Raw genomic sequence first — 117,915 nt, 5'->3', positions numbered from 1 at the left:
CAGCAAAATATTTTCTAAAACTCACTGGACACTTTAAATGAGCTAGTTTTACATTTAGATCAGATCAAGTCATTTTTGAAATCCCCAGGAATGGTCGCGGCAGATGGCCACCCCGCCCTGAGCCTGGTTCTGTCGAAGGTTTCTTCCTCTTAAAAGGGAGTTTTTCCTTCCCACTGTCGCCTCGTGCTTGCTCAGAGGGGTTTGTTCTTTTGGGGTTTTCTTTTTAATACTGTAAGTTGTTACCTTACAGTGTGAAGCACCTTGAAAACACCATTGTTTCCTTTGGTGCTATACAGATTGAAGTGACTTGCACTGATAACATAACTAAGCTGGGACTTTAATTTAACATCAATAAAATTATAAAAATATTACATCTTGATTTCTGCTTGTTTTCATTGTCTGTGACTTAATGAATACAAATGTGTAATTTAACAGATTTTTTCTTTATGTTAGTCTGACCGGTGATTCCACGTTGGCCTTAGGTGTTGGCGCGGATACGCTGCAGCCCCTGAGCCATTAATGGCCCAGCACACTACAGTAAAAACAAAACAACAGCCATCTGTCCAACTAGGAAAGGAAAATAATAAACTGCCTCCTTGGAGGCAACCTGACTCAAAACAGTTGCAGTCCAACTCAGACCGACTGCAATCACTCTCAGGCAGATTGATGAAGATCTGCAAATAACTGTTGTCTAATTTATAAACGCAGACAGATTGCCAACACGTCTGTTCACAATAGAGGACTGTACTTACATGGTTGCAAACTGGTTGTTATCTTGCTTATATGAAAACATTGCTTTGGAGCAATGAAACTCAAACACATTCATTTTTAAAATGCCTCAAAATGAAATTTTGAAATATTTGGCTTTATTGAGAGCAGGCATGTGCCCTCTCCAGCTCAGTCTCATATGACTGAGCTGGAGAGGGCACTACTGCAGGGAACAAAGACACACAGACACATCTGTATCCGAGCTGGGACTGAGGATACTCTTACACTCACCAGCCACTTTATTAGGTACATGTGTTCAAAAGCTTGTGGCAGTAATTTAGTGCATTTAGTCAAATAAAGACATTAGAGTGGCCTGCAGGTGTATATTTTTGTAATGTTTCTGTCTTATGCCTGAAATATGCTTCAACGGGAAATATACGCTGTAACTGGAAACAACAGCGTGGAATAGTGATGTGCGGATCGATCCTGAAATATCGATTCCTCCGATACCAGTCATTTATGTTCTAGAATCGATTCTCACATTAAAATATCGATATTTTTTAGTAATTTAGGGTAAATTTGTAGTTTATCATTAACAGCAACACAGTGGAGAGAAACTATAACATTCGGATTGTCTACATTCAAAGGAACTACTTCCTCTTCCGCCTTTCATAGTCATGTGCAAAATACGGCTGTATAAATGTCACAACAATGGCTGAGCGTAATTGTGCGAACGTATTTTTCCTCCACAAACAGCTGAGACGTGGTTTGCGATACATGTGGCAAAAAAGTGCTCCAACATTGAGGTGTTGTGGCTATACTTTCCCAACCGTGAGACCTCAGAATTAGGGAGACATTCAAAAGGGCTGTTGGGGGGGGCGGGGGTGATAAATACATTTTACAATGTTTATTTATTGGATAAAATACCTTAAATGTCACCGTTATTATTAGCCGGCCCGGAAACAGCGGGGGTGTCGAAATTCAGAGTCTGCTTCCACCTGAGGACCCGCCCTTCACGGTCTAAAGAAAGCCGGGTAGTACGTCATGAGTTCCCTCGGTGGAGTGGAACTGCCATCTGCTCCTTGCTATCTAAAATATAACCGGGCGCTGGCGTAAACTCTCGACCGTCTCACACTTTCTTTAATTAGTTTTCTGTTTGACGTTTATTCAGCTGTGTGAAAACCCCGTTGGAACCCTCCCGAGGTATTAATAAAGTTAAATTTAATTTAATCGAATCTAATAACTTTAATCTCAGCCAAACCGATTTACTCACGAACAAATAAAACACTGAAAAAGCCAAACAATAACATTTTTAAGTTATCAAAGTGACTTATATATCATGTTTAACCCGAGTAGCGAAAGGCAGCGGGGGTTTGAAAACGATGTGTCGATCGGCTCAGATATTTGAAGTTTACACAGCTACATTCTCACCTGAAAACATGTTAAAAGTTGTTTGTTTTTTTGCGACCCAGAAAGAGAAATAAGAGTAATATTAAAACTAAGTAGCTGCCGCCATTGTTGGAAACTGGAATTGGCTGCAATATGGTTTTTCAATTTTGTTGTCCAGGTGGAAATTCGGGAGAATGGTGGCTCCGGGATTCTCCCGGAAAAATCGGGAGGGTTGGCATGTATGGTTGTGGCAACATCACTAACCTTGTCAAACACCTCAGAGTAAATCATATCACAGAATATGAGGAGTGTATGTTAAGACGAACTGAAGAGGATGAGAGGGACAGGTGCTGCTAGGGCGAGACAGACGTCTCTCATGGAGTCCTTTAGTGCTGCAGGCAGGCAAGGTGTTCAAATAGCGCACAACTTCAGTTTTTTTTATTTCTATATGATGAACTCTGCATTATTAAGTGATAAGAACAAGTAATCTGATGTCCTGTAAATTATTATGACGCTATAATTTGAGATACAATAAATAAAATACGTTTTTGTATAAAGTATCGGTATCGGATCAGTATTGTCGATACCACCCTGAATATTACTTGGTATCGGATCGGAAAGGAAATCAGTGGTATCGCACATCACTAGCGTGGAATGGACCGGTTTAGTGTTAAGAGGTGTTACATCTGAAGTTAGAACGTAAATTTCCTGCAGAAATCTAAATCAAGCTTCAGAGGTACTGTTCCAAAAATATAGGGAGGGACGTTACCCACCAGATGTAAAAACAAACACTGTCTGCATGCACATGCCTGCTCTCAATGAGCCTAATCGTGGCTTAGAAAAAACAACGAGGAGCCGACTTCGATAAATGCCGGGGACGGAGAGCGATACCACTCGCTTCACAAATTCAGACCATCTGTGTAGAAGAATTTTAGAAACGTCTCATTAATATTGTCAGGATTTGACTTTCCAAGCACAGAAACATGTTTTTGATAGACTTTAAAATGACTGAATTTATACAATGAGCAGTATTCATATACAACTTTGTGACAAAGGATTTGCTCATTTTAAGCTAACACACATTTTAGTTCTATATTAGTGAACACATCACCGATGCGCTACGTGCCCTTTTTTTCTTGCATTAACATGATAAGCTGTGCAAAACCCCATTCTTCCAGCTTAAAACTGAAAATACTTTGTTGTACAAATCTTAAGGATAAGATAAGAAGAACTTTATTTATCCCGAGGGAAATTCTTTAGTCATACACACACTCAATGCAGCAAGAGAGACAGAGGAACAGAGGAATAAGATATACCATATATACAATAAGAATACTACTATTACAGTAATATACAGTAGGATAGTGCAAAATACAATATCAAATAACTCTAATGAAGTTAGTTCAGTCAAATGAAAACAAGCAAAGCAGTGCAAGGACTCACCATTCCTCCTCATTTACGCTGATTGGAAAAGTAACAAAAGCAAAATTAAGAGGAAGCCATAAAATGGGAACTGAAGTATTAATGCAGAAATTGAAGAAACAAGATGACCAAAAACGACTGTTTAAATTCAAATCACAAGACGAATAAAGCAAAATATAAAAACGCAAAACAGGAGCAGAGGTCATCGCTATGCGATTGCATTTGTCCCTAACCACCAGAATCCCTCACGTTAACTTTTATCAAGTGGAAAAAAGTGAAGCTGGCGTTCATCCTCCAGCTTCACTGTGCTAATGTTATGCTAACAAAGCTGTGTCGCTAGCAATCACATAGCACAACATTATATACCAGGTAGTCCAACTTCAGTAACCCTGCAAACGCCACTGCTGTTTAGTTTTCTGTCTTCATTTATGTTGGAAGTGGTAGCAGAGCTGTACGTTTTAATTAGTTTAAAAAATCTCTCAGTCAGAACATGGTATGAAATGTTTAGGTGGAAACTAGCAAGCTAACTTCCTGTTAACTTGTAACTCCGTTAAATTTAATAAATTCTGTTTTCATTGATGCATGGATGTTAAACTTAATTGTTACACCTGGTAAAGCAGAAAGGTTGATATTTTTATTAAAGATGAAAGAATTTAGACCGTTTTTAACTCTCAGTGTTCGTTTGACTTTGGGAGCTGAAGCCCACGGAGTTTTGGACCCAGATTACTCCGTGAAGCTCCTCACTACGGCAGCCGTAATGCTCTGACAATCCATCAAGCAGTGCAGCTTACCAAAGTTGTACTAAAACATTTTTTAACAGATTTCTGCACGCCAAAATCGGTTCGAGGTCAGATAAGCACAACCAGAATTCATAGGCACACTTTCGATTTTTGAGAAAATTAATTAAGTGTGTCATATAGTGTGGAAAATATGTTATACAGAAGAAAGGAATATTTCGCGATATATATCTTTACCGCACGTGCTTCAAATTATACCGCGATATGGATTTTAGGCCATATCGCCCAGCCCTAATGTGACGCCCGACTTTACTCTCAACTTACTGTTTCTTTGCTTCCTCAAACTTCTGGATGAGCTTCCTCAGAACGCCATTTTTAGAAACCCTGGCAGTGAGAGGCCGGTGCTCCGACAGTTATGACATCATATGTCTGTTCTGGAAAGACAAACAAGGATGTTTTAGAGGCACAAAAAGAAGTATGTGCGATCACAAGACGATTTTTTTTAAATCATATGTATTTGTGTCTAAACCAAAACCCATTTCCCCTGTCCAAATCACGTTTTATGTTTTTAAACCCACTTTGCACATAGAGGCATGTTTTGAAAAATTATTCTTACAAAGGGGGAATGAAACAACTACACTTAAAATAAAGATGGTATTAGTTTATTTTGTTCCAACCTGTAATTTATTGTAGTTTACTTTTATTTGTTTGCTTTTGGTTTTTTAAAGGTTTGAGGTGTAAAAGAAACTGCAGTGGAGTTTGAAATGGCTGTGTGTGGTTTGAGGATGTGTTTGTGCCGGGGGGCTGCGAAGATTTTCTTGTAAAACAAACAGGGGTCTAACAAAAAAAAAAAAAGGTTTGGGAACCACTGGTTTAATGTAACATCCTTTTATTTATCCTCCCTGTCCTATATATCCAGGTTCAAGGTCATGGGTTTGGTCAATCTAAGGAGAGAAACTTTTGCCTTTTGCCAGCCACTGCTTCCAGCTCATCTGGGGGAAAACTGAATTATTTCCAAGCCAACTGTGAAATGTAATCTCTCCACCGAGCCCTCAGTTTGCCCTGGGGCCTCCTACCTCCAGGACATGCCTAAAACACCTCATGCAGGTGGTGTCCAGTAGTGATGGGATTTCCGGCTCTTTTTTGAGAACCGGCTCTCTCGGTTCAACTCACTAAAAAGAGCCGGCTCTTTTGGCTCCGAACCGGCTCTTCAGGTTGTTTTGTTGCTTTAATTAATTTGTTATTAACAGTAATATAAAATTATGCACAAAAGGAATTACTAATGTAAAAAAAAAAAAGGTTTTATTTATAAATGTTTATATATAAATATATGCGGTGGCCCCTAGAGACAAAACACGTACAAACTCTTCCAAAACAGAGCTACCTAGATCACTTAAATTACACAATTGAAAGCATGAAAGCATATGTGTATTGTTTGTGTATTTATACACAAGAATTCGTATATAGTCAAATTAATAAAAAATTAAAAAAATTTTCATTTACCTGTTATTACCACACACCAAATACGGTCGTTGGTACTTGCTGGCTTGTGTAGCCACTAGGTAACAAAAGTTCAACACTGCTCCCAGCATCCTGGAGCACTTCTGTTGTCTTTTGTACGTGTTTTGAGTTTTTATGTGTTTCTGAGTTTTTACGTGTTTTGGAGTTTGTACGTGCTTCGGGGTTTGTACGTGTTTTGGAGTTTGTGCGTGTTTTGGAAATGTACGTGCTTCAGGGTTTGTACGTGTTTTGAGTTTTTATGTCCTTCTGAGTTTTTACGTGTTTTGGAGTTTGTACGTGCTTCAGGGTTTGTACGTGATTTGAAGTTTGTATGTGTCTAGTCATCAAAGAGATGACTGAACTAGAAAAATATAACTGATAAATGCAAAGCAGTGCTAAATATGATGGGACCGTCCAAGTGCACAACCAACGCAGATGTCTGACAATTTTCAACTAACAACTCATATAGATATTGAAAATAAGACATTGATGTATGACAGCAACATAGATCCTGATTGTAATTTCTTTAACAATAAGACAAATGAATGCAATTATTATACAAATGAGCAACTTAAAAAGGAATTCAAGGTAGAACAGGGTATAACAATGGTTCACTTTAATAGTCGAAGCTTATATGCAAACTTTCAATCCATCAAAGACTACATAACACAGTTTGAACAGCCATTCAATGTGATAGCCATATCGGAGACCTGGATAACTCCTGGAAAAGAAGAAGACTTTAAAATAAATGGATATGAATTCCTTCATGTAGACAGGATCAACAAGAAAGGAGGTGGGGTGGCACTTTACATTGATAAAAACCTAAAGTACAAAAGAATGGGAAGAATGACAACTGTTATTGATGGAGTGATGGAATGTTTATCAGTGGAAATAAGTATAGAAAAAAGGAAAAACCTAATTGTCAGTTGTATATATAGAACACCAGGATCTAAGATTGAGATATTTAAGGATAATATGGAGGACTTATTTACAAATATAAATCAGAAAATAATGTTTATTTGTGGGGACTTTAATATTGACTTATTGAATCCAAATCATAATAAGAGTACAGAAGAATTTATTGATTCCATGTACAGCATCGGTTTATTTCCACTGATAACAAGACCGACCAGAATAACATCTCATTGTGCAACTCTATTAGATAATATATTTACAAATATAATAGAAGGAAAGATAAAAAGTGGGCTGTTAATCAATGATATAAGTGACCATTTACCAGTCTTTGCATCTTATAATTGCCATTATAAAGTGAATAACGATGGACATAAGATTATTTACAAAAGAATAAGAACAGAGAAGACCTTAAATTGTCTTAGAAATGAACTTTTAAAGCAAGATTGGAATATTGTATATGAACAAACAGAAGTTAATAAAGCTTACGAAGGATTTTTAAGAACATTTAACACATTACTTGATAAAAACTGCCCAGTAATTGAAATCAATAGGAAACACAACTATGCAGGAAGACCATGGATGACAAAAGGACTACAAAATGCCAGCAAAAAAAAGAATACCCTATATCGAGAATTCATAAAAAAGAGAACAATAGAAACTGAAATGAAGTATAAAACTTACAAAAATAAATTAACTAATATAATGAGATCCTGTAAAAGAGAGTATTACATTAAAAGGTTAGAACACAATAAAGATAACACAAGAGATATATGGAATGTATTAAACAGAATAATCAAAAATGAATCAAGGAATAATGATTACCCTGGGTACTTTATAGAAGGGACAAGAAGTATTAATAACATGGAAGAGATAGTAAATGGCTTTAATGAATTCTTTGTAAACATAGGGCCAAAACTGGCAGAAGAAATAAAGGTTGATGGAATAGAAAGGGACACTGGTGAAAATATTGAAAGGAATAGTAGCTCAATGTTTTTAAGAGCAGTGGAAGAGAAAGAGATTTATGACATAGTTAGAGGACTTAAGAACAAAACCAGTACAGACTGGAATGATATTGATATGGTAACGCTAAAGACAGTTATTGATGGTATCGTAAAACCATTAAAATATATATTCAACTTGTCGTTTCAAAAAGGAGTTTTTCCACAAAAAATGAAAGTTGCTAAAGTTATTCCCATTTACAAAACCAGTGAAAGACATCATTTTACAAACTATAGACCAGTGTCAATACTCTCCCAGTTCTCTAAGATACTGGAAAAACTCTTCATAAAAAGATTTGACAGTTTTGTGGAAAAATATGAATTAATGACAGATAGTCAGTATGGGTTCAGAAGCAACAGATCAACAGCTTTGGCACTGATAGATTTAATGGAAAAGATAACGGAATGTATGGATAGTAAGAGGTATGCGCTCGGAGTTTTCTTAGATCTAAAGAAGGCGTTTGATACTGTTAATCATGAAATTCTATTAAAAAAACTGGAAAAGTACAGGTTTAGGGGAGTGGTTTTGGAATGGTTAAAAAGCTATGTAGGGAATAGGCAACAATATGTACAAATAAATGAATATAAATCTAATTTGATGGATATAGCTTGTGGAGTACCTCAAGGTTCAGTACTGGGTCCAAAAATGTTTATTATGTACTTAAATGATATCTGCAGAGTATCGGAGATTTTAAAGTTTGTAATATTTGCAGATGACACAAATATACTGTGTTCAGGAGGGGAATTGCCACAGGTTTTGGAAATGATCACACAGGAATTAACAATATTAAGTCATACAGAATAGATATCAGAGCTTTAAACAGGCTGACGTCTGCTAAATGGGTCAAACTGGGCAGAAAGTATACAAACACATAACATCCTTATAGAATATGATGTAACACTATAGATCAACTTACCTCAGAATATATAAAGCATATAAACAATTACAGCAATATGATGCAACAAACACAGCAGTGCTACTGATCCAAAATACTCAAAGCTTCATAGAACTGAAACAAACATTTATTTTTAGTTCCATTCTGCTGCTGATACAGACTTTAGGTTTCTGAACATTAAACTTGTTGCTGCCTTTCATAGTGCGTAACTTGAAGGCCCTGAGTACTTTCTCCCACACTGGAAACACTGGAATGATAAAATTATTTGAACATTACCTAATAAGACTGATTCAGGACAGACAATTAGTTATTTTAAACTTTTCTAGCAGTCCTTCACAAACAGGGAACAGTCTGTCTATTCTCTCCATCTGTCAGCTGCTGCTGGCTCTTCCTCCTCCTCTTCCTCACATACTGCTGAGATTGTCCTGGTGGATCATCAGGGGTGCAAAGCCTCACAGATGATGTAATGCAGTGGGTCCCTCAGTCTGTTCTCACTCTGGACACTTGCAGGTGTCACACATAGAAATCAAATGTGTGATAAGCTGCAGGATTCAAACACAAGTGTGACTTATAAATACATGTTCATACTTTTATTCCACAATCAGAGAGAAAGAAACAGAGAGAGAGTGCAGGACAGACAGACAGGTGACAGTCTCAGGTGTACACACTGCTACAAAACAGCACCAGAGAAGGAGGATTTAGTGTTTGTGTCATTACGAGTGCTAAACAAGAAGAGTTCCCAGATGGTACAGTGGACACATGTGTGACTCCTGTGATTAAAGCATCTTTCTTTCAGCTTAAGGAGCCTTTAAGGCTGCAGACCCCAAATCCGGTCATTGGTACTTCCTGGCTTGTGTAGTTACTAGGTAACAAAAGCTCAACACTGCCCCTAGCGTCCTGGAGCACTTCCGTTGTGTTTTGGATTTTGCATGTGTTTTGGAGTTTGCGCGTGTTTTGTATTTTGTACGTGTTTTGTATTTTGCACGCGTTTTGTATTTTGTACGTGTTTTGTATTTTGCGCGTGTTTTGTATTTTGTAAGTGTTTTGGAGTTTGCACGTGTTTTGTATTTTGCACGTGTTTTGTATATTGTACGTGTTTTGTATTTTGTACGTGTTTTGTATTTTGCATGTGTTTTGTATTTTGTACGTGTTTTGGAGTTTGCATGTGTTTTGGATTTTGTACGTGTTTTGGAGTTTGCACGTGTTTTGGATTTTGTAAGTGCTTTGGAGTTTGCATGTGTTTTGTATTTTGTACGTGTTTTGTCTTTTGCATGTGTTTTTTATTTTGTAAGTGTTTTGGAGTTTGCACGTGTTTTGGATTTTGTAAGTGCTTTGGAGTTTGCACGTGTTTTGTATTTTGTACGTGTTTTGGATTTTGCATGTTTTTTGTATTTTGTACGTGTTTTGTCTTTTGCATGTGTTTTTTATTTTGTAAGTGTTTTGGAGCTTGCATGTGTTTTGGATTTTGCACGTGTTTTGGATTTTGTAAGTGTTTTGGAGTTTGTACGTGCTTTGTCTCTAGGGGCCACCGTAGGTTAGCAGTAATTAAACGTTCAAACTAGGACTGAAATGACGCTGTTCTCTGACAGATGAATAAAAACTACATACAAAATTGGTTAAAAATAACTGACCGATATACTCAGGCCTGCAGATTTTTACATCTCAGGCCATGTGCCCTGAGATGTAAAAATCTGGTTGTGCCTAGCCGATGGGCTTCACAAATTCCTTTTGAATCATTCTGAGAAAAAGTATAAGTGGTTGTTTTCATGGTACAAAACAGAAAGCATAAAGCGTCCTCTTGTTGTAGACTGATAAATTAAAGCTATCTATAAAGCGAGTACAGGGCGTTCGGCAGATGCATTTGGTGTTGCTTGCTTGGTACATTAATTCAAATTCAAATTCAAATTTTATTTGTCACACACACACAACCATACACAGTATGACATGGGGGTGAAATTCTTGTAGCTGTACAATGCCCGACCATTAAATGACAGAAGAAAAGTTTTACAATATTTACAATTTACTACAAAAATTTACAAATTAACTTAGGAATTTACAGTAAAGAATGTGCAAATAGCAGAAGAGATTATAAAGATAAGGATTATAAATTATAGGAATTATAGGATTATAGGAAATGTGTGGTGACGTGTGTGAGAGTCCAGTCTTATAGTGACGTGTTTGGGAGAGTCCAGTCCTACACCTGGTTCAGGCCCCGAATAGCCTGGGGGAAGAAGCTCCTCTTCATTCTCTCTGTTTTGGCCTTAAGGGAGCGGAAGCGCTTCCCAGACCTCAACAGTGAGAAGAGTCCATTGTTGGGATGGGAGAGGTCCATCATAATCTTCCTAGCTTTGGACTTGCACCGCTTGGTGTAGATGGACAGCAGGTCGGGGAGCTCTGATTGAATGATGCGTTCTGCCGAGCGCACCACCCTTTGCAGATCTCGTCTGTCCTGCTTGGTGCTGTTCCCAAACCAGGTGCAGATGTTTGACGTCAGGACGCTCTCGATGGTGCAGGAGTAGAAGAATTATCAGACATAATCACTGCACCTGGTGTTCTCTTTCTGACAGTGAACTGTAAATTTGTAGATGCGTTCCCAGAAACGTACCGGCTTTACCTGAGCTTGTTAACCATCATAAATGATGAGCGTTATGATGGGAACCCATATGGAAAAGAAATAGTAAAAACTTATATGTGATTACTCATGAAAGTGGCCACTTTCATGAGTAAATCATATAAGGCTTACATGATTTACTCATGAAAGTGGCCACTTTCTCATTACTTTCATACATTGTTTTAGTAAGTATCCAAAACATACAAGTTTCATTATATAATTTTTCAAGTGATCTTATATCTATTTTCACTCGTATATGCTTTTCATACAAGTTTCACACAAGACAGATACAAACTTTATAAGATTTATAAATAGCTTTTCCATATGGGAAGGTCACTCTGAAAAGATGGATCCTCTTTCTCTTACACTTAACATTACAGGTGAAACAGTCCATCAAGTCTGTAAGTGCAAACGTTAATTTTCAAGGTTAAGTTACAAAAGATAAATAAATAAAAAAACATACATTTAAAATTAGTCAATATTTGGTGCCTTTGGAGGCACGTTGATATCAAACTAAATATTATTACTATTTTATCTGACAAATGAAATTAGAGCCTCTGGCCTTTTTTATGAACATATACCAAGTTAAGAGTTGACTAAAGCATTAACATTTTTTTTTTAGATATTTGGTAGGCAAAAAAAGATGTTGGCTACGTAAAAATGTCTTTTTTAACTCTTATTTTTATTCCAAGATTCCAGTCGAGCCATTAATATCACCTGATGTGTGTTATAAATGTTTTTTCCTTAAAATATAGCCAGAATTAACACATTTGTAACATAAACAAGAATAAATTATATATCATACTTGCAGCTCAGGCTCTTATATTAAATACATACTAATCTCTGACTCTGAAATTGGGCTGCATTGTGTTTTTATTGGGTGCTAATGTGCTGCAGTGATCTCATTTCTCACTGTTGTGGATGGATGTTTTTTAAGTGCAGTGGGTTAGCACTACAAGGATGGCGGAAGCAGAGCGGGGTGATTTGAGGTGAAATGTAAACAGTGCTAGTCAGGAAGGATTAGCATCCCGTGAGCAGCATGGACTTGCAGCGGCACCCAATACTTGTGACAATGGCAGCCTGTTTTTCAGTGGGCTAAAGAGGTTGTGTGTATGTGTACAGATTTTTCTTTCAGTCACAACGCATGAATGTAAATTTTAAAGAAAAAGAAATTTCCCACAAGTAGTTGAAAGGCTTTTATTCATGTTTATGTCTCACCTTCCTTTTAGAAATCCCGAGGCGCCGCTGTAGCTTACCTGGTCACTCTACACATCCTCTTCCCGCTTTCCTGTCTACTCTGAACTGTCCTGTAAATACAGGCTACAGAAATTGAAAAGATTTCCGTTGTTTGTAAGCAGTCAGCAATCTCTGTACAAAAATGCTCATATCAATTGCATTTGCATATTACAGTGTATTTCTTGTAGTACTTGTGAGATGCTATGTAATAGTAAGTAAACTATGAATGGGAAAAGCCAGATGTTGCTTGGACATCCACTAGATGATGAAATGTTTAATATTTAATTGATATTCAACACTAGTTAACTTGTTTCTGAGAGCTTATAGTGCCAGTGGGAAACTTATTGAAACTGCAGAACGTATTGTGAGAAATGAGTGGCTGTACATTGGCTGTAAAAACTCCAGTGCTGAAAGTGGCTGATCTGCAGCCACTTTCAGCTCAAGGACTTTAACATGCAAAGAAGATGTACGACTCAACGTGCTACACATTTCAGCAGTATTTAAATTAGTTTGGTTGCTCACAAATCTGAATAATTGTTGCTAAATTTGTCACCTGGAACAACTCTCAGTCAGTCATAGACTCTCATTATTGTTTACTGGTTGGTCCACACTGTTGTAGATAATAATTCAAGACTACATATGTAGGGCAGGGTGTCGGGATCATTTGGAAGACTAAAGGATGAGAGTGACATGTAACTCATTTGTCAACCTCATACATGGCTTATCAGTTGAAACATGTAGGTTAGCCTAATATTAGCCACTCAGCATTAATAGTGAATTAAAATGTTCTCAGCACAAAATACTCTTCTTGAACTATATTCAGAGGTTGGTAGAAAACTGCAGGTGAAGGTGATTTTTAAAAAGGACTGGTCAGGACAAATATTAAAGAAGATGCACCTGTGTAAAAGGGGTAAACTTGTGTAGTTAAATTGGTGATCATGTTGATTGATGATGGTGTTGACAGAAATACACACAATCATAGCGCCATGTGATTATTTGGATTATTACAGTAGTGTTTGATAGTGTTATTGACTTTTGTTTTAATTGGGAATTTGTTTTACAAGGAAAAACAAAACAGCAGAGTCGGTCTTGTCTGACCGAGGAGATTCAGTGTGGCCTTGGATTTTGTGCATGTGTGGTTAGCTCTGCCTGACAGTAGGAATTTAAAGAAATAGTTGTCCAAAGTCTTTACAAAATCTGTGGCTTTCCTGTGCTCTTTTATCTGCACTGGTTTGTAGGAATGGATCTAGGGGGGGAAAAGCTGTGGGATTTACATTAATGGCTGCTCTCATTTTGTTCCTGACACTTCTTTTTACCATGTGTTTCCCACCCCCACAGGTCAGTTAAAGCTGAAAATGAGTGCAGTAGGGGAAAGCCCTCTGGACCCTGCCACGCCAGAGTTACGCAAGAGGAAGGGCTCGCCATGCGACACATCAGGGCAAAGGTAAGACCGGCTGCATGCCTTTTTTTTTTTTTTTTTTACTGACAAACATTACACGGATAGAGCCGGAGATACTGTGAATCTTTATTGGTTCATGATCAGCCAAAAGATGAGTAATAAAAACAATTATCAACCATATCAACCTAGCTTTTTTTATCAGTAAGGTTATAAACCAGCACGGTGGCGCGGTGGTTAGCACTGTTGCCGCACAGCAAGAAGGTCCTGAGTTCAATTCCACGATCAGGCCGGGGTCTTTCTGTGTGGAGTTTGCATGTTCTCCCCGTGTTTGCGTGGGTTCCCTCCGGGTACTCCGGCTTCCTCCCACCATCCAAAGACATGCAGCTTGTGGGGATAGGTTAATTGGATAATCCAAATTGCCACTAGGTGTGAATGTGAGTGCGAATGGTTGTCTGTCTCTGTGTGTTGGCCCTGCGACAGACTGGCGACCTGTCCAGGGTGTACCCCGCCTCTCGCCCTATGACAGCTGGGATAGGCTCCAGCGCCCCCCGTGACCCTGAAAAGGATAAGCAGAAGCGAATGGATGGATGGAGGTTATAAACGTCTGAGCTCGTGAAATTATGTCGTAAAATACATGTAAACAAATGATGTTTGTAATTAGAAACCTGAGATAAAGTTTAAAGTATAGATTTGACTTTAGGTCAGTATAAGTTTAAGTGGGGCGTGTAGGAGTGAAAGTTCTCCATGTACTGTATGTGTAAATCTATAAGGCCGATAGGTGATGTAACAGCCCAGCTAGCATTTCTCCAGCAGCTACACTCATCCACTTACCCGCTCATTTCACACAGCAGCGTCCTCCCCCTCCTCACCCTTCCCTCGGTCACCACGCCTGTGTTTTCTGGCTGGCCAATGCACTGACCTACTTTTGCTGTTGTCGTTTCACATACGCACGGTCACATATACGCTCTTCTTGCTGCCACATACCTTGCTGTTTCTCGTCCGTTAGAAATGAAATCACTGGAACTCAAGAATAAATTTAAACACCAGGCTGCGCAAAAGGTTAAAAGAGAAGAATCTTAATTTATTTATTTTCTTTTGATTTTTGTCCAATTTCAATATTATAGAAAAATGCCACAGGTGGATAAAAAGCCAATGCAGGAAAAAAGAGGATCATGAATTTACTTTCACAGTTTAATCTATAACCATTTACTTAAATTTAACTGGCTGTTGTTTTGTTTTTTTGTTTTGTTTTTTAAAAAAAAAAACAATCTTTTTTTTATAAATACCGGTAAGCAGTGTTAAAAAGTATAAATAAATCAATTTGATTGCAAAAAAGCAACACCATGGTAAAATGCATTACAAATATATTAACACTGAAACCAAAGGTCAGAGCTGAAAGCATGATTCAGATTCGATTTAAGCTAATTTTATTTAAGACCAAAAAAGTGGACCACATCAGTCCAGCTCTGAGGTCCTTACACTGGCTGCCTGTCCGTCAGAGGATAGACTTTAAAGTTCTGATGCTGGCCTATAAAGCTCTGAATGGTTTAGGACCAAAATACATCAATGACCTCCTGACCCAGTATGAACCATCCAGATCCCTCAGGTCATCTGGATCCGGTCTTTTATCAGTTCCCAGAGTCAGAACCAGACACGGAGAAGCTGCATTCAGCTTTTATGCTCCTTATATCTGGAACAAACTCCCAGAAAGCCTCAGATCAGCTGAAACACTCAGTTTATTTAAATCCAGGTTGAAGACTCACCTGTTCTCAGCTGCATTTGAATAAAGCACCAAATCCACACTTTAAGCTTAAATTTCAAAACTTACATTTAACTACTGATTTTATCTACTGTTCTGATTTTATCTGTTTTGATTTTATATACTGTTTTGTTTGTTTGTTAATTAGTTAGTTAGTTTATTTGCTTGTTTTATTCAATTTTAAATCATGCTTTTTATTTGTTCTTGTTTCTAATGTCTCTGTAAAGCACTTTGAATCACCTTGTTGTTGAATTGTGCTATACAAATAAACTTGCCTTGCCTTGCCTTAATCTGCATTAATTGAAAATTACAAAAATGTCAAATGTCGTATTTACAAGGGCTTAAATAGCAACAGCATTTTTTTTAACTGAGGGAGGAAAAACATTAAAAATATAATAATCACAAGGTCTAAAATCACCTTAAAAGTTGTAAATGCCAGCATTGAATGTAGATGTATGTATTGATGTGTTTCTTTGGCATCAACAGCAATAAAGCAGAGGTACGAGATGCTTTACAAAATGTACAAAATAGTTTAAATAGCAACATTCAAATAACTTGTGTAACACTTTCTATCCTAACTCTTTCATACAACTTTATCACAAACAAATTACAAAAAAAAAAATGATAACAATAATGAAACTTTATCGCAGGAACCAGCTGCTCATCATCTGTTCCACATCCACCTTTTCCATGACCTTAATAAACTCATTGAAGGAAATGTAGCCATCTCCGTTTGTGTCAGCCTCCTGGATGGTCCTATCAGCAATGCTGCCGAGTTCTTCATCTGAAACGTTGACTCCAACAATCATCCGCAAGACCTGCAGGAGCTCATCTCGGGAGATCTTGCCATCTCTGTCCAGGTCATATAGACGGAAAGCAAAAAGCAGCTTGTTTGTTCTGCTGTTCAGGGGCTCTGTAGCTGAGGGGTTCTTGTTCTTCTCGTTGTCTTGGTCGATTGGTCTGAAGTGAGCCAGGGTCCGCACGAAGCCCCGGAAATTTACCTGGTCCTCTCCCTCAGGAAAGAATCCGTTGGTGATTATATCTCCCAGAGGGTTGATGGCCAACTCGGGGATTCTATGGAAATCATCTCGACTGAGGGTGCCGTTTCCCCCTTTATCCAGGCTGGTGAAACGTCTGTACAGGCGAGTGATCTTCCTGTGGGAAAAGCCAGTTTCCTTCTTAATTTCTTCAATGTCCTCAATTTCCTCTTCTCTGAGTAATCTGCTGAGTAATCTGGACACTCTGGATCCCATGGTGAGATGTTAACGGAACTTTACAATTGAGATGATTCGCTAAGGCGTCTTGCGCAAGCTCTCCAAGTGTCTCTATTAAAGTTAGCAAAAAAGCTAACTAACCGAGCTAAAACGGCTGCTATGTTCGGTTAAAAGTAGTGATGTGTCCTGTGTGTCGAAGCTTCGAATCGCGCGTCGGGTAATCGCGGGGGCGTTTTTCTGAAGCGCGAATCGAGGCTTGCGTTGATTACGTATGCAGTGACGTTCGAGGCCTCGCGGGCAGTCCGTACCACGTGACTGATTCGGGAACTGGTTCACCGGTTCGCGCCAGATTCGAAATAAAATGGGCAGCAAAACACAGCTGATTCCCCCATCACATCGTGTTGTGGAATTGGATTACGTACGTGTTACATATGGAACTCCAAAGTGTTCAAAATTAAATAAATAAATAAGTCATGATGAAATAAATAACTATGTGAATAAATAAGACACAGATATGTAATGTGAGAATGATATTGTGAAATAATTGAACACATTTTGAAAAAAAGGTCATTATTGTGAAATATATTGCATTCTGCTATATAAATTTACTTATTATTGTGAAATATTATTTCATGATCATTATTTTTCACAATAACAGAGATTATTCCTGAGGCATTTTATTTATTCCCAGCCGTTTTTAATCCAAAAAGTCCTTTTTTCAAAGTCAGTCTTTATTTCAAAATCCCGTTTTTCCCAATGGCCTATTTATTTCATAATGTGACTTTTCAGCAGAATGACTTTGTCTGTCAATCAGTGTGAGTGGGCTTGACCTTTGCGCCTATTGGCTGATCGTTTACTATCGACTAGTTTTCCTGGATACCTGCTCCGCGGACGGCTGCTACAGGTAGCAAAAACGTGCTAGGTCAAAAGTCACGGAGGATGGCGGACTGGTGTGAACTTCAGTCAATTCTGCTCATTTTAGCAGATCAGATAGAGAGGGATCATTTACCTGTAGATACTGTTTTGAGTCGTTTAGATGATGTTTCTGAAATGCTTGGGATGATAATTGCTCTTCAAGATGTTAGCATCGATGACAGCATTGTTTAAGAATCGAAAGTTTAAGATCGATTCAGCACCGTGTTCGTTTGGAATACGCCGAGGAAGAACAGTCTTCAAATGTTGGTCGTCCACGTCTTGAAATCCCGGCTGCAGCACTCGGGACTTTCGTGCTGTCCGGGATAACCATCGGGGTAATTGCCGATATGTTTTCTGTGTCTCCGAGCACAATTAGGAGGAGAATGACGGAGGAAGGTCTAAGGTAAGTTTATGCTGTAATTTAACACCTGTGTGAGTCTGTACACAGCATTATTTAGATGTTGACCTTAATTATGACGTTTGATATTGAAATATTATCGCTTACTTTTTTATTGTGAATGTCTAAAATAAGCGGGGCAGCTACGGCTAAAGCTATCGGCGCCATCTCGTTGTTGAGACACGTTTAGCCGGCGCAGTGTTAGCTGTTAGAGTGTGTTAACTCGGAGACTGGGGGCAGTGGAGCCTGTAGGAACCTTTTACACAGAGTAGACCCACCAGCTTTCCACAGTCTACTTACTTATCACATCTTGGTAGACAGCAGGGTCATTAGTGCTTTAAATAGTACATAGTTGAATGTTTCATTGCTGTTTGCAGCTAATTGTTCTCTGATAACACATAACAAAGTTGATGTTAAATAGCAAGTTTATTGAAATGGTTTTGTCTATTTCAGCAGCGTTTTAAATATCATACTTTCTCTGGTGTCTTCGGTAAAGCAAAAACAAGAATACATTTACGTCCTTGGTTCTTTCAGGAAAACGTTTTGTTGAGACTTGCTGTTATACTAAAAAAAAAAAATTATGTGCAGAAAATCTGATAGGTATTCTTCTATTGGGAATGAGGACTTGGATGCAAAAGTGCTGGACATTCAGCGTCATCACCCAAATGCCGGCTGCAGAATGATGATGGGACATCTACGATCCAGAGGCATACACATTCAAAGTAAGCTGATATTGTTTGAATATACAAACACCAGTTTCTGGCCCAGAAAGCATGTGTCAGTGTAGCCATGATGTGATATTATAATGTAGGCATCAAAAATGACTAGGCATGTTCGCATCACTGTTATGCAGTTATGTTCCTGTTTGAACCAGTTTGTACATGATTCTCTCTCCCTAGTAAATCTGTACAGCACCTGGATACTTACCTGAAGCAATGAAGATCTGTCTCATAAGCATTACAGTGTTTACAATACAGTCTTTTTGTAGTTGGTAGTACTAAGACATGATCTGTTTGTTAATCAGGATTTCGACTGATTAACGAGTCAATGAGACGAGTCAATCCAGAAGGGGTCATGATGCGACGGTTATCTATTCAGACTGCAAGGCGTCGTCAGTACAGTGTACCAGCACCAAATCACCTTTGGCATATCGATGGAAATCATAAACTAATTCGGTCAGTACTTGCATCACCTTTTCCCTATTCCATTGAAGTAACAGAATGTATGTATAAAATTGTAAAATGAAGCCTTGAGTTTGTAAATGTCATCTTAAATGCTGTCATATAAGGCCATTTACAGGATTTGCTATAGTCATGTCTGAGGCTTTACATTATGCATGTGATTCCTTGCACTACAGATCTTTCTGTAAAGTGTTTAAGTTTCCCTTCTATTATTTCTTTTACATTCCTGTTATAACATGTTGTCACTTTATATGGAACTGAAATATTGGTCTTGCTTGTATGTAACTGGGGACATGACAATGTTTTTTCTTGTTTTGTTTTTTTTAATTCTGCCTTGTCAGATGGAGATTTGTTGTCCATGGTGGGATAGATGGTTTTTCTAGGTTAATTGTCTACCTTAAAGCTGCCACCAACAACAAAGCTACAACAGTTTTTGATGGTTTCTTGTCAGCAATCAGACAATATGGCATACCATCAAGAGTCCGGTAAGAGGTGTTTAACAAATACAGTATGTCAAAAAACTCTGTATTGGACAGTAGTTATATTCAGATTGTTACTCTCACTGACTCGGATCAAAACTTCTCTACTTTTTTTCCAGGTCAGACAAAGGAGGGGAAAATGTGAAGGTTGCACATTTCATGGTGCAGACAATGGGGGAGAACAGGAACTCTCACATTACAGGCAGAAGTGTTCACAACCAGCGGTAAGGACAAGTAAATTGATTGTCTGTCTTACTTTTTTTTTTTTTACACATGCAATTGTAATAAAACAAATGGTTTCTGAGCATAATTGACTGGTTTTCACTGTGTCTTATAGCATTGAGCGCCTGTGGAGGGATGTATATGAAAACGTCCTTGACCTTTTCTACACAATCTTCACCCAGCTGGAGATTCAAGGACTGCTCAACCCTGGTGAAGAAATTGACTTGTTTGCACTGCACAGATGCTTTTTGCATCACATTCAGCATCATCTTCAGTCATTCCAGGAAGCATGGAATCAGCACGGACTCAGAACAGCAAACAACCATTCACCTCTGCAACTCTGGTTGCTGCACAGAAAGGAGGGACAAGATTTGTCACAGGTACATGACTATTTGATCCGTATTTGTTCTTCTATGTAAAACTCTACTATCTGTAGTTGAGATGAGTTCTACTGTTCGAGTTGGTGTACCAAATATTTCTCCTGTAAGTGAAAATGTCTCTCAAGCCATTCTCTCCTTTTATTCCATCTGTCAGGTATAGATGGCAATACTTTAAACAAAGTTAAATTTGTTATACCTGAAGAGAACCAATCCTGACCTAGAATGGGTGAATGAATAATTATGCCTAAAAAACTCGAATAGGCCCTGACAGACTCAATAAGTCCATCTAGGAACAGCTGCAGGAAACACCTCTTCAGTTTAGATTTAAAACATGTGCATGGTCTTTCAGGTTGATGAGGATTATGGTGTGGACTGGACAGGACCACATAATCACCGCCCATCAAATGAGATCACCATTCCTGAGATTCAGCTCCCACGTGCACTGAGTGAACGAGAGCTTGCTGTGCTACCAAACAGCAACGTTTCACTCAGTCAAGCTTTGGATGCCTACTGTGAAACTGTTCAGTCACTCAAACTTATGTTTGATACCACACCTTAACTCTTCAAAGTAAGCAGGTGCAATATGTTCACACCCCTTTTTTAAGTTTCTACATCTATGGCTTTGTAGCTAATACTGACTCAAAACAGCATAACCAATTTCATTTTCAACAAAACAGTGAGGGGCTATAAAACAGGATTTGTTTTACACAGCTGTCACTTTAATAATAATAAAAATAAGTGACAATAAAATAAGTGATTTGATATTCATTTCTTGGATGTACAGTACATGTCAACTCTGAGCAGATTTAATACAATGCACACGGTACAGTAGTATAAAATCTTAATGCAAATAAATTTTCCAGTAGCGAGAATAAAATAAACATACTGTGTAATTTATAATGTACAGTGAACTGATTTTGTTTTCTAAACTCTTTTTAATATAAACTGACAAAAAGCAATAAATGCTCACCTGTACTGTGTATTTTACACTGTCAAGTGTATTAAAGGAACTAGAACTCACTAGATTGTCCGTTTCTTTGAACACTGAATACAGTAAAGTGATGCAAGAAAGAAAAATGGTCTAATCTTACCATGTGGTTATGGAATCAATCCTAAATCAGACTAAAACCTGAGTCAGTAGAGTTGAGACACACCTGAATGTCCATTAGAAATGACTCATAGGTACAGTAGTGTGCAGGAAGACGTAGTACTTCAAAACAGGTGGAAGACTGCTGTTGACCACTTCCACAGTCATTTCTCTCGGCAAGACTTCCCATCCTGTCCAAAACTTGATGAGGGCTTTTCGTTGTGCACAAGACGCTGCAATGGAACATTGTTTTGAGCTATAATGACATCCTATATTCATTATTTTGAGTCTTTTATGGAGAAATACCTTAAAAGATGAACAATTACATAAAGAGCACAAGACATTTTTGCCCCACTCAAATTGCTGTTGTAGCTGTCATAGATATTTTTATGGTAACAAAGCTAAAAGTAGTTGCATACAATTATAATGCAACTGATAATGCCACCACTCTGTTTTTTATGTATTGCATGGAGGCAGTATGGAGCAAATAAGAAAACAAAATTATACTATAGTGTACTTTGTTAATGACCCGAGATCACTGGACTGTATGTAATTTACCAAAGTATAATCAGAGAAAACCAATAGCAAAATACCTATCGCAGCAGACTTACCATTTTCAATGAAGGACCGAAGGTAGCCTGCCACTCTGCATTTATCCTCAAGAGAGCATTCCTCTTCCTCCTCATCTTCATCTTCTGTGGCATGTCTGATCTTGCTGTCAGAAGCGGCCATAAGCGCTTAAGCCCTTTCCTCAGCTGCTTGACTTGACGGCTTGTTCGTGTTATGACCTACAACAGTGAGACCAAACCAAAACTGAAGTGTGAGTCCGTAAAGTAAAACACACTTTAAATGTTAAATACTTAAAGAACATCCACTGTACTGATAAAGCATTTCAAATGGCCTCCAAAGAGATTTTTTTAATGTATATGAAAAATGTACTTATTCACATCCAAAGGTTTGATTTGCTTTTCTATTTAAAATTTACATTTATTGGGGAGAGTAAGTCCGTACTCACAGCGTGGAATAGCAGACGTTCATACAGCCACTTTCTATTGGTTTGTGTGACACCTGGCAGGTCCCAAGCCAGGGCTAGCTCGAGAACATTTCTTCGTTCCAGTTCTGTTAATTCAGCAGTGCCATCAAGCTAGGACAGAGGGGGAAAAAAATTAGTCAGTAGTAGGTACTGATGGCTATTCAATCTTGTCTCTAAATTTAATATTTAGTGAAATAGTAATTCTTTAAAATAATGGTACAAAAATGCAAACCAGCTGAATAGTGCTGCGGATATCAATATCAGGGCAATCCTCAATCTGAACTGTAGCTGTTTCAGGTGAGCCACCAAAAAGGACATGGATGATTGCAGGACTTATACCAGACACACACGGTCCACCATGAATGAATGAATGTCCCATTATTCTTCCTAATAATAAATAATAAAAATAAAACATAATAAATTCACTTAGCCTAACATTGCATGGGGGTAAAGACAAACAGTTTTGTAACTGTATTCAATCTAGTTTTCATCTTTACGGTTACAGTTAGGATAATGTAACACAAGTAATGCTTTTTCCTTTAGTGCTGCACATGTATTATTTTAAATTACTATTCCTCTTATTTCTGTACATAACTTTCTTACCTGCCACCAAAAACATGTCACTCTCAAGCAAGGTCTGAGAAGTGGACGGAGTCAAGTGTTTTGGCTCACCGTCAAACAGTCTTGTAAGATCTGTGTTCCCTGAAAAGAGTACAGCTAGGTTATGGTGAGTATGAGAAATCCAGGCAGTAATTTTAACACAATTAACTCATTTACATAACAAATACATTTTCTTTACATGATGAAATATTCTCTTATTTAATCCACTATACATGTGCCCAGTCTAGTTTCATACATACCAAAATTCAAATGCAAACCAGACTGTACTAGAGAAACTGCCTTTGAGAAGAAGAATCTCTTCACCCCTTCTCCAACAGCAACATCCCCTAAAAGGAAGAAGAAGAAAAGAACTTGTGAAGTTTCGGATTAGTCAGTCACTGGATTTCTAATGTTTTCACAATACAGAAAAAATACCTTCCAGTTTGCAGCTGACAGGGCCCGCCCACTCTACCTTTGGAGCTTTGTAGAGGGAGATAAGTGATCTCTGTTGATCCACAATACTTTCCCGCAAGTCCATTTGCAGGACTACTGCCTTTCTGGTCTCATACTTTGAAAGTAACTCGGACTTGTAGAGCCAGGCTGCTCTGGTTGCATCTTGTTCACATTTCCACTCTGAAAGGTACACATTTGTATGGATCACATGAATCAAAAGAAATAAAATATATGTATTTTTTGCCATTTGTCTGGTATCTTCCTAACTTAATTCCTGTCACTACCTGGTTTTTCCCCTAGAAGTGACTTTTCCTCATCTTGATGAGATGCATCTTCCTGCACTACCACCATATCACTTGATGATTGCTCTGCTCTTGCTGAGGTTATGGTGGATTCCAAGATGATACTATCTGGTTCCTCTACCCCGCAGGACAGATTCCAGGCATCACTGTTGCTACAGGATGGGACCTCTGACCTTGCTGTTGTACTACGAGTCTGCCTAGCCTGACTTTCAGTAACAGACTGAGGTTCAGCACCACTCAATGAACTGTGAGAGGGATTGGCAGAGATTTCAGCATCCATCACCAATATATATAAAGTGGACTTACTTAGTTTCCACACTATATACTAAAATATATAGAAAATCAAAGATGTTCCTTACCTTGTGCATTTAGTGATGTGGTTTTTCATTTTATTTAAAGGAATGTTAATGTCACAATTCAGGCATTTTGTGGGGGGTCCTTGTTGCTGGAGGGTTGTCAGGCTCTACAGAGAATATGGAGATAAAAAATATATTTAATATACATTTGGTGCATACTGTGATAAAAAATATTTTGACAGTTCTGCAATCGCATTTGCCAACATGAGAAGCAGAAACAAATTGTAAACACAAAATGACATATCTCCTTCTAAACCTTTTCTAACAATTGCTTACATACACATTCAGAACCATTATTACTCATATGCAGTCATGTTTCTAACCAGCTGACAGCTAAAGTGATTTGACACATAGTTGAGCTTAGCTAGCCATTTGAACTAGTTTATTAATACATGCAAATAACATATTGTGACCCTAGTCATTACTCATGTCTTCCAAATCAATACTTTTCTGCAGTGGCCTTATATAGATCAAAGCTTGTCCAATTCCACTCAACGGACTGCGGAGATATCGCACTGTATATCCAGTGTCTGGGCTTGGGATTGTGCACAGGTTACGGCTTCGTGTTGTACCCGAGATTCTCAGCAGTTCAAACCCTCCTGTGTCTTTCAGCTGAGGGAAGGTATCCTCAATCATTGCCTTGACCACTTCTGGGTCATCATCCCTTCCTGTAAAACACATTACTTGCTGTACATTACTACAAAAATGGTACATATAAGAGTAAAAATGTAGTTAAACTGAATCTTGAAATATTAACAAATGACATGTAGCATCACCTTGGAATGAAATCCGTTTCTCTCCAAGTCCAGCTGCTGCTAGGTCAAATTTGACTGCTTTAGCTGGCACTGTGTCTGACATATGATCATGTAAACAGAAGAGAGCGCACAGGATAAATACAAGGCTACCCTACCGCCTACTGGTGTTGGCCAGAGGGGCCGATGGCGCGATATGGCAGCCTGGCTTCTGTCAGTCTGCCCCAGGGCAGCTGTGGCTACAACCGTAGCTGCCTCCACCAGTGTGTGAATGTGAGAGTGACTGAATAGTGGCATTGTCATGCGCTTTGGGTGCCTTGGAAAGCGCTATATAAATCCACTCCATTATTATTGTTATTATTAAATTACTTACGTGTTTAATTTGTCAGCAACTTTCTGCCAGCCCTCTCTCCTTGCTTTTGCAGCCTTTGCAGTGTTCCCTTGCGTTTTAAATAAACTCTGAAACTCCTGAAATCCCTCACTCAAGAGTTCTTGCTCTGCTGCCGAAAAATACCGAGCGCTCTCCTTCGACATTTTCGCCGACCTATCAGAGGGTTGCCGATCAATGTTTCTACTATCGATGTGTAGCCCCTTTTACGACACCCAGTGATGGAGAGACCCCCAAGATGGCGCTCTGAGCAGTCACGTATCGCTGAGCTCTGCGAACCTGGCCTTTTTAAAATATATATTACACACAGTGAACAGAGACTTTATTTACGCCTACGCAATAGTCATCCTTTACTTCTCATTTTGGTATCTATTTGTGAACCAAAATGAACAAACCGAGAAAGACCGATTCTAAGAAGTTGCATGCTAACAGCGGCTCCGTTAGCAAGCTTGCTAATGTTAGCCAAGCTGCTCAGTCTTCTCTCGCCACTGAGATGCCCGCCGACACTAAAAATACTCTCATCGACTCCATGCACGACTATTTGGAGGCAGTTTCCGAACCGCTTCAGTATTCACGGATGGAAGAAGAGTTTCCCCCTCTCCCTATCACTCCATGCGCCTCTCCCGCTGGTAAGCTAAGAAAAATTGCGGATACGGAGACATCTACGGTTCTCTCCCAGCTCTCATCACTTACCATGTTGATTAACTCGAGATCGGATACTCTTGAAAAAATGGTGAGTGACAACTCCATAGCCATCTCCGAGATGAAAAAAGCTGTCCAAGAGAACACTGAACATATCACAGCTGTTAAGGAGTCATTTGATGCTGTCTGTGCTGAGTTAAATGATATGAAGAGCAGAGTTGTCAGTGTTGAGGCACAGCTCGAAAAATATAAAGCAATCGCTGAAGCACAGGAAAAGCGCATCTCTCACCTGGAGAGCTATTCACGCCGTTGGAATCTGAAGCTCTACGGTCTGACCGAGAGGGACAAGCAGGACGTGCGGCAGGAGGTACTCAAAGTCTGTAGATCAGTCCTGCCGGAGATGCAAGATAAATTCCCCGACGTCGTTGACACCGTCCACCGCATCGGTCCCAAGAAGTCCAACAACGACCAACCCAGGGGAATCATCATTCAGTTTACATCCAGGATCTACCGCGATGCTGTCTGGCGCGCTGCTAAGAAGTCCACCTACCTGAAAGGTAACAACCTAAAGCTGGCTGAGGATCTGTCTCCTGACGACCGCGCCCGAAGAAACAGACTCTGGCCGTCTGTGGAAGCTGCGCGCAAAGAAAACAAGCTGGCGTTCTTCGTAGGAGGTCGTGCATTCGTGGAGGGAAAAGAGATTTTTCCACCCCTATAACTTGATCCAAGGTATTTTGAGGTGAAAACTGAAGTATCTTAAGATTAACTTGGTTTCACTGCCGTTCTTTTTTTGTTTGTTTTTGTTGTTGGACTGATAAATCGATCAGAGTTAAACTGATGCAGTTTATTTGTTATAAGTTTATTGGTCTTCAGTTTGGTTGCAATATTTTTGCTGAAAATGTTATGAGCAAGCTGGATAAGCTTCTTTTTATTTTATTTTGTTTGTTTGTTTTTTTTTATTCTTTTTTTGAATAATTAGTTATTTAACCCTTGAGCTCCCCTAGGGAAAAATGGGACCCGCTTGGGTACTTTTGGATTTTTGATTCTCAATATATCAGTCATTTTAAAGACTAGTTGCATGAAACTTGGCCAGGATGTGTGTTTTAGGATTATTTTTTAAATTCAATGATCCCCTCTATGGTGTGGTGTATAGTAAAGGAGATTCACATATGTACCACCACCGTTGCCCCTTGTACCCGCTTGGGCCCCATTGACTCCCATTATAATCACATATTTTCGATATACTGTAATCCTGACATGTGATAATTTTTTTCTCGTGAATACCTAATGGATCTAAGCCTCTGCCTTCAAAATAAAGGAAAAATATGTTTTGGATCCAATGAGCACAATATTAGGTACAGCACCACCATAGACATTTTCAGTGTTTTTGAATGCAGGACATGGTTATCTTATTATGCAAAATACATGACAATAAAACAGCTGACCACCATAAAATAGTCTTGATGTAGTGGAACTGATATAAGAGAGTGGTGTGAATGTGATTGAGAATATATATATACTGTGTGTGTGTGTGTGTGTGTGTGTGTGTGTGTGTGTGTGTGTGTGTGTGTGTGTGTCGGTCGCAAACAAAACAGCCCGTAGAGCCGCCTCCTTGAAGTGAACAACGGCAGCCTGCTCCGTTTTTTTTCTCTTTTCTTTGAACCTCTGTCAATGTTATTTTTTCTCACTTGGCTGAGGGCAAAAACAAGGCTCATTGTGCAGAGAAGGAAAGAGGTGTGAAAGCAGCCACGTCTTTGTTGAGCCAGAGGGGGGAGGGGTGCAAACACAGCCACCTGGTTGCTGAGCAGAGGGGGAGGGGCAGTCGTTACTCTCCCAGGCAAGTCAGCAGAGTGGAGGGAGAGAGACAGAGAGAGATCCTTTTCTATCTTCTTGGATTCAAGTGCACATTTGAAGTCTGTGGGAATAGTTTGCAGCCTGGTCTTACTAGTCATTTCTGCACAGATGCGCGCAGGCACAACACGAAGCGCACGGTCAATTTAGGTCCATTCCCGTAATACTTTGAATACACAGGGAACGTAAAATCAACTGGAGGCTGGCTTGACTGCAAGTCTCGAATTGGAGGCTGGCTTGACACAAGTCAGCGAGCTGAGGAGGAAAAGACGGGGGTGTCGTGCTGGGAAGGAGCGCCGTCGCCCGAGAAGGAGACGTTATCGACCATCTCTTCCTTCTGTAATTATTGGAAACGTAAGATCTTTGTCCAATAAGATGGATAAACTCCCTCCCGATTCTGCCCCCCTCTCCCCTCTTCTCCACCACGGTCTCACTGAACTCTGTCACACACACACACACACTCACTCTCTGACGCACTCACTGGCCTGCTCCAGTCACTTTGTGGAGCATTGGACTGCCATTACCTCATAAGACTTTGCTGTTACACTATCTCTTACCGTACACTACTAAATCTCCATTTGCACTATTTGCCTATTTTGCACCACTATGCCTTCTTACTTGAATATTGTATATTGTATATTGCATAGCTTTTTTTTGTTATACGTAAAATTGTATTGTATTTATTTAAATTTTTACTTTTTAATTATTTTATTTGCATTTTTCTAATCACTAGGGTTTGAGAGTAACGCAATTTCTATTCTGTGTATGTCCTGTACATGTGGCAGAATTGACAAATAAAGTTGACTTGACTTGACTTGACTTGACTTGATGAGCTCATGTCACTAACCTGGTCACAGAGGGAGTACCGGCAATGTAGCATCATGATGCTAACGGAGTCGTGGCTAACATCGCTAACTCCGGACACAAGCGTGACACTACCGGGATTCCAGCTGCTGCGAGCGGACAGGACCAGAGACAGCGGTAAGAGGAAAGGAGGGGGACTGGCAGTTTTTGTGAACGACAGATGGTGTAACCCTGGGCACATCACTGTAAAAGAGCAACTCTGCAGCAGAGACATTGAGCTGTTAGCCATTAGCATGCGTCCGTACTACCTGCCCCGGGAGTTCTCGCATGTTATCGCGATAACAGCGTATGTCCCCCCCTCGGCCAATGCGGATGCAGCCTGTGACTCTCTCCACTCTGTGGTCAGCAGACTGCAAACACAATCACCGAGAGCCCTTCTCATAATATCAGGGGACTTCAATCATGCCTCACTGGACTCCACACTGCCCACCTTCACCCAGTATGTGACCTGCCCAACCAGAGTCAATAAAACACTGGACTTACTGTATGCCAATGCAGAAGAGGCATACAGTTCATCACCTCTCCCTCCCCTAGGCAGATCTGATCACAACCTGGTGCACCTTGTCCCTGTGTATGAGCCCTTAGTGCGCAGGGAGCCACCAGCCACCCGCACAGTACAGAGATGGTCGGAGGAGAGCGAGGAGGCTCTTAAGGATTGTTTTGAGTCGACTGTGTGGGAGGTGATTTGTGATGACCACGGTGAGGACATCGACAGCCTTACTACATGCATTACTGACTATATAAATTTCTGTGTGGATAACACCGTACCTACCAGGACTGTACGGTGTTTCTCCAACAACAAACCTTGGATTACCCCAGAAATTAAAACCGTCCTCAAGCAGAAGAGGAGGGCCTTCAAATCCAGAGACAAAGAGGAGTTGAAAAGGGTGCAGAGAGAGCTGAGGGGACTGATAAGGAATGGGAAGGACAGCTACAGGCAGAAGATGGAGAACCAGCTTCAACAAAACAACGTTGGTGAAGTCTGGAGAGGCCTCAGAACCATCTCGGGCCACAAACAGCAGAACTCTCTGCCTGGGAGGGATGTGAGGTGGGCAAATGAACTGAATCATTTCTTCAACAGATTTGATTCAGCCATGAGGCAGTCTGCAACATCGGCTGCAGACTCACCCACCCCCACTGCTGCTGTTCCACCTCAGACTCTTCACACCTCCTCTATTCACCCTGCTCACTCCCCCCCACCCCCAACTACAGCATCCAATACACACTCAACACAAAGCTCCAGCCTGTCTCTCTCAACCACCCAGGTTAGGAGGGAACTGAGGAGGATTAATGGCAAGAAGGCAGCGGGTCCAGATGGCATCAGCTCGAGGGTCGTCAGGTCCTGCGCGGACCAACTGTGTGGGGTGATGGAGCACCTCTTCAACCTGAGCCTGAGGTTGGGAAGAGTCCCACAGCTCTGGAAAACCTCCTGTGTTGTACCAGTGCCAAAGACTTCACGCCCCAAGGACCTCAACAGCTACAGGCCGGTGGCTCTGACATCCCACCTGATGAAGACCCTGGAGCGGTTGGTCCTGGCTCAGCTTTGGCGCCTAATAAGCTCATCACTGGACCCACTTCAGTTTGCCTACCAGCCTGGCATTGGAGCGGATGATGCCGTCATTCACCTCCTACATCGTTCCCTCGCTCACCTGGAGACCGCTGGAAGCACTGTGAGAATTATGTTCTTTGATTTCTCCAGTGCCTTCAACACCATTCTTCCCTCGGTTCTAAAGGACAAGCTGGTGAACTCTGGAGTGGACCATCACCTCACTACCTGGATTTTGGACTACCTCACCGACCGACCACAGTATGTGAGGACTCAGGGCTGTGTGTCGGACAGGGTCGTCTGCAGTACGGGGGCCCCACAGGGAACGGTTCTGGCTCCGTTCCTCTTCACCATCTACACTGCAGACTTCTCCCACAATTCCACCCAGTGCTTCCTGCAGAAGTTCTCTGATGACTCTGCAATAGTCGGCCTCATCACTGATGGGGACGACAAGGAGTACAGAGGTCTGACCCAAGACTTTGTGGACTGGTGCCAGCTGAACTACCTCCAGATCAACGGCAGTAAAACCAAGGAGCTGGTGGTAGACTTCCGCAGGCACAAGCATTCTCCACTGCAACCACTGAACATCCAAGGTATGGACATTGAGGCTGTGGACAGCTACAGATACCTTGGTGTTCATCTGAACAATAGACTGGACTGGACTCATAACTCAGACGCCCTCTACAGGAAAGGGCAGAGCAGGCTGTACCTGCTGCGGAGACTCAGGTCATTTGGAGTGGAGGGCCCACTCCTGAAGACCTTCTATGACTCTGTCGTGGCTTCTGCTATCTTTTATGGTGTGGTCTGCTGGGGCGGCAGCATCTCTGCTGGGGACAGGAAGAGACTGAACAGGGTGATCCGAAGGGCCAGCTCTGTTCTAGGATGTCCTCTGGACCCAGTGGAGGTGGTGAGTGACAGGAGAATGGTGGCTAAGCTGTCATCACTGTTGGACAACATCTCCCACCCCATGCAGCAGACTGTGACAGCACTGAGCAGCTCCTTCAGTGGGAGACTGCGGCACCCACAGTGTGGGACGGAGAGATTTCGCAGGTCTTTCCTCCCCACTGCTGTCAGACTCCATAATAAAGACTTTAACTGATCAAACACACACATCCATACATATGCAATAATACTAAGTGCAATAATCCTTTCTGTCATCGTTGTATTTTTACTCAGTTGTATATAGCATTTGTATTTGTATTCTATTTTTATCTTATTGTATATTTATTTTATTTTATTCTACTGTATATAGTATTTTATTTTATTCTATTCTGTACAGTTGTGTACTGTATTTATTCTTATTGTATCCTAATTTTTGCCTCATAACTTTTGCACTGTCCACTTCCTGCTGTGACAAAACAAATTTCCCACGTGTGGGACTAATAAAGGTTATCTTATCTTATCTTATATTGATCGATCACAGGTTTGATAGCTTATCTCTGGACAGTCAGCTTAAAGAAGAATTTGCAAAGTTCATTGTATTTATTTAAGATCATTTTTGACAGCCACAGCTGTGGCACATCAATGATTTTTATAAGATATTTATCACAGACTGACAGAACTACGAGAAACACCTTTTAGTTATCGTCCTTTTTAGTTGTCTGAAAAGTTCATATAAAAGCAGAGGTTTCTCTGTTTTAAAGACACAGAACATTTTTAAGACACAATTACACAAGTAGATATTTCAAGAAGACAGTGTAAACAAACATTTAGGGGCTGTGGTTTCACATGTTGCTCCACCTATCATGTGTTAGAGTCACCTCCCAGTAAGTTTCCAGGTCCCACTATATGTACTCAGACTGGCACCAGTATGTTTGAGACTCATACAACCAGAAAACTGTCTCCTCTGTTTATTGTGTGAATTCACACTACTGAGATCCTGTTTCTCTTTAAACTTTATTCTACCTTATTCTAGTTGCTCCGACCTTTGCTGGTTAACTACTCCCTCCGTTTTCAGCCGATTTCCACCATTTAAACTTGAATCTGTTCTGCTCCCTGTGCTAATGCCAGCTATATCTTTTGGTGGTCATACCTTTCATACTTTTTGAGATATTACAGTTTTTGCCCGTTGCTTGAACACTACAAACCCATGCTTAGACTAAAGTAACACAACTTGAAGCTTTTGTTACCATACCTCAAACACATGTACCCCTACCTTAAACAAAAGCGCTGCTTTGCACCCTAGTTGCAATTATGCAACACACTTACTCCTTTATGCAACACACATGGTCCTGCATGCTACACTCTATTTCATACATAAGACACTTCGCTCACAAAATGAAATTTCAGGGTGCCATTTGGAAAACACATGTATCCAAAATACAAAACACATCGGGTAATTGCAACCACTCAAATACACACCTGAAGGCACTTACTTGTAAAACTGAACACCAATTAGCCAACTACAAAAAGCCCTCAGTTTAGCCAATTCAAGAACTTTGCAAGCATGGATGGAGGGAGAGCAAGAGGAGGAGGAGGAGGAGGAGGAGGATGATGATGATGAGGAGGAGGAGGAGGAGGAGGAGGAGGAGGAGGAGGAGGAGGAGGAGGCCGAAGAGGCCATGCACGGACCCATATTTCTGATGAAATAAGAGCAACTTTGGTGGACCATGTCATCAACCATGGCCTGACTATGAGGGAAGCTGGGCAGAGAGTCCACCCACATCTAAGCCGCTTCACAGTGGCATCTGTAATACGAACATTCCGACTAGAAAACAGGTCTGTCTTCACCTCTCTACCTTCTGCTCTACTCAGATGGTTTCATAGCACTATTCTACAGTATATCACATTACCATATCAAGTGTACGGGGTGCTAATGCTCCTTTTGCAGCCAAAGTGGCTGATTCCTTATATTGAAGTACAGTGGATGACACAGTACATACAGTAAAGTACTGTAAGAAAAATAAGCAAAGCGATGACAATATGTGGTTGTATTTCTCTAGAATGACTCGAAGACCTTCTGGGGGAGGACGCCAACGCCTGTTCACACAACAGCAGGAACTTGCCGTTGTGGACCTAGTGAGGGCAGACAATGCCATCCGTCTCCACCAGCTACGACGGAAAATACTTGCAGACAGGCGAGTGTTCAGCAACATAAACCATGTGAGCATCACCACCATCAGACGCATCTTGGGTAAACACAGCATCACCATGAAGCAGCTCTACAGAGTCCCATTTGAGAGGAACAGTGACAGGGTCAAAGGACTTCGAGCTGAATATGTACGGGTAAGTGTAACTGTCCTTTAAATGTACAATACAGTATTGGTGAAATCCAGTAGCAGCTGAATATGTACCATATCAGTACCACATGGATCTATTCTGAGAGCTACACAGGTACCTGTGTGATGGGGTTCTGTATGTGTAGCACTGTAGTACAGTAATATGTTCTCTTGGCCATGGATGGAGTTGCACAGCCTCATGAATTCATTTTCATTGATGAAGCTGGATTCGACCTGTGCAAAACAAGACGACGGGATCGTAATGTCATTGGCCAAAGGCAATTGTGCACGTCCCAGGGCAGCGCAGGGGAAATGTCACATTGTGTGCCGCCATAAGCCTTCGAGGGCTTCTGCATCATCATGCAAAACTAGGTCCATACAACAGCCAACATATACTCACATTTCTAGATGCTCTCCCCTCTTCTCTTCACCCTGTACACCTCTGACTTCTGCTACAACTCTGAATTATGCCACATTCAGAAGTTTGCAGACGACACAGCCATCATGGGGTGTATCTGGGATGATCAGGAAGAGGAGTACAGAAGTCTGGTGAGGAACTTTGTCGCATGGAGTCACACAAACCACCTGCAACTCAACACCTCAAAGACTAAGGAACTGGTTGTGGACTTCGGGAGGTCTAGAGCAGGTCCACTGCCGGTTCAGATAGAGGGGGAGGAGGTGGAGGTGGTCAACAAGTACAAGTACCTCGGGCTGTGGGTGGACAATAAACTGGACTGGTCATGCAACACAGAGCACCTGTATAAAAAAGCCCAAAGCCGACTGTACTTCCTCAGGAGGCTGAGGTCTTTTAACATCTGCAGGAAGCTCCTGAGGATGTGTTACCAGTTGGTGGTTGCTGGAGTACTTTTCTATGCTGTGGTTGGTTTTTTGTACTGTTTTTATCAATAAATCTCAGCAACAAAGGACCTACACCCATGTGTGTTGATTTCTCTGCTGTACGAAGTCACCTCATCTTTACACAAAACTGTAAGCTGTCATCTGTGAGGCGCGAGCGGTGTTTGGTTTTACCATAGTTCATGGTGGAGAATGGCTGCTCCACTGAGTTTTGCTCTCTGTAGCCGTTTGAATGGCAACCTATACTGATTAGCGGCGGCTTTCTAGTTAATTTTATGACTTTAGACTTGACTTGAAAAAAATGTTCTAAGACTTGTGACTTGAGGATAAAGACTTGAGACTTGCAAAACAATGACTTGGTCCCACCTCTGTTTACTTGTTGGTGCCTTGCTAGAGGAGCCTGGGCCCGGTGGCGCGGCGGCTGCAGGAAGAGCCTGGGCCCGGTGGCGCGGCGGCTGCAGGAAGAGCCTGGGCCCGGTGGCGCGGCGGCTGCAGGAAGAGCCTGGGCCCGGTGACGCGGCGGCTATCAGCTGGCAGAAACTGTTAACCGCTCGCAGGGCAGGTGAAATGGACTATCCTTGCATGAAACAAGTGAGTCTGATGCCTTTTTCCCCAGCCATCTGACTGTTATTGTTTTGTGTAATATAGTAAATCTAATCAGGAACTTTTCTTTTTATGATTGTAAGTATTTATTTTATTACAGTTACTATTTTGCATCATTTTGTTGTTGTTGTTTTTTTGTTTTTTTTTAAAGCTTTTACAAAGCTTCATCATGCGCTTTCATGAGGTGACGTATCTGATAATGAGTTTTTTGGTGTTCTGATAATCTTAGTTTCTAAATGTGCCAAATGTAGTGTTTGTAATTCAATAAACTTTCATGGGAGAAAAAAAAAAGAAGTGTTTCAGGAAACCATAATAAAAAGTATAAAATACTGAAATGCCTATTATGGATATATTTGATATCAAGAAGAAGACAGATGTGTCGGTCGCGACACATGTTTGTTTCATATCAAAATGTGAAGAGACAACATAAAAGCAACAGGTGTTACTGTATTCTATCAGAACTGGATCCAGCAGAAATGTATGAACCTGTTAATGTGTTTCTTTTGCTTTTTTTTTTTTTTTTTTTTTTCAGAATGGCCTTAATGAAATTGACCAATAACCGGCCTGAGACGCCGTACTTCAGGCCCCCACCCATTCACATCCGGGTGTTAAAAGGCCCGGAGAAGAAGCTCCTGATGAGGATGATGCAGACGTGGATGAGCCTCCTCGCAGTGACGCTGGACAGGATGTGGTTATCCAGCTGCCCACAGATTGGGCTGTGCTGGATGGCCGTGACAGCGTGGACGACCACGGGATCCGCCGCTATGAGTGGAGTCTGATTAAAGGAGACACAGCCATCAATATGAAGTCAACACATCCAGGTTTGCTGAAGATCAGTGGCCTCCAGGAAGGAGTCTACACGTTTCAGATGACAGTCACTGACACGGCGGGACAGAAGAGCTCCGATAACATCTCTGTCACCGTACTGGCTCCAAAACACCAAGCAGAAGTATGTACCGGTCACTGCTCAAACTACCAATTTAAGTGTGATGACGGTTGCTGTATTGACATCACCTATGCCTGCGATGGGAAGCAGCACTGTCCAGACCGCTCAGACGAAGACTTCTGCCCAAACTTCGATGGCAGCCGAAAGTCAGTGACCCACGCTGTGGACCTGCCCAGCCCTCAGCGGCCTGTCGCTCAGACAAAGAAAGCTGAAGACGACTCCATGCTCCCGACTGGAGCCAGAAAGACCATCACACCGCAAGACACAAGCAAGGCGGCTCCTTCTCAAAGTGCCAGTGAGCAGGAAGCTTCAGTCAGTCAAGACCCATGTGCTGCTGCTCCAGTTGTGGGACCCTGTAAAGGCACCTTCCCACGGTGGTACTACGACCAAAATGTGGGAGAGTGCAAACACTTCCTGTATGGAGGCTGCCAGGGAAACCACAACAACTTCCTCCAGGAGTTGGACTGTGTCAGTGAATGCATACAAAAAAGTCCAGCTTTCAGACCTGCCAGTGTGGCTCCTCCAGTCACCAAGCAGACTGAGATAGCTTCCCCTAAAGCCAACCAGAGCCAAGCAGTGAGTGACGCCCCCATCTCCAAACCATTTCCAGTTCCTCTGACACTTGGCCTAATCATCACTGCCGTGCTGCTGCTCATGATCTGTCGTCTGATCTGTGAGCTGTCGTCTCAGGCTCGTCCGCCACAAACTGAATAAAGCGCGTCCCCTCACTACAGAGGAGTCAGATTACCTCATTAATGGCATGTACCTGTAGCCAATCAGAGACCCGAGAAAAGAACCATCAGAGCCCGATCCAGGACGTTCTGAATTTGCACTCTGCATTTCTTCGATGTCTCTTAATTTATCCTCGTTTCCTGTTAGAAAGATCCAAAGCTCTGCTGCCGTGAACGTTGCCGAACGCCTCCACACCGATCCCCTCTGACTGGCACTGTATATCAGCTGCTGATAGATTCAGCGAACATACTGAGATGCTTGTGAATTCATACTTATGTCCTAAGAAAATCACTGATGGAATATCAGCGTTTCTCCTTTACTTCTGATACAGATACTAAAATAGACACTTGTCTTATCTATTACAACTGATTAATTAAACACTGGTTACTTTGAGACAAACATGTTCATTTTAATGCAGCTAACATGCCGGCTTCAAATATGAGAGTCAACAACCCATTTTACATCACATGCTTAACATGAACACAGAATATAATCGTACTTACAAGCATATATTTCTCATGCTCCAGTACAGCCAACTTCAGAGCTAATATTTTGTGTGCTGGTATCAACTTGGCCAGACTCCATGAACTTTTCCTATATTTACTAGAGAAACTTGAGTACACAAACCCGCTTCCTCCCCCTAGTGGGGTGGTGGAGCTACTGCACCCAGCAGTGGCAGCACACTGGGCCTGGTGGCGCAACTATCAGCTGGCAGAAACCGCTAACCGCTCGCAGGGCAGGTGAAATGGACTATCCTTGCATGAAACAAGTGACTCTGATGCCTTTTTCCCCAGCCATCTGACTGTTATTGTTTTGTGTAATATTTAGCTGTCATATAGTAAATCTAATCAGGGACTTTTCTTTTTATGATTGTAAGTATTTATTTTATTACAGTTACTATTTTGCATCATTTTGTTTTGTTTTTTTTTTGTTTTTAAAGCTTTTACAAAGCTTCATCATGTGCTTTCATGAGGTGACGTATCTGATAATGAGTTTTTTGGTGTTCTGATAATCTTAGTTTCTAAATGTGCCAAATGTAGTGTTTGTAATTCAATAAACTTTCATGGGAGAAAAAAAAAAAGAAGTGTTTCAGGAAACCATAATAAAAAGTATAAAATACTGAAATGCCTATTATGGATATATTTGATATCAAGAAGAAGACAGATGTGTCGGTCGCGACACATGTTTGTTTCATATCAAAATGTGAAGAGACAACATAAAAGCAACAGGTGTTACTGTATTCTATCAGAACTGGATCCAGCAGAAATGTATGAACCTGTTAATGTGTTTCTTTTGCTTTTTTTTTTTTGCTTTTTTTCAGAATGGCCTTAATGAAATTGACCAATAACCGGCCTGAGACGCCGTACTTCAGGCCCCCACCCATTCACATCCGGGTGTTAAAATCTTGCAACCAGCTAAAGGTGATTCAATTCAATTTTATTTATATAGCATCAAATCACAGACACACAGGAGGATCGGCTGGGATATCCAAGATGGAGGGGTCAAACCACTGTTAACCAAAAAAAATACGGTGGCAACAATCACTGACGGAGAGACAGTGGCAAAAATTACTTTGTTTGAAGAATTCTCATCCAAAGTCAAAGAGGGCATGTCTTATATGATGAGGGGACATGAGCTGAGGGGCCAAGCTCCCCTTATCTAATCAACATTACGGCGAGGACACAGTTTTTTAAAGCTCCTGCCCTTGCAGTCACAGAGGCCCTCATCACAAAGGCAGAGGAGCTTCTTAATCCACCTTCCCCAGCCAACACCACTGAAGATGAGCCCAACGTTTGGAGGGCTTATTATAGTGGAAGGGGAGGTTCTGGAGGTAAATATTTGTGGTTCCATCAGAACTGATATTGCTTTAGGTTTTCAAAGAAACCATTACTTTTTTGTCTTTAAAAGTAAAAATAATAATTTTTGTTGTTGTTGTCGTCAAACAAACACAAAATTGTGAGAACAAGATCAAGCGCTATTATTTTGTAAATGGTTGTAGATTTATCATTAACAACAATAATAAAATAATAGATGTAGTAAGTCAAGAAAGAAGCACCTAGATGTACACACACAGATTTATGCAATCACAATAACTGACATTATATTTTAATTGAATTTTCAGTGTTCTGCAGTGAGGAAGGTTTTCGCAGGCAAACAACAGGTGCCTATACGAACGCTCCAGCTAAAGCAGGTAATGGTGCAACTAAAGTGTAGTATTGAAAATGGTGAAAATAGGCATATTTGAGATTTGTATTAGTTAATGAATAAATCTTTCATTCTGTCATGTTTGTGATTTCAGGATGGGCATACCATGACTGTCTCCTTGTGGAGGGAGGCATCAATTTACAATGTTCATGTGGGAGATCAGATAAAGGTCTCCCATGTCAAAGTAAACCACTCTGCCTATGGTGTACAGCTCCAGACGACCTCCTATACTAAGATTGAGGTATGAAGAATCCATATGTTTGTACCAATATGTAATAGCAATGTCATTTACCAAAATGTTTAGAATTATAGGTGGTCCAAAAGATTGACTCTGTTCATCTGGACGTAGCGTTTTCAGGTGGGAGAAACGTTTCGTCACTCATCCACGTGACTTCTTCAGTCTCAGCGGACTGCAGGTTTCTGAGGTCTTTGATCAGGGCCCATGACAATTTGTATATTATTGATCAATGAACTGACCTTCCAGCCTATTGTTCCTTCAGTGGCAAGACAAGGCAAGTTTATTTATATAGCACAATTCAACAACAAGGTGATTCAAAGTGCTTTACAGAGACATTAAAAAACAAAAACAATAAAAAGAGCATGATTTAAAATCGATTAAAAAAAACAAAACAAAAAACAGTAGATAAAATCAGTAGTTAAAATGTAAGTTTTGAAATTTAAGCTTAAAAGTGTGGATTTGGTGCTTTATTCAAAAGCAGCTGAGAACAGGTGAGTCTTCAACCTGGATTTAAATAAACTGAGTGTTTCAGCTGATCTGAGGCTTTCTGGGAGTTTGTTCCAGATATAAGGAGCATAAAAGCTGAATGCAGCTTCTCCGTGTCTGGTTCTGACTCTAAGAACTGATAAAAGACTGGATCCAGATGACCTGAGGGATCTGGAAGGTCTAAATTGAGATATAATCATAAATTTTTCACACTGATGAAAGATAAAAGGTTGCTTTTAGTATTTAGATTTTTCCAGGCAGTATTTAAAATTCAAATGTGAAATGCACATCCCTAGTATTTCCCTTTGCTTAAACAAAAGGTCCATCTATCCCTCAGCCGGCACCCGCCACAGTACAAGTGTCCTTGCTGTTTTGATAACTGGATCCTGAAGGGTTAACATGTCAACGGCAATTCTTTACTGCGTGTCACCAAGAGATTAATGTCAGTTGTTCCTGAACAGGCGCCCGGCCCCTCGTCGAAACCAGCAGTGACCTTGGACGCTCCGCAGTGAATGTGAAATGACTCCAATCAATGACAACAATGGGAACAGAAGAGCACGTTTTAATTTCACTTCATCAAAACAAAGAGGCACTCCCAATAACGCTGTTACAGTCCTGCAGCCTAACTGAAGAATTCAAACTGAGTGGCATGGTTCAGGGTTTTGTTTCTTTCTTTCTTTGGGATAATGACACTAAAAAGCTGAAATGGTTTGAAATCTCATTGTGTACTTTCCGTTCTCTGTTCCCAATCCCCCAGAAGACCTTAGAGCATTTGTTTTGTATCATTTCAGTTCTAAATTATCAGACATGGTGCCAACTCACAAAGTGCAGCAGGAGAATTGTATTATAATTTTGCATGTATCTGCTCAGTGATGCAAAAGAGAGAATGCCTTTCAAGTGGTTGAGCATTACCACAATAAAATGATTCATGGCAGAGTCTGTAACTGCTCACAGTTATAGAAATAGACACCTGGTTTTACTGACTTCTCTACCTTAGTACCACAAAGTGCAATTGTTCAGTTCAGTTCAGTTCATTTTTATTTCAAACATGTGCCTTCACAATCATTACAAAATATCATTCCCTTATTTGTTTGAAAAGGAGTAGGCTGAAGTATTTACTTATTTGTCCCTACCCCCTCAAGTTTTACCTCTCATTCATTTAATTTTCTTTTGTCTTAAATTAAACAAACAACATATGAAACATATGAAACATATGAAGTAAAACAAAACATAACATACATAAATCAAAAACAAGAAATTAGCAAGCCCCACCACAGTATAGTTTCTTTCATATGAAAGGATAATATGGAGGACTTAGCTTCACTAAGTCTTGGAATTTAATAGCTTGCATTTTGACAAAGAGTGCATTTGTATGGTCCCTGTACCCTACATTATTTATTAATCTAATGGCCCTTTTCTGTATTATAGTTATTGTTTGTGTGTTACTTTTGTATGTGTTTCCCCAGACCTCTACACAGTAGCTCATATATGGCAGTAGTAAAGCACAGTATAAAATGTGCAGTGCTTTCTGATCCAACATATGCTTTGCTTTCCCCAGGACGGCAATGCCCCGTGCCAATTTCCCCCGAACATAAGTAATGTGTGGCTTCCAACAGAGCTTGTGGTCAATGATCACCCCAAGAAATTTTATTTCATTTACTCTTTACATTGTCAACACATATTTCTACTTCGATGTTTTTCTTTTGGTTTCCAAACAACATAAATTTGGTTTTATCTAGATTCAATGATAATTTATTTATATCAAACCACTTCTTTAAAGCAGTTATGACATGGTCTGATTTTCTCACCCAATAAAGGAATATTTAATACATCAGTCTACTCTTCATTTTATCAGAAACATATATATACTATTATATATTGTACATATATTTATTAGTTTCAGATGTAGCCATTCTTGTATTTTGCTTGTTTACATTATTGTATTTTGCACAACTCTGTTGCTTGTGAAGCTCGCACACAAGAATTTCACTCACATGTGCTGTACCAATGTACCTGCACATGTGATGTGACAATAAAAGTGATTTGATTTGAAACAGCTCACAGCTTGTACATTTTCTTTTTACACATGTATGTAAGCATTTGAGCCAAATTTAGTAATGCCAACATACTGAAGGAACAACATTTGTCTCTTATATATGATACACCTATATATGCACTGTCAATATACATTTTGAACCAGCTGCAGATGTCAGAGTAACAACTGACTGACCCCCACATAAAGTGCGTTACAGTAGTCCACAGGGGAAGAAATAAAAGCATGGATCACGGTTTCAAAGTGCTGCCTAGAAAGAAACGATTTCACTCTTGCCAGTCGCCTTAAATGATAAAAATGGACTGGTCCAACTTAAAACCAAGGGCAGTAACAACAGGTTTAAAATAAACCTCCAGGGGTTCCAAATGAAAAGAAGAGGACTCACAGGGGCCACTGGGTCCAAACACCAACAAATCTGTTTTCTTTTCATTCAAATTTAAAAAGTTTAGAGCCAACCAAGCTTTAATGTCATCTAGGCATGTCAAGAGAGGTTTTATTCAGATGCCATCCTTCGGCTTCAGTGGCAAATAAATTTGGCAGTCATTCCTATATACTTGTCTTTGAGTGAAGATTTAAGGTGGTAAGACATGTAAATAACTGCAACTTGAATCTGTACTGAAGCTCAGTATTTGACAAAGAGTTCATGTTCACTGCTGTAATACCTAATAATGACTAACATAATAACCATAATATTGTCCATATTATATTTACATTACCAAAGTGATATGACTTTAGTCTCATGAACAACATTAGCTAATTGTTATTTACTAGCTAATCTTAAATGACTGTTCAGTACAGAAATGAAGCCCAAAAATCATGTTTTACTGTCCTGTGGTCTCAGCCTCAGATACTTATCAAATCACACAAAGCTCTTGTAGAAACAAACAAACAAATGAAAAAAAATATGTTCTCCTTCATTTCTGTCAAAAAAAGTTGTATGACATGTTTCCAGCTGTTAGTATCATAGTTGCTAGGCAACCTGGGAAGCGCAACGGAGACTAGAGCCCATGTGTTTGCAACAAACTTGCCGTTTATTTTACAAATCGAGCTCAACACTGCCCCTAGCGTCCTGGAGCACTTCCGTTGTGATTTGGAGTTTGCATGTGTTTTGAATTTTGTACGTGTTTTGGATTTTGCACGTGTTTTGGATTTTGTACGTGTTTTGGATTTTGCATGTGTTTTGGATTTTGTACGTGTTTTGGATTTTGTACGTGTTTTGTATTTTGCATGTGTTTTGAATTTTGTACGTGTTTTGGATTTTGCATGTGTTTTGGATTTTGCATGTGTTTTGAATTTTGTACGTGTTTTGAATTTTGTACGTGTTTTGGAGTTTGCACGTGTTTTGGATTTTGCACGTGTTTTGGATTTTGTATGTGTTTTGGATTTTGTACGTGTTTTGGATTTTGCACGTGTTTTGGATTTTGTATGTGTTTTGGAGTTTGCACGTGTTTTGAATTTTGTACGTGTTTTGGATTTTGTATGTGTTTTGGAGTTTGCACATGTTTTGAATTTTGTACGTGTTTTGGATTTTGCACGTGTTTTGGATTTTGTATGTGTTTTGGAGTTTGCATGTGTTTTGAATTTTGTACGTGTTTTGGATTTTGCATGTGTTTTGGAGTTTGCACGTGTTTTGAATTTTGTACGTGTTTTGAATTTTGCACGTGTTTTGGATTTTGCATGTGTTTTGGATTTTGCATGTGTTTTGAATTTTGTACGTGTTTTGGAGTTTGCACGTGTTTTGGAGTTTGCACGTGTTTTGGATTTTGCACGTGTTTTGTATTTTGTACGTGTTTTGGATTTTGTATGTGTTTTGGAGCTTGTACGTGTCTTGGATTTTGTACGTGTTTTGGATTTTGCATGTGTTTTGGAGTTTGCATGTGTTTTGGATTTTGTATGTGTTGAGGAGTTTGTGCGTGCTATTTGGAATTTGTAAGTGTTTTGGAGTTTATACATGCTTTGTCTCTAGGGGCCACCGTACTAACCAGCAAGCAAAAGAAATTGCAGTCACAAGTCTGTGCCAACTGGTTGGTTCAGCTCTTTATCTCATTCAGGTGCTCCACTGAGACTAAGGGCAGGTATTGCACTTATATACATTTAAGTCACTTACAATGTGTACACAGTTCCAGCAATCTAATAATGGCCAAACCAGTGGGCACCAGTGTGGAACGACAGGCCTGAAGCGTTGCAGAGATGGATGGGCACCCGACCAGGGCAACACTGCTTTATTCTCTTTGTTTGAGGCTACAAGCTGCCTTTGTTCCCTTAGTTTCAGACTAAAGCACCAGTAAGGTTAACGTTAATCCTCAAGATTAACCTGTTTGTAAGTATTTGGCTGGGCACAGCCTATGAAGGGGGCTTTTCAACCTACACAAACACGTCTAAAAACCTAACAGCGTAGCTTGACGTGAATGATGCCGTGCACATGTCAAACCCTGGTTGAAAAGTGGTCCTGAACACAAAAGGAAGTGATACCAGAAGCATATTTGAGAATGCTTCAAATGTAAGAAGGCCACTGCAGTGTAAAGTCACTAAGCTTATTTTGTGCACCACCCCTGTACTCCCTCTTGCATACATTACTGTACTTGGAAAGAGGTGATGCTGGTGGGATATTAAGTTATAAGTAACTGGTAAAAAAAACATTAAATGCTAATGTCTATCGTTCCCAAACTATGTGTCAAACAGTAACACATGAGTCGATTCTCCATTACAGTCTTGGTGTGCTTTTAGGGCTCGTTTCTGACTGCGTCTTCTCAGCCAAAAGAGCTGACGCGGTGAAGCAACAAGAGCATCTTCGATAGAGAGCTAGTTATTTCAAGTGACTCACATGCCCCTTCAGTCCGATTCTGGGTTCTGCTGATCAACGGAAACAAAAGTAAGGGGTCTGAGTGTAACATTTACTGATAATAAAGCTTGAGGATCAAAATTTAGTAAGACCCCTAGCATTAGGAGACCCCTGTGAGAAAATAACAAAGGATGAAGGGGCTGGGAAATGGTCTTCAAACAGAGGAAAAACGTGGGACACCAACATGGTACTGTAATAACTAAACAAGCTGAACAGGACATGTATCCTCAGATGAGGCCATGGCCATTCCAAATGTTCTGAGGTTCAGCAACCATTTTTAAAGGTTTAAAAAAAATAAAATAAAATCCCCCTGTTGTGATGATGTAAGTGCTCTATCTAGGGAAAAATATCAATATCCAGTTTTTAGCAATTTACACCCAGTTAAGTGTGGATTTTCACACTTCACTCACCAACACACTTATATAAACAAACAAAAGAATCCATCGACTACCATCCATGCGAAATATTGCAAATATTCGTTATTAAGCATGACTACAAAGGATTTAAAACAAACGAAAGACATTCAGCACAAAGTTTTCATTCTTAGCACCCACATGGCTGTCTTTAAGCAAGGTTTCTGCAGCAGTTTGTCTGTGGACAACCAGTCAAGGCAGATAAAACCGCTTTGTTTGTGCTCGGGTAAATCTCACATCAGAGCGCTTTAGACAGTTGTCTATGTTCTGCGTATTTGCTGTATGAGGAGAGGATGTGACACTCAAGCAACAGAGTGTAAGAATTGTTATTTTCTGCGAGAAAAAAAAAAGCTTTTACAGCAAAGATGACAAACTTTTAAGCGTAAAAAAATAAATAAAATATGACTGTTTATATCTGCCTTAATAAGTGCCTGGTGTCATGTACTGGGCTTTACGGCTTTACGCCACTAGGACCTGCTCTGCGGCAGGGGGCTGTCTATATCCTGTTCTATGTCTTAGCTGACACACACGTTGTTGAGCTGTTATAACCCCTGCTGGATGCACGTTCAATAAAGCAGCGTCACAAGCAGTGTTGGTCAAGTTACTTGAAAAAAGTAATCAGTAACTAATTACTGATTACTTCCCCAAAAAAGTAATCCCGTTACTTTACTGATTACTTATTTTCAAAAGTAATTAATTACTTAGTTACTTAGTTACTTTTTAAAAACACGATTTACAACCTGAAGAGGTGATAAAGCGATAGATCTTTCAGCCCAATTCTACTTTTTCTACATAATCCATCATACAAAATGTAATCAAATGGAAAAGTCTCTTTTTTTAACTTGTTTTATCATTTTTAATCTTTTAACTTTATGCATCAAGCAAAAATTTAATTATATGCAACATTCTCTGAGTTGAATAAATGAGTTTAACATTTAAACCTATTTTCTGCACATTCCAGCACATAAAATAAAATAATTTTTTGTGTTTACACTCACTCTTTCAAATAGATGCAAGTAAAACACAGCAGAACATAAATAAAGTCAAAGACTCAGCGGTCCTGTTGCTCTATTTTCACCTGTAAAGCAGGACTGCAGTAGGCGGAGGTTTACCCTGGTGCAGGTGTGCAGCGGTCAGTGGAAGGATACGGCAGTGTCTCTGTGAGTTTCCCATTACGTCGTTGCGCTCTTGGTGCTTCCTTGGAAGTTTAGGGGTTTTTTTCGCTGTAAAAAGAAGTTTTCTTCCCACGCACGATGGACGCTAATGTTTTTGTCACTTTTTATGGAATCAAACTCAAAGTAAGGCCAGTACTTCCACGCTTTAAACGCTGCATGCTCATACTCTCTCCCGCACTCGATATGTGATCCATTGTTGATCTGCACACAGCTGTTGTCACTAACGGCGCACTCGCTTATGTCACTGTCGTGAGACATTCTCGCAAAAAATCACGGTTTTAGTAACGCAGTAACGCAGCGTTCCTACGGGAAAGTAACGGTAATCTAATTACCGATTTTGCAATAGTAATCCCTTACTTTACTCGTTACTCGAAAAAAGTAATCAGATTACGCGTTACTGCCCATCTCTGGTCACAAGAAAGCAACCGAGTGGTCATTCTACATGGTGTCAGAAGTGGCCCGGACCATCGCCGAATAACGCCATAGGGGAGAAAACAGCAGAATGGCTAAGTTTAATCCCCCGACGGGCTTCCCCTTCGATAAGCCGACGGAATGGCCCGACTGGAAACAGCGTTTCGAGCGCTACCGGATCGCAACGAAACTCCACAAAGACGAAGGACAGGTACAGGTGAGCTGCCTAATCTACGCGATGGGAAATGAAGCAGAGAACATTTACAAGTCACTCACCTTCGCCGCCGATGAAAGTCGTGACGACTTCGCCGTCGTAATGAGGAAGTTCGACGAGTATTTTTTCCCGCAGCGGAACACGATACATGAAAGAGCATGTTTTCACCAGCGAGTCCAGCGGCCAGGCGAAACGGCGGAGAGTTTTATCCGAGCCCTGTATGACCTCTCAGAGCACTGTGAGTTTGGTGCATGTAAAGAGGAAAATATCCGCGATCGTATTGTGGTCGGGATACGAGACAAGGACCTCTCCCGCAGGCTACAGCTGATGAAGGACCTCACGTTGGCACAAACGACCCAGATCGTCAGACAGTCAGAGGAGGTCGCAGCGCAGGTCAGCTTGCAGGGAGATGCGGGAGGCTCAGTACAGGAGGTACGGGATAAACGGAAAAGCATGGACTGGAAATCACAACAACAGCGAGGTAGGCTACCCGCGAAAACAAAATGGGCGGGGCGTGACAAAAAATGCGGTAAATGTGGGAAGACACAGCATGCCAGGGATGAAAGGTGCCCGGCAGCAAAATCTGTTTGCCATGGATGCCAAAAAAATTGGACACTGGGCCAGGGTGTGTCGTAACACCAGATCAGTGAATGAGGTTACAGAGACAGAGAAAAGAGAGCAGGCCTCATATTTTCTAGGCTCAGTGTGTAATGCAAACGGAAATAGTGAAGCATGGACTGTGCAGCTACTGCTAGACTCTGCCCCAATAGAATTTAAGATTGACACAGGAGCAGATGTCACTATCATAAATGAGGACACGTTGCACACTCTTGCTCATAAGAGAACGCTAGAGCCTTCAGATCGCCCTCTAGATAGCCCAGGAGGAGAGCTGCTATGTCTCGGTTACTTAAAGGCCACAATAAGTTATAAAGGCAAAGACTACCTGTCCAAGGTGTATGTGGTTCGTGGACACAGAGTCAGCAACCTTCTCAGCCGCTCCTTGTCAGTGCAGATGAACCTGGTGAGAAGAATTGATGAAGCAACGATCACACCCACCAGGAACCAACCACTTTACGGTGAACACGGAACACTAAAAACTGAGCCAGTCAAAATTCAGTTAAGGGACGATGCTGTGCCATACGCGGTGCATACGGCACGCCGTGTGCCTTTCCCCATGCTGCAGAAAGTGAAGGAGGAACTACAAAGAATGGAGAACCATGGTGTCATTGAGAGGGTGACCCAACCTACCGAATGGTGTGCCCCAATGGTGCCTGTCTTGAAGAAGACCACAGCAAAGGCCAGGATTTGCGTTGATCTGACAAAACTGAATAAGTCTGTCAAAAGAGAGCGCTATATCTTGCCTACCACTGAGGAAACGATGTCCAGGTTGAGTGGGGCAACGGTCTTCTCCTCGCTGGATGCAGCCAGTGGATTTTGGCAGATCCCATTGCATCACGAGAGTTGCAAACTAACGACATTCATCACGCCATTTGGCAGGTATTGCTTTAAGAGGCTGCCCTTTGGGATAACGAGTGCACCAGAGATCTTTCAGCGAAAGATGTTGGAGACCTTAGAGGGGCTCGAAGGTGTGGAGGTCTTTATGGATGACATCCTGGTCTATGGGGCCACCATGGAACAACACGACACCCGACTTGAGAAGGTGCTGCAGCGCATTGAGCTAGCAGGATTGAAGCTCAACCGAGAGAAGTGCTCCTTCAGACAGAGCCAGCTTCGCTTCCTAGGGCACCTGATCGACCATTCTGGGGTCAGGCCAGACCCTGAGAAAGTGAGCGCCATTCTTCAGCTGCCGTCACCAGAAAATGTGCAAGAGCTTAAACGGATCCTAGGAATGGTTAATTACCTGGGCAGATATATTCCTGCTCTTGCCACAATATGCCAGCCACTGTACGAGTTGCTTAAAAGCAAAAACAGTTGGACCTGGGATCACCCACAGCAGGCAGCCTTCAAGAACATAAAGAGAGCGCTTACATCAGCACCCGTTCTCGCCTTCTATGATGTCAACAGACTCACAGCTGTATCTGCCGACGCCAGTAGCTACGGGCTTGGAGCTGTGCTGCTTCAGCTTCATGGCGCAGAGTGGAAACCTGTTGCCTACTGCTCTAGACGCCTCACGGAGGCTGAAACACGCTACGCACAAATCGAGAAGTTTGATAAGTATCTATGTGGCTTAGATCACTTCAGGCTTGAGACCGACCATAGACCTTTGGTACCCCTGGTCAATAGCCGGGACCTTGACAATGTTCCATTGAGGTGTCAACGCCTCCTGATGAGGCTCATGAGGTACAAGCCGGAGGCTGTCTATGTCCCTGGCAAAACGCTTGTCATCGCCGACACGCTGTCACGGAGTCCACAGACTTGGGCTGAGGATGACACTAGCACTCACAGTGAAGTGGACTGCTACATAGCCACCGTGTTACAGGGCATTCCAGCGTCCCCAAGCCGAATGGAAAGCATTAAAGCAGCCACTGCAACGGACGTTGAACTACAGACCGTCATTACGTACATTCGCAGGGGTTGGCCTGCACACAGAGCTAGTGTGCCATTGAACATTAAAGCGTACATGAAAGTGAAAAACGAGCTATCAGAGGCTGACGGACTGGTTATACGAGGCTGCAGAATTGCCATTCCAAAGTCGCAGAGAACAGCCATTCTACACAAACTACATGAAGGGCACCAAGGCCTCACCAAGTGCAGGGATAGGGCTAATTCATCTGTGTGGTGGCCGGGGCTCTCCACTGAGTTAAAGAATGTAGTGCTGCAGTGCCACACATGTCTGGCCCAGAGGCCAACACAGACAAAGGAGCCGCTCATCCCCACACCTTTGCCAGATCGTCCATGGCAAAGGATAGCCCTGGATCTCTGTGAACACAACCGGAATAATTACCTCGTTGTGTCGGACTACTACTCACGTTTTCTGGAAATACTTCACCTACCATCCACGACCAGCGGCCAAGTTGTTCAGAAACTGAAGTCGACCTTTGCTAGGTTTGGGATCCCTGACGTGGTGGTGAGTGACAATGGCCCTCAGTTCTCCAGCTCTGAGTTCCAGGCCTTAGCGAGAGAGATGGATTTCGCCCACATAACGTCTAGTCCCCACCACCCACAGGGAAATGGTCACGCGGAGAGGGCAGTACAGACTGCAAAGAAAATCCTCCGGCACGACGACCCACTGATGGCGCTAATGTGCTTTAGGTCTACTCCCTGTGCCACTACAGGCTTCAGCCCAGCGGAACTTCTTATGGGGAGGAGGATCAGGACAACCCTGCCTACCTTGGAGAAGAATCTTCGACCTAAATGGCCAAACAAAAGAGAAGTTAAACGAAGGGATGCTGGTCAGAAGGCCAAGCAGGCGTTCTACTTCGACCGCCGCCATGGTGCTAGGCCCCTACCTCCACTTCATCCAGGGGATGCTGTCCTAACTAAGCTGGACCAGGAGAAGGCTTGGACAACACCGGCCATCATCTCCAAGGAGAGCGTCACTCCGAGGTCCTATCTCGTTGCCACACCCCAAGGTGCGATGCTGCGACGGAACCGCCGCCATCTCCGCCTCGAACCTTCTCCACGGGCTATGCCACAACCCCTTCCAACACCCACTGTGGACGCTGAGGAGCCGCCACCTCAGTGCACTGGTGCGTCCACTCCAGAGACCCCACATTTGGCCCCTAGTCTTGCCCCAACGCTCGCACCCACTCACGCTGACGTACCGACTCTGCTACGCACGAGGTGCGGCCGGGTACGTAAGCCAGTCAGCAGGCTGGATCTATAGACATTGGGGTGATGGGACAGAAGGAAGGACTGGGGAGTGGGAATGTTGTATTGTTGCTGTTTTGCACTTATGTTTTCAGCTGCAACCAATACTGCTGTTACCTGGTTGAGTTAATTACCTTAAAAGTTTGCCATGTTTCATGGGTCCTGTTTTGTGGACACTGCCCTTCAGGCTGACAGTACGCCATTTGTGCTCGACCCTAAGAGAACCGCCCAGAGGCTATTATAGTGTCGCATGTTATCATTGTGTCATTGCTGTTCTATTTGGGGTTTGTTATTGGACATAACATGAAAAGGGGGGAGATGTCATGTACTGGGCTTTACGGCTTTACGCCACTAGGACCTGCTCTGCGGCAGGGGGCTGTCTATATCCTGTTCTATGTCTTAGCTGACACACACGTTGTTGAGCTGTTATAACCCCTGCTGGATGCACGTTCAATAAAGCAGCGTCACAAGAAAGCAACCGAGTGGTCACTCTACACCTGGAGACGTTTCAGGATCCTGGTGAAACTTGACCCTAAAAGACGAGAGGCTTCTTTGTCCCTGGCTGCCCGATTACCATCTCAAATGCAAACTGGAGCATGTACCAGCAGTGTTGGGACTAACGCGTTATTAAGTAACGCGTTACAGTAACTACGTTATTATTGTGGTAACGAGCACGGTAACTAGTTATTATGCCAAAATCAGGAACGCGTTACTCGTTACTGGGATTTAGATAGGGTCGTTACTCGTTACTTCGTGTGGTGGCTATCGCGGAGCTTCCACAGATTCAGTAACATTAGCAAGTGGTGGAGGGCAGCAGGTGGATGAAGGAAAGGGGACGCAGAAGGAAAAGAGACCCGAGGCGGCCACCGGTCCAAGTGTGAACTGAACTTAAGGTAAGAAGTTATGAACTGCAGTCTCTCTGGGTCAGATATGAACCAAGTTTAGTTGGAGTTTATTTTCGTTATTCTGACTTTTTCCGTACTGCGTGCTAGCTAGCATGACGGAGTTTCTATACAGCTGGGTGGTGCTATGAAGTTAATGAAGTTGCACTTTATTTTGTTCATAAGTTATTAGAGTTGCCAACCTGGTCTGGTATTCAGAGAAAATATTACGTGTTTCTTATTGAGGTGAAAAGGAACAGTTTGTCCCGTAATTCAGCTACAATGGAAAAGGCACAAAGCTGGAGTTATTCTGTGTCTTTGCTGCACAGCTGCCTCTTCTTCTTTCATTCTCCCCCTCCCTCTCCCGTTTCTACTTCAATCATGAAACTGATCAATGATCAGCTGATCGGCTTTTCTCTCTTGTTTGTTTATCGCCCACTTTGCGCCGAAAGAGGAAACCAGCGGATGTCGCGCTAAACAACAGCAGCACATTTAAGCTCGATCAGCTGTTGTTACAATTTATTTAATATTAATTTCTAGTATCAGCTGATGTTTGCTGGAGCCACAGCTGTAAAGCTGCTGGTCATGATATCGGTTTGTATATCTGGTGAGAGGGAAACATGAAGATGAAACCAGGAGATGTCCTTACTGGATCATCAGAGCTGTGATGGAGAAACAGGTTTACCTTTTAGGTGACATGAATGAGTTGAAGGGAAGTTATGAACTGTTTCTGAGAGACAAATAACACCAGGATCCTTTTCTAAGTAGCTGACAGCTGGTAACTGTGCAGGGGCAGGTCTAGCAAAGTGTTGCCAGGGGGCCAGGTAGGGCATTAACAGGGAGAGGGGGGGCACAAAGAAATACTTTTCTTTCTTATTCTCATTTAAAATGTCTAGCTTTTAAAAAATAATTATCTGAATCTTACAACAAACGATTGATAGATTGATGCATATATACCATCAGAACAGTGTACATCACTGTCACAACAGTGTTTGTTTTCAGAATCAGAATCAGAATACTTTATTGATCCCTGGGGGAAATTATTTTTTGTTACAGTGCTCCATTTTAAACCAACATTAAGACAAGACAGACAATACGCTAACTAAGAATAGTACAATATATACATATATATACATACATACATACATAAGTCACTTATAAATAAATATTTGGAAAAGAAACGTGTAGTTGTAGCAGCAAACAGTGTGTTAAGTGGATGCGTTGTACAGGGAGATGGCCACAGGCAGGAATGATTTCCTGTGTCGTTCAGTGGTGCTTTTCGGTAATCTCAGTCTCTCACTGAACGAGCTCCTGTGACTGACCAACATGTCATGGAGTGGGTGGGAGGTGTTATCCAACATTGTCTTTATCTTGGACAGCATCCGCCTCTCCGACACCACCTTGAGGGAGTCCAGCTCCATCCCCACAACATTGCTGGCCTTACGGATCAGTTTATTAAGTCTGTTGGCATCTGCGACCCTCAGCCTGCTCCCCCAGCATGCAACAGCATAGAGGATCGCACTGGCCACCACAGACTCATAGAAAATCCTCAGCATTTTCTGGCAGATGTTGAAGGACCTCAGTCGCCTCAAAAAATAGAGACGACTCTGGCCCTTCCTGTAAAGTGCTGTGGTGTTTTTAGCCCAGTCCAGTTTATTGTCAATGTGTACTCCAAGGTATTTATAGTCCTCCACAATGTCAACACTGACCCCCTGGATTGAAACAGGGGTCAAGTGTTTCCTGGTCTTCCTGAAGTCCACGATCAGTTCCTTGGTCTTTGCCACGTTGAGCTGCAGATGATTCTGCTCACACCACGTGACAAAGGAGTCGACCACAGCCCGGTACTCTGTCTCATCATCCCTGCTGATGCATCCAACCATTCAAAGGCTTTAAGATTTTTCCTATAATGGTAGGCCAGTCTCTAGTCAAAATGCCCGGGCCAATTTTCTGTCCCAGTCCAGCCCTGTATGCAGCTCACCTGCAGTCTGGTGTTGCCTACATCTTCCTATTCAGAAGGCAGAATTTCTGAGTTCTGAGTACAATCGAAAGCACCACGACTGCAGTTTTTGTGTTGGATGTAAAAGGTGCACATGATGCTGTGACGTAGGCTAGAATCATGGCAGCGGTCAATGACGGTCCAGGCGTGGGATTTCTCTCGTGGAAATATGCACATTATCTTTTCCTTTCTATTGGTAGGTGGCACAGTGCACTTGTGGCAAGTAAGTGTAGCCCTGGCTATATAAGTAGCTCATTATTTCAATTTGTTCATTAATATTGATAGTTAATTGCAAATGTTTAATGTGTTCAAGAATGTATACCTGCAAAGTATGTGATGTGTGTCAGTTAAATGCACAACCTTTTTATTTGTATTTTGAGGTTTATGTCATTATTTTTGATATGGTATTGATATGTACTACAGCTCCAGTGAACCCTGAAGTAGTCTCAGGTAGAGGGGTGGGAGTAAGTGGGGAGCCGTGTGCACTCTGCAGGAAGCGAGAGAGACGAGAGCTGAACAGTGTCGAGTGAACGCAGAGTTCTTAGAAGGGCGACAGACGCATTTTCGGGTTGACGGATAGTTAACTGGAGTCGAGAACTGTTGTACCCTTCTGTGAGGTAAATGTGGATTTTGTCTGACACTTGTATCCAATGTTATTGTGTAAAACGGATTAGCGCTAACACAGCCGCTAGCATAACTGCTAACATAGCTGCTAGCGTAGCCTAGCATATTCGCTAAGCTCTTGTTCTGCTCTGTTTTTATTTATTAAGCTAATGCTAAGATTGAATGTTATCACATGTGAACTGGCATTTAGTGGAGTTGTGTGATTCAGTAGGAGGAGACGGACGTCTTGCTGGTGTGTCAGAGAGGTCCCTTCTGCTGGTGTGCTGAAGTTATGTGTTCACGTGGGAGCACGTGGAAAGGACGACTGTGAGTGCTGCTGCCGCGGCCTGCTGGTAGCCGTGACCCAGTTTCCCCGCTATCCCCTTGAACTGCCTGGAGGTGTGAGTACTGTTGTTTGCACGTGCTTTTTATTTGTACTGCTTGGCAACAAGTGAAGCGACCATATTGTTTTAGGTCCCAACGCACCCTAGCCACGACTCAGGCCTGCAACGAGGGGTTTGCTAGCAGAAAGACTGTAGCACTTGAGGTGTGTGTGTGTGTTTGGTGAGAGTGCGTGTGGGCCCACAATATTATTTGATTATTTTGTTTCTGTTGAGGTAGATACCTTATCATTGTTTAACAAACTTTATTGATTTTACTTATTTTCTTTGTGTTGTTAATTCAGCATTCACTAAAGTGGAGTTAACTTTATAATTGACCTGCTTGTGTGTGATTTATTTCCATGTAGTGTAGTTTTATTACATATTTAATACCATAAGCATTAAAAAGGGAGTATCAATAGGAAAGTAACAACAGGAACCCAGGGCCCCTCTCAATAGAACGTGGGACGGGTGTTACATAAGCAAGCTAGAAGACTGGCAAAGTTATGGAAGAAACACATTAACAAGAGAATTCTGAGTAAAACCAAAGTTACTTTCCCTAGTAACTAGTTACTTTGAAAGTAACAAGTAACTTGAAGTAACTGAGTTACTTTTGAGAGAAGTAACTAGTAATGTAACTAAGTTACTATTTTAAAGTAACTTACCCAACACTGTGTACCAGTGATCTGAATGCAAGTGTAGACTGTATATAAAAGATGGAAATGGTCACCCAGGCTTTGGAGTTCACATTGTGAAGTTTTAAGAGTGTTTTGGCCCTGGTTGCATAGGCTTTTTGGAGCCAGAAGTTACAGTACTTGGATGAAATGAGGGAGTTTTAAGCTATGAGCAAGTGCTGCACCCATAGATGTTACAACAGCTACACCCCAGCATAGGTACCTCCTAATTAGTGTTAAGAATTAGAATTTACTCCAAAAATCTCCAGCACAAGCACAGTAGGGCCATAAAATTCAATTACTACAATTAACAAATATGACCCCAAGCAGGCACCAATCAGCTACAGCTGCCTGTGCCAGAACAGTGCCAACTACCCCCAAGTACTATTATAAAACAACTCATACTTTTGTATTAAGAAGGGCTAAGCTATTTACTGAGGCCAAAACTGTTTGTTTATTTTAAATGTTTATTTTTAATTTTCTGTAGCTTTATAATGCTGTAAAATGGCATAATTAAATGCTGACTGTTAACTGCGACCTATTGCATTAACTTTTTACTATTCCTTCATTCTTGGTGTTCTCTATCATGCGGCACTGGGTCTGCTATAATCTATGTGCTGCAGTCCATTTTATTAGTGGCTTTCTACCGTGAACATTGTCTGCTGTTCTTATTGTGTGGATGCTTTAAGCATCCACACTATTGAGTTCCTCTTGGGACTTCCGTACACTTTTTGGCACTTAACTACTTCCGCAATTTTCAGCCGATTTTCACCGTTCAAATTTTAAAATATTCTGCTATTTCTGCTAATTCCTGCTATGTCTTTTGGTATTTTTCACTATTATACTTTTTAAAATATTAAGCTTAATTTGTCCCATTGAAATGAATGGGAAACTTCTGCAATTCTGCTAAAATTTGCTTGTTTCTGAAACTTAACTACTTCCTCATATTTTCACGTAGAACAACCATTCAAACTTTAAAATGTTCTCAAATTATTGGGCTATTCAGGTATGATTCAGCTTTTTCAAATCTTTTACCGTTTTACCTTTATGCCTCTTAAAGTTTTCAGTTGCAAAATTGTGATTTTTCACAAAATACATGCGTTGTTATGGTTGCTATGCACTTGGCTTCCAGTCTGCCACTGAAGGTTTTGCAGTCTTCTCTTCATGTCCGAACAACTTCTTGCTACTTGCTCAATCTTCACTCAACTTCCACAAATTATACATCAAAACGTAGGTATTTTTGCTGGGTTTCCGAAAATGTCACTATCATTGTTGTGGGATTTATAGAATTTTGGCAAATCTCCTCAGACTAACACAAAGTCGCAAAACTCTCCATAGAAAGTCAATGGAGAGCTTGTTCAAAATCACCGCTTGATTTCTGTAATGAGAGGCATATTCGAATCGTCATATCTCCTCAACGAAGCAAAGTTAAGACATAAGGCTTGTCCCAGTATATCTTCAGACACTCCTGACGCTCACAATTCAAGAATTATTTTCTCACCTATTACCGTTCTGAAATGAGTTAGACTTGTTTGAGGGTAGGAAATTCGTCCTTCGCTCAGATTTCTTCAGATTTCAAACTCTGGAAATGAACCACTTTTTTCTCTCGTCATATCTTTTTAATGGATTTCCACAGAGACCTGAAAATTTCCATGATTGTTCACCAAAGCCTGCTGTCTCTTACGGTGAAAGAATGATATTGATACTCCAAATAGATTTAGAGTTAGAAAGTGTTGTTTGAGGGCAAGTCAAGGCAGTTTTTGCTTTGCTCTACTCAGTTATGGTGCATTAGAAGTCAATTATCTTTAATAATTCATATTTTAATGATAAATTGTCAACACTTTAAGATTCCCCCATCTCTTCTGAACAAAACGGTGTAAGAATGACCGTTCTAGCCCCTACGGTTAGGAAATTATGGTAATTTGTTTGAGGGGAGTCGTCATTATGAGAAATAGACTGCAAAAATCCTGTGTCTCTCTGTGCTGCATGCACCTGTTTTGGCGGGAAAAAGTGCACAGGCTCTCTGATTGGTGGATTCAAATTCAACAGCTCCAAGGCTGCTTGACTGAGCTAGAAACTTACTTCTGTGTGTGTGTGTGTGTGTGTGTGTGTGTGTGTGTGTGAGAGAGAGAGAGAGAGAGGAAGCCTTTTTATGGGATGATCTCATTGTAAGATTCAAATTCAATATATTTAGACTGGTTGACTGAATTGGATCTTGTGTGTGTCTCTCTCTGTGCATGTGTGTTTCCATATGTGTCCATATTTGTGATTGTGTGGCTGTTATATTTTTTTTTGCCAATTTTTTTCATTTAACAAGTATATTTGAGGGACCCTCAGCATGTTCAGCATTTTTTCAGCTGTCCATTTTGCTTTTCCAATTTTTCTGTTTAAGTTATTACTATTGTGCTAAATCATACTATTTCTGCTATTTTATAAGATTTGTGCTAAATATAGTATTTCTGTCAAATTATAGTATTTGTGCTAAAACATAGTATTGATTTAAAATTACAATATTCATAGTTCATCACAGTGTCTCTGGTAAATCACAGTATTTCTGCTCTGTTGTACTATTTTTCTAAATCATAGTGTTTCTGTAATGCTTAAGTATTTTTGGCTAAATATATTCTTTCTGTTATCTTATACTATTTCTCCTAAATTCTTGTATTTTTGAGAAGTTATCATGTTTCTGGTAAGTTACAATATTTCTGCTAAGTTCTGCTATGCTATTGTATTTCTGCCAAGTATTATGTTTCCTCTAAGATATTGCAGTTCTGCTAAGTTATTCCATTTTAGCAAAGTTACTTTGCTTCTGCAAAGTTTTTACAATTTCTGCAACTTTTCAGCTTTTTCAGCTAGTTTTTGCATACAGCTTCAGCTTTAAAGCATCCACACTGCATTTTCGCAGGAAATGCAAATCTTTCTAGTTATATTTGATATTAATGCTCTTAACTGTATTATTTTATTGTTTTTTGTAAAGCACTTTGGTATGCCTAGGCTTTTAATGTGCTCTATAAATAAAGGTTGTTGTTGTAATTGAACATGGCTCATTTTTGGAACCAGACTCCAGTGGCCACTAGTGGAACTGCAGTTTTGGTCTTCATATGAGAGTTTTGGGGGAATCTTTAAATTGGAGCTACAAACAACATCCCGTACTACACTCCGACCCTCTAAGCCGCATGAGAGTCTGCATACTACAACAAATACTGTGAGAAGTGACACATGATATACTTCAAAACCACACTTTGACTAATACCTTAATCCATCCAAGCCTTAATCCATCCCTTTAAATAAAATTCAAAGTTCAAACAAAAGCTCCACAATTATGATACTCGCTACCTGAACCACCTTCAGTCTCAGTTTCAAAACTGTCACAACACTCCGTGCTTCTACTGCATACACCATTATCCAATCACTGAAATGAAATGACAAAAAGTTAAGTGCACTTTTTCATATATTCTGATACGCTTAAGTGAAAAGTTAGGCACCCGGCCTAGTGCCAGCTGGTGTGAAAAAGTTAGTTTGGAGTCCAGCACCCAGCCCTACATTTACAGGCAGTCACACTATGAAAGCTACCACAGTTCAAGTTAGTGGTTAAATATGAATCCTCTCGCTAATGTGGCCCTACGATGAAACGGTCAGGTCCGTGATGAGAAGTTCAAGTGCTCTCCTTTAACCTCCCATTTTCTCCACTCCACATACATTTATACAATTATGGAATTTGTGCAGCAGGATTCACATATTGTTGTCTTCTCTCCTTTTTCTTAAAAAAAAAACAAAAAAAACTAAACACAGCAGATTAAACAGAGGATTTATCTAAGCACTAAGCAGCACATTAAACAGTCTGCTATATTACTACCCTTAACTGTCCCTTTTGAATGAGTATAACTCACAGCGGATGACAGCTTTCACAGTTTGCACTTCTTATAGCATCCAAGCTGTGCTGCATGTGACTGAAACAATCATAATTAGTTACAGCTGCAGCGCGAGCATATCCTCAAACACACTTTCACACATATCAGCCTCAAAGTAAACAGAAAGTAGGGCCCAAACAAAAAATAACATTAAAAAAAAAGGGGAGAGAGGAAAACTCACACTCTAACCCACAAACCTGTAGACCAGGTCCTGCACCTTCTGACCTCACCTCCCTCTCCGTATGTGCTGTATGGTGAGAGCCTTCAGTCGCCAAAGAGAAAGAAGAAAAAGCAGCAGCAGCAATGCAACAGACTCAGACCTTTGAGAAACACAGTCCACTGCCTCCACGGGCTCCCCATTTCAGCCGTCTCAGTATCTTTAAGTTTGTCTCTTCTCCTTCAAAGATCCTTCAAAGCTTCCCTCTGCTTCCGCAGAGCTGCATGTACACACGTGCGTGCGCGAACACACATGCGCAGGCATGCATGTGCTCAGCAGCCGTAATGTATGGCTTGCAGAAGGGGGAGTAAGGAAGAGACCACCAGCTACAGAGTAGGGCTTGAAGAGTGTGGAAAACAAGGAGATAAGGAGGACCTAAATGACATTTAGCCTCAATACAGACCCATTATTTATCTTTCTAATGTAGACACAACCTTTCACCAGGTCCCATTTTATTATTTTGGCTCCTTCAAAGAACCTTTATCTTTTGGATAAAACAGCGACAAAAAAGAAAGAAAGAAAAAAGCACAAAAATTCCCTCAGATTCACATGTCAAGGTTTCCATCTTGAGCCTGATATTAATCGACCTGACCAGAGATTTGATCAGAATTAAATATGACTGGATCTTCAGTAATGCCATAAACAGATGTGAAAAGGTTATAGTAAAAGGCTAATAGCTTAATATCTTTAAATAATTATCTGTAAAATAAGCTCACGACACTGCTCATGCATGCAGCATGGCCACCCCTCTTTACTGCATCATGTTGGTACAACCCATGCTCAGTCACTGTTGCTGAGGCCCACCCTCTCAAATATAGGACATGACCAGAGAATGTATACAGCTTCAGCAAGGCATATAGAGCAGCCAGTGACTTATATGTTCTTTCAGGTGTCAAGTGAAACATAGCAAATCAGGATGCAACGGTGCCGGTGAAAAATTGAGTGTGCAGGTTCACTACAGTCACGTAACCAGCAGATTCAACTGAGCAGCTGCTTCTCTGAAAAGGCTTCAAGCTGAGGAGATTTTTTATTTCCCCATGTGGTTTCCACATGAGGGCAGGCTTAGGATTTGGTTTCTCACAATTCAATTAACAAACAAACAGATTCTCTCATTACTCTCATTACTTAATATTAGTTAAATAAAATAGAGTGGAGTCAAATATTGTGACAGAAGTAACTCAAGTTATTCTCAGTGGATTCGAAAAAAATAAATGTATTGAATACTCAAGGTGCTTTCCATGCTGCAGAGTTATATGGTAGGGAAAGTAATTGCAAAGCCAAATAAACTGGAGGTGCCATGCTCAAAAGCTTTTTGATCTGACCATGCAATCAAAAGAAGCACTGGCAAAAGGTCAGATGATGGCTTATTTTAAGTAGATACATAAAGCAAAGGTGCCTTTGTTGTGCCACTGGAAAAAACAATATGAATTTCTCTGTTATTTCACTTCATTTAATTCACAGAAAAGAAACCTATGCAGGAAATTCCCTGGCTCAGTTTGTTTGTTTGTTAGCAAGATTACTGAAAAATGTATCTAAAGATTTGCATGAAATTATAGCAGAGGTGGGTGCTGGCACAAGTTAAATGTGATTAACATCTGAAGACAATCCTCAGATCTGAATCCAGGAAGGATTTGCTACCATAGTGAGATTAGATGAAAAGGGGAAATGTTGTCTCATATCTTTGTAATTACACATAAAAATGAGTTAATAAAAAAATTGGGAGGCATCGTCTTGATGTTCAAGTAAATAGCACAAACTACCCTGGCTTCCTACATTCTTCTGCATAATGGGAATTTAGTATTTTCCATTCCATATATTGTCTGCTTATAAATGAAATATGCAGTCTAGTCTAACATTTCCAAACCAGCCTTCGATTTACAAAAAAGGAAAAAGAAATACAAATGTCGTTTGACTTTTCAAACAAATGTTGTGACCTACAGTTTATGTAGAGTAATGATTGAATTGGCTTGATTTTAGAGTGCGCCGCAAGTAGAGCAGGGCGATATGGCCAAAAATATTTATCACGATATATATTTGAAAATTTGCGATAACGATATAACCAACGATATAATTGATGCGAGACAAAATACAACTCCACAACATTACTAGCGCAAAAAGACAACCTATAATTTATTTTCACTTAAACAAGAAGCTGGTTTTTATGTACATTAAAGCTTTATAAAAATGCAACAGTGCAAATGCAAATTCCTTGCTGAAAGTTTAACCAAAAGGCATTTCCAGTAGAAATGGGCTGACATAAGAGGTGCTTTGCAACATTAAACTGTAGTGTGCAGTACGTATTTTTCGGACCATAGGGTGCCCAGGATTATAAGGCACATTACGCGAAACAAAGCAGTCAGATAAATCAAACTTTATTAAACTCATTCTTCTTGCTTCCTCCACTTCTGTACCATTGATTCATTAATGTTGAATTCTCTGGCAGCTGCTCTATTCCCATGTTGTTGCAGTATATGACTAACCTCGTATTGTGGATGGATTATCTCAGTTGTTCTCCTGACTGAAGATTGGTCCTTTTACAGCATCCTGCCATGCGATTGCATTTGTCTCTAACCATGAGGAACCTTAACGTTAACTTTTATAAGTGGAAAAGTGTTAGTGTTCGTCCTCCAGCTTCACTGTTTATGTTATGCTAACATAGCTGTGTCGCTAGCGATCACGTAGCACATTATTATATACCAGCTAGCCCAACTTCAGTAACCCTACAAACGTCACTGCTGTTTAGTTTCCTGTCTTCATTTATGTTGGAAGTGATAGCAGAGCTGTACGTTTGATTTTTTTCAGAAATCTCTCAGTCAGAACATGCAATATCATGCTTAGGTAACTAGCGAAACTAGCGAGCTAACTTCCGCTAGCTTCCTGCTAACTTCTAACTCCGTTAAATGTAATACATTTTGTTTTCATGGATGCCTGGAAGTTAAACTTCATAGTTACACCTGGTAAAGCAGCAATGCTGATCGTTTTATTAAAGATGAAAGAATTTAGACAGTTTTTAACTCTTAGTGATGCTGCAGTGTTCGTTTGACCTGAGGAATACGGAGTTTAGGACCCAGATTACTCCCAGATTTAAGTCGTGTATCTGACGGACAAACACCAAACCAGTTCCACATCACGGAAGTTGCACCATTTTTACAAACCAATTCTGGTTCATCAGTTTCACTCAACAATCGGCCATGTGCGTATGAAAACAAAGGCACTGCGCATGCGCGTTTTACTCATATTCTATCGCGATATTTCATTTTCCTATCGTTGCCTAACATTATACCGGTATTACCGTGAACGGTATAATATGGCCCAGCCCTAGCCGCAAGCTTGCTTTCCAAAACAAACTTTTACCCTGTCTGCATACAAATTTTCTACAAATTAAATCAGTCCCAAAGCATGGACCCCCATGCGAGGGGTACTTTGAAGTCCAGTTTGGAGCATGTAAGCAATGAAAAAGAATGTTTTCTATGGAAAAAGACACAAATATCCTCAGTTAAGTTGTTTTTTGGTTTTTTTTTTGGTTTTTTTACTAAATCTTTAAGTGAAATTTATAAGGAAAAATCAGTTCAGTGCATCTCCAATGTCATCAGTCATGGCACTGAGACAAAGATTTACTGACCTATCATTAGCCATTTTTTACTTACCAAAATTGCTATCAGCTTGTCAGATGGCTACTTGGCGGAAGGGATAATTTAAAAAAGGGGGGAACGACAGGTGCTGATATTGCTTAGTTGGTTGAGCAGCTGACCATTACACTGAAGGATGTTCAAACAGGTAAAGTACTGCTTGCTGCTCTGACCTGGGTATGATCGAGCTCCAGACCCATTCCTGCATGTCATTCACCCTCATTCTTACTACTTTCCTGTCTACTCTCTGCACTGTCCTAGCCACAAAAAGGCCCAAAAATTGACACAGCATTAAAAGAACAATTGCATAAAATGCATCATAATTTCTATATTAACATATTTTCGCCATGTCTAGTCTTGGTTTGAAAATAGTTCCCAAATGAAAGTTCCGCCTCACATTTGTGAAGTCTATGGTGAACTCAGTGACTGCAAGGTGCTGCAAAATAAACCCAAATCCTCACCCTCCACCCTCGTTGACAGTTGGTATGAAGCGTTTGTCCTGATATTTGCTGTTTGGTTTTCTCAGAACATGGTGTTGTGCATTATGGCCAAACATCTCCACTTTAGTCTCATCTGTCCAAAGGAAACTGTTTTAAAAGTCTTGTGGTTTGCTCAGATCCCACTGTGCATACCTAAGCCATGCTGTCAGGTTCTTTTTAGAAAGAACAGGCTTTTTCCCGGCAATCCTTCCAAACAATCCATTACCTGTTCAGTCTTTTCTAATTATGCCATGATGAAGTGACCTGGGTGATTTTGCCAGCCAGGAAATTTTAATAGACAAGGTCATACTTGCTGATGATTAGTTGATTAAGTTCATTTGATTAGCAGTGCCCATCTGCTACTTACCCCTCTTGACTCCTATGAAAGAAGTAAGAGTGTATTGAATTGGCATCCATGCGGCTGTAGGATCACAACCAATATGACCAAATTGGCTCACAATCAATTATTTTAAAATAGGGAATAAAAAGCAAAAACAGATGTATTTTATTTCTTTATTGGAACAGTCTGGTGGTATTCTTGCTTTGTAATAGACAGTCTGAGCTCTGTAAGTGCCAACATCATAAATGATATAAACATCAGTCTGTCTATAGCACAGTTTTTAGCACTATGCTGCCATCAGTTTTGATTGGCGAGAGACTGTCCCAATAGGTTCCTTAAATGAGCGGTTTTCTCTTCAAGTGAAAATGTGCACCCAATTCTCACTTGCTGAATATTGTTTCAGTAGCAGGGGGTTACATTTGGCACGCCATAAGAAAAAAGTCTTGCAAACTATGCAAAAAAGCCATGTTCTTCAGCTACAGTTAGAGTAATCTATAGCAAAATACAAAATTTTGCTCTACAAGGGCCTGATATCCACTTACAAGGACATTATACTGCCACTGTTCTAACAAAATTTAAAACGAATGTCTTCATATGTGGATCACATTTTTCTCAGAAACAAAAATCAGGTAAAAAAAAAATTTAAAAAAAAATACAAATCTGGTAATCTTTGTTTTTACATTCATTGGGTCCCAATCAGCCCAAATAGCAAAAAGAAATTAAAAATGCATGCCATGAAAGAGTTCCGGGGTTAAAGCTAAAAGTCTGCACTTCAATTGCATGTGAGTTGTGTCATTTAATATCAAACATAGTTCAGGTTCAGAAAGTCCTCATTAAGTTGTGAAAATTAAGCTGTGTCAATAATGCAAAGGACAGTTATGTCTTCTATCAACACTGGTCAGAGCATTCATTCACCGCTGTGTTTTTCTCTCAGGATGACCAGCTCAAAGTGATCGAGTGCAACGTCCGAGTTTCTCGCTCCTTCCCCTTTGTGTCCAAGACGCTGGGAGTGGACTTGGTGGCTCTGGCTACCCAGTACATTATGGGGGAGGACGTGGAGCCAGTGGGCCTGATGAAAGGGAAAGGGATTGTGGGAGTCAAGGTAAGCAGTGTGAAAGCAATCATAAATATTTCCCTTCATGTTAAATCACTTTTGTCTTCTCATCTGACTGAGCATCACGGATTGCTTCAATGTCCTCCAGGTCCCTCAGTTTTCTTTCTCTCGGCTGGCCGGAGCTGATGTGGTGCTCGGGGTGGAGATGACCAGCACTGCAGAAGTAGCTTGTTTTGGGGAGAACCGGTACGAGGCTTACCTCAAAGCCATGCTCTCCACAGGCTTCAAGATCCCCAAGAAGAACATCCTGCTCTCCATCGGCAGCTATAAGGTACTTAAAGGTTTCGACTGACAAAAACACAACAGATAGGGATCCAGATGTGAACAGTGAGTTCAGCTCACAAGTGATGCAGCTGGAAGTACGAATGATGCATTTTAGTGGCACATTAAAGGTGCAGATGTTTTTGTGGCTGGTCAGTCACATGGGAATAAACAATAGATTTTATGCGTCTGCTACTTTCCTAACGAGAAAAGCAACAAACCTTGATTATTTGTTTTTGCAGCAGCTGTTGATGATTCCACCAACAGCTGATAACTGTAAATATTATCACCATGAGACCAGATGTAGTTAAACTCGATCAAAACCATCTCAGCAACACAAATGGAATAAAAATCATCGGACCACATTTTTTTTTCTGCGGCGTTGAAATATTATGATCTGTTTGCCTGAATATAGAAAATATAAAAACTATATTAAGGGGCGACCGTGGTTCAGGGAAGTCTAAAGATATGAATGCTGGGTTAAAAAAACAGCAAATGGAACTGTATGAAAAGGCCATCGATGTCAGATAAGATGAGCTGAAACTGAAACTGTCTGTCTACCACAATAGATTTAAGAAGTTTAAGAGTGATCTGATTTTAAGGAGCAGCTGCAGAGTGTTCCGGTTGTGTGAAGCATAGTAAACGAAATAGATTTTTCCAGCTTTCAGCACTGATGTTATGATTTTATTGTTTATCCAAACTATTTGCATTGACTTGTGTTTGCAGAACAAGAGTGAGCTGCTGCCCACCGTGCAGGCCCTGGAGTCTTTGGGATATGACCTGTATGCTAGCATGGGCACGGCTGACTTCTACACAGAGCATGGAGTCAAGGTAATTCTTTTAACACAGGCTTCGTTTTTTTGGAGTAACAAACTTTATTTAAATCAAAATCGACTTATTTTGCAGTGGCACATCTGTGAGTGACTCATGAATATGGTCGTGTTTATGTGTATTTGTTTTTAAATGCTTTAATCCTGGTAACCCTTTACATCTTTATCATTCCTCTTGAATTGCACATTAAACCAAAGATTCCAGATGAGCAGCACTTATACATGGATACAATGTAGCTGTAAAAATGTTTTATTTTGCTAGAGCTTTTGAAAAACAGCAGAAATGTATTTAGAAATGTCATTGTTCATAATTGTGGCGTTCACTTAAGTACTTTAATAACACTATATTTTAAGTATTAATCTATGACAGGATGAAATCAGGATAGAAACTTTAAGACTCTTTAAGATATTGTCTTTAAGTTTGTTTTGTCTCCTTGTACAGGTGACTGCAATCGATTGGCCGTTTGAGGAGTACGACAGCGATGAATGTGCCACCAAAGAGAAGCAGCGCAGCATCATGAACTACCTGGAGGAGAACCACTTCGACCTTGTCATTAACCTCTCCATGAGGAACAGTGGAGGTCGAAGGCTCTCCTCCTTTGTCACCAAAGGCTACAGGACCAGGCGTATGGCTATCGACTACTCTGTCCCGCTCATCATCGATATCAAGTGCACCAAGCTCTTTGTTCAGGTACGCGATCTGTTTTTTTTTTTTTGTTTGTTTTTTGTTTTGTTAGGATGTTTTGTGTGATGTGGTTCTATGGGAACATGATTAATAAAGGGTGACTCGTTTGCAGGCTCTTCGTCAGATTGGAAGGACTCCACCAGTGAAAACTCATGTTGACAGCATGGCATCCCAGACACTCGTCCGTCTGCCCGGTGAGTGGTCGTAAACGGCAACAACAACACTAATGTAATGTTAGATGTTTGTTTCTGAAACAGGAATTCTTGAGTCTTTAAAGCAAAGTTATTCAAAAACTGAGGTTCTTTAAACAGTAAATACTTCATCCTACTAAAAGCTTTACTAATTACTTGCACTAATAGTTCAGCTTCTCATTTTAATTCTTTTTCACATAGTACTGTTTTTTTCTAAATATTTGAAGTCGAGCTATGCAGACAAACTAGTACAAAGATACCGGGTGAAGTATTTTGGTTTTTGATTGAATCACAGGTCTGATCGATGTCCACGTTCACCTACGGGAGCCTGGCGCCACCCATAAGGAGGACTTCTCCTCAGGCACAGCAGCTGCTCTGGCAGGAGGAGTGACCCTGGTGTGTGCGATGCCCAACACTTCCCCCGCCATCACTGATGCTAATAATCTGGCTCTGGTGCAGAAGGTAAACCCACGTTTTTAAATTGTATTCACTTTTTAATCTGTTGGCTGATCCTGTTAATGCAGAAATGTTAAGATTTTTGTTGGCAGTGACCAGAATGGACAAGATTAGAAATGAGTACTTCAGTATTCAGTAAAATTTGAAGCGATAGGACATTGACTCCTGTTATATTGTGTCACCAGTTAGCCAAAGCAGGCAGCCGCTGCGACTACGCCCTGTATGTGGGCGCTGCCACGGACAACGCTGCTGTCCTGCCGCCCATCGCCAGCCAGACCGCCGGTCTGAAGATGTACCTGAATGACACATACTCCACCCTCAAGATGGACAACGTCTCCCTGTGGATGGAGGTAGGCTGGATTTTAAGTGTTGCTGGAAGGCCATTAGAGATGCTTCAGCCCTAACCGTGTGGATCTGTTTAAAGCACTTTGAGAAATGGCCCAAGCAGATGCCCATCGTGGCTCACGCTGAGAAGCAGACGGTGGCGGCGATCCTCATGGTGGCCCAGCTGTACCAGCGGCCAGTCCACATCTGTCACGTGGCCAAGAAAGAGGAGGTAAAAAGCTGTTTCTTATTGTTGTTAATTTTATGCAACTTTTACTTTATTTTAAACTATTTCAGTGGATTATTGAGGTATTTTACTTTTAATTAGTCTGTTTTATTATCGATTGCTTTGGCTGTTAAAGTGCATCTTATCTTAATTTTTTTGATTCTTTCTTACAGTTTTAATACTTCTTAATGGTTTTCAGATCCTGGTAATCCGAGCTGCAAAGCAGAAGGGCATCCAGGTCACATGCGAGGTCGCCCCTCACCACCTCTTCCTGTGTGAGGATAATGTGGCGCAGATCGGCGACGGTCGAGCGCAGGTTCGACCCATGCTGGGAACACGCGAGGACATGGAGACACTCTGGGAAAATCTGGACATTATCGACTGCTTTGCTACAGACCACGGTCAGAGAGCATTCATTTTCTGTCACCGATCATGCAGACCGACTTGTCTTTGACCTTCCTGAACTGTACGGTTTTTGTTTTGTTTTGCTAGCTCCTCACTCTGTAGACGAGAAGAACAGTGAGCGTCCTCCTCCTGGTTACCCCGGTCTGGAAACAATGCTGCTTCTGCTGCTCACCGCCGTCAGTGATGGACGTCTGACTCTGGATGATATTACCAGACGTCTTTATGACAATCCACGCAGGATCTTCAACCTGCCCGTTCAGGAAAACACCTACGTGGAGGTAAACAGACAAACACAATTAAAGGGAATTCATTTTAAGGAGACATTATTTTGATGCAGTAATTAGCAGCCTATCCATACTCTGATGAAATATGTTCCTAATTATTTATCAATTACGTGTCTTTCAGGTGGACCTGGAGCAGGAGTGGGTTATTCCTCAGGCCATGCAGTTCACTAAGTCTAAGTGGACTCCTTTCGAAGGTATGAAGGTGAAAGGTAAAGTCCGCCGCGTGGTCCTGCGAGGAGAGGTGGCCTACATCGACGGCCAGGTCAGCATTCGTGCATTTTGCTTTTGAACAAGAAAACAAAGAGAATAAATGTAGTTGATCTAATAAAGTACGTGTCCTGTCTCCTTCAGGTGCTCGTGCCTCCAGGTTACGGTGAGGATGTGAAGGCTTGGCCCACTTCTTCCACCCATCCTCCAGAACCTGTCAAAGAAACTCCAATGGTAATAAAAGTGAATGCGGTAATAATGCAGCTGCCTTTCATGCTTTCTGTTGTAAGATAAAGACTCTACAATAATATTACATCACATTGGTGTTTTGGCCACCGCCATGATTATTTTTGGAGCCAAAATTGACCAGATTTAAGAAGAGAGTGAAGTTATCTGCCAACACTAACACACTTCTTTAGCAGCCATAGCCATGAAGAACGTGCACACAGCAGCAGATATCGGCTAGTTGATGCTAAGTAAACGTAACTGAAAGAAAACACTAGAATTTCATTCAACAAATTGAATAAAAGAACTTCTTAGATGTAATTAGTTTAAAATGCTGTAAAAGACACAGCAAGCAAAATCGAGAGGTTCAGATCAGTGATTAAAGTTGGTGTTTCTTCCATGCCTGAAATGTCTGGTAGGAGGCAAACAGCAGGTATCAACTTGTTCCTTTTGAAATGTGGAGGAAAAGCAGCTCCTCACTTTATTCCTAAGAAAGAGGTCTTAGACGCCACCGTTTGGAGGAAGCTCTTTTCCGGTGCTTATATCCTCGGTCTTCTTTCTTATGAGCGTAGATGACATCTAAAAAGTTCACAGAATTTGGTGAACGTACAGCTAACAGAGTTTAATTACAAACAAAAACATTTAAAGCCTGTACTTAGAACTGTTTTGAGTGTTTCTTGAACTCCTCTATGTGGGGATTACTTCATGTGTTTTGTTTACATTAATTCTGCTCCATCAGACTCCTGAGCGTCGGCGTCCAACTCCACCCCGGGATGGAGTGTGGACTCGAGCTGCGAGCCCACGACGCATTGGTGGAGAAAGCCGCTACCTGCTGCCGCCCCGCATCCACCGTGCCTCTGATCCCGGCCTGCCACCTGGTATTACAGCTCCCATAATGCTTTGGAACAGCAGTTTTTTGTTTTACCTCTAGGGTTTCTCCCAATGTTTCTGTCAGAGTTTCTACCAGTGTATTATCAGCCTGCCTGGCCTTAACAGGGGATTTTTAAAGCCTTCTTTAGGCAAAAGGTATCAATAAGTTAGAAAGAGGGGTTAAAAAATGAAGCAGATGTTATCTTATCATATCATTTCACATGTTCAGCTGGTATGTCCTGTTACGATATTACTTCAGGGAGCAGACATGTATGGAACGCCAGGACTGCCATAATGAATTAATTAAATACACCATTAAATAATTAATTAAATGTGGCAATAATTAATTAAAATTGGAATTAATTAATTAAATAAATAGTTATGACACATGTAATTAATTAATTATTGACACATTTAATTAATTAATTATTGACACATTTAATTAATTATTTATGTATTTCACATTTTAATTAATTATTGACACATTTAATTAATTAATTATTGACACATTTAATTAATTAATTATTGACACATTTAATTAATTATTTATGTATTTCACATTTTAATTAATTATTGACACATTTCATTAATTATTGACACATTTAATTAATTATTTAATGATATATTTATTTATTTCATTTTGGCAGTCCTGACGCCTGGCTCTCATCATGAAATAATTTTATCTGTCAGCCTCACCCATCAAACTCAGGGGGCGGGGTTAACGCTGATCGAGTCAAAACCATTGCTTTGGCCTGGTGGCCATTGTTTCTAGCACACAACAACCGGCATGTGGAAGCTAACAGAACTGAGCTTTGAAAAACCCTGTTTGTGTGTCACCAAATACCGTTTTAATATTTTTTTAGCCGAGAATGTAGTGGTTTAATCTTCATGTGTCTGGTCGGTTTGTCAAGATACAGCCTCTTTGCAAAAGTGTTTCGATGATTTCGGAGATGTCGTCCCAGTCTCACGGCAAAGCGTGGGATAGACCCGCTCGCCTCGCAAGCAATCCCACCGACAAAGCGCAGGCCCCGGTACACAGCTGTAGTAACCCCCGCTGACTTCTTTTACTGAGGTTATATTTATCGATGTTTTATTTCCTGATGTTCTTATGTGTCCTACGTGTTTCAGTCGCCAATTCTGAATTATAACTAACATTAAAAACATGTTTAAGGAGGAGAGAGAGCAAATAAATCTGTTTAACATCTGATCTTTGGGTTTTTGTTCAGTAATCAGCGTGACCTGTGTATAAACACATAAAAGAGATAACGTTGGTGTTTCCGTCATGTAGTAACTGCTGGCTTTAACTGTACAAAGGTTGTTCGACACTATGAAACACATACAGACTTCATGATGTTCGGCTAATATTTTTATTGTGAATATTAATCATGCTGACCTCGCTCTGTACACCACGCAGCGAGGTCAGCATATCCACGATATCCTCAGCTCCATGAGTTAACACAAAGTTTCCCAGCTGACTATCTAACTGCCAACTATTCCAGAGACGTGAAAATATACAGCATAAAGAAAAGTGTAAGAGACTCAGCAGCAGATTAGAATAACAGTTATACATTTAATAAATCACCAAATGAATCCAAGAAACGAGCAAACCTGTTCCGACAATTTGAATTTGTATTCCCTCAGCTGCAGACTCGCTGCTGTTTAAATGTTTGAAAAGGAAGATTAGATATAAACAAACGTCAAACATAGACTCAGTCTGCCTTCACATTTGATATGAGGCCAGCACGTATAGTGGCCTCAGCAGGCTATTACTGAAATACACGTGCTATATCATAAACTATGATATAAACAGGGAGGTCCTATTAACATGTTTAGTTTTAAAGGACACCTTCCTGCCTTTAGTCTCATTCATGAGCAGTATTCGTTTTCTTCTAACATCCAGAAGTCTGCACAATGTGTTTCATAGTTTGTAACAAGCCTTTGACAGGTAAACATAACATGACCGAAAAAGAAAAAAAAAAGAAAAAAAAAAGAGAGAGAGTTGACATAAGAAGAGAAAATGCTCTCAATTATGGAGACAGGCAAATGGTTCATTTATGTTTGATGTGTGTTTATTCCTCCCTAAATATCGTCGGTGAAGTTCGCCATGCATGTCAGATTTTCCTGCGCATTTTTATACCTCTGCCAACAGAGAGAGAAAAAAAATCACATTCTAACAGACAGCTGGTGCTTAGAATACAGTTGAATAACTATTAAAAAACAGATATTTAGATGATAGTTCAGTCTAACACATGTGCCAGTGAACCATTAAACGTCTGTGAAACTATGCAGTTATGAAACGTAACTTTAACCTCAGCCAAACAGATTTGCTCAGTTGTAAATAAAACAGCGAAGTAAACGTGACCCGACAGACAGAACCTGAGTGAATGAAGTCCAGCGTTTAACCACTGAGAGCTAAAACTCAGCTGAGGTTTGAAAGCTGTGTGCCGGTGATTGGACATCAGCCGCTGATAAAGCTTGTTCGCCTATAAAGTGCTCTGTAAGGAAACGAGCTCCAGCAGCTCTGCGCTCGGGGAAAACACTATATTTACTTATCTTGTGCAGAAAAATGCGCTGACATTGCGTTATATCGAGCACCGGCTGCCCAGTTAAACTGTGACTATCACCAGGTAACTAGGCGTGTTTCTTGAATTGCACTCTGTTAATGAGCGTGATGCATAAGCAACTGGCTTGCCATCTTGTAGTAAGACAGCACCGAGTCCACTTTTAGAAGCATCGACAGATAGTGTTACTGGAAGCTGTACATCGTAGTATCTGAGCACAGGAGCTTCAGTAAGAATTGTTTTCAATTTGTTGAATGTGTGCTGATGCTCACCTTCCCACTGCCATGCAACATCATCTCTGGTAAGGCCGCGTAATGGCTCTGTGTGTTGTGACATGTTTGGAATGAACTTTGCTAGGTATGTCACCATACCCAGAAATCGCTCCACATCTTTTTTGCACTCTGGTGTAGGCATTTTCTTTACTGCCTCTATCTTGCTCTGATCTGGTTTCAAACCATCTGCCGAGAAGATGTGGCCAAGGTATTTAATTTCCTCCAGGCCTACCTTGTATTTGTCCTTGTTCAGCTTAAAATTTTTTGCTCTTGCTCTCTCCAGCACTTGCCTCAGTCTGTCGTCATGCTGTACTTTAGTCTCTCCCCAGATCAAAAGGTCGTCTATGTACGTCTCGACGCCATCAATTCCCTCAAACAGCTGCCTCACCGTCCTGTGGAATACTTCTGGAGCTGAATTAATTCCAAAAGGCAGACGAAGGAATCTGTAACGACCAAAAGGTGTGTTGAATGTACAGAGACGAGAGCTGGCTTCATCCAATTTAAGTTGCCAAAATCCTGAGCTTGCTTCCAGCGCAGTGAAGTATTTGGCCTTTGCCAGTCGGCTCGTTATCTCTTCAACTGTTGTTGTCTGCTGTATTGAGATCACGTGGATCTAGGCAGACTCTCAGTCGTCCAGTAGCCTTTTCCACAATGACGATTGGATTTACCCACTGGGTAGGCTCTTCAATTTTTGTAATCACCTCCATTTTTTCCATTCTGTCCAGTTCTACTTTGAGTTTTTCTCTCAAAGTGATGGGGATTTTTCTCGGTGGATGAACTTTTGGTGTCACACTATCATTAATTTGAATGGTGTGTTCTCCCTCAAGGCAACCTATCCCCTCAAACACATCAGCAAATTCTTTGAAGATGTCCATTTCATCACTTTTATTCAGTGCCATCACTCTCTTGATGAGTCCCATTTCTTCACATGTTTGAATTCCCAGAATTGGCTTGGTTTCTGATTTTACGACAATGAACTCCAAAGCAAAACTTTTCTTTTTGTATTTCACTGCCCAAGTGCACTTTCCTTTAACTGCTATTTTGTCTCCGGTGTATGTTGACAACCTGACATTTGTGGGTCTAAGCATTTGCTTATTTCCTATTCTTCGTAGTAGACTGTAGGGAACCACATTGGCTTGTGCACCAGTATCAAGTTTGAATTTCACAAGTTTGTGGCCAACTTTTATTTCTACAGTCCATTCATCTGTTCGTGTCTGTGTTTTTGCATTTACAGCTCCAATGAACAGACTTGCCTGCTGATCTGTAACTTCATCGGCGACAGTGTGCACTTTTCTCGATCTACACATTCTGGCAAAGTGATTCATTTTCCCGCAGTTCTTGCACTGTTTTCCATAAGCAGGGCATTGGCGTAATGCATGCTTAGTTCTACATCGTTTGCAATTAAACGTGCTTGCTTGGTCTTTGTCGTTCAGTTTCATCTTACTTTGTCTGTCTTTTGTCTCACTGCATCTACGTCTTTACTTTCATGTGCAGAGACTTGAGCATTGTGATCCTCCTCATGCATTTGCTTGATTTGAGCTTTTGTGGTCTCAGTTGCAATGCAAAGCTGAACTACTTTTTCGAGAGTAATATCATCTTCTCTTAACAGCCTTTCTCTCATTGCATCCGATGTAATTCCACACACTACGCGATCTCTGATGAGGGATTCTTGCAGTTGTCCAAATTCACATGACTTGGCCCTTAGTTTTAGCTCTGTGATGTACTGGCTAATTGGCATATCCCCTTGCACACACGTGAAAAACTTGTACCTTTCATAGGTTATGTTCTTCTTTGGGTTACAGTATTCCTCAAATTTCTCCATTATTTTCGTCAGCTTATGCTCATCACCATTTTCCGCAAACGTGAAGGTATTGTACACTTCAACCGCTTCCTCTCCAGCAACGTGAAGAAATAGTGAAGATTGTACCTTGGGTGGCTTGCTAGCACCTCCTGTAGCCGCGAGATACAGCTCGAACCGTTGCCGAAACCGTCTCCAATTTTCCGAAAGGTTCCCTTGCAGCAAATCAAGTCCAGCTGGCGGCTTAAGCCCTTCCATGTGTGCGACACTCTTCTATAGCCTTATCAGTTCACTTCTGACACCATGTTACGATATTACTTGAGGGAGCAGACATGACACCATCTTAGGTTTTAGCCATCACTTTTTTATTATCTCTACACCACCCTCCGGTGGCTTCCACATGAACTGCACCTTAAACAACAACTGTTCACTCATATCATGACATGTCCATTAATCAAGTATGTCAAAACTGTTCATTGCCGTATAAAAACAAGTTTAATTAAAGTTGTTTGATGTTCTCCTGCTGATTCTCAGTGAAACACCTTTGCTGTCATGGTCCGAGGACTGAGGACTCTGTGTTTTGTGTTTCTTTATATTATTCTTTGTTCTCGGTTATTCTGTTTTGTCTTTTGTTTAGGTTTGTTATGTGTTAGTGTTTTTGTTTCATGCCTGACTGTGTTCTCTCTGTCTGTCCATGGTGTTATTGTGTCTGCCCATGAGTCTGCCTGTCAAGTTCAGTGTCCTGTCTGGTTCTTTGTGTCTCTTAGTTTCCTGTTTTATTCTGAAAGTTCATGTCTCATGTCAGTGTGTTCAGTTTTACCTCTCCCCTGTCTCGTTAGCCTAATTGCTCCCAGCTGTCTCTCCCTCCTGTGGCCCATCCCCTGATTACTCCCCGTGTATTTAAGCCCTGTGTTTTCCTGTGCTCTCTGTTGTGTCTTCTGTTTAACGCCATGTCCGTCTGCATTACTCTGTGTAACCTGGTGTTCATTCTGCATCTCTCCGCCATCTTTCTTTGTGCATTTTGTTCCTCCTCCCGTGCATGTTTGGTTTAAGTTTAGTTCTTTAGTTTTCCCCAGTTTAGGTTTGTTTACTCTCCGCTCTGCTCTTCCTGTTTTTGTCACCTTATCACCTCTGTAAATAAACACTCACTTTCACCCCAGCCAGTACCTGCATTTTGGATCCTTTTTCTCAATTCACCACATGACTGCTGCCCAGCCGTGACATTTGCTGTGTTCCAGTCATTGATACACTGCGACTCTTATCCCCACAGAGATGGTCATGCTCCCACCAGCCGCTGCTGTTGACGGGTACAGCCATCCTCCCCCACTGTCCAGGCTGCTGTCCCCACAGTCTGGGTCAGGACAGGTGCCTCCTGGTCAGGTGTCACACCTGCAGATGTCTCCTCTGCTTCACCCACTGGTGGGACAGCACATCTTGTCTGTCAGACAGTTCAGCAAGGAGCAGGTACGCCGAAGAAGATGAAACACACTCTGGGAATGCTGACAGGTTTAAAACAAGATCTCGGGTCTGAACAAAAGCTTATTTTTGTGTCCTTCATTTGTTTCAGATCTCACACCTGTTCAATGTTGCTCACACTTTACGTTTGATGGTTCAGAAGGAACGAAGCCTGGAAATACTCAAGGTATCTCCTAAACGTGCCTCATGTTACTGCACTATTCACTAATTTCAGTTATGTGCTGTTACAATGGTGGATGTTCGTATCAAACATGACCAAAGTTATAGAATGATGAGGTACCTTAAAGTAATCCCTCATTCCTCATGCCTTCCTGTTCAGGGTAAAGTAATGGCCTCCATATTCTATGAGGTCAGCACTCGCACCAGCAGTTCCTTCGCAGCGGCCATGCAGCGTTTGGGCGGCTCCGTCGTCCATTCCAGCGAGGCCACTTCCTCCTCGCTGAAGGGAGAATCGCTGGCGGACTCTGTCCAGATCATGAGTGGCTACGCTGACGTCCTCGTGCTGCGTCACCCAACACCTGGAGCTGTAGAGGTGGATTTTAGATGGATACTTTTTTTTATTAAAAGTTTTCTTTACGTAAAAGAAAATAAAGACTAATTGGTCATAAAAGTAACTGCAGCAGCACCCTGTTGTGTGTGTTTTGATGCTTGTTTAGTTTGAAGATGAGTTTTTAATATCTTATGCACGTGACTCCTCCTTCTCAGAGCGCGTCCCGTCAGTGCCGTAAGCCGCTGATCAATGCTGGCGACGGTGTCGGGGAGCATCCCACTCAGGCCCTGTTGGACGTCTTCACCATCAGAGAGGAGCTGGGAACGGTCAACGGCATGACGGTGAGCGACATGATTCCTTTTTAATTTAATCTTCAGCCAGAATAAAACTTTACATGAAAACATGTTAAAACTGTGGCGTCTGTCAGATAACGATGGTTGGAGATCTGAAACATGGCCGAACGGTTCATTCCCTCGCCAAACTGCTGACCCAGTACCGCATCACTCTGCGTTACGTGGCTCCCAAAAACCTCCACATGCCAGCAGAGATCGTCAGCTACGTGGCCTCAAAGGGCATCAAACAGGTGAGGACTAAACATGGTTACACAGCAAAGAGGAGTTTTCACAAATATGTACTAAAAACTGCTAATTTAAAAAAACATGTTTGTTTGCAGGAGGAGTTTGACAGCATCGAGGAGGCTCTGCCTGACACCGACGTCCTCTACATGACGAGGATCCAGAAGGAGAGGTTTGCATCTGAGGAGGAGTACAAAGCCGTAAGTTTCATTTCACCGACGGGTTTTATTTTGTGACACAGATACTTGCATATACTCACAGCGCATCTGTAGTTAGGCCTGGTGCTTCCTGCCTCATGCTGGCCCGGTAATCGTTTTTGATATCGTTCAGTTGGTCTCATGGTGACATTTTCCCTAATCCACTATTCTGCACTGCAAACTCCACTGACTCCATCTGGTGAAGCTGGAGTTTGCCTGCATTTGGAGTTCATCTTTAGTGGAAAGCAGCTGATTTGTTCAGTTATTCGTCACAAAGTTCTTTCCAAATGAAATATTTCTAGAGGCAAAACTATTAAATAGAATTGTCTTAAGAAAACAAGAAGATATGCGAGAAAGAAGGCGTTCCCTCACCCCTCTACAGATGTGTGGGGAAATATGGAAGTGGAACCCTTTAGCTAAGCATTCATAGGTGCAGACAGAACCAATCAGCTCAGGTCTCATGTGAATGGATGATCCCGGAGTATTTTTGATCTTTAACTGTGACTCTGTTGTTTCTCTCAGTGTTTTGGTCAGTTCGTCCTCACTCCTCACATCATGACTGGAGCCAAACAGAAGATGGTGGTGATGCACCCGCTGCCCAGAGTCAATGAAATCAGGTGAGACGCGCTCAGTCAAATGTCTGACAACAATATCAGTTCCAGCTGTGTTGTTTAAATGTTGCTTGAGCCCTTAAATGGGCTGCAGAAATGTAACGTTTTGTGTACAATGTCTAATTTCAGTACGATTTCTTTTAACTAACTTAAATTTGAACTGAATTTTATTTTAACCCACCTTACATTATTTGCTATTGTGTTGATTAAGTGGACTAATGATCTGTTTCTCTTTGTTATTTCTCTCTCAGTGTGGAGGTGGACACAGACCCGAGGGCGGCATATTTCCGTCAGGCAGAGAATGGCATGTACATCCGAATGGCCCTGCTGGCCACCGTACTGGGCCGATAACTCAGTGTGTGTCACAGGCTGGGTCTCTGACCCAGCGCTCTGAGTTCATTTTGTATTTGTCTCATTTTAGATATGTGATTAGTTTGTGTCATTCATATTTAGCTTTAGTTAAGGAAAGGCAGTTATTAATTATTGTTTCCTTGGTTTCTATGTTTGAGTTCTTGTATCGTTCATCACGTGTTAGGTCTGTTAAGCTTGTGTTGTCATGTCTAGTTTCAGTGTTTCCTGTTTTATTTTGAAGGAGTCGTGTGTTCTTTGTTCATTGTATTTAGTTTCACTTCCCCCGTCCTGTCATTAGGTTCATGTCAGTCAGCTGTTCCTCCATGTGTTCCCACTTCCCCTAATCACCTCCTGTGTATTTAAGTCCTGTGTTTTCAGTGTGTCATTGTCAGATCGTCTGCTTTGTTTGCAAGCCAAGAAGTTGCGTCAAGTCTCCTCGCGTCAAGTCCATGTTCCTGTTGTAGGTTTTTAAGTTAATTTAGCTCACCCAGTTTAGTTTATTGTTAGCCTTGCATTTTGCCTTTTGTTTCCGTCTGCATTTGGGTCCACCCTTCACTCTACACACAATCAGCCCTGCTGATTGTGACAGTGTGCTGCTTCTTTGTCCTACAAACTGTCAGAGAAACAAAAATGTATCTTTTCTGAAATCTATACATTTCTCATTTCCTGCCCCCGAGGGGTGCAAGTAGGTTTAAATACTAGATTTAATACTGAGTTAAAGTTTATAACATGCTGCTGTAACACAGAACTTTTTTTTTTCTCCAGTCACACAAATGTTTACTTGTTTTCTTTCCTGCTGTATTTCAAGATTCCTTTATTTTTACATGTCTTAAAACCATTAACATAATTAACATATAGAACCAGAATCTGTCTTGTTTGAAATGGTTAAGAGATGATCAGTGTTTGTGCATCGATGAGCCAAATCGAGGAGCAAAGGGAAGAAATAGGAAGTGGGTGCTGCTATCGATGTCTCTTTTACATATATATATAATTTGCAGCTGCTGCATCTGATTAATGATGTTTAAAGGGACCAATGAGGATGTCAAAGAAGATAAATCCTGAATGCATTTTTACGTTTAGACCAATTTACTGGACCAGCTTCATCAGATGTTTGTTTGGGTTGGCACAGTCCTCTGAAAACCAGCAATGGTGGTTTACGCCTCGAGGTTTTTCAAAAGAAAATTTCTAACAAAATACAGAGAACAAAATACTTTTACTACACCAAACAATCCGATTGATATTTTGTTTTAAAATGAGCAAAAGCAAAACTAAGTGTCTAATATATTTCTAGGTTACCGGAAAACCTTCATCATTCCAGCTCTACATGAGTATAATGGTACGATACGACTTACTGCACATGTTTGTCACATGATTTCAGTCTGTTTCAGAGTCGTGACATCCTTGGTTGTATGAAATGGTTGTTTCCCTTTCTTCAAATGTGTTGCATTAACTGCAAGTGGAAACGCACAAATATCCTCAGAGCACAGTCTTTGATGGTTTTGGGGTAATCTCTGTAACTATCAGTAATTTCTTACACTGTTGACATAAACTTTTTTTAAAATCAAAATACAAACGGATGTTTGTAAAGTGTCAAACGACTTCTGTGTCATGTGGAGAAATAAATAATGAAAAAGGATGTTTCTCTTTGTGGTTGATTTCATTTACAGTTTTTTCTGATTGCTTAAGCACATTTATTGTAACTATTGGCTAACTTTGCAAAACTCACAAATAAGAAAACCTGTCACCCAATAATCAAAACATTGTAGTTCTCTTGCAAAAGCAAACACAGCTAGATTAACTCTTCACACCTTCGTAAAAATGGTGTTTCCGTATCAAACAGTACACACAGGCCATCATCTACTAAGCACACAATGCGCCAACTGCACACTGATGGTATGAATACAAAACACATCTGGCCTTTGCTTTCTCTGTGCACAAGGTAGGCTATGTCAGTTTGAGCTCATACTTCTGTCATAGATCCATAAGCATAGAGGGATCCAAACTTCAAGTACTGGTGTTTATTCAAACACATCAAAACAAACACAAGTGTTCATTTCCAAGTATAGGATTATTTGCAATCGCCATAATGACTATATGGGTTACTTGGTCTGCAGTGAACATGCTTCCTCTGCCCCCAGCATCTGGTCATCTAGCAATTCTGTAAAGTAACAATTTCAGTATTTTTACATCAATGGTATTGTTGTGTTTCTCATTGGCATATGGCAGTGCTACAAATCTTTGTGCGAAGTGACTGTACTAACCGATTCTCATTTCAAGATGTCCTTATGGTGCTTGCTACAGTGTAGCGGCTCGAGTTAGGCTGGACCCGTTGGCCAGCTACCCTCAGGGTCATTCCACGGTTGATTACATGGTCCACTATTGTAGCTCTGATGTAATCAGCAATTCTATTTCTTACTCTTCTTACCCTTCCTATCCCCCCTCCTCATCCTCCTCTCCCTCCTCCTCGTCTTCGTCTTGGTCCTCCTTGTCGTCCTCTTCATCCTACTTCTTCACCTCCACGTCCTCTTCCTCGGCCTCCTCTACTTCTCACTCTTTCTGCTCCCTCCATTGTACTCCGCACACACAGCTTACCTGTATTATAGTGCTTAGGCTGATTGCAAAGTGAACTAATTATCTAAAAAAGTTTTGACATGTGAAAGTGTGCCAGACAGTTGGCAAAATAGTGTTAATGATAGCCATACATGTGTATACTTTGCTAGGAGTGCATTGATCATTTGGTAATTGAGTGTTGTGCAGTGAATTGTAGCTACAGGTTTGCAAAGTGTGTGTTACAAAATTGCAAACTGAGTGCAAAGCAGTGTTTGTGCTCTTAGTTTTGCAAACTCAGTGAGTGGTTTTGCTATAAGTATCAATAGTTTTAGAAATTGTGCTATAAGAATCACAGTTAGGGTTTAAGCATTCAGAAAAAACTGTAATACCCACAAATTATTTCAGAATTTTTAGTAACATAATTTAATGTCTTGTTTGGATCTTGTCGTTGTAGTTACGGATGATTGGTTGTGAGCTCATCCTGACTCAGTACTGGCAAAGGTCATGTCTAAATTGGCCACTTGATTAAGAACAAGTTTCTCACTATGTAAATTATTTTAATACTTCAAAGCTCATTTAACAGCTCAAGGATCCACAAAGGTTTATATCTTCAGTATTGTAGTTAGACTAATGGAAATTGAAAAAAATGGCCATTGGTTTGTCAATGAGTTTTGCAACTAAACTGATTTCGCTTCAGGATGCATCTAAAATGCATTCAGGCTGGCTGTGTGGTGTCGTGGAAAAGTGGTACGTGCAAAAACCTTTTTTTGTCTGTCTTTGAGGGTGGGGGAAGACGCTTAATGTTTTTGTAAGTATGACTAATACTTACAAAAGTATTAGTATACTTTGACTTCTAAGGTATATACACACACACACACACACACACACACACACACACAAGAACAACAACATAGAAGAAGAAGAGGGGTATAGTTTACTACACGTCATAAAAACACAATCAATTATCTTCCAACTGCATCTTTCTGTTCTGACTTTAGAGTCCTTGTTTGTTTACTGAACCGTACTTTGGAGTCATACTGTTGTGATACTGGGGAGGAAAGGGTAAGGTGTGAGAGACTAAACCCTCACAAAACTTCAAAAATCATGTGTCATTGTAGATAAACTGATCTACAATGTGTTAGTAAAGAGTGACTTGCACTGCAAATTTGTTAAACCATTGCTTAACGGGCCATTAAGCAATGGTTTAACAAATCTCCTTTAACATTCACAGTGACTAAACCAGCTGTCTTACCAGCTGTTATATTCTTTAAACTTAAAATAAACCCCTGAAATTAGAGTTTGGTGTTTTAAGTCACCTATTAAAAAACACGAGTGAACACTTCTTTCTCTCAGCAGCATTACTGAAGTGACACTTTGATGATGCTTCATATCACAGTCTTTATGATGGAAAAAAACATGCAGATGTCTGCACTGCCACTGTCATGAAAATGTCCAGAGCCAGGGTTCAAGCTTCCTCTTCAGTTATCATTGATCATTAATATGGAGGCCATAGAGCGTGCGCAGTGGGGACCGCGTGGCCCGGAAGTGCCGCTTTTTCAGATGAGCGAACGCGCGTGCATCAGTGTGCATGTGTGCGTCCTCGTACGTGCAAAAGGTGCCCTTTCTGGCCGTCACTGGTGGAGGTGTGGGGGGCATACCTCCCACCCCCAAAGGTGCCCCTTATATTCTTCTATTGTTAAAATATGTTATGAATACATAGAATAAAGACATTTTCCATCACAGTGTTATTGCTCATCAAGTCAAGCTGTAAAACCAAGAGGGTATTTAGAAGTCCTTTGAGAAAATTCTTATACGTATCAGAGCTTTTCTATTGGGATAACAGAGACTTACAGAACGTCAGGTGGTTTTCATGCTAGTTGTAATAGTGAGAAGAGATTAGTAGTATAACTTTGTAATAAAAAATAATATTAATAAAGAAATGGTTTACAAATATGAATGTTTATTTATGTGCAGAAATAAAATGGAAAACAGCAGACTTAAAAATTGCTCAAATTAAAATGTAACGAAAACAAAATTGAGAACTGAATGTGGAAGGAACTAAACAAAACTTAAAGAAGAAACCCGAATCACAAGATCCAACAAATGATCAGGGAAAGATAAAGGAGGACAGGACTTTATATACATCGAGGACTAGTTGAGGTTTAGGATAAACACAGATGAAGACAATATGGGCAGATTGAGAAATAACAGAATAAAAAGTAGGACTAATGCGAGACATGAAAGAAAAGTAAACTTCAAAGTAAAACAGGAAATAAAAAACTGAAGCTAAATTAAAGTGAACAGCAAGTGTAAGCAGGGTTTAAATGACATTTCAACCTCCACATGTCTTCTGCTGGACAGGAACAACTTTTTGTTGTTAAGTTGCAAATATGTTAATAATGTACAAATGTTAGCGGAAATGTTTTTGTAAAATATAAATGTATAACTATATCTTTAATATCTATACCAGGCTTATGTGGGTACATTTAGATATTCACACTTCAATCAATCAATCAGAACTTTATTTGTCACATGCAAGTTGCCCTCCAGTGATCACATTCTGGAAACACACTGGTCTGATTTCATAAAGAAAATAAAGTTTCTATTTACATTTATTTATATAGTTTTAATGGAGGATATAAAGACGTGCTTCTGGATTTGAAACCAAATGTTTGTTATAATAATGGTATCTATCTAATAGTTTATGATAATTAGCACGTCGCTATCAATCTGTTGCATGCAAACACAAAATTAGTCTTTAACTTAAATGCGAGTCCTTTTTGTTAACTTGAACTATGTGACTGGGAAACTGAGAGTAGAGTAGAGGCTGCTGGGATCAGCAGTGGCTGCAGCAGAAGAGGAATGAGCCTTCACAGTGCTGTAGGTCACTGCATCACCTTCATCATCACCACGAACCTGGAAAAGTGACATAACACTGTGACCCTGAAGTGGATAAGCGGTTCGATGGAAGTAGTGGAAGGGCGCTTAGAGATCACATGCTTCTGTGTTCAATACATTATTTTTACTTTCAAAGAAATTGTGGATCAAATATGATGGATTCTTTGTTTGCCCATGCTCAGCCTCGCCACCAACTTCTATGAAGTTCTGTTTTGCAGTTAACAAGTCGCCCATCAAATGTTTTGTAGTTACTCACATGATTGCTGCAGGAGGACTCAGTTAACTATGCTCACATCAGCATAAACAATCCATAAAAACTCTGCATGGTGTAATAGCTGATGTATGGCCCTTGACCTTCAGAGAGGGTTGTGCTCTCTGTGAGCTCTCGTTACTGATGTTACTGAGTAAATAAATACATAAATATAAATATAGTAAATAAATAAATAATACACAAAGACAAAACCTTACCTGAACTTTACAGTTTTTTTTAATTGGTTTGGTACTATTTTCACAACTAAAGTGTGCATTTTCAAATCTCTCAGTACAAAACTCACATTTGATCACATTTGTAACACCACTAGTCATTCTTTCAAATCTGATGTCATGAGTTCATTGTATTTGCACATATTTTCATTCCACTTAATCATTGTTGCAGAACATATGATCATTGTGATATATACTGAGAACATTTGCTTTACTCACCCAAACAAAACAGTAAGATCTTTTTTCAACGTAGTACTTTTACCAATCATTTCATTCAGGAGCAAATAATACAAGGTAAGCGTTTCAAATTGTCCTTGGTGATGAATGAGTGTAACTGAACTGTAAAACTTTACACAGCAAGTATTACACTTATGTTCAGGCATAACAAAAAAAATAAAAAATAAAAAAAATAAAAAATATATATATATATACACATTTACACACACACACACGAAAAAGGGAGAAAAAACAACAAGTCATTTACATAAGCACAATATATTTTTTATTTTATTTTTTATCACTTTTATACAATTAATCAAGCCGGTCATTAACATTGGGCCATAAGTTTTCATCAACATCCCAGTGGATGTCTTCGTTGTTCAGGCACCGTGGGAAAAATCTCCTGGCAAGACGAATCCAGGCTTGACATTGCTCAGCAGTTATATCACCACAAGCTCCACACATGGCTTGAAGAAGGGAGACATGCTCATGGGGATGGCGATCATACACCTTCCACCACCATGTAGAGAAGAATTTCTCAATTGGGTTGAGGAAAGGGGAATATGGTGTGTTTGAAACCATTCCTGAACCAGCTGTGCATGGTGGAAGCTGACATTGTCCCACACAACAACATAGACGATGTCTTCTCCCTGACAGGCCTGCTCCAGTTCATTTAAAAAAAAAATAATCAGGTGTTCAGTGTTGTATGACCCTAGAACTGGTCTACAGCCTACCACACCATCTTCAGATATAGCTGCACACATGAGATGTTCCCCCCACGTTGTCCAGGGACGTGGATGGTAGCCCAATAAGGTTACGTCCTCTGTGTCTAGTTTTTGCTAGATTGAAAGCGGCCTCATCAACAAAAATATACTTGTGATGATTCACAGCAGCGTCCAGCTCCATCACCCTCTGTTACAGTAATTGCATGCCAGTTTAGTGTTGTACCTGAATATATTCTGAACGCAGTTGTTTCACCTGGACATTGTTCCTCTTAAAAGGAACTTACAAATGACCAGACAACAATCAGTCAAGTTGAAAATCCATGGACATAATGAATGATTCATTGATTAAACATTAAGATCGGTTGAATTAAATGACAGAAAAATGTATTACAGTTTTTTCCGATTGCTTAAGCACATTTTTTGTAACTATTGGCTAATTTTGCAAAACTCTTCACACAAATAAGAAAACCTGTCACCCAATAATCAAAACATTGTAGTTCTCTTGCAAAAGCAAACACAGCTAGATTAACTCTTCACACCTTCGTAAAAATGGTGTTTCCGTATCAAACAGTACACACAAGCCATCATCTACTAAGCACACAATGCGCCAACTGCACACTGATGGTATGAATACAAAACACATCTGGCTTTTGCTTTCTCTGTGCACAAGGTAGGCTATGTCAGTTTGAGCTCATACTTCTGTCATAGATCCATAAGCATAGAGGAATCCAAACTTCCAGTACTGGTGTTTATTCAAACACATCAAAACAAACACAAGTGTTTATTTCCAAGTATAGGATTATTTGCAATCGCCATAATGACTATATGGGTTACTTGGTCTGCAGTGAACATGCTTCCTCTGCCCCAGCATCTGGTCATCTAGCAATTCTGTAAAGTAACAATTTCAGTATTTTTACATCAATGGTATTGGTGTGTTTCTCATTGGCATATGGCAGTGCTACAAATCTTTGTGCGAAGTGACTGTACTAACCGATTCTCATTTCAAGATGTCCTTATGGTACTTGCTACAGTGTAGCGGCTCGAGTTAGGCTGGACCCGTTGGCCAGCTACCCTCAGGGTCATTCCATAGTTGATTACATGGTCCACTATTGTAGCTCTACAATTCTATTTCTTACTCTTCCTACCCTTCCTCTCCCCCCCCCCCCCCCTCATCTTCCTCTCCCCCCTCCTCGTCTTCCTCTTGCTCCTTCTTGTCCTTGTCGTCCTCTTCATCCTACTTCTTCACCTCCACGTCCTCTTCCTCGGCCTCCTCTACTTCTCACTCTTTCTGCTCCCTCCATTGTACTCCGCACACACAGCTTACCTGTATTATAGTGCTTAGGCTGATTGCAAAGTGAACTAATTATCTAAGAAAGTTTTGACATGTGAAAGTGTGCCAGACAGTTGGCAAATTAGTGTTAATGATAGCCATACATGTGTATACTTTGCTAGGAGTGTGTTGGAAATTTGGTAATTGAGTGTTGTGCAGTGAGTTGTGCCTACAGTTTTGCAAAGTGTGTGTTACAAAATTGCAAACTGAGTGCAAAGCAGTTTTTGTGCTTTTAGTTTTGCACACTCAGTGAGTGGTTTTGCTATAAGTCTGAATAGTTTTAGAGATTGTGCTACAGGAATCACAGTTAGGGTTTAAGCATTCAGAAAAAACTGTAAACTGAATGATAAGAGATGCAAATCAAAAATTTTATAGTGACAACATTATGAAAGGCAGTAACTGTGAACGAAACATTTATTTAGATGAAACACTTATTTTGTGTAGTGAAAATGATATTTTGTCATTATGTGTATTGTACTAACACAATTGAAAATATGCTGAAATGTTTGAAAAAGGTGCACTTTTGATGATCTGTTGTGATATAAGTACTAAGAGTTTTGAAAATGTACCAGTTGCTTGTGAAAACTGCGCCAAACCAATTAAAAAAAACTGTATTCGTGGTTTTGGTGTAGCTGATGGTAGCGTAGGAAACTTCAGGATCTGCCTACGCAGTGAAGACGAGAAGATACATGGACAACAATGATGAGATGATGATGATGATGATGATGATGATTATTATTATTGTTGTTGTAGCTTATAATAGAAGGTGATCACATGTGGGGTATGAAATGCTTTTTGTTTCAGTCTTTGTGACAGTGGAACTGAATCAGCCTGTTAGAGAAAATGGCCAGATGTGGATGCCCAGATACTTGTACCTCCTCCACCACATCAACATACTCCATATATTTATTATCTTCCGCTTATCTTTACCAGGGTCACAGAGGAGCTGGAGCCTATCCCAGCTATCATAGGGCGAGAGGAGGGGTACAACCCAGAGAGGTCGCCAGTCTTTCGCAGGGGAAACAGAGACAAACAGAGACAAACAGACAATACAGTTTTTGCCCGTTGCTTGAACACTATAAACCCATGCTTAGACTAAAGTAACACAACGTGAAGCTGTTGTTACCATACCTCAAACACATGTACCCCTACCTTAAACAAAAGCGCTGCTTTGCACCCCAGTACCAATTATGCAACACACCTACTCCCTCATGCAACACACATGGTCCTGCATGCTACACTCTATTTCATACATAAGACACTTCGCTCACAAAATGAAATCTCAGGGTGCCATTCGGAAAACACATGTATCCAAAATACAAAACACATCGGGTAATTGCAACCACTCAAATACACACCTGAAGGCACCTACTTGCAAAACCGAACACCAATTAGCCAACTACAAAAAGCCCTCAGCGTAGCCATTCCAAGAACTTTGCAAGCATGGATGGAGGGAGAGCAAGAGGATATTTACCCCGGTGCCTAGCGGGAGAGGACATTGCTTGCGATGTTGATGAGGTCCTGTGGCCAGACCCCAACAGACGGCGGGATCCATGAGCCCACTTATGCACAATTGTCATGGTTTTTTGTGTTTACAGTATAGTGTTTTTTCTATTGCAGTACTATTGTGTTGTTGTTGTTTTATTTGCTGTACCTGTATTCATGGTACTGCAATGTACAGTATTGAGTAGGTCTATTTGCGTTTATGGTTGTTTGGAAATGTGTCTCCTGTAAATGTGCCTTCTGAATAAACAATGGGAATCAAGGACTGCAGTGTTTTATGTACAGCAGACTAGTGTGCTCCCCCTGATCTGTGAGTGTTTGCATATGGTGCAGGTATGTGTCATTTTGTCAACAGAGTTACATTTTGACAAAGGAATGTTAGGTTTTGACAGCAGAGTTTAGGTTTTGGGAGTAGAGTTCCAATTTGGCACAGATGTGAATGGTATATTTCCCAGTGTTGTGTCATGTGTACTTGTGTTTAGGGTTTTGGCACAATGAGCAAAGTTTTGCAAAATGTGTTCAAGCAGTGGGCAAAAACTGTAATATAAGTAAAATCACATCAAACATTTACTTAAATATTTCAAGTGTGAAAGTAGAATATTGTTTCTCATGTTTACATCAGATGAGAAACATGAAAAACTTTTGTGCTTTTACTTTTTCATTTATTCAGGTGACACAAAAACAACAAAGAATCCAGCCAGAAAAACTGAAATAAGCACAAAATCAGAAACAACCCCAACAATGAAGAGTCCTTCAAAAGCAGGACTGAAGATTAAGCTGGTTGCATAAATATCTGTTTATTTTAAATTTATTTGAGCTTTTGAAATGATATGCAAATGAAAACTCACTTTAACTTTGTATATAAATACTTTTAAATACAAATCATATCACAGAAATTTGCACATTTATTAATAAAATGCTGTTACATTTTTAAAAGAAAGGAATTTACACAGAACAGAAAACTGCAACCAAATAATTTTAATAATCACATTTTTTGTGTTTGACAGATTTTTTTGTTTCTTTGAGGTTCATTGTTGTCTCTGTGGGATTAGCAGCGCTTTTAATAACTGCTGCAACAGTCAATATAAGGACAAGACATAAAGGTACATTTAAGATTGAATGATTTTGAATTTTAAAACGAAACTGAAATTGACTTTCTTCTCTCATTTTAGGGAACAAAACTCAGATGGATGAAACCACAGTAAGTACAAATCTCAATAATCCAATATTAAATTAAAACTGACCCATAACTGTGGATGATGATGTAGAAGTGTCTTTGGATAATGGGATTAAATAAACATGAACCAGCTGTCCCTCTCTGAGGGAGTGTTAACAAAAACAAAACTGCCTTCACAGAGACAGTTTTCATCCAGATATAACTGGACTGTGTCTGTTTTCCAGGGACCCAGTTTAAACCCTGCAGAGACTCAGTCTGCTCCTCAAACCAGCTGGGACTCGGTGTGATCACACACTTCACCCAGAGTTTAGACTACTTGTCAAAGTGTGCTCTGTAAATACAAATGTGTGTGACTCACTGTGAGAGCAGACGAGAGATAAGAAAGTTGGACAATGCAAAAATGTGTTTTAGTGCAACTGCAATTTTGTATTTACAGCTCACTTGTTTCAAAATTCCATTTTTTGAATAAATTGTTTGGATGATTGATGTTTGTTTTTTTTAAATAGCCTCATATTTAAATTTGTTTATTAATCTGAAACTTTCACATGTGAAAAACATACAAAAAAAGGAAATAAGGAAGAAGCCAAAGACTTTTTCACTCCACTGTAAATCAAGTAGTTGTAATCTTGAAGGAAGATTTCATGAATGCGGTTTCAGGGTGAAGACAGTGTCCGTCATTATCACGAGTTTGAAGCTGGAAATCAAATGGATTATGTTGAAAGTTGTCAGTTTGTCGGCCCCGAAGGAAAAGACTATTTGTGGAGTAAGATGGATAAAGATGGAAATGTGCTAAACAGTGAAAAGAGTGTGTTGGGAAGATGGAACGAGTACTCTGAGGACCTGATGAATGTAAAAAATGAGAGAAAGAGGAGGATGAATGGTCAGTTAAAAGTGTCCAATGTTGGGGAAGTCCTGACGTGAAGGGAGCTTAGGAGCAGTTACAGCAAAGGCAGCATTAATCTGTTTATCAAACATTAGATTAGAGTAAAAAAAAACACTCCTAGGTTCCTTGCAAAGGTTTTTATTATTATTATTATGAATTCCTAAAGGGCCAAAGTCACAGCGGTCACAGGGACCAAACACAATCACCTCTGTTTTCTGTTCATTTAGGTTAAGGAAGTTAAAAGCCATCCATGCCATCCTCAACATCCTCCAAACAATCTAGCAAACCCTTCAGACGACTCACAGATTCACGTTTCAGTGGCAGGTAAATCTGTGAGTCGTCTGCATAGCAATGGAATGAGATCCCATGTTTTTCAAAAAATTGAACCCATGGGGAGCATATAAATAGAAAAGAGAACTGGACCAAGATTGGACTCCTTGAGGACCCCACAAGAAAGTGAGGCTTCTGAGGACGATGTTTCCCCCAATCTAACAGAAAAACTTTGGCTGGACAGGTAAGATTTAAACCAGTAATAAATATGAAGTAAAAAGTTTTGATCACAAATGGGATTTTTCCAAAACTAAGCTTGCTTAATAGTTCTGAACTGTTACTGTAAAGTTTATAATAAAGTCATAATAACCTGATATTTAGAATCTCCATATATCATTTCCTTTATGCTTATATGTTGTCAAACAATGGCAGTAAGAAACATAGTGTTAAAATAGCTCTATATAGCATTATCTAATCTTGAGAAGAGGTCAAAGGTCAGTTATGGTGTCTTGCTATATGCTATGAGACAAACATAGCACAGTTTTAAGTATCATAGTTTCTAGGCTCTAAGGCTTTGTCAGTTTAATAGTGAGCTTTACAAGATTGATTTTCGTGCTAAAAGCTGGCACAGAACTAAGTTCGCTTATGACCACTAGAGCTGGAAACAACCTCAAGCAATCCTAAGGCTAATCAGCACGGCTAGCATTGTTAAATGTTGTCATTGCTAACATATAGCTGTTTAACAGCATAGTGAGTAGCGAGAACGCTAAGTTATTGTTAGCTTTTAAAAGAAAAATGTTGGCAACCGTAACCATGGCCTGCGGAGGGTATATAAATGCTGCACAAGGTTCCATTCGTCCCTTTACACTTGCTATTGGACTTGTTTTGACCTGCTCCAACCTCAGCCTGTGGAAAGTTAAGTTTTCGGGAAAATATTTACTGAAAGCGGATTTGACTTGCTCGCCACAACAAGTACTTCATCTTTGGATTGTTTGTACTTGTTTTTCATACAGCAAAGCCTGAAGATGGCTCGTCGTGGACTCGACAGCCCCCTGGACTTCGCTGCAGGTACTTTTAACATTTCTTCAGTTATTTTAAGAGCTACTAAATGACTGTAATAATTTAATAAGTTCCAGTGTGAATATCAAGTTTTAATGTTATCAAAATATGCTTATTCCAAGATTTTTCCCCGTAAATTGTTTGTATGCTTTAAATTTTCCGGGAGAGGTGTAGAAATTATTAACGACTGGTGTATGAATTTGAAAAAAAAGGTGTTACTTTGATTTGAAGGCTTCAAATTTGACACTTTTTTAATGATTTGGTTAAAAATAGCTTAACGGACTAAAATTTGTAAAATGCCCCAAAATCAGTCTCTGTGGTAACAGCATCTTCAGCATGTCATGACGTCAGAACACACAGGTGTAAACACACCAGATCCCGGTCCCTTCCTAACATCCTGTTCTTCTTGGATCAAAGGCTTTATTGAAATAAACTATAACTTTTCCCCTGCTACAAAACATGATAATAAAAAATAACAAAAATAAATGAATATAAAAAAGAATATGAAAACAGTAATCATAGTACAGTAGTAATAATGGTATCCTTATGTTATGCCACTACTATATCTTATTATATAGCAGTTAATGATGTGAACTTAGTTGACTTAGCTGTTTTTTGCTTGCATGAACAAGTAGAAGTGTCATTCAGTCTGACATAAATGTAGCCTAAAATGCTTTTCTCTCATCGTCTGCTCAAACTAACAGATGTAGCTCTGTTCCTTTAGCACTTGATGTTTATTACATTCTTAATGTTATTTTAAACTTGTTTCCTCACAGGTCGTCTCGACTACGTGGTTGAGCGTCCTGCAGAAGAAGGCCTTCCAGAGGTCATCAGGATCCTGGATGACTCTGATACCGAGCGTGTCAGTGAAGGTGAGTATGGTGAGTATATCCCTCTCCCATCCTCACCCTCTTCTCCTGAAGCACAGGATCCTGATGACAGTGAAGAGGAAGGTGAGTACCCTCCCTACATACCTGAGGACGTCGAAGAGGTGAGTGAAGACACTGACAATTCCTCTGACTGGAACAACTCAGAAGAGTGGGCCGATTGGCCTAGTGACGACTCGGGGTATGACACCATGGATGAGAGAGCTGATTCCCCTCTCATCCAGGAGCTCCCTCCAGAGCCGTTTTGGCACGATTGGCAACATCCTATTGCTCCAGGTGCTGCCCCATTCGCCATGCCGCCTTTCGGCCAGGCCAACGCCCCACTCTTCCCGGTTGGTGATCCTTTAGCTTCTCCTGCTTCCTCTGCTCCTCCCTCAGCTGCTTCCTCTCCTGCTCCCTTAGCTGCTTCCTCCCCTGCTCCCTCAGCTCCTTCCTCTCCTGCTCCTTCTTCCGCTACTCTCTCAGCTTCTCCTTCAACCTCAGCTCTCACCTCCTCAGCAAAGAGAAGCGGAGACGACACCTGCACTGATGAGGTAAGTGCAAAGAGGTGCAAGGTAAGTGATGACACGTTTTATGGCCCTTCAACATCCTCGGGTTCTGTTGGTGTCAGACGCTTCTGGGAAAGGCCTTTTAACCTTTCACTTGATGACAGCGACTCTGACTAGATTATGTTAGAACTTGTTTTTAAGCTTTAAATGTTTAAGTTGGCCTTTGCAGTGTTTGTAAATGACTAACATTTTTTTCTCAAGCTCTAGCTCACCATGCAGGACAAAGGTAAGTCCGTACTTAATGTCAACACAAATAAGTAGAAAAGGTTTAAAATGATGTCGTGAACTGACTGTAGTCTCTTGTTTTTACATAAGGTATAGCCTGTGGCTCAGGGATCAGAGGTAAGGTAAAAACACATAACAGAAGAAAAGTAAAGTGAACAACTCTGTGATCTGTGAATTCATGCTTTTCTCTTTGTCTTTTTGTCTTCAGGTGCTTTACACTTGTCCTCTCCCAGCATTCAGCACTTCAGACACTCAACGCCCAGGACGGAGCTAACACAGAGAGATACTCCACCCAGAAGACAGCCTTACCCCAACCCGATGAGAAGGATGGATGACCAAATGACAAACTGGAGAGTGGTGCTGTGTTCCAGCTATGTAAGTTATCACCTCACATTGGCTACAAACTGTCTTGAAGACTAAATCCTTCCAATAGCTGGTGTAAATCATCGTCCTACAGTACTGTAGGTTTAAGTTTAGTTATAGTTATTGTGTGTATATGTTGAGTTTAAAATTGCATTTTAACAACATGCTGCAGCTACCAACAATGGAAATGCTGTTTTGTGTTAAAATGACGTCTTTCTCGTGTTATTGCTTTGCAGGGCAGCTGAGAGTGGACAGAGCTGCACAGAGGACCAAAGATCCACTCTCAGCACTTCATACCTGACTGGCCACAGCACCACCCCTCTTCACCCAGGGTGAGGAGGGCCCTGACCCCACCTGCACAGAGGGAGTTGTGAACATGCACTTCTGTGTCGGTGGGTTTAGGAGCCTCCTCACACTCACACGGATGAAGACTGTCACTGGAAGATGTCTCCATTGCATCAGCAGGACGTAAGCATTTGTATAATATTACAGTTTGTGATGTTTTATACATGTTTTTATTGCTTCACTTCAAACTAGGAGATATAAAATAAACCAGTTTTCATAATATTTTCTGTGTATTTAGTTGTTTTCTTAATAAGTTATTTGGAACATCATTGCAACCTGTCAGCTTTTTATTGGGGATTTATAAAGTTGCTGGTGGCTCAAGTGTGTACAGTGGGGTGTTGTTTTTGTCACATGGTAAAAGTGACCTCATAGGGAGCAAAAAGAACAACTGAACAATTTGGGGATTCACAGACTTTGGTAATCATTAAAAGATGAAGAAAAATAGTTTTATGTGATCAGTTTTAAGTAGTGAGCAGCAATTTAATCAAATGCTGGGATGAAATGGGACAAAAGGGTCATGTGACAGCCACATTAGTTCCCTTCCCTCGTTTAACAATGTGTAAGCAGACTGCTTTAACCTGCAATTTACTGCATGTTATTAGGCTGCATGGTACAACCACAGTCTGCTAACCACCTGTGGTGAGCGAAGGTTTTGAGGCATTGTTCGAACTACTGATGAAGCTTTATCAATGCTTGTTAAGTTTCCCAACCACATTTCATCCCGATGGTCCAAGGCTTACATCTTTATGCTCACAAACGTGCTTCTGTAATTAACCAGTAACAAATGTATTACTTTAAGTTACAGTGTGAGGGGCACTGATGAACATAAATTAGATTTAACTTGATTATGTGTTTAGGTCAAGAGACACAGACCTTCATCTGTAAGAGGCTTTTCTTAAATGTCTGATCACGATGTTTGTGTTTGTCTGCAGCATCACTGCAGCAGAGAGGGTATAACACAAGGCCACAGTCACGTGGGATTCTGTCCTGCTATTAAGTGAATAAAATACTGAAACTCTGGCAGTAGACTGGAGCGAGGCAAAGAGTATGTAAAGGGACAATAAGAGGAAATGATGGGAGAAAAAAAAAAAACATACATGTCTGAGAAACAAAGGAAGAAGAAAAATAAAAAAAATGGTGGAAAAAAGGATTAGAGCCTAAATTCTAAAGCTGCAGCTTTGCATGCTGGCAGCTCCAAGATCTCACTGACATGTAATCATAGACTGAATAAACATAGGCCAGTGTGATGTCATTGATTTGTAGACTTTAATTTGTAACAAAGGGCAACCTCTGGGTACACACGACACAACACTGGGAAATATACCATTCACATCTGTGCCAAATTGAAACTCTCAAAACCTAAACTCTGCTGTCAAAACCTAACATTCCTTTGTCAAAATGTAACTGTTGACAAAATGACACATACTTGCATCATATGCAAACACTTACAGATCAGGGGGAGCACACTATTCTACTTTATATAAAACACTGCAGTCTTTCATTGTTTATTCAGAAGGCATATTTTCAGGAGACACATTTTCAAACAACCAAAACAACAAATAGGCCTACTCAGTATTGTACATTGCAGTACCATGAGAATGGGTGAATGACTGAATGTAGTGTAAAGCACTTTGGGGTCTTTAGGGACTGAGTAAAGCGCTATACAAATGCAGGCCATTTACCATGAATTCAGAGAAAGCAAAAAAAACAAAAAACACCATAATACAGTAATAGAAAAAACACCATACTGTAAACACAAAAAATCATGACAATTGTGCATACGTGGGCTCATGGATCCCGCCGTCTGTTGGCGTCTGGCCACAGGACCTCATCGACATCGCAAGCAATGTCTTCTCTCGCTAGGCACCGGGGAAAATATCCTCTTGCATGTCGAAACCATCCATGGATTGCTGTCACCTGAATGTCGCCGCAGGCCTGTTCCATTGCCTGCAGAAGAGGCATGCGGGCATGTGGTTGGCGGTCATATACACGCCATCTCCAAGCCGAAAAAAATTCCTGTATAGGGTTTAAAAATGGTGAGTAAGGGGCAAGTATACCACTTCAAGTTGGTTGTGGTTGGAGAACCAGGCCTGGACCAGAGCAGCCTGATGGAAACAAACCTGGGCTGATCTGGTCTGTTCTGTACAACTATGTTATGGAGAGCATCTAGAAATGTGAGTATATGTTGGCTGTTGTATGGACCTAGTTTTGCATGATGATGCAGAAGCCCTCGAAGGCTTATGGCGGCACACAATGTGACATTTCCCCTGCGCTGCCCTGGGACGTGCACAATTGCCTTTGACCAATGACATTACGACCCCGTCGTCTTGTTTTGCACAGGTCGAATCCAGCTTCATCAATGAAAATGAATTCATGAGGCTGTGCAGCTCCATCCATGGCCAAGAGAACATATTACTGTACTACAGTGCTACACATACAGAACCCCATCACACAGGTACCTGTGTAGCTCTCAGAATGGATCCATGTGGTACTGATATGGTACATATTCAGCTGCTACTGGATTTCACCAATACTGTATTGTACATTTAAAGGACAGTTACACTTACCCGTACATATTCAGCTCAAAGTCCTTTGACCCTGTCACTGTTCCTCTCAAATGGGACTCTGTAGAGCTGCTTCATGGTGATGCTGTGTTTTCCCAAGATGCGTCTGATGGTGGTGATGCTCACATGGTTTATGCTGTTGAACACTTGCCTGTCTGCAAGTATTTGCTTTCGTAGCTGGTGGAGACGGATGGCATTGTCTGCCCTCACTAGGTCCACAACGGCAAGTTCCTGCTGTTGTGTGAACAGGCGTTGGCGTCCTCCCCCAGAAGGTCTTCGAGTCAGTCTAGAGAAATACAACCACATATTGTCATCGCTTTGCTTATTTTTCTTACAGTACTTTACTGTATGTACTGTGTCATCCACTGTACTTCAATATAAGTAATCATGCTATGTTTCACAGAAACTACCACTTTGGCTGCAAAAGGAGCCTTAGCACCCTGCAATACCCTGTACACTTGATATGGTAATGGTATATACTGTAGAACAGTGCTATAAAAACCATCTGAGTGGAGTAGAAGGTAGAGAGGTGAAGACAGACCTGTTTTCTAGTCGGAATGTTCTTATTACAGATGCCACTGTGAAGCGGCTTAGATGTGGGTGGACTCTCTGCCCAGCTTCCCTCATAGTCAGGCCATGGTTGATGACATGGTCCACCAAAGTTGCTCTTATATCATCAGAAATATGGGTCCGTGCATGGCCTCTTCGACCTCGACCTCCTCCTCCTCCTCCTCTTGCTCTCCCTCCATCCATGCTTGCAAAGTTCTTGAATTGGCTAAACTGAGGGCTTTTTGTAGTTGGCTAATTGGTGTTCAGTTTTACAAGTAAGTGCCTTCAGGTGTGTATTTGAGTGGTTGCAATTACCCGATGTGTTTTGTATTTTGGGTACATGTGTTTTCCAAATGGCACCCTGAAATTTCATTTTGTGAACAAAGTGTCTTATGTATGAAATAGAGTGTAGCATGCAGGACCATGTGTGTTGCATAAAGGAGTAAGTGTGTTGCATAATTGGGTGGATGCCGTAGGCATCCACACTATTGAGATCCTGTTTCTCTTTATTCTTTATCCTTTATTATTCTAGTTGCTCCGTTTCTTTGCCGCTTAACTACTCCCTCAGTTTTCAGCCGATTTTTACCATTCAAACTCTAAACTGTTCTGCTATTTCTGCTTTCGACTGCTATATCTTTTGGTACTTATTACTATTATACTTTTTAAAATATTACACTTTTTTCCTTTAATTTGTCCCATTGAAATGAATGGGAAACTTCTACAATTCTGCTAAAACTTGCTTGTCTTTGAAACTTAACTACTTCCTCATACTTTCACCTAGAAACTCCATTCAAACTTTAAAACGTTCTCAGATGATTGGGCTATTCCTGTGTGATTCAGCTTTTTCATATCTGTTACCGTTTTCATGTAATGACTCTTTAAGTTTTCAGTTACAACTTTGTGATTTTTCAGAAAATACATGTGTTGCTATGGTTGCTATGCAATTAACTCCCACTGCACACTCGTCCGTTCTGAATTTTCTCTTCATGTCTGAACAACTCCTTGCTACTCGCTCAATTTCCACTCAACTTCCACAAATTATACATCAAAACGTAGGTATTTTTGCTGGCTTTAAGACAGTGTCACTATAATTATTGTGAGAGTTACGTTTTTTTCACAATTTGCCTCGAAGTGACACATGGTCTAAAAACTCCCCATTCAAAGTCTATGGGGAGGTTGTGAAACTCAGAGCTGAAATACTGAAACTGAAGGCATTTTCAAATCGTCATATCTCCTTAACGAAGCAAAGTTAAGACATGAGGCTTGTCCCTGTATATCTTCAGACACTCCTGACACTCACAATTCAAGAATTATTTTCTCACCTATTACCGTTCTGAGATGAGTTAGACTTGTTTGAGGGGTGGAAATCTGTCCTCCTCTCATTTTTCAAATTCCGAAAATGAAGCCGTTTCTTCTCTCGTCATATCTCCGCGACGGAGATACAAAGAGCTATGTAAATCGCAGTCAAAGTACACCAAAGTCCGCTGATTCACCCAGTGCAAGAATTATGCTTCTATCCCACCTAGTTTTTGAGTTACACGACGTTTTGTAACTCCAAAAAACGGCGTTTTTCGCGTCTCACCGCGATCTAATTCTGACTCCTCATCACCCTTTTTTTCAAAGCGCCCGCCCCCTTAGAGGTGGCGCGATTGGTAATGACACCGCTCTTCAGACCAGAGGTCGTGGGTTCGATTCCACCTTGGCCCACATGTTTTTTTTTTAACTACAAATTTATACACTATCACAGACCGGTAATTCATATTGATAATTTATTACAATTCTGCAAAGTTTAATGATTTTAGCAGCTTTTCTAATATGGACCTCAGATTCTGGTTAACAGTCTATGGCAGAAATACATACAAGTACACAGCCTGATGAAGCAGACAGAAGCAGTACCTCTGATTGGTTCCGCAGTTTCACCTCTTATCAGCACAAATCTCACCCTCTTCTGCTGTTTTCACCTCTTTTCTGCTAATTTGAGCTTCTGTTCCACAGTGCACTCAGCCTCTTCTGCTGTTTTCATTAGAATTTTAAGCTTTTCCACCTTTTTTCAGTTACGTGAGAACCAGTTTGGCTCAATGAGTAGCTGAAAAATATCAGCCTCTTCTGCTGTTTTAGCAGGATTTCAGAGTTCAGCTTTTTCACTTGTTTTAAGCACAAATTTCAGTTTCTTTACCTCATTTCACAACAAAGTTCTTCCTCTTCACCTCTTTTCTGCTAATTTGAGCTGCTGCTCCACAGTGCACATTTTCCCTCTCATCATATCTTTGCTTGTGACCAGAACTCATTTGGCTCAGAGGGTAGGGCATCTGTCGTGAGACCCGGTGGCAGAGGTTCGAATCCTACCTGTGACAGCTGCTACACATGTTCACTGCTTGCATGCGCTCTGCTTTCTTGACACTCTCCAGTGTGTCATTACACATACAGCCATCTTCAGCAAGCACTTCTGCTTCTACACTTCTTTTCAACTCGGCTTTTTGCTTCTTTACCTCTTTTCAGCAGAAATTATTCCTCTTCACCTCTTTTCTGCTAATTAGAGCTCCTGCTCCACAGTGCACTTAGCCTCTTCTGCTGTTTTCATTAGAATTTTAAGCTTTTCCACCTTTTTTCAGTTACGTGAGAACCAGTTTGGCTCAGTGAGTAGCTGAAAAATATCAGCCTCTACTACTGTTTTAGCAGGATTTCAGAGTTCAGCTTTTTCACTTGTTTTAAGCACAAATTTCAGTTTCTTTACCTCATTTCACAACAAAGTTCTTCCTCTTCACCTCTTTTCTGCTAATTTGAGCTTCTGCTCCACAGTGCACATTTTCTCTCTCATCATATATTTGCTTGAGACCAGAACTCATTTGGCTCAGAGGGTAGGGCAGCTGCCGTGAGACCCGGGGGCAGAGTTTCGAATCCTACCTGTGACAGTTGCTACACATGTTCCCTGCTTGCATGCGCTCTGCTTTCTTGACACTCTCCAGTGTGTCATTACACATACAGCCATCTTCAGCAAGCACTTCTACACCTCTTTTCAACTCATCTTTTTGCTTCTTTACCTCTTTTCAGCAGAACTTCTTCTGATTCACCTCTTTTCTGCTAAATGTTTAGCCTTTTCACCTCTTATTAGCACAATACTAAGCAGCTTCTGCTAATTTCACCAGAATTGTCAGTCTCTCCACCTCTTCTTTGTAAGAATCAGTTTGGTCCAGTAAGGTGAGACGCCGCCTATAGATCAGAAAGGCCAGGTTCGAATCTCGCTCAGGGCAATGTTTTTTGTTTTTTCAACTTTTTCTGCTTTTTTCAGCAGAAATCTTCAGCGTAAGGCATCCACACAGCATTTTCGCAGGAAATGCAATTTTTTCTAGTTGCAACTAGGGTGCAAAGCAGCGCTTTTGTTTAAGGTAGGGGTACATGTGTTTGAGGTATGGTAACAAAAACTTCAAGTTGTGTTACTTTAGTCTAAGCATGGGTTTGTAGTGTTCAAGCAACGGACAAAAACTGTAATATCTCAAAAAGTATGAAAGGTATGACCACCAAAAGATATAGCTGGCATTAGCACAGGGAGCAGAACAGATTCAAGTTTAAATGGTGGAAATCGGCTGAAAACGGAGGGAGTAGTTAACCAGCAAAGGTCGGAGCAACTAGAATAAGGTAGAATAAAGTTTAAAGAGAAACAGGATCTCAATAGTGTGAATTCACACAATAAACAGAGGAGACAGTTTTCTGGTTGTATGAGTCTCAAACATACTGGTGCCAGTCTGAGTACATATACTGGGTAAGTGACCTGGAAACTTACTGGAAGGTGACTCTAACGCATGATAGGTGGAGCAACATGTGAAACCACAGCCCCTAAATGTTTGTTTACACTGTCTTCTTGAAATATCTACTTGTGTGATTGTGTCTTAAAAATGTTCTGTGTCTTTAAAACAGAGAAACCTCTGCTTTTATATGAACTTTTCAGACGACTAAAAAGGACGATAACTAAAAGGTGTTTCTCGTAGTTCTGTCAGTCTGTGATAAATATCTTATAAAAATCATTGATGTGTCACAGCTGTGGCTGTCAAAAATGATCTTAAATAAATACAATGAACTTTGCAAATTCTTCTTTAAGCTGACTGTCCAGAGATAAGCTATCAAACCTGTGATCGATCAATATGCCAGATCTACAAGTTTTTTAACTGAAGGAAAAAAGTGTGTGACTGAGGAAAGTTAGTTTTGCAAAACACCCCAAAAACACATTTTCAAGAAAATGATAAAAGGAATCTTGAGTCTATGTAAACCTGTTTAGAGCAGATGGTTTACTTTATTTTTACAAACATATAAACTTCATAGAAAAAGTAAGGAAACTTATATTTGGACAATCAGTTCTTTGCTGTCGCACTTCTTGGCAAAAAATCTTATGCTACTGGAAAGTGTTGGGTCTGCGCTTCCACAGGCCCCGCTGCTTTAGAGACTTATTCCCGTTAATGAAACAAGACGAACAGCTCAACCGGTTTTTCACATGCTAGCAAGGGAAGGATCTCAGAGCAGCCCCTCTGCCCTCGGTGTCAGACCACTACGAAGAACCATCACGCCACAGCAGCCTTTTATTTCTGTGACACACAGTTTACACAAACACCCATTATAAAAAAAAACCTGTGGTTATAAAAGATAAGGCACTTTCATGTATACTTTCAGTTATCTCCTAAAAGCAGGAAAAGTTGATTTCAATCAATAAGAGACCCTCTGACTGAACTGTGCTTTATTTTAGGTCCCCTTCAGATATGCGATAACATGCTAAATGAAATATAACTCTCCAAATGATGCTATAATTGACTCTTGCACACAGGATGTAGGGAAGAAAAGTATTTAAACTTCAGTTTCACGTGGTTATTGCTTCAAGAACGTAAAATATGATTTTGTGAGTTTGAAAACACATAACATTGTGTGCTAAAATCCTTCAATTCAGAGCCTGGAGACATGCTTACAGCTGAGTTTTACTAAAGACATTGCCCATATTAGGAAAGAGACATGTGTTTGGCTTCACTGATTATGTAATTTTCTGGCCCTCTTTCAATGTGACAAATCAAATACAGTCCACTCCGGAGCTGCAGACATTTCACAACTCAGAAACCACAACCGAAAAAAAATCTGCTTGATTTATTTATGCACTTTGTAAAAGACATGATCCACTTTGTCTGACTTTCATTATCTGTATCATTATTATATTATATGTAAACAAGGAAAGCTTTCCCCTCATAGACATAGAAGTACTCCTGATAATTTTATCACAGCTGTGGTAATGTAAGCCACAGCTGGCCAAACAACATGCTAACATGTGAAAAGGAGAATCCACGTCTTCATACACTGAACAAAAATATAAACGCAACACTTTTGTTTTTGCTCCTATTCCCCATGGGATGGACGTAGAGACCTAAAATTCATTCCAGATACACAATATAACCATCCCTCCCAAACAGTGGTCACAAATCAGTCCAAATGTGTGGTAGTGGGCACATCTGCTATATTGAGATAATCCATCCCACCTCACAGGTGTGCCACATCAGGATGCTGATCTGACATCATGAGTAGTGCACAGGTGTACCTCAGACTGCCCACAACAAAAGGCCACCCTGGAATGTGCAGTTTTGTCTCACAGCAAAATGCCACAGATGCCACAAGCAATGAGGGAGCGTGCAATTGGCATGCTGACAGCAGGAATGTCAACCAGATCTGTCGCCCGTGCATTGAATGTTCATTTCTCAACCATAAGCCGTCTCCACAGGCGTTTCAGAGAATATGGCAGCACATCCAACCGGCCTCACAACCGCAGACCTCGTGTAACCACACCAGCCCAGGACCTCCACATCCAGCAGGTTCACCTCCAAGATCGTCTGAGACCAGCCACCCAGACAGCTGCTGGAACAATTGGTTTGCACAACCAAACAATTTCTGCACAAACTGTCAGAAACCGTCTCAGGGACGCTCAACTGCATGCCCGTCGTCCTCATCGGGGTCTTGACCTGACTCCAGCTCGTCGCCGTAGCAGACTTGTGTGGGCAAATGCTCACATTCGATGGCGTCTGGCACGTTGGAGAGGTGTGCGCTTCACGGATGAATCATGGTTCACATTGTTCAGGGCAGATGGCAGCTGAGAATGTCCCAGTTCTTGCATGGCCAGCATACTCACCGGACATGTCACCCATTGAGCATGTTCGGGATGTGCTTGACCGGCGTATACGACAGCGTGTACCAGTTCCCACGAATATCCAACAACCTCGCACAGCCATTGAAGTGGAGTGGACCAACATTCCACAGGCCACAATTGACAATCTGATAGACTCCATGCGACGATGTGTTGCACTGCATGAGGCAAATGGTGGTCACACCAGATACTGACCGGTTCTGGGTCCCCAGACCCCCAATAGCGCAAAAAACTGCACATTCCAGGGTGGCCTTTTGTTGTGGGCAGTCTGAGGTACACCTGTGCACTACTCATGATGTCAGATCAGCATCCTGATGTGGCACACCTGCGAGGTGGGGTGGATTATCTCAATATAGCAGATGTGCCCACTACCACACATTTGGACTGATTTGTGACCACTGTTTGGGAGGGATGGTTATATTGTGTATCTGGAATGAATTTTAGGTCTCTACGTCCATCCCATGGGGAATGGGAGCAGTAACAAAGGTGTTGCGTTTATATTTTTGTTGAGTGTATATAAATTAAAGTTGAAAATAAAATAACTGTACAACAAAATACACAATACACAATATAGAACTATATAAGAATGTATGAAGAAATCTAAATATAAATAAATATATACACAATAACAGCAGCTGTACAAGTATTAACCGGAAATGAAGAATATAGTGACCAGTGTTGTGCAAAACCAAAGTCCAGAAAGTCCAGTGTGTGTGTAAGAACCACATGTGTGGGTCAGTACTGTGTGGTGGTGTGATTGAGAGACCGTATCGCCTGCGGGAAGAAGCTCCTCCTCAGTCTCTCTGTGTTGGTCTTCAGGGAGCGGAATCGCTTTCCTGACCTCAACAGAGAGAACAGTCTGTTGTTGGGATGGCTGAGGTCCTTCACCATCTTCCTGGCCTTGGTCCAGCACCGCCTGCTGTAGATTGAGTGCAGGTCAGGGAGCTCGGAGCGGATGGTGCGCTCAGCTGACCGCACAACCCTCTGTAGAGCTCATCTGTCCTGCATGGTGCTGTTCCCGAACCAGGTTAAGATGTTTCCCGCCAGGATGCTCTCTATGGTGCACGAGTAAAAGTTCCTGAGCACCTTGGAGGGCAGTTGGAAGTCTCTCAAGCGTCTGAGGTGGTAGAGACGCTGTCGGGCCTTTTTCACCACGGTGTTGATGTGACAGGACCATGACAGGTCCTGCGTGATGTGAACTCCGAGGTATTTGAAGCTGTCCACTCTCTCCACTGGGCACTCGTTGATGACGGGGGTCTGGTAGTTCCTCTCCTGCTTAGTGCTGAAGTCCACTATCAGCTCCTTTGTCTTACTGACGTTTAGAAGGAGGTTGTTCCTCTGGCACCAGTTCTCCAGATTCCTAATCTCCTTCAGGTAGGCCGTCTCGTTGTTATCAGAGATCAGGCCCACCACGACGGTGTCGTCAGCAAACTTGATGATGGTGGTGGAGCTGGTAGTGGCCACACAGTCATATGTGTACAAAGAGTACAGCAGGGGGCTCAGAACACACCCCTGGGGGGCTCCAGTGCTGAGAGTGGTGGAGGCTGAGACATGTCCGCCCATCCTTACTGCCTGTGGTCTGCCAGTTAGGAAGTTGGAGATCCACTGACACATAGATGAGCTGAGTCCCAGATGCTCCAGCTTGGTGGTGAGTGTGGAGGGAATTATGGTGTTAAATGCAGAGCTGTAGTCTATGAAGAGCATTTTAACATAATTCCCCCTTCTAGTGTCCAAGTGAGTGAGTGATGTGTGGAGGAGATGAGAGATGGCATCGTCTGTGGAACGATTTGGACGGTAAGCGAACTGTAGTGGGTCCAGTGTGTCTGGTAGTGAAGAAATGATGAAGTCTCTGACCAGGCGTTCAAAGCACTTCATCACTACTGAGGTGAGGGCTACAGGGCGATAGTCATTGAGAGAAGCAGGGTGGGGTTTCTTCGGGACAGGAACAATGATGGACTCTTTGAAGCATGTGGGGATCACCGACTGAGATAAAGAGATGTTGAATATCTCAGTGAATATCTAATTTGTGCTTTGGACTGTCACCAGATTTCTTCTAGAAGTTTCTTGCCAGTCAGCAACTATCTTGGCAACACCACTTGAGTTTGTGTGTTGCATGCTAACATCCTTATCATATGTGTAATAATACTAAAGCTTCATCTTATGCACACACAAAAAACAAATATGGCTCCTTCGTGCAGGGTTTTCTGGTATGTTCATTTATGCTTCCCAATTAAAAAAAAAAAAAAAAAAAAAAAGACAAAGCAAAGTTCTTGCTTCTCAGCCACTGCGGCCACATCCTCACCGTTTTTTAGGCAGTTATATAAACATACTGTGAGTGAGTCATAAGCTTAAATACAATAGTTGAAGGAACAAAAACTTAATGTTTAAAAATACCAGTCAAATCTGATTAAAGTAAATAAATAATAAGTATACAATGTAGTTTTAAGACTTCTCAATGTTTCGTAACATTAATGTTCTATGAACTCGTGAGTCCAGAAATCTGAATGTCATGAAAAGTATTTATTATTCGTGTATTATTATTTTACAATACAAGGTTGTTTTTTCCTGATACTTCATGCAAACCACATTTCTCCAGGCCTGTCCTAATCAGCTTACTCAGTATCACTAGATCCAATGCTGCTCCTCCAGCAGAGCACACAAAAGTAGGAGAGACCAGAGATGCCATGGCTTAGTTAGGAGACTGTTTGCTTCAAGGCCACTAGAGGGTGCTGCCATAAAACTACAATAAATGAATTGACCTTTTGACCTGCTCACACTCTTTTATGCAAAACCCTGCTGATGACACACACAGACACACACACACACACACACACACAGATTCTAGGTCTGACCAACCGTCTCCACCGTGGGCAAAAAGATGACAGTCAATAAAATTCTAAAATTTTATTTATAAACACAATGAATAGTAGTTAAAAGTCCAGTGTCCCATTTAGGTACAAAGTAAAAACACACAGTCCAAGGCCAGAGCCAGCTATGCCACAAAGCCAGTTGCACTCCACACGTTGTTCACTTCAACAGGGGTAGCAATTGTCCTCTGAGACCCACCACCCTGTAAGTAGAAAGCCTGCACAGAGCGACAAAATAAGACAATTCACTATATAATTCACAGCCCATCCATCCCAAACATATCAGATCATTAGAGGTTTTGTCACATTACATACCTGCACTGAGAGACAAAATAACACAGCAGTGTTTGTAATGTGGGCTATAAGTAGACTAGCATATCAGTGCAATCAATTACACCTGCCTCCAATTAGTCCAGCCCTTTTACAGTCATTGACTGGGTGAGAAAACACGAGCAAATCAACCCAAGAGACAAGCAGGAAGACTCTCTGAAGGCTCCTGTGGCTGCACAGGCAGTCTTACAATTACGAGGTTGGAGAGTTGTTGTTTCAAAATGTTCACACTGATTTCACATGCTCATTAACTCACAACCAGCTGACCATATATATTTCTGCTGCTGAGCTGCTTTTTGATGGAGATTTTCTGAATTTATTTTGCTACCATAAGAGCAGACTCCATGCTGAAAGCATGTGCACTGTCACTTGCAATGAGTGGCACTAATGACGCTAAATTTAATTACAGGTCATGGACAGCCTTCATAAATGCTCATATTACTCACCCACACTGAATTCCAGCACAGGTTCATCTGGGTCCTGACTATTTCCTGCAAAGTAACACAAACGTCATCAGAACATTAAGTCAGAGAAACAACATTTGGAGCTTTTGTACATGATAAATTATACTGCAGTAGTAAAACAAAGTCAAGCAGCAGTACATTTATTAAAATCACCTTCAGCTGTAATATTTAAACTGATTTAGTGTCAATTTAGATTATGTTTAGATTAAAATGAAACTAGTACCCTTGTAATGTCTTTTTAAATTAGAGGTAAATATTTGTATATTTTTTACATAATATAATTATATTTACTGGATTTTCTCTCTATTGTAGTTTAGTATTATAGTTATTACTTGTTTTTTATTGACTTGTCTTGTTTTTACAATGATTTGCTCTGAATGCAGCCTTTAAAGAAAAGACTATCTGTTCAGTAACTATCCATCAGACTGGGTCCATGTTACCAGCCAAATGGGTAATAATTAAAGTAAGTTTTGAATTACGTATATTTGGGTGTTTAGGTGACACTTTTGCAAAAAAAAATATATAATTAGGTTTAAAAGAACTAAACATGTATGTATTTAAAAACAATAAGTGTGTTAGAATTACTACAGCAACAGCTTGTAGCTCACTGTACTATTTTTGAGCACAACTTTGGTGCTTTTGCCTCATTTTTAAATCAGTGATCCCAGTAGCACAGTCTAAGCAGAGACCTCAGTGCTTGGCAAACAATCAATAGAATCAATATAATTATTAAAAAGAAACAAAATAAATGCCAACCATATAAAAAAAACATAAACTTAAGGAAAAAACTAAACTTGATTTTGTGTCTTTAGGCTATTGTTAACAGCAAGCATGAGGTTAGTGCATATGTATTATTATTGGAAAGATTACTGCAAAGAAAAAAAGGTTGAACCAGGAGGGGGCGATATTGCTCTTCTTACCATGAGTTACATGCAGGCTATTACTTACCATGTCACTCACATTTATTTCACAAAACAGCTGAACCCACTTAATTCGATTTAATTGTATTTATGCAGAGCTGAATCACAACAACAGTCTCCTCGAGGTGGTATAGATTGTAAGGTAGAAAGTCTACAATTAAAAAGAAAAAACCTCAATACAGTGGGAAGGAACAACTCACTTTTAACAGGAAGCACCCTCTGGCAGAACCACGGTCAGGGAGGGGCGGCCCGCTGCGACCCTTTGGGGATGAGGAGACGAAAAAGGGGACAAAAGACACACTGTGGACGAGAGCCAGAGATGAACAAGAACTAATTATTGAATGCAGAGAGGTGTATAAACACATGGTGGGAATCCCCCAGCAGGGTAGTCCCAGGGTAACTAAGGGAGGATTCATGGTCACCTGATTCAGCCCTAGCTATATGCGTTGGCAAAAAGGTAACTTTGAAACTTAATCTTAAAAGTAGAGATAGTGTCCGTCTCCTGCATTCAAACTGGGAGCTGGTTCCACAGAAGGATGATCCCCTTCTACTTCTAAATATCCTAAAAACCACAAGGAAGCCCACAGTCTGAGAGCAAACTATCAAACTACGAGGTCTTTAAAATAAGATGATTATTCAAGACCTCATGTGTGATGGGAAGGATTCTGAATTTGATGCTGGACCCACAAATCATAAAAGAGAAACACTAACTCACACACACCAGAAAGTGCCAAGAATTATAATTATATGTAATTTAGTTTTGCGTTCCTTTATAATGCTTTCAACTATACAAATAAGACACTTCATGGGGGCGCCTGAGCCTTGTAGACACAACAAATACTGAACAAACCTCATGCGCCCTGTTGTTGACAAAACGATAAAAATGAATGTGTACTTCTGTCTTATTTAGGTCATTTTTGTAGTTTTTGTAGACAGACTACTGTAATTTCTCAATAAAATGTCGCTTATTATCGCTCACTCTCAAGAACAAAAACGTGAGTAATTTCCCAGTAGCTCACCATATTTGGGATCTTCTAACATCCACACTTCATGTTTAAACGGTGGTGCGGAGGCGGTGTACCGTCGCAGGCCGGATGTAGCATTCAGCGCGGTGTGCCTTTTTTTTCAGTTGCTAAGCAACAGATTTGTCCCGCCCCTTTCGTTATGACGAGCCGGGCCAGTCCTTTGACTGGTGACGTTTCTTTGTAACGTCACCTGACGTTACAAAGAAACCTTAAACCGACCTTATATATAGACCTGGCTGTTCAGTTGAAACGCATTCACACAGCGGGACAGCAGCGCTTTAAACGTTCAAACACGGAGTTTAACACAAAACAACATTTTAGACATAAAAAACAAAAAAGTGAAATGGCAAGCTCGAACTGTAACACAATGACAAATGATGAAACAGTTCAGACCAATGGGGATAATTCTACAGTATATGCTTTGGTATCCCTCTTGGATAACTTGGTCAGTAGTTTTTCGATCAAGCAGTTGGAAGCGCTTACCTCAGGCTATCCGGATTGCGTCACCGCTAAGCGGCTTGTAGGTTTTGTAGAGGACGTAATGGACCTGTGTGAACAGTCACTAGCAGTATCACCGCTGAGGTCTTCCCAGAACTCCCCTGTACATGAAAACTGTTCTGTCCACACCACTACTGGCAAAACGGTTTTGTCACGTGTGAAATTTTTGGACGATTCTGCTGAGCAGGAGTTTGATACAGCACAGAATATAGATGCTAACAGCCAAGAAACAGCTAACACAGAAGAAAGCTGTCAAAATGCTGACCAACACAGTGCTGCAAAAGCAGAAAACAATCCAATTCCAGATCCCCAGCAGCAGAAATCCTGTGTTGAACATGAAGCCAGCATCCCACCGTTAACAAACGTAAGTCAAACGGAGTCATATAAAAAGATACAGCATCACAGATCTTCTGTAGACTGTGAGCCACCTGAAAAAACCTTAGACTTTGAAAGATGGTTAGAGACATTAATTCAGGCTGTGCTTTCAAAGCTTGGTAAACTTTTAAAGTGCCCTCATTCTCACCAAAAACGTTTGTTGGATCTACTCTTGGACAAATTCAAGGGGATGGATTTGCATTTAGACCGAAAAGTGCAGAATTATTTTGACTGCATTGCTAATGCGATTTTCACTGATATTTGTGACAAATTACATAAATTGTCACTAATATCATTGGAAATGGGGAGGAGTGGGGAGGAGGATTCAATGAATTTAATGGAACAACCAATATTTAATATCATAACTACTTCAGTATTCCAAGAACACCTGTTGGCAGTAACAGTTACTGATAGACTGGAATCATATGAAAAGAAAGAAAGATGCAGATTTTCAGTGGAAATCTTTGTGGAAGGACTGATTTCCCAGGTTGCAAAAAAATCAGGCACAGTCTTCAGCATTGAAAGTGCTGAAGCTATCTCCAACCGGCTTACCATGAAAATCTGGACTGAAATCAGGGCCGGATACGACAAAATCCCACCAGAGAAGTTCAAGAAACTCAGCGAGAGGGTTTTCAAATCCCTCTGTAAAAGATGGAAGCATGCAGCGGTTATGGTGACATTCTGGCAATTAAACTTCCAAGATCTTGATGAAGATATTGTTAAAACTTTCAAAAGAAAGATATTCCCAGAACCAAGTTGCATATCTAAGTGCTTCTCATCGGTGCGTGCATTTTTTGGGAGGTGTAAGGGAAGAAACAAAGTTTCCACTTTATAGTGACATCGTGATATCAACAGCAAAATATTTTCTAAAACTCACTGGACACTTTAAATGAGCTAGTTTTACATTTAGATCAGATCAAGTCATTTTTGAAATCCCCAGGAATGGTCGCGGCAGATGGCCACCCCGCCCTGAGCCTGGTTCTGTCGAAGGTTTCTTCCTCTTAAAAGGGAGTTTTTCCTTCCCACTGTCGCCTCGTGCTTGCTCAGAGGGGTTTGTTCTTTTGGGGTTTTCTTTTTAATACTGTAAGTTGTTACCTTACAGTGTGAAGCACCTTGAAAACACCATTGTTTCCTTTGGTGCTATACAGATTGAAGTGACTTGCACTGATAACATAACTATGCTGGAACTTTAATTTAACATCAATAAAATTATAAAAATATTACATCTTGATTTCTGCTTGTTTTCATTGTCTGTGACTTAATGAATACAAATGTGTAATTTAACAGATTCTTTCTTTATGTTAGTCTGACCGGTGATTCCACGTTGGCCTTAGGTGTTGGCGCGGATACGCTGCAGCCCCTGAGCCATTAATGGCCCAGCACACTACAGTAAAAACAAAACAACAGCCATCTGTCCAACTAGGAAAGGAAAATAATAAACTGCCTCCTTGGAGGCAACCTGACCGACTGCAATCACTCTCAGGCAGATTGATGAAGATCTGCAAATAACTGTTGTCTAATTTATAAACGCAGACAGATTGCCAACACGTCTGTTCACAATAGAGGACTGTACTTACATGGTTGCAAACTGGTTGTTATCTTGCTTATATGAAAACATTACTTTGGAGCAATGAAACTCAAACACATTCATTTTTAAAATGCCTCAAAATGAAATTTTGAAGCATTTGGCTTTATGCTTTGAAAGTGCCGTTGTGAGTGGGAGTGTGAAATCCTTACTTGATGTGTTCCCTTTGCCTTTACTGTTTTCAGTTTTATCAGTTTTCAGTTTTATTTGTCATATGCAAGTTAGCACAGGGTCAACATTGCAATGAAATGTGTTTGACGAGCAGCAGTCACTCAGCAGCATGGTACAGTAGAAGAAAATATAATAAAATATAATAAAATAAAATAAAAAATAGAAAAATAGTAAAGAGCAAAATATTAGAGAGACGTGGTAAAAGAGAAAAGATGACTAAATATATATATATATGTATCTATAAATATATGTACACTAGTGATTAAATAAGAAAATCTTGAAAAGAAATATGACGGGAGGTCAGATGGGATATTGCACAGGAATGAGCAGCAGAAAATTACAGTATTACTCAGACTTTTAATAGTCATATTGTCAGTTTTGGCCGACGGTCATGGGTCACTTCCACTAAAATAGCACGAGACTGGAGTAAAATGTACTTTATTAATGAGAACACATGGTGATACAGCAAAGAATCCAACCCTTCTGAAAAGCAAATGGCTTCCTGTTATACTCTACCTGATTCAGGTGAGCATCTGGAATAGACCAAGTCTGGGGGTCAGCAAACCAAAGGGAAACAAAACCCTCCCCATAAGAAAACCACTACAATATAACCAACACGTTCTCACTCCCAAAGCGTAACATTTTACGCTAGGTGACAAATCGTCACCATATTACGTTTTTGGCTACCCACCACATTCCTGAACGACGACCTCGGAAAAAAGAGGAAATATGAGAACTGTCTGGACTGAATCTACACATGTTTGCTCTTTTTCTTCAAATCGCTTAGAAACACGCTATTTAACATCATTAAAGTCCTGGTTAAGGTCAGGAATAAGGTTATGGTCAGGGCTAGGGATAAGGTTAGGTTTAGGGCTGGAATACAGGGCTGGAACGTCTATTACCGCGGGAGCGTCATTGAACTGGATTCCAGCCATAGCCCGCCGCGTACCATAAGAACGCCGAAGGTCTCCTTTCACGTTCCTCAGGAACGCCGCGGGACGTGACAAAACGTCGACATGTTACGCCTCGGGAGTGAGAACGGGCTGATATAACACATCATAGACATATGAAGATTTGTAACAAGTCCTATAAATAACTCCATAACATATAAACTTCAGTCTCTTCTATATACATTAAAACAGCGGTCCCCAACCTTTTTTGCGCCACGGACCGGTTTATGCCCGACAATATTTTCACGGACCGGCCTTTAAGGTGTCACAGATAAATACAACAAAATAAAACTAGTACCGATACCGGAAAAAAAGAAGATTTATTCATAACACACGTGAAAGACCCAGGAAAACAGAGTTAACGATAAAAACGATAACAAAATAACGATAAAAAACGATAAAAACTCTGAAAACCATACATTTCACACCCGAGCCTCATCTCTCGACCAAACGACGGTCCGTGGCCCGGCGGTTGGGGACCGCTGCATTAAAACACCTTAACCACAGTTAGGTTTCAGCCCTCGCTGACTCAGAACAAAGTAAGACAATCAGAGTTCGATTGGTTTTTACTTGTGCAGGGGAAGCCTGGTCGGATTCTCAGAGTTGCAAGCTCTACACCCAAACTCAGACAACTCCAACTCCAGCCTCCACTCGCAGCCTTTTATTGAATGAAAACAGTTACACAACCGCCCATTGTAAACCCCATATGTTGTGTGGTAAAAGCTAAGGCACTGTGTGTGTGTGTGTGTGTGTGTGTGTGTGTGTGTGTGTGTGTGTGTGTGTGTGTGTGTGTGAGTGAGAGAGAGTGTATGTGTGTCTGTATACGTGACTTCCTGCTTACAAACGTTTTAACCGCATCTCTAGTCATAAAAGGGTCATCTCCCCTCAACCTCGTATATGGCTTAACCTCTCTAACAGTCCACCATTTACATGGTGAGCCCATAAAGGGCAGGAAGTGAACATTCCTTACCAAATAAGGAAACCAGAATCTTACATAGATTGTGCCTGCAGTTGAAAACTATAGCTAGTAACATCCCCAACATCCTACATGTGGGGGAGGAACAGAAAATATCTGAACATACAGTTCAAGACAAGGTCCAAGCACAATAATGACAACTTTTAACAAAATCACTCCAACACACACTCCCCTAGCCTGGCACATTGGTTTTCTCCAGGAGCTCATAAGCAGGTGATTGAGCTGCTTTTACTCTTTACAAAGTGAGTACTGTTAACACTTCTCTTTTTACATATACAACTAATTTAGGTTACAGACAAATGATTAAATGTGAACAGCTCTAACACAGGTTCTTTTCCTGACACAGGTAGGATGGCCAGTCCCCCTGTCTCTTCACCTTTAACGAGTCACTTAAATAACAACCCAAAAAGCCTAATAAAGAATCACAATCAACCAGTGTGTGTTTTTCTTCATTACGGTTTTTAAATACAAATCAGTCAGTCAATTAATAAAAATACAAGTAAGGGTAATGGAACCCCTGGTCTCCATTACACACATAAATACCATAAAGACACTAAGTCGTAGAGCTCTGAACTCCTTGCTTCTATGATATTTACACTTCTTCTTGGCCTTCTCCTTCACTCTGAGTCACTCCAGGATAAACGCATCAGCTCAGACATACAATAATTAAAATATGTGTAGGTGACCGTTTGGCAGAAGACGATGTCGAGGCGGTACTGCAGTGACACGTCCGTGGCTATCGTCGGGGCGGTGTCCTGCATCAGAAGGAAGTCAATAGACTTCTTGGCTTTGTTGCTCATCATGGCGCTGTAGTCCGTGGGCGTGGCCTGCAAAAAGTGTAAATAAACCATCAGAGACCAAACACAAATATGCCTTCCAACCACTAGTTTAGACAACATCTTGCAAAGAGTGTGTATTTCAGAGTGCAGTTGTTTTTAAATTTGACAGAAACAGAAATAAAGACGGAAGAGAAGGACAACAGGGAAAGCAGAAGCACCGACACACTGAAATCTTTTAGGGTCAAGCTCCAGAACTAGCCACAAATCCTGCTGGAAAGAACCTAAAAATACTTAAAAATACTTGCAGAGATCGAATGGAGCCGTTAACTCAAAAGCCTGGTGTCAGGCATGTTCTTTAATAAATAAGAAACGAGCTGATATGTTACAGACCCCAGTCTTTACGTAAAGAAAAAGCTGACATTTAGAGCGGTCTCGCAGCAGATTTTAAAACAGTGACACTGATTTGTGGGGTTTTTGGGCACAAATTTGAACCTTTTTGTTTTATCCATGTCCTTGAACACAGCTCGTGACTTGGGCGCTTTCATATGTACCGATTCATTTAGGTTTGTGCACTGAGGCCAGATTTAGGTATTAAAAACGAGTCAGTCATAACACTTCTTACATTAGTTAAAAAGCTGAGCTTACACTAAACCAACATTTAAATTTCCCCTTGTGGGACTAATAAAGGTATATCATATCATATCATATCATATCATATCATTACTAAAGTATTGCTGCAACATTGTAAAGACAAAGATGACACACAGACCAGACATAAAACACTGAACACTTTTTAAAGACGAGTCATTTAAGAGTATTTTCTCATAGAATAAAGTCGGCTGATATGGTGAAGGAAAAATCTGCTCACGAATCCTCCAACTTCTTAAAAGTAAGGAGTGACCTGAGCTGGAAATCAACATGAGAGGGATGACTCAAGAAGAAGAAGAAGCAACAAGAAAAGACAAACAGAGTTCAGAGTGTAGTTAAGATATCAAGCTGTATCCACAATGTGTGCCAAGAAACTAAGCTTGTCTGTTGTCATGCTAAAGAAATAAAAAATCTGGAATCAGAAAACAGCCAATAACTGCTGATCAACTCACCCACTCCTCTTCGTGCCAGTCCACGTGCAGTGACGACTGGCTGTTGTGACCGCTGTACTTTGCTCTCAGCGTATCCTGGTCATTGCGGAGCACTACTTGTTCAGACTCAGCGGAAGGAGAAGCTTTGGTTGCGATGTACTCGTACTGCGTTCAGGGCCTAAATAGCTGAAGCTAGCAGCTTGCAGCCGCACACTGCCACCAGCTGACGGGTCTGAAAGGAAGAGGGTATGAATGAAATATGAAGCGTCCCCACGTAACGTCAAACACTTTTAGTACCTTGTCAACCAGACTGGCGAGCGTCCACTCCAGTCCGCTGGCCGATTGGTCTTTGGCAGCTTGAGACAGCCTCTCTGCGTAATAGCTGACCTGAGTCTTCAGCGTGTTGACGTAGGCGATGATCTCTTTGGCTCGGACAGTGTCCTGGGGTATGTGGATGATGACTGAGCTGGAGAGGGCACTACTGCAGGGAACAAAGACACACCGACACATCTGTATCCGAGCTGGGACTGAGGACACTCACCAGCCACTTTATTAGGTACATGTGTTCAAAAGCTTGTGGCAGCAATTTAGTGCATTTAGTCAAATAAAGACAATAGAGTGGCCTGCAGGTGTATATTTTTGTAATGTTTCTGTCTTATGCCTGAAATATGCTTCAGCAGGAAATATACGCTGTAACTGGAAACAACAGCATGATGGACCGGTTTAGTGTTAAGAGGTGTTACATCTGAAGTTAGAACGTAAATTTCCTGCAGAAATCTAAATCAAGCTTCAGAGGTACTGTTCCAAAAATATAGGGAGGGACGTTACCCACCAGATGTAAAAACAAACACTGTCTGCATGCACATGCCTGCTCTCAATGAGCCTAATCGTGGCTTAGAAAAAACAACGAGGAGCCGACTTTGATAAATGCGATACCACTCGCTTCACAAATTCAGACCATCTGTGTAGAAGAATTTTAGAAACGTCTCATTAATATTGTCAGGATTTGACTTTCCAAGCACAGAAACATGTTTTTGATAGACTTTAAAATGACTGAATGTATACAATGAGCAGTATTCATATACAACTTTGTGACAAAGGATTTGCTCATTTTAAGGTAACACACATTTTAGTTCTATTAGTGAACACATCACCGATGCGCTACGTGCCCTTTTTTCCTTGCATTAACATGATAAGTTGTGCAAAACCCCATTCTTCCAGCTTAAAACTGAAAATACTTTGTTGTACAAATCTTAAGGATAAGATAAGAAGAACTTTATTTATCCCGAGGGAAATTCTTTAGTCATACACATACTCAATGCAGCAAGAGAGACAGAGGAATAAGATATACCATATATACAATAAGAATACTACTATTACAGTAATATACAGTAGGATAGTGCAAAATACAATATCAAATAACTCTAATGAAGTTAGTTCAGTCAAATGAAAACAAGCAAAGCAGTGCAAGGACTCACCATTCCTCCTCGTTTACGCTGATTGGAAAAGTAACAAAAGCAAAATTAAGAGGAAGCCATAAAATGGGAACTGAAGTATTAATGCAGAAATTGAAGAAACAAGATGACCAAAAACGACTGTTTAAATACAAATCACAAGACGAATAAAGCAAAATATAAAACCCCAAAACCAGGAGCAGAGGTCATCGCTATGCGATTGCATTTGTCCCTCACGTTAACTTTTATCAAGTGGAAAAAAGTGAAGCTGGCGTTCATCCTCCAGCTTCACTGTGCTAATGTTATGCTAACAAAGCTGTGTCGCTAGCAATCACGTAGCACAACATTATATACCAGGTAGTCCGTAAGTCAGTAACCCTGCAAACGCCAGTTTTCTGTCTTCATTTATGTTGGAAGTGGTAGCAGAGCTGTACGTTTTAATTAGTTTAAAAAATCTCTCAGTCAGAACATGGTATGAAATGTTTAGATGGAAACTAGCAAGCTAACTTCCTGTTAACTTGTAACTCCGTTAAATTTAATAAATTCTGTTTTCATTGATTCATGGATGTTAAACTTAATTGTTACACCTGGTAAAGCAGCAAGGTTGATGATTTCATTAAAGATGAAAGAATTTAGACCGTTTTTAACTCTCAGTGTTCGTTTGACTTTGGGAGCTGAAGCCCACGGAGTTTTGGACCCAGATTACTCCGTGAAGCTCCTCACTACGGCAGCCGTAATGCTCTGACAATCCATCAAGCAGTGCAGCTTACCAAAGTTGTACTAAAACATTTTTTAACAGATTTCTGCACGCCAAAATCGGTTCGAGGTCAGATAAGCACAACCAGAATTCATAGGCACACTTTCGATTTTTGAGAAAATTAATTAAGTGTGTCATATAGTGTGGAAAATATGTTATACAGAAGAAAAGAATATTTCGCGATATATATCTTTACCGCACGTGCTTCAAATTATACCGCGATATGGATTTTAGGCCATATCGCCCAGCCCTAATGTGACGCCCGACTTTACTCTCAACTTACTGTTTCTTTGCTTCCTCAAACTTCTGGATGAGCTTCCTCAGAACGCCATTTTTAGAAACCCTGGCAGTGAGAGGCCGGTGCTCCGACAGTTATGACATCATATGTCTGTTCTGGAAAGACAAACAAGGATGTTTTAGAGGCACAAAAAGAAGTATGTGTGATCACAAGAAGATTTTTTTTTAAATCATATGTATTTGTGTCTAAACCAAAACCCATTTCCCCTGTCCAAATCACGTTTTATGTTTTTAAACCCACTTTGCACAGAGGCATGTTTTGAAAAATTATTCTTACAAAGGGGGAAAGAAACAACTACGCTTAAAATAAAGATGGTATTAGTTTATTTTGTTGCAACCTGTAATTTATTGTAGTTTACTTTTATTTGTTTGCTTTTGGTTTTTTAAAGGTTTGAGGTGTAAAAGAAACTGCAGTGGAGTTTGAAAACAATAAATGGCTGTGTGTGGTTTGAGGATGTGTTTGTGCCGGGGGGCTGCGAAGATTTTCTTGTAAAACAAACAGGGGCCTAGCAAAAAAAAAAAAAAAGGTTTGGGAACCACTGGTTTAATGTAACATCCTTTTATTCATCCTCCCTGTCCTATATATCCAGGTTCAAGGTCATGGGTTTGGTCAATCTAAGGAGAGAAACTTAGACCTCCCTTTTGCCAGCCACCTCTTCCAGCTCATCTAGGGGAAAACTGAATTATTTCCAAGCCAACTGTGAAATGTAATCTCTCCACCGAGCCCT

At 40.8% G+C, this 117,915-nt stretch overlaps 5 protein-coding genes, 1 long non-coding RNA gene and 4 pseudogenes across 9 annotated transcripts; 5 read left to right on the top strand and 5 right to left on the bottom strand.

Moving 5' to 3' along the window:
- The first annotated feature begins 13,746 nt into the window (after positions 1–13,746).
- Positions 13,747–22,616, top strand: LOC146652633 (uncharacterized). 2 transcript variants are annotated; one of them, XM_085381378.1, is made up of 7 exons: positions 13,747–13,856; positions 18,685–18,818; positions 19,121–19,271; positions 19,619–19,762; positions 19,876–19,980; positions 20,094–20,358; positions 20,708–22,616. In XM_085381378.1, exons 1-7 carry the CDS (start codon positions 13,768–13,770, stop codon positions 20,915–20,917), a joined length of 1,098 nt encoding a protein of 365 aa, XP_085237504.1. In that variant the 5' UTR covers positions 13,747–13,767; the 3' UTR covers positions 20,918–22,616. The 2 variants fall into 2 exon arrangements, with proteins under 2 accessions (XP_085237504.1, XP_085237505.1); XM_085381379.1 differs by lacking the exon at positions 13,747–13,856 and adding an exon at positions 16,276–18,102.
- LOC146652634 (calcineurin B homologous protein 1 pseudogene) lies at positions 14,768–16,823 on the bottom strand (annotated as a pseudogene).
- On the bottom strand, positions 21,467–26,125 carry LOC146652632 (uncharacterized; annotated as a pseudogene). Its single transcript, XR_014907512.1, has 12 exons — positions 26,023–26,125; positions 24,966–25,040; positions 24,619–24,857; positions 24,193–24,296; positions 23,816–24,078; positions 23,514–23,711; positions 23,339–23,425; positions 23,082–23,180; positions 22,711–22,865; positions 22,461–22,589; positions 22,057–22,233; positions 21,467–21,678 (listed from the first exon to the last, which is right to left on the bottom strand). The product of XR_014907512.1 is annotated as an uncharacterized LOC146652632 (transcript).
- Positions 26,126–26,176: 51 nt separating this feature from the next.
- LOC146652631 (uncharacterized) lies at positions 26,177–37,858 on the top strand (annotated as a pseudogene).
- Positions 37,288–41,255, top strand: LOC146652630 (uncharacterized). Its single transcript, XM_085381380.1, has 6 exons — positions 37,288–37,355; positions 37,908–38,007; positions 38,298–38,417; positions 38,709–38,777; positions 38,886–39,032; positions 39,977–41,255. The coding sequence occupies exons 2-6, from the start codon at positions 37,909–37,911 to the stop codon at positions 40,025–40,027; spliced, it is 486 nt and encodes a 161-aa protein (XP_085237506.1). The 5' UTR covers positions 37,288–37,355; position 37,908; the 3' UTR covers positions 40,028–41,255.
- A 12,489-nt stretch (positions 41,256–53,744) lies between these two features.
- On the top strand, positions 53,745–78,214 carry LOC146652629 (multifunctional protein CAD-like). Of its 2 annotated transcripts, none has more exons than XM_085381420.1 (23): positions 53,745–53,888; positions 54,104–54,275; positions 64,439–64,606; positions 64,707–64,889; positions 65,606–65,710; positions 66,152–66,400; positions 66,507–66,588; positions 66,881–67,047; positions 67,227–67,391; positions 67,466–67,597; positions 67,791–67,992; positions 68,084–68,274; positions 68,402–68,542; positions 68,632–68,721; positions 69,452–69,590; positions 75,484–75,677; positions 75,781–75,855; positions 76,009–76,221; positions 76,395–76,520; positions 76,607–76,762; positions 76,853–76,954; positions 77,474–77,568; positions 77,814–78,214. In XM_085381420.1, exons 3-23 carry the CDS (start codon positions 64,547–64,549, stop codon positions 77,911–77,913), a joined length of 2,967 nt encoding a protein of 988 aa, XP_085237546.1. In that variant the 5' UTR covers positions 53,745–53,888; positions 54,104–54,275; positions 64,439–64,546; the 3' UTR covers positions 77,914–78,214. The 2 variants fall into 2 exon arrangements, with proteins under 2 accessions (XP_085237546.1, XP_085237548.1); XM_085381422.1 differs by having other exon boundaries at positions 53,748–53,888; positions 54,107–54,275.
- Positions 78,215–90,976: 12,762 nt separating this feature from the next.
- Positions 90,977–92,562, top strand: LOC146652628 (uncharacterized). Its single transcript, XM_085382017.1, has 2 exons — positions 90,977–91,019; positions 91,787–92,562. The coding sequence occupies exons 1-2, from the start codon at positions 90,977–90,979 to the stop codon at positions 92,560–92,562; spliced, it is 819 nt and encodes a 272-aa protein (XP_085238143.1).
- A 2,877-nt stretch (positions 92,563–95,439) lies between these two features.
- On the bottom strand, positions 95,440–96,354 carry LOC146652627 (uncharacterized; annotated as a pseudogene).
- Positions 96,355–105,223: 8,869 nt separating this feature from the next.
- LOC146652626 (uncharacterized) lies at positions 105,224–108,671 on the bottom strand. The gene is made up of 4 exons (XR_014907620.1): positions 108,261–108,671; positions 107,442–107,541; positions 106,304–106,348; positions 105,224–105,745 (listed from the first exon to the last, which is right to left on the bottom strand). It is a non-coding gene; the product is annotated as an uncharacterized LOC146652626 (long non-coding RNA).
- Positions 108,672–110,631: 1,960 nt separating this feature from the next.
- Positions 110,632–115,589, bottom strand: LOC146652625 (inositol polyphosphate-4-phosphatase type I A-like). Its single transcript, XM_085383024.1, has 3 exons — positions 114,977–115,589; positions 114,701–114,911; positions 110,632–113,648 (listed from the first exon to the last, which is right to left on the bottom strand). The coding sequence occupies exons 1-2, from the start codon at positions 115,187–115,189 to the stop codon at positions 114,858–114,860; spliced, it is 267 nt and encodes an 88-aa protein (XP_085239150.1). The 5' UTR covers positions 115,190–115,589; the 3' UTR covers positions 110,632–113,648; positions 114,701–114,857.
- Between the last annotated feature and the right edge of the window lie 2,326 nt (positions 115,590–117,915).

This window comes from Rhamphochromis longiceps, linkage group LG15 (genome assembly GCF_057381845.1).
Source record: "Rhamphochromis longiceps isolate RC_006_pf linkage group LG15, R_longiceps_female_GT1.1, whole genome shotgun sequence".
Lineage (NCBI taxonomy): Eukaryota > Metazoa > Chordata > Actinopteri > Cichliformes > Cichlidae > Rhamphochromis > Rhamphochromis longiceps.
Note: the sequence above shows the minus strand (reverse complement) of the source record. Positions and strands in the feature narration are given on the sequence as shown.

Bases quoted from the DNA above. Each gene is read 5' to 3' on its own strand.
- LOC146652630 (XM_085381380.1), top strand. From the start codon at position 37,909: ATGGCCTTAATGAAATTGACCAATAACCGGCCTGAGACGCCGTACTTC. The intron at 38,008-38,297 runs GTGATTCAATTC...CTGCCCTTGCAG, and splicing joins AATCTTGCAACCAGCTAAAG to TCACAGAGGCCCTCATCACA. The intron at 38,418-38,708 runs GTAAATATTTGT...TTGAATTTTCAG, and splicing joins TGGAAGGGGAGGTTCTGGAG to TGTTCTGCAGTGAGGAAGGT.
- LOC146652633 (XM_085381378.1), top strand. From the start codon at position 13,768: ATGAGTGCAGTAGGGGAAAGCCCTCTGGACCCTGCCACGCCAGAGTTA. The intron at 13,857-18,684 runs GTAAGACCGGCT...AATTATGTGCAG, and splicing joins TGCGACACATCAGGGCAAAG to AAAATCTGATAGGTATTCTT. The intron at 19,272-19,618 runs GTCAGTACTTGC...CTGCCTTGTCAG, and splicing joins GGAAATCATAAACTAATTCG to ATGGAGATTTGTTGTCCATG.
- LOC146652629 (XM_085381420.1), top strand. From the start codon at position 64,547: ATGGGGGAGGACGTGGAGCCAGTGGGCCTGATGAAAGGGAAAGGGATT. The intron at 75,856-76,008 runs GTATCTCCTAAA...CTTCCTGTTCAG, and splicing joins GAAGCCTGGAAATACTCAAG to GGTAAAGTAATGGCCTCCAT. The intron at 76,763-76,852 runs GTGAGGACTAAA...GTTTGTTTGCAG, and splicing joins CCTCAAAGGGCATCAAACAG to GAGGAGTTTGACAGCATCGA.
- LOC146652625 (XM_085383024.1), bottom strand. From the start codon at position 115,189: ATGTGTCGGTGTGTCTTTGTTCCCTGCAGTAGTGCCCTCTCCAGCTCA. The intron at 114,912-114,976 runs GTACTAAAAGTG...TCTTCCTTTCAG, and splicing joins TCGCCAGTCTGGTTGACAAG to ACCCGTCAGCTGGTGGCAGT.
- LOC146652628 (XM_085382017.1), top strand. From the start codon at position 90,977: ATGGCTCGTCGTGGACTCGACAGCCCCCTGGACTTCGCTGCAG. The intron at 91,020-91,786 runs GTACTTTTAACA...GTTTCCTCACAG, and splicing joins CCCCCTGGACTTCGCTGCAG to GTCGTCTCGACTACGTGGTT.